Below are 126,162 nucleotides of genomic sequence, written 5' to 3'. Positions count from 1 at the left end.
TGCGCTTATACGAGGTGACACATTTCATCCCTCAACGTGCACTTATTAAAGTGTGAAATTTTAATAATTTGACAAAAAATGCCATACGCTAAATAATAAATAATATTCGTCTTTATTTTCATAATTTAGAGGCTATATTCAGTAGAATCTCGATAATTCGGACCTCTATAGTCCTTAGTGAAAGCTCGGTCCCTTGAAAAAACCTCTACAATTCCTAGTAAAGCAATGTATTTCGGTTCCCTCGATGATTCTCAGTAAAATTGAGCGCTGGTTATCTTCGATCTCTATAATTCGTAGTTTTGTCTGAAAGAACTCTGTATTCTAGATTTTCTAGAGCGCTAGCTCATCTTTGACCTCTACAATTCGTAGTCTTGTCTGCGAGAACAGCATTATTTTCTATTCTTTTATATTCTCTTGATCTGCCAGAAATTCGTATTTTCTAATTTTTTTTCATACGCCAAGGGGGAAATAATTTCAGTTTATTATGATATTGCTAACTAATATTCTCTAGCTAAACATGAGGTAATCAACCGGAAATTACAGACTGCCAGACGAAATTATTGTCTAATAATTGAGTAATGATTAAGTTCAATTCAGTACAGTATTGGACGTCAGTGTGAAAAATTCGTTTAACAGTTTGTTGTTCATGAGTCATGTTGTGAGAAAGTCTAGTCTAGGCCTACTGGAAATGAATTTCATGCTATCAAAAATTTGAAATCGATCGAGCAAAATTGAGTTGCTTGAAAATCTGTTTATAATTCATTACAATTTTCATTAGTTTTAGAAATCCGCCAATAATTTTTGAAAATTTTTAATTTTAAGCGTTTAACTATTATTATATATTATTTCCCTTTTTATCCATAATATCTATGATTGCTCATTAAATATTGAGGTTATATAATTGAAATGTTTTCTTCATCACCATTCATAAGTAGCCCTCTTCTCTTCCTACTTTTCCACCTCTTCTTCCTCCACCCCTACAGCCTCGATAACTCATCACCCTCCATAATTCGTAGTAAACGCTTCGTCCCGTCACTAACGAATTATAGATGTTCTACTGTATAATACAATGAAAGTTTTCAATTGTTTTTCTTTTGCGTTTTTGGTCATTGGTGAATCGTCGTACAGAAACAACGACGAAGTTATTACTAGAGTAGTACCTAAGTAAATACGTAGTAAAAGCTTCGTCCCGTCAACTACGAATTATAGAGGATCTACTCTATTATACCGTATTATATCTACTGTACATTGGAAGTTTTCAACTGTTGCTTTCTTCTTGTGTGTTTTTGGTCATTGGTGAATCTTAGTACGGTACAGAAAGATATTTTGACAACGAGAAGTCGTTAATCGTACAGATTCAGATTCCTTTATTCATGTGTTTAACAAAACATAATTTAACTTACGTTCTGCAATAATATTGAGCAATAAAAGTGATGAAATATGCAAAAGTTAAGGTACTACTGTAATGTTTTTACATTAAACGGTGAAGTTTGGACCTTTAAAAGTCCATTCTCAGAGAGGGTATCGAGTATACCATTCCCTTCAGCACTTGACCGTAAAGATGAGAGTCAGATGAGGATTCTTGTTCTTACAGAGTCAATGTCAATCGTTGAAGTATGCGGAAGCTTGATAAAGTTGTGTTGATATGGATATCCTCCGTATTTGTTAATCCACAACTTGAGTACGAGTGTCTTAATCGATAGCATATTATATAGTCTCCAAGGAGAACCGTACATCCCCTTTATTTGTATGCTTTCTGTTGACGAACTCAATGAGTTGACTTTGTCACACATCTTGCTGCTTCCATCTACACTCATGTATGTTGCCTCCCAATAACTCATCCCGGAAATCCCCTGAACTATATGCTATCAGCAAATAACATGCATTTGTTGTACCTGAATGTTCCTTGAAATTTGACAATCTTGCGGAGATAATTGGATACTCGGATGGGTAATTCGTAGAATTATGTAAGTGTATGTTCTAAGCCTAATTAATTACGGTACACTAACAATTTAACCAGTGTTTACAGGTAATTTATGAGTTGTTTGCAGGAATCTGCATGACAGGAATGTGTGATAAATATTATTTGAGAATCGAGCCTGTTGATTTTCATGGAAAAGTATAATTATACAATACTTCAATTGCGAATAAGATCAAATCGTATGGGTATCTTTTCATTACAGAATCTTTATTATTGTTATTTTCGCTCATTGTTATTATTTATTATCCGGTATCCGGGCCCTAGCCCCCCCCCCTCCGCGCAACGGGTCAGCGGGGGTGTACGTTACGCCACTGAGCAAGGTACTGTAGAGAGTTGTTGAATCATGTATGGAATTCTGCTTCTCAATTTTACTATTAATTCACTACTACTTTCAATATAAAAAATACTCAAATTCTCACATGTACTTTAAAATCAATTATTACTCCCTACGATCGGAGACACGGAATTTCAATTAATAATTTCCGATAAAAATACAAACAAATCAACGAACGAGTCGAACTGTCCTGTCAACGGAGGCAGTTATGCGAGCCGACTGAACTTCTAAAACTACAAAACAAACAATTAGGCAATTATACGCACTAGAGTGCGCCAATAGACGGAGAAGATTGAAAGCTAAGTACTTATTAAGTACTAATTTAAAAATGATTTTTGTGTGTTTTGAATTGTAAATTGAGTGTGTGATTGATGAATGTTAAGTGACACATAACCTAGCTACATTTGGGCTGTTGTATAAATTAGAATTGGAACCGTTTTGGGCTTATAAGCCTGTGGTACTTTTCTGTAAGTTGTGTAATTTATTCTGAATGATTAAATAAAATATTACATTCTTAAACAACAAACTTCAGGAACGGGATCTAGTTTTCCTAGAGTAGCTTCCCTTTTGAACTCTGTAATCTCATTATTTTGACTCCCTCTCACTCCTATTGTAACGTGTAACTCATAATCACAGAATCAATCAATATTTAACATACTGGTGCTGTTGAAAATCATGAATAAAACGGCAGTAGAGGTGACTTTAAATAAGTAGCCCACATATCTTTTCTCAGTTCTGCTAAGAATAACCAAAAATATCAGTCAATGGGCTAAGCAGTTAGAACTCTTCTTAAAAATACCAAAGCGTTCTGCGCAATAGTTTTCCTAATAACAGTTTATTGTTTATGAAATTTTGTCGAAAATATTCCCAACTTTAGAATCTGGCTCCAACCTAGACCTTGTCACGTTGATGGATCTCTCTACACTTTTTTTACATTTCTCTAATTCTATTTTTCTCACTTCTTCGTCTTCTCTTTCGTTATTTCCCCTGTCCATCATTCATCAACAATCTGTCAATAATACGTTCAAAAATATGGCAAATTCAGAGACGATTTTCAGACTTGTAAACTTTCAAGTGTTGATTTGACTTGTGTACTTAAAACTACAAATTAGCTCTAAGTGCTGGCTGTCTCCTCACCTAAAAGCAATTCAGATCTATAAACAAGTGAGCATGGTTGTCGGCTAATTTTCGGCTCCAATCCGCAGTTTCGAAGTGGAGTTCGTTCGGTTCGTGTCGTTCGGAGAGTTTTTGTTTGAGAGGTGGGATTTTTTTCTAAATTCTGACCCTGTTTTATAGAAATATTCACGTAATTCATGTTGAACGACTCCCTTAAAATGACCGTGGATGGTGCAGGGAGAGTTGTGGTGATAATAATTTTTGCAGTGTGTGGGAGCCCTTTTATAGCATATTATATGATTCATATTTCAACTATCAATCTGTATTTAATTTAATATGATTTGTGCTCAAATTCCGCTTTCTGTTTCCTTTCGTTTTCTTTCCTTTTTCCTTTCCATCCTGAAACTCGGTACTTGTGGATGTTTTCCAATTTTCATCAATTTTATTTCTCTCAATATCTCTTACCCTATCCCCTACCCCCATAGCTCTTCTGTCCTACTATCTGGCTATAACCAAGTTTTCGATTTCAAATCAAAAAAATCGAAAATCAAAATCGTTTATTTATCCTTAATAATAATAACAAAAGATAAAAGCTTAGAAATACATAATAATAATACACAGTATTGAAACAAATAATACAATAAAAAAGGAAGGTCCCCGCAAGGTTAAAAAACCTGTGCGCAGAGGCCGAGTGTTGAATCGAGTGTTGAATTGTTGACCGAGTGAATCTAGATATTTTAAATTTTCAGGAAAAAAAGATGAAATAAATTAATTCAGTGAACGGAAACAATAAAAAACTGAAAGAAAAATCACTAAATTTGAAAAGAAACTTACTAAACTTAAAAAGAAACTAAAAACCAATAAGAAAGAGTAAGAAGGAAAAGGGGAGTAAGAGAGGATAGAGGAGAAGGCAGAGGGAGGGAGACCTAATAGAATTAAGTTTTGTTTCTCAAGATGAATATTGGAGAGAATAAGAGAAAGTTTGCTTGGCTTTGGCAGCCACTATTTAAATTATTGTCTTTCGAAGCCAGCCACTCATTTATATCTCTTACCAGCTTTTTACTCAACTTATTGGTGATGAATTGACGAGGGATTTATTTATGAGTTTTGATACAATGTATGAGAGCTGTCTTCTGCAGATAGATAAATTAGTGTCAGCAACCTGAAAAGTGATGGATGAGGGACGAAGATTATATGTTGATTCACGCAAATTGAATAGATCTTTATGTTTGCTCATATAAGTTATGACAATTTTAATATACAACTGCCTTACAGTTAGAACCTTGAATTCAAAAAAAAAAAATTTTTCACTCGGATAGCGTCTAGGCTCTCTTAGTATAGCTTTGATTAGGGTTTTTTGAATGACAAAAATTTTATCTATATGATTAGAATAAGATCCACCCCAAATTCTGATCCCATATCCAAGATAAGATTGTATATAGGCAAAATATAAAAGCTTTGAAACCTCTTTGTCACTAACTTGGCTAATATTACGAAACTTACTTATCCAATGTTTAAGGTTATTACAAGTAGTGTTTATGTGGACATTCCATCTTGAATGTTGGTCAACCATTATATCAAGATATTTAACATGTTGTTGTCTTTTCAACTTGGAGCATGAGCAATTAGTCAAATCTAAATTTGGGCAATCTGATTTATGCATAATTATGTTGTCTAGAGCATGTGGCAGACCAGCAGCAGTTGGTAAAAATGTCATGAAGTTACTTTTGTTTATATTTAAGGTCAAATATGTTCATCAAAGTATATGTTCATCAAGCCAGGATTTTATAATTTTAAGACCAGTTTCTGATTTATTCTTGGCTTCCTCCCATGTAGCTCCAGTGAATAACAATGACGTGTCATCCGCGAAAGAGATTGTCACACAATTCTCTACCTCTAGTTTGATAAGATCATTGATGTATAAAAGAAAAAGAATCGGTGACAATACTGCACCTTGTGGAAGGCCGTAAATCGATCTGATTTAACCTATAGTTCCAGCATCCCCTTAAAGTGGTAGGGTAAATTAAAAAATATTTCTATAGGATTCCGTCCCGGATTTCTCCTTCAAGTGAAAAATTGAAGTAGTGAAATCTTGATTTGATTATGGAGAATAATCTGAACATTTATCAGGAGACTTCTCGAATATCAACATACTACACTATAGCTTTTAATGATTTTTTTCGGTTTCCCTGATTGAACCACTAAAGCTAGAAGCCAATCCTTCGACTCTTACTACCTACAGTCGATTTTCAACTCTTGAATTCCTACAACTCTACAACCCAATAAGAAAAAGTGTCCAATCAACATTTTTCTTCGATGTCTATTGGGCCGTAAACAATTAGCCTCGACTTTGTTGGAGCCATGCAACACAATATTTCATATAACGGGGCTAATAGATCACGGTCGTTCTCACCACACACATACACTAGCAAGTTAGCTATATATATATGGTTGAGGAAACAATATAGTTTGGAATAGGCCTATATTAGTGCAAAAAGTGAGTTCAATCTGGCGTGAAGCTGAGGCGTCTGCCAATTGGCGACAGCCAATGAGAGAGAGAGAATCCCGAACGGTAGTCCAGTATTGTAGAAAATGTGTGGCGTGATTGTCACGCCAGATATTGTAACTCGGCGGGCAGTCACCGGAGGGCGCTGGCAGTCTTTGGCGGCGCCGGATGTAGCGAACGGACGTGCGAATTTTTTGTTCGTTTTTGTGCGGCGTGCCTTCGGGAACAGTGAGTGTATGTATCATCTGTTCCCCTACAACTGGTAGTATATACCATCGGAATGTCTTGCGGTTCCTAGACGCGGCGCCCCCCTCCTCTGCAGCCGTTCCCCTCTTCGAAACGCGCACCGGCTGAAAGTCTGCTCGCGAGGAACGAACCTAACCTAACCTAGTTGCTAGTTCAGTCTTCCATCGGACAGCGACGTGGAAGCATGCTCTGTCACGTCCTCACTCTGTACCGGCTTTTTACGTACGCCGCGGCCGCGTGTTTCAACCATCGTCAAGTAGTTTGATACCGTCTGCTCCCTCAGGTGGCCAAAACTGATTGATTAGGCTTCGTGGATATTTGAAGTGTTGTCTCGGCTTTGTAGAAGAAAAGTGTTCGGTTTTTTTTCAAATTTCGGTGGGGAAAGTAACACTAGAAAAAAAGACACAAAGTTGCGAATTACACACGTGTATTGTGATGCATTTATAGGTTACAGATTAATCTTTTTACTTCATTGTTTTTTCTACTCTTATGAATTGTGTTTTGTGATCAAGTAAGACGTGATTTGCTGAATTAAACTCAACCAGTCTTCTGAATTTCTGATACTTTGAATCTTTATTCAAAATTCACTCTTGAACTTTTACATACGGTAAACTTTGAGCTGAATTATTATCTCGCAAAAACGTTTTCCAGGAAGTGAGTGAGAGTGTCTATAGGATTTGTGCGATTGTTGAATATTTTGGATTTTCTATAGACTTCCTACAATACAGGCTAAAAGGAGTGTGATTTTTTTCTGGAACATTGTGTCGGGTTTTTGAAGGATTTTAAATTGCACATTCTTCAATATTTAGAGCGATGAAAATCGGAATGATATTTGAAATCATGATGAATCTTAATTTTTTCAAGTTGAATTATAGTGAGGTGAAAGTTACCGTGAAGATTAGTTGTGACTCACCAGTTTATTAAGAACGTTTCTGAAAATTTGTTGAACCTTTGTTAAAAACGCTAATCCTTTTCAACTTGTAGGATCATTCTCACTCAAACAATTTCATGAACCACTTAACATTACGTGAATACATCATCATTAGTTACAACCACCTGTTGTAACTGCGTCCAACTTACGCTAAAAAATAGCCTTCCTTATTTTATCACGTTATTGCTTCACGATTATCATCAGTCTCGTACTACGATAACCCCAAGGCTGGCTACTCCATTTAAAAAAATCTCATACTTCCATCAACTGCAAATATTGTTCAGGCCTAGCATTCACAGAAACTCATACCAAAGACTACTGACTGAAAATATTGAATTCTTCAATAAAAACATTCATATATGGGAATTCTTCATATATTTGTGTGATTGGAGAATATCCTGAAGCTACGAGAGTATTGCAACGTTGTTCATAATATAAAGTGATATTATCTCTTCCAAATTCATCATAAAATTCTAATATTGATTTTTCATACTTCAATCTGCTCTGAAGCTAAAACCTCCAAAGAAATCAAATATTCCAAATCATTATATTTTTTTCATATCTTAGTAATTTGAGCCATTTTTTTATCCATTTCCTTGATCATTTTTGCAAAATTTCCAAGTCATTCTGGTTATTGAGCCTAACCACTTAACGTGCGATTTCTCTCTGATCCAATTATGCTAAAAGTTTGGGAAACTGCATCAACTACAAATCTATCCACACAGAGACGTTGGTGCTGCATTTTCCGAAAACAGTGATTTTCGAATTGAAAACTAGGAATCTGGACAGATCAGTGATACAAACTATGGTTAGTTCGAGGAGTTTGTGCTCGTTTCTGCTGTGGTTCGTCCTATTCTCCGCCAGTGCTTTCACAATTTCATCATCATCCTCTTCGTTCTCACCTTCCACTGATGTCGTCTCTTACGAGAAACTTTCTGACGGCGAGATGGAAACGCTTGTTCGTCATAAGGGAGTCTCAGCCAAGGAAACCTCTATGAGACCTCGTGGACAGAAGAATGGGTGAGTTCAACATTAATTTCACCAAACATTTTTTTTGACAATCATTCCTATTTTGTTGTAAATAAAAATATAGATCAGAATACCTTTTTTTAATTATTTTGTCACGATATGTTTCGGCTATAACAATTTAAATAGGATACTCAGATTTATATTTTTATTTTTATTCAAAAGTAGCCCTAAAGAAAGAAAGACTACTTTTTTGTATATGATTTCCTTTTTTGATATTATAATGTTACCACTGTTTGTCTATCATCTCCAATCTGTAGATATTCTGTTCTATTCTGTTCAAAGATTCTAGACAAATGTCCTACTTTGAAAATTTGTTATCCATCAATTTTTTATTTGTCTTAGGCTAATTTGTTCCTTGAATTTTTCGTGGAATGAAATTCAAATGAATCTCGATTTGATTTGAATCAATTTCAATAAAAATGTTGAGAAGTTGCGTGTTTTTTAAATTGAGTATTTGAATGGAATCAAATAAGATTCAACTTCAAAGCAAATTTAGTGATTATCACTCACCATTCCAATGATTCATAATCATAAATTCATCTTACAACTTACAGTCGTCACTTCAATCAATAGAAAACGATTTCTTGATTATATTCGTCGAACTCGTTTGATGAAGGAATTTCACAAATGATTATAATATTTTATTTTGAAATATTTCAATTTCTATTTTTGGATTGAATCGTTTAAATCACTCCCCCCTCTCATCTATCTACCAACACCCTATTATCAAAAGCGATAGTCCAAAACAGTTGTCAATCGAGAGAAGACCGCCAACGAAAAACGTAAATAAATCACAGTTTCTGTTTTTCTTCCCTCCTCGGGGAGAGACGCAGCTGTCCGGAAAACAATAGAAACCAATTCCTTGAGGAAGGGTCATTGCAAAGAAAAGGAATCCTCGTGGAACGTCAACAGGTGGTGTTCAATCTTTGCCTGTTCTGTCAAGAACTACCTGAAAGGAGGATGAACTCACGGGTTGACTCATTCTATTTGTTATAAATCACCTGCTGTTGACTATCGGTCGGAATTTTCATGCCTATTGTTCAACTCTCCAAAGAGATAACATGGCATGAAGAGGATTAACACATCCTCCAGATAAATTCCAACCTTCATTAACCGATTCCTTTCAGAATTTCAAGGCAATTGCCAGTTCAAAAAGATAATTTGTAGAAAGAATCGTTTCGACTTTTTATCACTATTTCACGAATCCCTTGGTACTACTGATGGATTTGACGTGGCTTATTTCACAGTCATGTGTATTCATTCACTTATTCCCATTCATTCGAGGTCTTGTTGAACTCAAAACGATAATTTGAATTAATTCATGCAATTTTTATTGTTTTCGTTAAATATCATATAGGAAAGAGGAAAGTGTTACCGTGATTGTTTTTGAACGGAAATCAACTCGTGAAGCTAAGCTAAAATTCCATTTGAGAGATAATGAAAGTCAAAATTACAGTTACAATTTTATTAATTATCGATATTATTTGGAACGATGTAAGAATAATTAAACTTGAAAAAAATCTATCAAGCTCTATAAACTGTGAACATCGATGCAAAAGCATATAGTTCAAGCATTTTTATGTTTACATTCTAGACATTTGACGAAACTATCTGCAGACAAATTTGGTTGTATGATTCAGCGTCGATGTATTTGTTGATACTCTGGTGTCGATGATTGGGATCGTCCCACTTTTGCCACATTCCATGACGTAATTAAATTAGTCAACTGCACTTTCATTTCCATTTCAATTTGCGGTGTTTGAACACCCTGCCTACACATTTTCAGGCAATCCCCATCAATTAATATTTTATTTATCATGGTATACTATGATTGAGTAATGATTGTGACCTATCTAAGACTATGTGTGAATAAGAAGTATTCCCAGAATTAGATTACTAACTACTGATCACCACCTAATACTTATTCAATACTGACGAAGTGACACACCTAAATTTGAGTATTTTCGCATTTGTTCAAATAAGTAATACTGTACTATAGAATAACCAATCTATAGAGAGTATCAATACTCTTTAGCAGTGCGTATAAGCATACTAAGCTTATTACTCTATTTTCCTTCTTGGTAACAAACACCTATTGTTCTTGGAATAACAATGGATCGTACGACATATTTTTCAAGGAATGAGCAAATTGATTTTTCATACTTTTAAGTAGTCTATGCAAATCTAATTGTATCAGATGTCGAATTGTATCAGGCTTCGAGGTTGAGTGGTAGGATAAAACTCCGCCAAATAAAGATTTTTTAATTTAATTTCAATTCAATATAAATTATTCTATTGCTCCAGATTAACCAAATTCACAAATTCGGTACCGGTAGCGCAAGAGTAGGCCCATGGCCCAGCAAAATGTTGGTACTTCCAATTGAAAAATTGAAGGTTATCATTCTGTAATATCCTATAATCAATTATCGAGATGATTGAATTATCAAAGGATCTGTAAATCCGACAAACGCCTGCATGTACTAAGTAGACCTACTTGATTTACTTAATCACTTCTTGAGAATTGGCTGTATCGTTTCACAGTAATACCGTCTATGTTTGTCAACAATAATTAGTCCATAGGACTTCACTAGTGTTTATTTTTAGAGGTCTAACTTGTACCTATTTGCATACAGTGGGGAAAGTAGTGAGTGATAATTTAAGTTCTGTGAAATTTTCTTACATAAAGACATAACCATCATCAAACAAATTTGCAATCGGTAAAGCTGATATTAATGTACATATTCAGATGAGGCTTAATAAGCCTGCGTTTACACCAAAGTTATTAACAAAATGTTTATTTTTCCATCCTTATAGATTCTATTAAATTGAACTTAACTTATAATACACATGATGACTATATGTGTTTGTCAAGTTCCGTTCAATCTAATAGAATCTATAAGGACGGAAAAATAAACATTTTGTTTATAACTGTTGTGTAAACTTCTTCTGAATTGTTTGCTAACTGAACTTCACTTGAATCTAATTTTAAATTTCATATTGCATCTTCATCTTATATTGAACATTCGTTTATCCTCGTATTTTTTTCGGGGGACTCTCTTGCGTGGTTGGGTTAGAATCGATGTTTTTCGAACTGTCAATCAAAAACAGGAACACGGCCAGATAATACGAGCGGCCCTCATTCATTTAGACAACAAGCTGTCAAAAATCACTATCATTTCTCATGTTTTTGTCGGACTTCACAAGTTTTCTGTGATTGGCCGACAAATTCTGACAAAAACCACTTTCCCGCCTTTCAATCATCATGTAAAATCTCAATATTTCATTCCTAGTGAATTACAAATCAATTACTGTAACTGTAAATGACTGGGATTGAATGCATGTAGGACAAGGTAAACTACAATTTGACAATTTTTTTCCTCAAACATTTTATAGTTCCTGTATTATTTGAGTGTAAGGAGCTTACAAAGATTGTAAAATGTTACATCCTTGTATTGATATTAATAAGTTACATTTGTATAGAATGTAGCATTTAATACTCATCTCTAGTTGCATATTGCATTCCAGTGACAATGTAAGAGAATTGATTTTTTCTTTGAAGTTAGTGAAGGCTGGCTGGTTTGATATTATTATTCGACTGTCCGTAGCAGATACCATTTACAAACTATGGGACGTGGTACATTAATTATTATTAAATAGTGGTGAGTAGGAAGTAATTTCTACAACATGAATAGAATAATGTTTGAATGAACTTATTTTTTATACATTAGGCAGTTATATTTGTAACATATTTAAGATTGATTCTGAGGTCTGAGGGATGATAAAGAATAACGATTCTCGGAAAGAGAGTATACAATTGAATTCTATACTCTCTGTTCGGGAATCAATTTCTAGTTTGAATTTGGATGAAGATAAAATATGAGAAGTAAGTGAAATTTTAATAACTAGAAGCATTCTTGATAGTTTCACAGGCGTTAATGTTGCACATTGAATACTCAGTCCGTTTAATTTGATGGAAAGAGATCCTGTATTTTCTGATAATTCTATAGGGAAAAAAGAAAAAATACAATTTGAAATTACAATGACGACCTTGACTTAACGCAGAAAAAATTCTGGAAGGAAAGTAATATTGTAATGTTCTGATGTGTATTTAAATTTGCAATAAGTATATCATCATGATTAACTTTCTGTCTTATTGTGAAGATGATGTTGTGGCAGATATCCATATTGAATAGAAACTACTTGATATGATCAAAACCACTAATTAATCGAAAAAATGTGAAATACCAGTTTTGGTTATTACAGCATAATCAATTTCTAGTAAACTGAAACATCGATCAGTAGAATATATTGTGAGGAAGAAGCCCCACACCCTACGATTGGCCATCAGACCAATAAAGATTAAGCTCAATTTATTGTCATTGGCCTAGACACGCCCAAGTATCCTGACTATGGTCAAGAGACCGTTGAACAACAACCAATGAAGAGAAACTCAGTAGTTATCAACGAAACAAAATGGATAATAGTCACTGATTTGTTAGTTTCTCTTCATTGGTTGCTGTTCAACGGTTCTCTGTTCTCATGACTGTATTTGGAATTCTTGGGCGTGTCTTGTCTCGGCCAATGATAGTAGAGCTCAACTTTCATTGGTCCACAGCTAAAGGCCAGTCGTAGTCTTTAACTATATTTTTCATTCTGCTGCTAAATGTTCAGGCTTTCAATTTCGATGTACACCTGAGATTTCACTCAATTCCAGTAATGTTTTTCCAATCAACTATTAACTTGAACTCAAATTTATTATTCTTCCTACTTTACTAGTAAACTTTTGAATTATTGAAAACGAAGATGAATAGTATACCATAAAATGAAGTATACCATATGATAGTAGCCTATACCATATAAATAAAATGAAGTATGAAGATGCCATATAAATTGGACAGCTTTATCGGAATGTCAGTTGAACATCCTCACACTCCAAGTAATAATCGACTGAGCCGAATGTTTGTGGTCAACACCTTTCTGAATTAAACCAGAAATCTCGCCAGTCAACAAGCGTCGACGATGGGCGGAGAAAAGAAATAAACATCAATCGTTCTTACACCTGTCCCCGGGTACTTTTACGGACCCTATCAGGTCGAGTAGGAGAGAGAAATAATAGAGAATGAATTGTAGTGTAGGGGAAGGTTTATTAGATTGTGGGAGGGATGCGGGCTGTTTTTTTCATTCATTCTGGAGAGACGTGAATAAATAGCTCTGTATCTTTTTCGCTCAGAGGAAGGGATCTTGCTGGGTGACACTGGAGGGTGGCGTGGGCATGGAAGAGGGGACAGAAGAAGGATGGAGAAAGAGAACATGAGGGCACAGAAGAGGGATGAAGAAAAAGAGGAATAGGGGACAGAAGAGGGATGAAGAAAGAGAGAACGAGGGGACGGAAGAAGGATAAAGAGAGAGTGGAAGAGGGGACAGAAGAAGATGAAGAAAGAGAGGATATGGATGAAAAAAGAGAGGATTAGAGGACAGAAGAAGGATGAAAAAAGAGGGGAAGAGGGGACAGAAGAAGAATGAAGAAAGAGAGCAATAGGGGACGACATAAGGATGAAGAAAGATAGGATGAGGGGTCGGAAGAAGGATGAAGAAAGATAGGATGAGGGGACGGAAGAAGGATGGAGAAAGAGAGGTAGAAGGGACAGAAGAAGAATGAAGGTAGAAAGGAATAGCGGACAGATGAAGGATGAAGAAAGAGAGCTTGAGGGAACGAAAGAAGGTGGAGAAATAGAGGAAGAGGGGAGTGTGATAGAGTGGCAGATAATCAGTATGGGATGAGAGGTATAGGGAACAGAATGAATTCGGTTCAAACACTATTACATGAAGAAACAACAGATTTGTGTGAAAATATATTGTTAGCAACTGAATTGGTATAAGTAGAAGTTTTCAAATGGTGTTTTTAACTCCATAAATATTGATACTCTTCAATTTCACTTTCGATTACGAACTGCTTGTTGACAATCGCTTTTGAAACAAATAACAAATACTTTTGATCCATAATTGAAACAAACCCAATCTAACATTTTTTACTTCTTCCTGTGAAACTCAGTAGCTTTATTTAAGCTGTTGTTGAAGAAGTTTACTGGGATGTTTTTTTTTTGACAATTTCTTAGTCTTTTTAATTTAATATGAATAATTACCACAATATCAACTTCTCAACTACACAAAAAGTTACTGGAATGTGGTTGAATATTCATCATGCAACTCGTTGTTACTTTTTTCAATTCATTTTTTAGTGAATATGTGGGAAATAAGGAAATTATTGTATATGAGGAAACTATCATTGACGATTGTGGTAGAAATGTGAAAGATTATGCAAAAATTCCATCATTGTCAATCCATGAGACGAAAGTAAACTGTGGAATTTATGAGTTCCTGTATAAATATAAAATTTTGAATCTGTAAAGAGTGTGGATCTATAATTAAAAACCATGTAAATGAACTTAAAAAGGGAACTCTGGAAGTATTTTCAACTAGGATCAAGTTATCTTTTGAGAAGGGTGTGAAGTGAGGAGAAAAGAGGCAAATGGCAAACTACAGTTTAACGTAACTGAAGAAAAAGAGATTGATTATTTGATAAAAGATAGTTTAAGAGAGGATGAATGATAAGAGATATTAGGTGTGTGTGTGGGAAGGAGGGTGAGTTGAACAGAGTAAGAGCTGGTGTGAGGATGAATGAGAAAGATAAATGAATAGAGGGAGGAGAATGAAGAGAGAAACAAGGAGTGGGTAGAGAAGTGGCGAGATTTTTTTAAGATAAGTGGCGGAAGAAGATATCTTGAGGGGAAGTACGTAGCTGGGTGCTGGGGTCGTGTGCAGGGTGCAATGCATACGTATGAGTGGCCCATTGTCACTCAGAGTCGGTGACTGATGTGTGGGCGTATGCCAGAACACGCGCGTGCCTGTGTGAGTGATCCAATGCAACAGAAACACCTGTCGTTGAGGCTAAGTAGAGAGCTATGCACAATGCAGCTGCATTCTATTCTCTTCGCTTTGCATCGTTCCATTCGCCTCGCACTTCTGGTTGCACTTTACATAGCCTACTACATATCACCATATTAATAATATCATTTCAAAATGAAAAAAAAATGTCTTCCTGTACTTCAATACACTCCATGAAGTTGATCTTTCTTCTCATAATTCAATCTTCACTCATTAAGATCGCCAGTTAAGCCCTACACACACATCGATTTTTGGACGATCGATTTTTTGCCGTCCTTATGAATTCTACCAGATTAAACGGAACTTGACAAACGTTATCTGTTTCAAATCAAATTTATTTTCCATTTTCAAGACAAAAATACAATATTGAATGATAACATACTATTATGCAATATTGTATACAAAATAATACACTTAATACAATACAGGAAAAAACCTGCTAAGGCATAAGCCTTAATCGAATACAATTTTTAAGGACAGCAAAATATCTTAATAAACATAAATCGATGTGTGTTTAGCTAGCCTCAAGCACTACATCAGTAAACAAAGCCGTGGTACATTCGTGTAACGTCAGCATAGGTAGGGCTCCTACACCAATAAAAATTCGTTGATATCAGCTGATCTATATCAGCTAGAGTTTCTATTGGTCTAGGAGCCCTACCTGTGCTGACGTCACACGAACGCACTTTGGCTTTGTTTACGGAGGTAGTGCCCCAAGCCAGTTACACACACATTGATTTGTTTGTACCATTTTTCGCCGTCCTTATAAATTCTATTAAACGGTACTTGACAAAAATCATCTGTTTGACATAATCTTTTCAATCTAATAGAATTTATAGAGACGGCAAAAAATTGTACGTCCAAAAATCGATGTGTGTGTAACTGGACTAACTGGCTTTACTGTAAATGATTTTCCATCCAATTTTTTTCTTTAAACCTTATGAGTCAGTTTAATTTCTCTTCCAATCAAGTTTCATAGCAGTTCCTTGAAGAATTCTTCAAATTGATTGCAGGTTTATTTTAGTATTTGATTCTAGCATTACATCATACAAAAGAATGCTCAATGGTCACTTGTGCTACTTCTATTATGATTAAAAATACAGTACAGTAACAATTATCCAAATCGAAATAATTCATTGTTTTTTAAGTATCACTGTAATTGACGTCCCATTTCTCAATGTACATCCAATTTATTTTACATAATTGAATCTCCACAATGGCAGTTGAATAAAGCAAGCAAACAATAACCTAGATAGATGAAATATTACTGTAGTATTTATCCACTGGATCGAATGGAAACTACTTAATATTGTTAAAATCACTGAATTTTTGAAAAAAAAAAATTGAGTTTGATGATTCGGTTGTATAAATTGGAATTGGAACAGATTTGGGCGTAAGCCTGTGGTACTTTTCTGCAAGTTGTATAATTATAAATGATTAATTAAGTAAATGAATAAATCTCTAGTAAACTGAAAGCTTGAACATTGAGCAGCAAAATACAATAGTATGGGTGAAGGTGAAGCTCTTCGATTGGCCACTATCTGCTGTCCAATGAAGGTTGAGCTCTACCGCCATTGGCCGAGACAAGACATGTTCAAATTGTAGTACCTGGGCATCTTGACTCGGCCAATGACATTAAAGTTCAACATTCATTGTTGAACACCTAATGGCCAATCGTAGGGCTTCTCCCTCACTATAATATACTGCTGCTACTGTCATTGGCTGAGAAAAGACACGCCCAAGTACTCCAAATATGGTTATCACAGCACCGGATAATTAGGTTGGGTTTCATTTTGGGGATACGTGATTCTATAGACACTTCAATCTAATAAATATAATTTGAATACCGTATCAAGCAACATGCTGCTAACCATGCATAGTTTTTGAGATCGATATAACAGTTGACATCGCATCTGGGCTATTTTATCAGAATAATATTGTACCCAAGTTCCAAGTCACTACTGTATCCACTATAGTTTGTGCAATTGTCGAGTCATGTAAATTTTTAATTAGTCATACAATGACTGTTGATAAATGTAGAGCCTTCTAATGATTTTGGCGATGTTAAACCGCAGCTCTAATCACTACTATGACAGGAAATTAGTTAATCCCCTAAGTTGATAAGTAATAAAGTCATTAGGCAAACAAGCTAGCGCGAAACTAATGAACTTTACATTCATCATCTCTGTTCTGATGATAACCTTATAAGCTTATGTTTTTCTATAATATCTAAGAAATTTATTTATGAAAAAACTCTTATCGTTTCAAATCATAAAATACAATATATCTTTATTCCCTAATCAACTTAATATTTTCCTCCATCAATAGAATATATTAGATTGATGACCATCTGTCATTAGATAAAATATAGAACATATTGGCTGTGCATTTCATCATATTACGCAATTTTTCTTCATTGTCTATGATTGTATTCAATTTTCAATTTCAAATTTATATGTGATGACCACACATCAAGATACATCGTTTAGATGATATTGATATCAAAGTTGGAACTTTGTAATTCCAAGTCAATTCTTTTCCAAAGTCATGTGAACATAAATATCGTGCAGCTTTAAATCTTGGTTTGATTTCAATTTTCTACAATATTATTAAAGCAGCATTAGATCATTGCAAGTATGTTTTTCATTTTATTAATAAGTGATTTGGAGTTATCGAAATGGTTGGTTTCAGATTTTCCTTATGCATTCCCTGATCAATCTCTATTAGCGGTTGAAGCTGCAATTAAGAATTCCTTCCATGCAACTTTGTCAACCCATTATCTCCTCTAGCTCCTTATCAAATTCACTTTCTCCTCAGAACTAGGAAAGTTGTTCTAGAAATTTCTATAAATCCAGTTCATAATAATAAACCCATTCTCTATCAAACGCTAATTGATTGTTAATTTTGCGTTCTCCATCAATCAATTTTTCATTCATAATTTATAACGTATCATTTCCTTCTACTTTTTCCTTAGAATATGGGTGTCCAGTTCACTTTCAATAAAAATCCCTAACATTATTTCCATAATTAGAACAATACGAGTGATTCAATCTTTGATGAATCAATTGTAATATTGTTACTGAATTTCTTGATAAACAGCATTTCATTTGACAAAGATCTTTAGTGTCGCACACTCTCACACTACTATTGCTTTGCCTGATTCTAGGTTCGTATTCAGTCATTCTCAGAGACCAGGGGGCATCGTCCTTGATCATCTCGTCTCAAAACTCATGTCCAAGATTGAAGCTATGCAGGAATCACCCAGTAAAAAATGATATGATTTGGAAGTTGAGTACATACATCTTGGAAAGAATAAGGAATATTTCCTGCTTCTGACCAACTGTGATTAGTCATTCAATACGTTCAAGCCTTGTGATTGGCTCCTCATTGGAACTTTCACACCCACATTGAACAATGGGCGGAGCTAAGACACCAACGAAAGTATAAAAATCCACTTACCATTGCGAAAAAATGAATCAGCTCTTAAAGTCAATTCCAATTAATCCCTAGACTAGTTCAGAACCTACAAGACAAGATAAACGTACTTGATTTGCAAGAAGAAGCGAGAGAAGTGGATCATTATGAGACAGGAAGAGAGTGAAATCTGTAACTTGGCAGATAGAGACAGAAAACATGCTGAACAGAGAGAGTCTGACTGTCTGGCCGCGAAAGTGGTTCAAGGTCACGTGATCCTGTTACAGTAGTTGTTGTTAAGTTCTTTAACCTGTTAAAGTTGTTATTAACTGAAAATTTTGGCTTGTTTTCTACAATAATTGGTAAATAATATTGATTTATTGAATCAATTAAATCAATCAAAGTGAGTCTTGATTCCTCGAATAATTGATAAATTTATGATAATTTATTGATTTCTTGAATGGTCAAACCATGCTCATTGGAAAACGTTGACCATTTCTAGTCTATCAATAAGCCCGAGGAATGCTATCTGTGTTCAGGGTTATCTAGGAATCTTGTTGATATGTTGATAACATTCGAAATAGTCTGACATTACTCATGCAATAAAAACTGGCTTTAATTATCAAATTTGAAGTGAATGATTTCGAAATAAAAGCTGTATGATGACAGTAAATATATAATTATTGAGATATTTGAGCTTGGTAGATCAGCCTTGGCCCGATGTGGTAGGACAAGATCAAGTAGAATTGTGAAAATTGAAGATTAAGATATAAAATCAAGATTTCGTCATTTCCAACATTATTGATAATTGAAAATCAGTAGTATATTTGGAAGAAGATTAAGCTTCATTAATAAAATATAAGATATTTTTGAAAATGTTGCCAACTGGGGGTTTGAGCAACTCACAAAGTGAGTGAGCGCGACGAGTGGAGAGAGAAGGATTAAGGATAATAAGGGGAGAGGGAAGAAAGAGAGAGAACGAGCACTAGCAGCCAACTTAACAGCATCACAACCTACGTTTAATTCTGTTCATCCAGGAACAATAATTAAAACAAGAAGATTCCAGTGAAAAAATTGAACTTCATCAGAGTCCTTTTGGAAGATGAACCACGCTGACTGTTGGAGTTTGGTATTCCCATCATGTCTATCAATTTCACATCTTCACAACTATTCAGAAAATCTATCAAGTTTCTCACTGAACACTAATTCAAAACTTTGTGTTTATCTATTTAGTGCAAATTTCCTTCCTGTAACATTATTTCAAGAATTCTCTCAAGGACTGAAGGTTTCTCCTGGTACATGGATAACTATGATTGGAAAACCCTCCAATCCTACCCCTCTATTTGCTACACATTCTTGGTTTAGTATATTTTGATGTGTTTTAATTTTTTTGCATATATTCATTAGTATATCTGTATTGTATCTTGTGTGTGTAAATGAAAAATTGATATTGAGAATGAAATTTCTTGGTTTCTAGATAAGAGTATTCATTGGTTTATTCCCTAGAGCTAGATTTGCTAGAGGCAGCATTGGTCTAGCAAGTCTAGCATCGAATTTGTTACCTCTAACATTCAAACTAGTCATCTTCTATCATCAAACTCAATTACTATCTCCGTTCAATTATATGTATTTTGGATATTTTGTGATATTCTATACGGTATTATAAATACTTCACAAGGATAGATTCATGGCTTATCATCTCAGTTGCTGTATTGTGCTTGAATTATACAAACATTTAATAACATAAACTGTTTTTAATGAAAAAGATATGTACTGGGCAACGCAATATGGGAAGCATATGATTGGATGAGATGAGGATGATTGAGAAACAACTTGATCTGAGATTTGAGAGAAAACTTTTGTCGCTAACTGAGAACATTTTTCCTCACTCTACTGCTGCTTACTGGTGGGGTTGTCACTCACTATTGTAGGCCTACTCTACTCTCTCATCCCTCTCTCTTTCACTGCAGATGAGCATGCAGTTAAAAGGATCGCCGATAAATGTCTAAAAATAAAATAGATAACAGTATGCGAACTATCTCCTTTCCTCTCTTCTCTTTATATTGCTCTTTCTGTTTTCTGTGTTTTTTCCCCTCTCTATCTCTTTTCAACAGCTTCGCCAATACAAAAATACGCACTGCATTACGTTTTCTTTGCTTGAAATTCAAGCGGTCTATTTTGGAATGCAGTTCATATCTTGCTGTCACCTTGATTGTCTGTTGAGGGTGATTGACTTATTTTGTTTTTATTCTAGATAAATACAGTGATCGTTTTGAAATAATCGATTAAATTGCATTCTTTATTTTCTTGTGAATGACGAATTATATCCTACATGTTTCTTCTCCACTTATGATTATGAATAATAAATGTACCGTAATTATTGTTGATTACTGCAATGAAATATCAAGTTTTAGCAAAACTAATAAAAGTGATAGAATAGTTACATCATGAAGCGTATGCCTATAATCATCTTGATAGGCTTAGAATTTGCCCTTGAAGTGCGGTAATTTCTTCTATGTGAGTATAAGAAGTGGTTGAGTTAAAAGGTGTTGGAAATACATTTGGCCTCATACATTGTTGTAATATATTTTTGGCTCTGCGTATTTGGAAGATGAATTGGCAATCGATTTAAATATTTCAAGATCGTTGTCCTAAAATTAATACCTTGGTACTGTAATTTTATTTATGCAAAGTTGTGTTGTCTTCATACTCCTACCTTGGTAAGGGGAAAGTGGGAGTATAATGAACTCATAGAGATTACACTAATTGCAATTTGCAAATGAAATTTTCATAGCTTGAAGAATGATTTGATCCACTTTACGGAAATATCTTACATCTAATTTATAATAAAATAAGTATTTGTGATTCAAGATTCAAGATTTCTTTATTGCGAAAAACATTTATATACAAATGCATAGCATCGTCATAATAAATTAAACATGGTAAATAAAAAGTATTTACATTCATAGAAATAAAAATTAAAAACATAAGCATACAAACAACAAACAAAAATACCCTCAAATTAAAAACGCCTCCTTTCTATACGGGCATTTTTCTATTAAAATATTTTTCATGGTTCTCTTAAATTTACCCGCTTCTAGCTCCTTCAAATGTGCAGGAAGCTTATTATAAGCTCTTATACCAAACTCCTTAAAGCAGTTCAATGTATTTGCATAATTGCACTGGTTCACTCGAAGAGACTCATAATTTCTTGTGTAATGGTTGTGAACATTGCTATTTACAGAAATACTTGCTAAATTAATTTTTACATACATAAGACATTCAAGAATGTAGATAGCTGGTACTGTCAAAATGTTGAATTTTCTAAATAAATCCACACAATGAAAACGACTATTCACATTAGCAATGACCCTTACTGCTGGTTTCTGTAAGACAAATAGTTTCTTTACATTCGTATCATTACCCCAGACTACAACACCATAATACAAATGAGAATGAAGATAAGCAAAATACACTGAAATTAAAACACTTATCAACAATGAACTACAATCTATTCAATATAAAAATTCCCTTCGACAGTTTGCCACATAATATTTTGATGTGTAAGTCCCATTTTAAATTGCTTTGAACTGTTATACCAAGAAACTTTGCATTGTCAGGTTGTAATCTAAATCCAAATTCCAAAAGTTGAGTTTTGTCCTTATTAAGACACAATGAATTAATAATAATAATATCGAGTGACCTGGCTGGCTCAGGTGTCAGAGTTTTCAGATCGCATCTGATCAATTTCAGGGCCTCTGACATGACCTAACGACTACTTTTTAGGCAGCCGGGACCGACGGCTTAACGTGTCCATCCGAAACATGGGAGTGGCCCGAGATAGATATCTTGCCCGGGCCGGGATTTGAACCCGGGCCTCTGAATCACAAAGCCAGCATCTGATCCACTCGGCTACGGCCACTCCACAATGAATTAGAAGCTGTCCAATCTTCAATTATCTCATTAACCGTATGCAAGCTACCAGAAAGACTATTATTTTTTATTTGAATAGGTAAATCATCAGCAAACATAAAAGGTTTTACATTTTTTTGTGATTATACTCGTCGTTATTCTCGTCGTAATTATGAATAAAATACTCCAACTCCTCAATCAAGACCAAGACACTACAAACAGTCTAATGGCTATTTATGAAATTAAAATAATATATATTTAATAAAGACTGTCATTGGCTAAGCTGATATATTGCTTGGTTCAATTAAACAAGAGATTCAACATCGTATTTAAAATTTTACAAACCTTTACAGTTCCTCATGGAAATGTATCATGCCATAATAATGCAGTTCATATGCATGGATTCTAGAAACACTACAAAATCAACAATTAATTAATAATGTCGATTTTTTGTGACTCTGTTTCTCTCCCACACTCTCACTTTGGCCTATTTGAATTTTGAGTTTGATGATTTGCTTTCAGTTACAATTCCTCATCCAGTACTCTTTCTACTTTTCTCAATAGCCCCGATATAAACAATAGTCTCTATATATAGAGACTATGAAAAAGTTGAATGGGTTAATTCGTAATGACTTTTCATATCTCGAATACGTTCATCTGTACTGTATTTGGAATGAATTTGTCAAAGAATTGTATTTAGAGGAATTCGTTTTCTCGGGATTCTACAATTAACTAAAAATTGGGCAAACTTATTTTTCCTAATGAGGGTTTTATTTTAATTGGTACCAAAATTTTAATACAATTCTCTAAGATTTGAAATGATAATCAAGGTTCTACAAAAAAATGAAAAGTAGGCCATCCAACTTATTTTGCTAACAAGGGGTTTGATTCAAATTATTACAAAAATTGTAATAAAATTTTCTTAGATTTTAATTGATAATCAAGGTTCTACAAGTAACTGAAAATAAGGCTATCAAACTTATTTTGCTAACAGAGGTTTGCTGTGGGGGGTTTGATTCTAATTATTACAAAATGTTTGATAAAATTCTCCAAGATTTGAAATGATAATCAAGTGAAGATCAACCCTGACCTCTGAATCGTCCTACTCTTCCCTTGAGCTCAAAAATCTTTCAGTAAAAATCTTCAATGTCGTCGCTTCTTGGCATTGGATAACATTACGTTTCAAATAATTATTGCAACTAGTATTTATTAAACAGTATTCCGCTTGTTCTAAATATGGCCAGACAAATTTTGCACAAGGCGGGTACTATTGCTGGGTGGACAAGGTCATAATAATTACACTGTTTAGATCAAAGCTATGCGCACATTATGCATTACTATTGATATTTGGTGAGTCTTTTCAATTTATTGCACTGAGAGAAAGAGATGGAGTGACTGGAAGTAACGGGATGACGTTTGCCATTGAGACAGACATTTTTCCAAGGTCAATGTTATAGTCTGCTGTTCTAATTTTTCCATTTCCGGTACTGCAACATAGATCATCCTCTATAATTATCTCCGCCATTATTGTTGTTTAATGTAGTTATGATTTCCGATTTGAAATTTTCATAATTTCTAAGCTCATATTGCATTGACAGCGGAAACGTCATTCATTTCATCTGTAAGTTACTGGAAAATGACGTTTAGTTTTGGCACAAAGTAGGAATTTCTATCATGCTACTATCAATTTAGATTTGTATTAATTTCCATTTCAACTTTAATATCGGGTCACCGAGCTTCGCTCGTTATTTTTATTTATTGATAAACAGAACACAATAATTCTCTAAAATATCGTGTTTATATTTTACAGCTGGCTATACGTCAGCTTATGAATTTCGGGGATGCGATATTTTGATTTTCCACAGAATCACTCGCTTACTTTTCACTATCCACAGACGACGAAAGTCTCAGCTGTTTCAGCCAAGGATGAATTATCATTTTAATGTCGTTCAGCGAGTTTTCCCAAGGATGAGACCTAGTGCGATCGAATTTTTATTTCATAAACCTATCATGTTCCAAATTTCGTGAAAATCGTTAGAGCCGTTCTCGAGATCCGGTGAAATACAAACATATAAACATCTAAACATATAAACAGAAATTGCTCGTTTAATAGTATAGGATACCTCATCAACTATTATATTCTTTGAATTATCGAAAACTCATCAATGATTGATTCCACTTTCTATATCGCTTACATATAAACATAATGTAATATAAAACATTTTGCTGACATAGAAACAGCAAGTAACAATAACTATTGTAGTAATGAAAATAAAATCTAGCGAGTAGGTTACTTTTCTGAAATGGAAACAACCAAGAACGCAGAATTTTAACTCAAATCAATCTCAAAACATAATCAAATGTAATGTATCAGTAAAATAATTGTATCATGACTAGAAATTTCGTTCTGTTTTATACGTTCAAAAATGAACGTTTTATTCTTCAATACGGGTTTTCAAATGAAAGCTATTATGATCGACTCCTGGCTGCTACCTTTGATGGAAAATGGAATACATTCAAAATTTATTGTCTCCACCCCTTTTCGACAATCTCAAAGCTCACAGCCAATCACATCACTCCAATACAAGGTTCCGCCTATCGAAGTTCCACCATTCGCCAATTAGAGGCTCTGCCAATAGAAGCTGTCTCCCTGAAATGAACTTATCATCTCTTGTGTATTTGAAACTAGCAGGTAATCTGTGCTCCGCAAGGGTTAAATTAAAAACTTGACCTACTGGAATTTGCAGAATTTAGAATAGGCATATAACCATCCTCGGTAAATTGAGAATCTGCATGCAACATTTCAAGTTAATCAGTCCTTTGTCAATTGGTTTATTGTTGCAAAAATGGAGATTTAACACTTAAGCTGCTGCAAAAGGTGTAGGGAAATTCGTAAAAGTGTGAAATTATACATCAAATTGAAGAGAATTTATTGCTCTATAAGTATATGTATATTTCCCATCGATTTTTGAAAAGTTGTAAGAGCAAAATAGAAACTAATTGGTGGCAAACGTGTTTTTTCAAAAATGTCACACCTTAAAGAGCGGATATCTCGAAAACTAGAGGAGATATAAAAAAGTTGTAGAATGAATATTGTATGAGAATATGTATGCTTTAATTTGTTATATGACAGTCAAGTCCTTAAGATACATAGTTTTTGAGTTTTATGCGAGAAACCAAAAAATGGTACCTTTAAACCACTTCCACCCCCTTAGCACAGGGGTAGGGGTGGGGACTTTTGATATATTTACCTCGTTACTACCCTAAACAGAACTGTGGGGTCAAAAATAAAATTGTCTTCCAAACATTTCCCTCTATACCCTTTTTTGAGCATTCATTGCCTGGACTAAAGTCAATCCTCTCATTTATTATATTAAAGAATATAGATGACTCACTGAATATGACAAAGAATGAATAATTATATAGTTATTGGTAGTTGAACTAGATTCAACTGAAAAATGAAACATCATTTCAATGGATTACAACATCTAGAATATTTCAGGCTTTGTTTGATTTGCGTTAGAAATTCTGTCAATGACAAATAATGTACATCGGTTCCTTGAATTTTTGTTTAGTTGAATCATTGATTCATTATTGAACTCCATTGAGTCATATTGAGTCTCATTCATATTGCCATGAACCAATTCCCTGTATTCCCATTTTCAAAAATTGAATCAGAGATAACATTCAGATGGGTGATTCCTCATGTGGTGTCATTATAATCATAATAGTTTTGGTGCTATTTTAATACATCAGTCTATCAAAGGAAACTATTTTATAAGTTGTAGTAAATAGTTCTGTTGTAGTTGAAGTTGGTATGTAGTTTTGATGTTTGTTACAGTCTGATATCCGATTGATGCTGTTTTCCATGACGAAGCACTTGATAATAAATCTGTTGTAGTCACGACATTTCTGTTTTCAAGTGATAGCTGAAATTCTAAATTCGCAAATTCTGAGGCCAGTAAACAGACAGTTGACTTAATAAAATGACAACAGTATGCGGGCTCTATTTGAAGAACAGGTGGCCTGGTCCCACTTACACCAATGAAATACACACTGTTCTTTCTAAAAATATGTCTACTTTTACAGCATTCATACAAAAATTGCTCAGCCTAGTTTGAAGTTCAAAAACGTTCAAGGTCACTACTGGGCTTTTGGCGAGACGTAGGCCTACTTACTCATACATGCTATCTTTCTCTCTTCTTCTCTCTATACTCAGTAACCATTACTTCCTTTCTCCTATCACTCCCTCTCTTCAATGATTTTTAAATTTACTCCATTATGCATTTTTTATTCTGAACTGATATTGAAGATTCTCCAAATTTAACCCTTACAATCTATCAACGGAATAACATTCCTTTTGATTCAATTTAATTATCCACTTTCATGTAGATATATTATTATATATCTCTAATTTATCGTGATATATTTCCCACTATTGCTTAGTTGGTGAATCTTTCACAAGTACGAGTAGATTTTGAGAGATATTTACTCCTGAATCAATAACATTACTAATGAATCTATTCTCTCGTCTTGTACAATCCGTTTTCTTTCGATCAAATTTAGTGCCAGAAATTTTTTTTATAGAAATAATCAAATGGATTGAGCAACTTTGAATTCACTATCATTTCAATACAATTCTGTTTGGGGAGACCAGTTTTGACAAGGTTCTATGCTAGAGAAGATATTTTGGTCAGTAGATCACCGTATAGGCCTAAAAGATATTTCTTATTTAATATTATATTTAATAATCTATTTATATTTAATATAATTATATAATATTAATTAATATATTATAATATTATATTAATTATAATTATATTATTTTTAATAATATATTTCTTGATTTCATTTCATTATTCTGCTTTCGAATATTGACGGCTTTAATTATATCTCAGATTCAAGCAGAATTGTATCACAGATTCACACTGGATGTCTGTGATTATATAATCAGGCGAGGTGGAACTTCCGTCAGGTATTCCCCACCAATAAAACCCAAACGAATATTTGTATTATTACACTTATAATATCACTTGTCATAATGACTATATAGTAAATAATTTTACACTCTCACCTTTGTTGGTCGGGAATTATTCTGTTCTCATTCATTCCTTTCAAATATTCCCATTTATTCTCTTTTCTGACTATTGTATTGTTTGCTCTACCCAATAAATAAATTAATGAATGCATGAATGAAATTAGTTTATGGAAACTTGCTCTAGCAACGCTCCATTCATGTCACTCATGTCATTACTTAGTTATGGAGTATTGTGATATCACTGCTTATGCTTACATCCAGCTTGTGAGTTGCGATTGCACACACAGTTAAGAATCTTATTTATGTAGATTCAACTGATGATCACGAGATGCCAATCGATTTTAATAAGCGAATATTTATAACTGTACTCTATTGAGCTGATAATGAATTGACTTGCAAGCCACAGTAGAAGTCAACTAGACAGACTTGAACTTCATCAAGTCCTTGTTCAAAGTGAACAAGAGTATTGTTGTTAGTGTTGATTAAATACGTCAATAGGAAGCCACCCAGTTAGAAAGTTTACCAATTGTAAAATGAAGATAAGAATACTTCTTTTTTAGAAGATGTTATCTTCTCACTCTGATGATTATAATAATTTTATGATTATATATCTTGTTGATTATAATAATCCTTTAGTTTCGAGAGAGTATGAGGTGATGACTATTCAAACAATAAATTCTAGACTGATCGTTTGCAAGGATAGACATCTACCCAGTTCGCAAGCCCAATCCTCCATCTCCCCTCCCCCCCAACAAGGCAAATCGCACCCTCCAAATTCAACACCAGGACTCACATTTTGTTTTGGAGCCCCCAATTTGCGTTAAACCACCCCCCCCCCCTGCGGGGGCTAAATGGTTTAACCTATAAATAAAACTATACCTCGGTATAGTTTCTAAAGATTTTCTTGTTGGATTTTCAGCAAATTCTATGATCACTTTTCAGAAATATTAATTTTGATGTATGAGAGCAGTTTTTTCTTCTTGAAGCAATATTATATTGTGTTCTAATTCAATCAACTTTATTGGGCCGGAATGTCATTTGGATTATTGCAAATAAATTTTTTTCATTTGTCATACATTTTGAAAATTTACGACAAAAAAGGAAAATGTTCTCCAATAATAATTCAGAACTACTTGCTCAACAAAGAACGACTCCGAACGAGTTGATGGCGAAATTTTCGTCCAAATTGTGCGGTCGCTTCATGAATATTGATATGTGAATTTCAAATTGCAATTCAATTGAATTCCCCTCCCATCTCCGCCCCCCTCCCACCTTCAGTCAATTGTTTCTTAACGTTCTACTAATTTTCATTGTTTTTTTTTGTTGATTCCACAACGAAGCTGAACGATTGGTATTATTCTTTGTTAAACCGTTGATCATGACTACCGTATCGGGTTCATCAATTAACATTGAAATTCAATGACAAAATAGGCAATTTGTTTGATTATTAGCCTAAGTCATGCAATCCCAGTATTATTCTCACTTTTCAGAAATGCATCTTTCACTCACTGTGTCACTACCAGTCAATAAGTCAAAATTCGAATAAAAATGTCCAACTGTATAACTAAAAATGATATATTTGCAGTAAAAGTTATTTTACCCTGTACAGTTACAGCCTTAAATACTATAAAAAATCATATTACAATACTATTCTATCCTGAACAGTTATAATATTTAAAATAGTACAAAAATGTAATACTATACAATACTACAAGAACACTAAAATAATGTTATACCAGAGACGAAAAATGCCAGAAATTTACGGGATCTTTCATCTGTTATATTACTGTACTGCAATGTAATACTACAATACTAGAATTGTAATACTACAAGATTGTATTATTTTGTAGAATACGGTACTGAAAGATGGAACTCCCGCGTAAACGTCTCCCGATATGAGCACACTCAAATCTCCTCAGTCTGCTTCTTCAAACTCTATTTTCTCTCCTGTTGAAAACCACTTGATTACCGTCATCAACCTATTATGATTTTGATACATGATCCTAAATGATTTGTGCTTCTGCAGAGCATGTTTGCTGACCATCCTGAACACATGTTTTTAATGCTTTTCACTAGAAATTGATCAGATAATCGGTTTGTGTTTGGCCTACTACTGAAAATAAGACATCAAGTTGAATTATAGGACCACCCGAGTATTGCAAAGTATGTCGATGCACTATAGGTGCAATGGAAACATAGTTATAGTGCAACTTATAAATGTCAAAAAGTATAGGTATAATTCTTTTTTAGAAGATGTTATCTTCTCACTCTGATGATTATAATAATTTTATGATTATATATCTTGTTGATTATAATAATCCTTTAGTTTCGAGAGAGTATGAGGTGATGACTATTCAAACAATAAATTCTAGACTGATCGTTTGCAAGGATAGACATCTACCCAGTTCGCAAGCCCAATCCTCCATCTCCCCTCCCCCCCAACAAGGCAAATCGCACCCTCCAAATTCAACACCAGGACTCACATTTTGTTTTGGAGCCCCCAATTTGCGTTAAACCACCTCCCACCTGCGGGTGCTAGATGGTTTAACCTATAAATAAAACTATACCTTGGTATAGTTTCTAAAGATTTTCTTGTTGGATTTTCAGCAAATTCTATGATCACTTTTCAGAAATATTAATTTTGATGTATGAGAGCAGTTTTTTCTTCTTGAAGCAATATTATATTGTGTTCTAATTCAATCAACTTTATTGGGCCGGAATGTCATTTGGATTATTGCAAATAAATTTTTTTCATTTGTCATACATTTTGAAAATTTACGACAAAAAAGGAAAATGTTCTCCAATAATAATTCAGAACTACTTGCTCAACAAAGAACGACTCCGAACCAGTTGATGGCGAAATTTTCGTCCAAATTGTGCGGTCGCTTCATGAATATTGATATGTGAATTTCAAATTGCAATTCAATTGAATTCCCCTCCCATCTCCGCCCCCCTCCCTCCTTCAGTCAATTGTTTCTTAACGTTCTACTAATTTTCATTGTTTTTTTTTTTGTTGATTCCACAACGAAGCTGAACGATTGGTATTATTCTTTGTTAAACCGTTGATCATGACTACCGTATCGAGTTCATCAATTAACATTGAAATTCAATGACAAAATAGGCAATTTGTTTGATTATTAGCCTAAGTCATGCAAACCCAGTATTATTCTCACTTTTCAGAAATGCATCTTTCACTCACTGTGTCACTACCAGTCAATAAGTCAAAATTCGAATAAAAATGTCCAACTGTATAACTAAAAATGATATATTTGCAGTAAAAGTTATTTTACCCTGTACAGTTACAGCCTTAAATACTATAAAAAAATCATATTACAATACTATTCTATCCTGAACAGTTATAATATTTAAAATAGTACAAAAATGTAATACTATACAATACTACAAGAACACTAAAATAATGTTATACCAGAGACGAAAAATGCCAGAAATTTACGGGATCTTTCATCTGTTATATTACTGTACTGCAATGTAATACTACAATACTAGAATTGTAATACTACAAGATTGTATTATTTTGTAGAATACGGTACTGAAAGATGGAACTCCCGCGTAAACGTCTCCCGATATGAGCACACTCAAATCTCCTCAGTCTGCTTCTTCAAACTCTATTTTCTCTCCTGTTGAAAACCACTTGATTACCGTCATCAACCTATTATGATTTTGATACATGATCCTAAATGATTTGTGCTTCTGCAGAGCATGTTTGCTGACCATCCTGAACACATGTTTTTAATGCTTTTCACTAGAAATTGATCAGATAATCGGTTTGTGTTTGGCCTACTACTGAAAATAAGACATCAAGTTGAATTATAGGACCACCCGAGTATTGCAAAGTATGTCGATGCACTATAGGTGCAATGGAAACATAGTTATAGTGCAACTTATAAATGTCAAAAAGTATAGGTATAATTCGAAATTATATAGATATACTTTGTATGTATTTTCCTCTTCTTGAGGGAACCAGTAAGCTGAATTCTTGATGAGGAAGGGTTGTTAGTAAAACACCATTATGTAAACACGTTCCCCCTATTATCTAGATCCACTTATACCTATAAATATAATCGTTAAATTCAGTGTTTTGAGATTGATCACATCTGATTATCATTTTTAAAATTGTTGAATATCTTTATCACGGTTGCAGTTTAGCTGCAGGTTGATAATGGCAGAACATTTCCCCTGGGCAGTCATGGAACAAAAATTGAGCATCATTTACAATTTCTTCTCGTTTGGTCTTGTTTGTCTGCTCATAAAAGCTGGAAGACACTTTTCGAGATGGAGCTAGTAGGCCTGTAGTCTCCAAAGTCGTTTAAAATTTGTTGCCTCTTCTTAATTGAATTATAGGAGCATAGTGCTTCTGGCAATCGGTTCCAGATGCATGTACCGTTTTTCGATCTTATTCTATGATAACACCGATGTTTCACCACTTTTGATCAAGAACATTCCTTAGTTCTAAATTTACAATTGTATAATTTCTGCACTACCATTATTTTTACTGCAGTCACATCTGATTTGAATTAAACTGGTCATTTTATGATTCAAGGTAATATTTTTTAATTTTTACTTTCCTTGCCCTATTACCATAGGTAAGGAAAGTATTGCTTTCCGAGAAAAATTAAGGTACCCCAATTTATAAATTTCTATACGTTTCAAGGTCCCCTGAATCCAAAAAAGTGGTTTTTGGGTATTGGTGTGTGTGTGTGTGTGTGTGTGTGTGTGTGTGGTGTGTGTGTGTGTGTTGTGTGTGTGTGTGTGTGTGTGTGTGTGTGTGTGTGTGTGTGTGTGTGTGTGGTGTGTGTATATGAGTGTATGTGCGTCTGTGTACACGATATCTCATCTCCCAATAAACGGAATGACTTGAAATTTGGAACGTAAGGTCCTTACAATATATGGATCCGACACGAACAATTTCGATCAAATGCGATTCAAGATGGCGGCTAAAATGGCGAAAATGTTGTCAAAAACAGGGTTTTTCGCGATTTTCTCGAAAACAGCTCCAACGATTTTGATTAAAGTTATACCTGAAATAGTCATCAATAAGCTCTATCAACTGCCACAAGTCCCATATCTGTAAAAATTTCAGGAGCTCTGCCCCATCTATGCAAAGTTTGATTTTAGATTCTCAATTATCAGGCTTCAGATACAATTTAAACAAAAAAAATCAATTGGAATAGATTGAGCATGAGAATCCTTACAATTAATGTTCAGTAACATTTCCACCTAAAATTAAAAAATAATAAGCTCTAAATTCGAGAGAATGTGATTATCCAATCTGTTGGCAACTGTTGATTCTATTAAATGATTCACTATGAAGAGATAGCAGACCTCGTGTGTCTCCAGCGTTATTGCCCTGTCACCAGCTGGCTCGAATCTTTGAATAGTAGACTTGAGATGCGCGGGAACACTAGCGTCAGGTGATCAATTTTCATTACGGCAAGGAAAGTTGTGCGAGTGCGCCACACCAGATTTTTCAATTTTATTTTGTGAATAACTCGAGATGATAAATTTGGCTGAAAACTGATTACAGTATAAGTATATCACCACAACCTTCCTTAGTTGGGTTAGACAGGGCTATGATACCACTGATACCACAGAGAAGATAAAATAGAAATTGAATATCACAGTACCCTTTTTACTTTCCTTGTCCTATTACCATAGGTAAGGGAAGTATTGCTTTCCGAAAAAATTAAGGTACCCCAATTTGTAAATTTCTATACGTTTCGAGGTCCCCTGAGTCCAAAAAAGTGGTTTTTGTTCGTTGGTTTGTATGTGTGTGTGTGTGTGTGTGTGTGTGTGTGTGTGTGTGTGTGTGTGGTGTGTGTGTGTGTGTGGTGTGTGTGTGTGTGTGTGGTGTGTGTGTGTGTGTGTGTGTGTGTGTGTGTGTGTGTGTGTGTGTGTGTGTGTATGAGTGTATGTGCATCTGTGTACACGATATCTCATCTCCCAATTAACGGAATGACTTGAAATTTGGAACTTAAGGTGCTTCCCCTATAAGGATCCGACACGAACAATTTCGATCAAATGCAATTCAAGATGGCGGCTAAAATGGAAAAAAAGTTGACAAAAACAGGGTTTTTCGCGATTTTCTCGAAAATGGCTCAAACGATTTTGATCAAATTTATACCTAAAATAGTCATTGTTGAGCTCTATCAACTGCCACAAGTCCCATATCTGTAGAAATTTTAGGAGCTCCGCCCCATCTAGGTAAAGTTTGATTTTAGATTTCCAATTATCAGGTAAATACAAGTGGCCCTTACCAAGGAAGTAAAGATAAATAATAGTTATTATTGAACGAAAATCCTAAATAATTGCTGCAAATAATAATTATATATTAATTAGCATTTGTATAAATGCATTCTCTATTTAATTCCATCTATAAAATAGTAATTGATAGTAATGATATTTAAATTATTATGGTCATCCTATGCTACAATATTCTTGTTCAGTAAAATCTCCGAGTTTGTGGATAGTGACTTTTGCAAAAACGATTGGAATAGAAATTACAGTATCAAGTATATCTGTGTAATCCAATACAAGATTCGGGTGCGAAAGCTTGTGGTGAGAGCAGGATTGTATCCATTTCAGTTGCAAAATTACTTAATGTCATCCATATTTTAATAATCTTTCAATAACTTAGTGAATCGCCTCTCTAAAACTATTTCCTGCATTTCTAAAATTCCACTTGTGGATGAATCAATAAATTGGGTAATTGGAATTATTGGAGAAACGCTAATTTTAAAGTTTTATAATTCCATTTTTAACATGAAATATTGATTTTTGAAATTTTTTTGTAATCGAATCAATTAAACACTGCTGAAAGATGTCTTCTGAGGGTTTTCCAATTAACTCGTAACTATGTTGTGTATTCTTGTAAAATATTGTGGGTTTACAAGACTACTATCTGAAACAGAGAGCCGTATAAAGCAATAATCGGAATCGGTTTGAACTCTTGAAATTCATCACAAATCAATTGTGGACTTGAGATGCGTGGGAACACTAACGTCAGGTGATAAATTTTCATAACGGCAAGTAAAGTTGTGTGAGTGCGCCACACCAGATTTTTAAATTTGTTTTTCACAAGAAGGTAACCCCTGCTCCGCAAGGGTCTAATTAAAAATTTGACAAACTGGAAACTTGACCCACTGATATCTTGAAGAATTTTTAATAGGCCTATAACCATCCTCGGTAAATTGAGAATGTATATTTAGAATCTCAAGTTAATTAGTTCAGTTGTTGAGAAGTGATGATGTGTCATTCGTGAATTTCCTATATCCCGTACGTGTATAAGCCAATTCTTTCCTTTATATTATTATATTCCTCTATTATTATATATAATATATAAATTATTATATTTCCTTTATTATTATATAATAGATTCCTCATCACATGTTTCGACTTTCAAGTCATGTTAAAGTTGTAAAGGGTCTTTTGATTTTCAATTTTCATGTAAATACAAGTGGCCCTTACCAAGGAAGTAAAGATAAAATAGTTATTGATAGTAATGATAGTAATTGATAGTAATGATATTTAAATTATTATGGTCATCCTATGCTACAATATTCTTGTTCAGTAAAATCTCCGAGTTTGTGGATAGTGACTTTTGCAAAAACGATTGGAATAGAAATTACTGTATCAAGTATATCCGTGTAATCCAATACAAGATTCGGGTGCGAAAGCTTGTGGTGAGAGAGCAGGATTGTATCCATTTCAGTTGCAAAATTACTTAATGTCATCAATATTTTAATAATCTTTCAATAACTTAGTGAATCGCCTCTCTAAAACTATTTCCTGCATTTCTAAAATTCCACTTGTGGATGAATCAATAAATGGGGTAATTGGAATTATTGGAGGAACGCTAATTTTAAAGTTTTATAATTCCATTTTTAACATGAAATATTGATTTTTGAAATTTTTATGTAATCGAATCAATTAAACACTGCTGAAAGATGTGTTCTGAGGGTTTTCCAATTAACTCGTAACTATTTTGTGTATTCTTGTAAAATATTGTGGGTTTACAAGACTACTATCTGAAACAGAGAGCCGTATAAAGCAATAATCGGAATCGGTTTGAACTCTTGAAATTCATCACAAATCAATTGTGGACTTAACGAGCTCTCGATCAACTAACTAATACTTCATATCGTTGAAGTTTGAGACGAAGCATCGACAAAACTAAATCTTTGATATCACAGGCCTTGGCAGTAAAACTCTCAAACTCGTTTTGATGAGGCGACCATTCCCAATCACTCTTGTCACATCTGAATTGTTTACCAATGAGAAACGCGTCATCTTGAAGCAGATTGCATGAATTTGTCACTCATAAAATGCAGATTGTCCATTTGTTCAATCAAAGACCGCTGGTCATCTTTGCAGACTCTTGAGTGTTGAGTTAAACATACGCAGATATTCTAATTGCCCATCCACTATGAAATCATAAGGAAAATATAGCATAATATCTTAAGCAATCTTTTCTGTATGGTGGAACATACTTCAGAATGTTGATGCTACGGAGCACTTAAGCTATTTCTCTTTAGAGCCGTCAGTGCATTCTGAGGTTGGTTTGGACCCTATGATTGAGTTTACGACTACAATACGCTGATTGTTGAGATTAAACGAATGTCGAATCGCTTTAGTATTTTCTGTTGCTTATATACCTGTATTTCAAGCTGTACTCATTTTTTATTGTGGGTAAGCCCTGATTGCATCTAGTGACAATGCAGCGGCATTTTAATGATTTCTGCTCAGTCTGCTAGTTTGGTTCGTTAAATAGATACCTGATTCTGATTGGGTTATATACATTTACATGCTGTGTAGCTGTACGGTATACATCACTGAGTGTAGTTATGTTTGATGCATTATATTATAATAGTATAGTTGTGTTGAAGCTCCCCGCTGCGGTCAGGATATCGTTAAGTTATTTTCAATTAGAAGGCGGTTCGTTTAGTGAATACAATAATACTGTTCTTTGTACTGGAGTCCGATGTATTTCCGTTGCAATTTGTCTCTCATTGATTGTCCAACTGGTCTCAAGGTAGGCCTACTGCTCTAGAAGAGATCCATCATAGCCGCAGTATTGTTCAGGACTTCTTCCTTTTCTTCTTCTTTTTCTTCTTCTTCTTCTTCTTCTTTTTCTCCTTATTTTTCTTCTTCTTCTTCTTAAATGTTAAATTGAATAGATCCAATAAATAACCAATTACGAGACATTGGAGCAGTACAAGATTCTGACCTATCAAGTGATGCCATCTGTAGCGATATGAGACATTAGGAAGAGTTTTGACGTAGAAGGGGGCGGTGCCAATGCCAGCCAATCGCATGGCGTTTGACTATTGGCAAAATCAGAACCATTAAGTGTTGCCATCTACTGCATGCCTTATTCTTCTCCTTCTTCATTATTTATTTTTTCCTCTCTTTCTACTTCGTCACTCATGTTTCTCCTTCTCTGCAACTCCGGAATACTGTGAAGATTTATCACCATAAACATTCTTGCGACATTTCTCAATTAATCTTTTTCTCAAATACTGGCCGTTTAGTACTCAAAAATGTTATAAAAACTTTAGTATAACAGACAAGTCAATTATTAACCACTCACGAAACTACACATCCAACCTCAAATTTACCTACACAAATTACAATTAAACCACTAATAAATGACACACTTATAAAAATTTCTAGAATCCATCTGATATGGCTAAACAAGTAAGTATTCGAGTGAACAAGTACTGCCTAAAAAAAGTAATAGAGTACAAGAACAAGCAATGTTTATATACCATGCATTGTTATAAATATATGCTGGAAAAGTGATTATTTGAGCTCTATGTGGCTTTTTCTTGTTTCACGACATCTATTTTATTCTAGGTGATCTCTAGATCTCTTCTCAGTTGATTACAAGTAAATTTAAATCGACTAACAGAGATCTCATCCAGTCTGAATCATCCAATCCAGTTAATCACAAATAAATTCATATATCCTTGCCTTCTCAAGAACCAGATCATTTCCACGCAGCGAGTATGAGGTTTGTGTGTTAGTTTCTTCTAAACAAGTCAAGTTCTAATATTCAAATTCCACTAACTTCAAATTCCACATCATCGTAATACCTGATCGATTAACCATTCTCAAACTCAGTGGATTCACGATAGACAATAACCATTTTCATACAGTAATAATTACAGTTTTATTTCTAAAACTATGTCTGTAGTATTCCTGTCCTATATCCCAAGGTGGATCTCGAAAAATGAAAATCCTTTTGTCTGAGATGACCTGACCAGCAGGGTCCAACCATTATCATTATCCTTACCATTAGAGGCAAATGGATAGGTAGATTGATTGTGTTGATAGAATTAAGGAGGTTTCACAATAGCCGTGTTGTGGGTGGAACAGAATCGACACCACACCCATCAATACACTTCTATTATCTCTACATATATAATCTATATACTAGGTATTGTATAATCTATATAGCTATACTTTACTAACACTGGACACGCGCGTCTGAGTTCGCCTTTCAACTAAAACCGGGCCGAAAATAAATTGAAATAAATCACATTGCGATTTAAGAGCCGGGCCATATAATTTGTGACATAAGTGGAGAATGCGGGTACTTGTACGTTGTTTATTCCTGTCTAAAGTGATTTTTTTCTGTTAATGATGCTCACGTGAATAGCAGCAGTGTGAATTATTCATGGACCACACGATCTCATGGTTCTCATGGTAATGACCGTGATTAATGTTTTGTAGTTTAGTGAAAGTAACAAAATATTGGTAGTTTTCAAAGCCTATCTGGTAGTTGTGGAATTTAAAAGCATCAATGTAGATCTTGTTATCGATGTAATTATCGATGTAATTATCTAGAGTATTGAAAATTTTATTTGTTTTAATTTGTTTATTATGTACTTGATAGTGTTTCCTTATTAGGGAATTCAAATGTACAACATTTGAAGTATAATATCATAGAGGAAAGATACCATAAGAAGATATTCATTGTACAGTTTATTCATGTTCCAATTTTCAAGCCGATTTTTTTGTTAAATCAAGCCTGCTACTGTCGACTACTGTCTGTTATTACTGTATTGGCCGGGCGAGAGTGTAAGAACTGTCACAAAGAAGAGAAGTAAGAAGTAATCTTCTAATTTGTGGTACTGTAGACTTTTAATCAGCTGACCATATCTGTATTTTTACAGAAACGGTAAGATACAGATATAAAAAGCTTGGCATCAGCTGATTAAAAGTGAATTGCTCATGTTCGCGGCGCGTGAATCTGTACGCACCTTAAGAGACTAAGCCCCGCACTCACACACATCGATTTTTGTTCGTACGATAATTATTTTGTCTTCCTTATGAATTCTACCAGATTAAACAGGACTTGACAGATATCATCTGTTTGAAATCATCTGTTTTATCTAATAGAAGTTATAGGCATGGCAAAATACCGCACAAACAAAAATCGATGTGTGTGTGAAGGGCTTCATAGTTTTACGAAAAAGAACTACTAGGACTATTGGCTTGAGTTAACAGTGAAATTTGGAACATAAATGCACTTTACCATGGGATATATTCACATGCTATCTCTACTCCATGATAATATCAACCAACTGATCATTATTTTTTTATAAACCACGCACTCCACATTCGTTTAAAATGTTGGACTTTGATTGACAGTTCGCTTCAATCGAAATTAATTATTTCAAGACAGATTATGGAATGGAATCTGAAGGAATGATACAAAAATGTCAAACCTATCACCCTTACTATAGTTGGGTCCACGTTGTAATGGTAGTGGAGAAAGATAGCAGAACAAAGTTGCCGATTCTCTGCCTTGCCACTGTCCACTTATACAATATAGCTGATACTGGTATATCATATATAATGTTGAATGTTCGTTCTTGTTAACAATAATTGATTATATTTCATTCGCCAAGAAAATAATAGTCGTCAATGATTAAATTGGTAATAAATGTTTATAATATAGAATGAATATTCTGTTGATCAATTATATTTATACATTGTTGAAAAACGATCTGAGAACGTTGCGGAGGTAGAAAAGGATAGCGCTATTTGCTTTGTCGAATGATAGACAAGTATAGCAGCACCAATGTTGATCAAAAGTACTGTCATTATAACGTGGACTTCACTTCAGCTACCGGTACAGCTACTATGAGATCCTCCAGCAAACTAGGTTTGATATCATCTTGAATCTCTTCCTGAAGAAATCAGCTTTTGATCGAGTGATATGCTGCATCAATCACCCACAAACGTAGCCTGATTGATATAATAGCAGTACTAACAGGTGAACATGTTTGGGAAGCGAGAGGTCATTGAATACCATTTTTTCAATCACTCACGACTTGCCACAAGTTGAAAGCATGGCAGACTCGAGAGTAGCGATCTTGAGGGCACTTTGAACTGTCAGCATAGATGCAATAGGAAGCCTTTATGTTATCCTGTAAAGAATGCTGATAATTTGAAATGAATGGCGATTGGATTGCTCTGGTCTCTCGTCTGGGAATGTGCTAAAACCGGTCCGTATTGCTTTCTTTGACCAGTAGACGAATTAGCCTTATTATCCAGCTCATTCGACTTTTCCCAACAATGCGCCACCTCCTTTCCTGCCACCCGTACAATAAGGCAACTTCTCTCCAAGGTCGAAAATTGAAAGGACCTCTTTGATTTCGGAAGTCTTTTCAAAGATTTGATTACTAAGTGCCAGCGTTCATATTTTGTAGCTGCGAGCTAGGTGGCCTGGAAGTGGAAGTCCAATCTCGGAATAGATGGCATGAGAATGGTTTGTAGAAATGGGAATGGAATGTTAGTGCAGCATATTCGAATATTCAATATTATAATAATGACGATCTCGTATAGAGATTCTGATAGAAAATTTTGCACATTTCAACTTGAAAATGAGCTAAGCTAGGGTCGAAACTAGTTGAAATATTTTAAATAATAAAGGGTACTTCAAGTATCAATATTGCTTTTATTAATTAGTTTCTGATAGCTATTTTTTTAATGTCATTCTAATAGCTATTTTTTTAATGTCATAGCCCACTCGGTTTTCCCCCTAAAGAGATGGAAATTGAGTAGAAAACTCCTGCAAAATTTATATCTCACTTTTACATGTCCACTTGAAAAATCTGATGATATTTTTTAGATACTCAAAGATGAGTTTGTAAAACTCTTAACATTCTTAAATTCTATTCATCAATCGATTTTCATCAAAACCTGGACCTATAGAGAACGTACTATAAATAAAAAATGATCATGATGTATGTACCTGAAAGGTGTTTTACCAGCATCATTCATCAGGAAATAGGAATTATTCAGGAATACCTTACCTCCACAACTGTACTTGAGAAAACTGACAAAACTCTTTAGAATTAGAATTTCAAAAAGATCGATCAGAATTTTCAAAAAATTACATTACAGCAATAATGAAGCTGCGCATGATATGGTGTTCAAGCAATTTACATAAAAGTGTGCTATAGATTTTCAAAATAGGTTTTAGTTGAGTGAATCTAACTAGAGTAGGGGCGGAAAAATATTGAGCCTAGTGGAATCAAATTGCTAAATCTGGCCCTGAGTCTACAGTATCATGTAATGATGAATTTTCAATGAAGATAAAAATATTCATACTATTCTTCATGAAGCTGAGGAGAATTCAAGTTGAGTTCGGACCTCGGAACTCAATGAAACTGACAAAAAAGGATAGGTCCATCTTTTGATAGCTTGTTTATTCAGAAATGACTGTATCAATTTGAACAGGAAGTGATCAAACCAAAAATATTATCTATCTTCAACTCCCAATATTGTCCTAATTCCTGATGAATTTTGTGCTGATAAAGGGATTATTAATATCCCTTTCGGATACATCATGATCATTTTTTATTTATAGTACGTTCCCTATAAGTCCAGGTTTTGGTGAAATTCGATTGATGAATTGACTTCATAAAATGATAATAAAATAAAAATATTGCGCATATAGAATGTCATGTTTACAACATTTCATACACCTTAAACATTCCAAAACTCCAGCCGTAATCCAATTGTCCCATAATATACATGTATACATTCTAAAACTCCAGCCATAATCCAGTTGTCCTAGCCAGTAGAGCACGAGAAGTTAATCTGGAAATCAATATAATTAGACTTTTATTGGAGCGACCATGATTTCTGAAATCACAGATCTGCATCTTGAAAAATAGTTCTTGCATACCTGAGGGCCAAATTCACTCAGTGAGGTTGTGAAAGTAGATCAGCTTTATCCAGCGTTCAAATGATTGGCTATTGAGAGATCTCCCAATCAAAACCAATCTGTGTTGACTTTTCTAATTTGTCCAGATCCGCCCTCAATCGATAAAATGGGACTCATTCAACGCTAAACTATTTAATTAAGAAATCAGAGCTCCCAGCCATGCATTGGCCCTGCACTAAAATCACCGGGTTCACTCTCGTAACATGTTATTAAGCCATGCTATGTGTTTGATACGCTATAGATAGCTGCACCCAACTGGTTTCAAAATCATTATATTGAGCGCCTGATAATTTTGATCACTCATTATGTAGATCAAAAGCACAGCCTTTGAGGCAATAAATTTAGTATTAAATTTAGATTTGAATATAGATTTTTCTCCAATTTCTAGTACTTTCTAAATTTGAATTCAATCTTGCTAAATCACTTATTAAATTTACTCTACAATCATACTTACGAAACTTCCATCACTCTTTTTTTATTAGGCCTACTAATAGAAATACTATGAAATACTCATTGTCTTATTTGGAAGGAAATTACTTTTCCAACGTTCATTTGATGTCCACATTGCACATTATCGAAAGTCTTCTCCGACATTATATGACCAGTTTTGTTAAGCTTGTTTGGTTTTGCAAATAAGTATGTCCTCTCATTGTTGTATTGTTGGAATTCTCATTGTTGTATTGGGAAAAATACTTGATTGGGAAAATTGTTCAACATTCAATCACAATCAATTAATAGATCATTCACAATCAATTGATAGATTGTACTCTGATTCTGGAATAAAAAAGTGAATTCTTTAAATGTATTTAAATTTTTTAAAAGAATGAATGTTGTTCAATACTACACATTAAAAATCTTTAATCTCGTCTGTGAGCATTGAAAGGGAAATAAAACAGAATGCAACGTCCTCTTTTAATTCAATATAATTCTCCAAAAACAACTTATAGGGTGACACCCCCTCTAAGTCTCTCGATTGAAATTCACGATTTTTCTCAAGCTTTTTTGATCTGATAATCATGAATAAGGATGAGAGTGTGAACTGATAAGATCCTACTGTCTGATCCTTGGTAAGGAAAGCACTCAGCTGAGGGATAGAGCAAAGTTTAAAGTGTTGTGCCATATGAAGTGTGCAAGCAGTAAATGACATTGTTCCACGAAGCGAATCGCCAAAGGATTAGCACAAACAAAAACAGGACAATTCCATTAAAATATTTCATTGTCAACAGCTGAAGTAAGCAGGATATTGAAATCGTGGTTCGGACAAACTAGAATGGAGAGGGCGCTAATGGCAAAATACTAACTTTTCGCAAAGTTGAGGGGCATGTGAGCTGGTGTGGGATCTCGGAATTCTGTAAAATAGACTAGATATAAAACGCTGCAAATCGGATTGCTACCCTCGCATTTCAAGAACCCCGTCCCATACTGGCACACGGCTAATCCGTTTAAGTGCCGTTGTAATAGTGTGGGACCTTATTCCCCTTCCCCCTCCAACTCCAACATCCAGCATCCCAGTTCTGGAAGGGACTAATTTCAATCCTACCCCAACCAAATCACACTCACTTGTCCTGGGCCGAAGAACACAGTCAGCTGATCAGTTCGACCAAGAAGTCGTCGAGCCAAATTGATTAATAAATCAATGAGAGCGGTCATCCAGTTGAAGCTATAGATTTATTTGACACTTCGTTGTTCTTGATATATATTTGTTAAAATGCTCTTCATGATCATACTAACTATATCATCTACTGCACGACACTAGTTTTGCAATTTATGTATTCTGTTTCATTCATTCGTTTATTTATGAGCATACATACGGGTTTGCAAACAACAGGCTTTGACAGTCCAACACTGTTTCCGATTCAGAAATTCAGAGTTCAAAGAGAAACATGAGCTACTGTATAAGATTAAAATAAAAAGCGATATGACAATTTAATGGAAAGTACCATTTGGACTGAGTGAAGAGTGGTTCAGAGCAAATAGTTGATCATAGGAGTAGCTGCTAGCAAATATTATAATGTAACGTATTTTGTTGTTGAAAAGTGTGAAAAAATTATAAATGAATCGGAATTGATTAGACCTTTACAATAATAAATGTTCTTGTCACAAATGAATAATAAAAATGAATAATATTAATTTGAGGAGTCAGTTATTTCTATCGAATTCATCAAATTTGCATATTTTTATTCTCTTACAATTTTCTCCTGTAATCAAATTCTTCCAACTCTTGCTTCAATAATTTTGGAGCTACCAAATAAACGAAATTATTTTTTATTTTATTGAAAATGGAATATTATGCTCATGACACGAAGTTTGATCCTTCATACTTTCTTCATGGCGTGATAAATGATTTCATTGAAAATTTCCATGACTCATGTAAATTTGGATTCCTTCCCATTGATACTCTGCAAATTCATTTTCTTCAGAATCCAAATAAATTCTTCACGAATATACATACATGATAGCGTATCCCATGCGTCTCAAGCAATGTATACTCAAACATAAATACTACAACACTATCATACTATCTTCTATTTTATCTGTACTTCATAGTTACTTGAACCAACTAACTAAGCGCTATCCCAGGCCCGAATCAAGTAGACAGTATCTTCGTTGACAGTCCCACTACCCCAATCATCACACCATGAGTGGTAGCCTACATCACTCACACCGACAAAAACATAAAACTCACAATAATTGAAATAAGGAAGGGCGATAACATATTTCATTAGAGATGAGCTGTTTAGTGCTGTAGTGTCTTTGACATTGGTCTGCTAGGGCGACACGCTATCTGAACAAAGAGGGGTTGCAGAATGGATAAAAAGAAATAGGATGAAGAAGAGGAAGATAAAGCGAAGAAGATGGAGGTGAAAGTGTCTCCAACCAGTGCCATCTCTGGGGATGATGTTCGTGACTCATGTCCTCATCGTGTCTTGTGTCACTATTTATTATGATCATCATTTATTATTCAAATCTCGAAATCTGTAACCCTATCGAGGCTTTAATTGCAAATGAAAGGATGCAAACCTTGCTTGATGGAAGTTGTAAGCTCGTATCATTATCATGTTCAATCAAATAGGCTCGTTTTATCAGTTTATTCAGTTCAGATTATGGGTTCATATTAATGGGTCAAGTATTTCAAAACACTTTACTCATAGATTCACTTTATATTGTGGGTTTCATTGTGATGGATTAGAATTGGGTAGTATATATAGAAAATACAAGGTGCCCAAAATTTGTGAATCATCAATCCACATCAACTCTTTGGTACGGTTACGCTCAAGTTGATACAGAGAATTTGTGGAATACAACTGCACACAAAAAGCACTTGAATTTATCATCGCATCATTTATCAACACAAAATTATTCTTTTTAGATTAAAGTTTTAATATGCGAATCGAATCTGATGAGAATTAGTGAAGTGAGTCATAATATAATCCGAATATCCAATTTTGAGTGAATTCTACTTTCAAATGTATCATTACTCTTGAATTTATTATATATTTCACTTTCATGGTAATTCTTCAATTGTTTAATCTCAATATATTATCATTGGTAGGATCTCGGTTACTCCACTCTTCTTTCGTAATCTTTTCTTACTTCTTCGCTGTTTCCGGTCATTTTCTACTTTTTTACATTCTAAAACTCCAGCCATAATCCAGTTGTCCTAGCCAGTAGAGCACGAGAAGTTAATCTGGAAATCAATATAATTAGACTTTTATTGGAGCGACCATGATTTCTGAAATCACAGATCTGCATCTTGAAAAATAGTTCTTGCATACCTGAGGGCCAAATTCACTCAGTGAGGTTGTGAAAGTAGATCAGCTTTATCCAGCGTTCAAATGATTGGCTATTGAGAGATCTCCCAATCAAAACCAATCTGTGTTGACTTTTCTAATTTGTCCAGATCCGCCCTCAATCGATAAAATGGGACTCATTCAACGCTAAACTATTTAATTAAGAAATCAGAGCTCCCAGCCATGCATTGGCCCTGCACTAAAATCACCGGGTTCACTCTCGTAACATGTTATTAAGCCATGCTATGTGTTTGATACGCTATAGATAGCTGCACCCAACTGGTTTCAAAATCATTATATTGAGCGCCTGATAATTTTGATCACTCATTATGTAGATCAAAAGCACAGCCTTTGAGGCAATAAATTTAGTATTAAATTTAGATTTGAATATAGATTTTTCTCCAATTTCTAGTACTTTCTAAATTTGAATTCAATCTTGCTAAATCACTTATTAAATTTACTCTACAATCATACTTACGAAACTTCCATCACTCTTTTTTATTAGGCCTACTAATAGAAATACTATGAAATACTCATTGTCTTATTTGGAAGGAAATTACTTTTCCAACGTTCATTTGATGTCCACATTGCACATTATCGAAAGTCTTCTCCGACATTATATGACCAGTTTTGTTAAGCTTGTTTGGTTTTGCAAATAAGTATGTCCTCTCATTGTTGTATTGTTGGAATTCTCATTGTTGTATTGGGAAAAATACTTGATTGGGAAAATTGTTCAACATTCAATCACAATCAATTAATAGATCATTCACAATCAATTGATAGATTGTACTCTGATTCTGGAATAAAAAAGTGAATTCTTTAAATGTATTTAAATTTTTTAAAAGAATGAATGTTGTTCAATACTACACATTAAAAATCTTTAATCTCGTCTGTGAGCATTGAAAGGGAAATAAAACAGAATGCAACGTCCTCTTTTAATTCAATATAATTCTCCAAAAACAACTTATAGGGTGACACCCCTCTAAGTCTCTCGATTGAAATTCACGATTTTTCTCAAGCTTTTTTGATCTGATAATCATGAATAAGGATGAGAGTGTGAACTGATAAGATCCTACTGTCTGATCCTTGGTAAGGAAAGCACTCAGCTGAGGGATAGAGCAAAGTTTAAAGTGTTGTGCCATATGAAGTGTGCAAGCAGTAAATGACATTGTTCCACGAAGCGAATCGCCAAAGGATTAGCACAAACAAAAACAGGACAATTCCATTAAAATATTTCATTGTCAACAGCTGAAGTAAGCAGGATATTGAAATCGTGGTTCGGACAAACTAGAATGGAGAGGGCGCTAATGGCAAAATACTAACTTTTCGCAAAGTTGAGGGGCATGTGAGCTGGTGTGGGATCTCGGAATTCTGTAAAATAGACTAGATATAAAACGCTGCAAATCGGATTGCTACCCTCGCATTTCAAGAACCCCGTCCCATACTGGCACACGGCTAATCCGTTTAAGTGCCGTTGTAATAGTGTGGGACCTTATTCCCCTTCCCCCTCCAACTCTCAGGTACACCTTGAGAACGCCCTCGCCGAAGTCCCCAGACTGCGGCATCCTTTCTCTTACTTTCTCTTACTTTCTCTTCACTTTCCATATTCTAAAATCCTTCCTGCTCTCAGGTACAGCTTGAGAACGTCCTTGTTGAAGTCACAGACTGCAACGCTTCCTGCTCTCAGGTACAACTTGAGAACGTCCTTGTCGAAGTCACAGACTGCGACGCTTCCCGCTCTCAGGTACAGCTTGAGAACGTCCTCGCCGAAGTCCCTAGACTGCGGCATCCTTTCTCTTACTTTCTCTTCACCTTCCCTATTCTATAATCCTTCTAGCTCTCAGGTACAGCTTGAGAACGTCCTTGTCGAAGTCACAGACTGCGACGCTTCCCGCTCTCAGGTGCAGCTTGAGAACGTCCTTGTTGAAGTCACAGACTGCAACGCTTCCTGCTCTCAGGTACAACTTGAGAACGTCCTTGTCGAAGTCACAGACTGCGACGCTTCCTGCTCTCAGGTGCAGCTTGAGAACGTCCTTGTCGAAGTCACAGACTGCGACGCTTCCCACTCTCAGGTGCAGCTTGAGAACGTCCTTGTCGAAGCTACAGACTGCGACGCTTCCTGCTCTCAGGTACAGCTTGAGAACGTCCTTGTCGAAGTCACAGACTGCGACGCTTCCCGCTCTCAGGTGCAGCTTGAGAACGTCCTTGTTGAAGTCACAGACTGCAACGCTTCCTGCTCTCAGGTACAGCTTGAGAACGTCCTCGCCGAAGTCCTCAGACTGCGGCATCCTTTCTCTTACTTTATCTTCACTTTCCTTATTCTAAAATCCTTCCTGCTCTCAGGTGCAGCTTGAGAACGTCCTTGTTGAAGTCACAGACTGCAACGCCTCCTGCTCTCAGGTGCAGCTTGAGAACGTCCTTGTCGAAGTCACAGACTGCGACGCTTCCTGCTCTCAGGTACAGCTTGAGAACGTATTTGTTGAAGTCACAGACTGCAACGCTTCCTGCTCTCAGGTGCAGCTTGAGAACGTCCTTGTTGAAGTCACAGACTGCAACGCTTCCCGCTCTCAGGTACAGCTTGAGAACGTCCTCGCCGAAGTCCCCAGACTGCGGCATCCTTCCTCTTACTCACACTTCACCTTCCCTATTCTATAATCTCCTAGCTCTCAGGTACAGTTTGAGAACGTCCTTGCCGAAGTTCCCAGACTGCGGCATCCTTTCTCTTCCTTCCTCTTAATTTTTCCTACCCTGTATAGTGCGAGATCTCAGTTCCAGACTCGAGATCGTTCCCGTCGCGGTCCTCAGACCAGCGAGAGGTGTAGGAAACCTTATGTAGAGCAGGATCTCAGTCACAGATTAGAGATCGACCCAGTCGCGGTTCTCAGACCAGCGAGAAGCTTAGGAGAATCCTTGCAAGCCCTTCCCTATCCTCTCATAATAGTCGACATACTGACTATTAATTTAAAAGCGTTTCGGACGATTGAGAGTGATCCCCATACCCTTAAGGGCAGTTACAGATTGACCCTTAATAACCGGCGCGCTGTCATCAGATCAGCGCGGAAATCCTGTTTAGCAGTTTCAGAATTGCTGAAAATCCTTTCGCAGCTGCAGGCTCGCGATTCAGAAATCCGACACCCGAAACCTCATCCATTGAGCTTTAGATATCATAAAATTGTAATCGATATACTGTATTTAGCTAGCAGGTTCAGCTTGCTGAGAACTATATCGCGATTCACAGATCGCGAGTTATTGAACCAAACCCCATTAGTTACAGGAAGGAACAATCCTATTAACGAATCTCCATTCCCCAGGCCCGATAAAATATTCCCTATACCCCTAACTCGGTATACCATATCCTGTACCTTATACCACTTGCACCTCTCCAATCATATCTATCTAATACCGGGTGCGCAGGTTCAGTCTGCACACCGACAGCCCGCAGTCTCAGATTGCGAAAACCGTAACAAAAATTCTATATCATTCCTTGTTAAACTCCATCCCGAGTTCCTCCACCTACAACCTTTATTCCGGGCTTGCAGGTACAGCTTTGCTCGCCGTCAACTCGCAGTTGGTTCAGATTGCGTACTACCTTTACAATATAATTATTTGTGGGATCTGATATCCGATCCGTATCCTTGGTTAAGGTTACCTCAATTCTCCCTAACACCCAACCTGAATTCCAAGAGCCGAGGGCCGAATCGGCCAACAACGGCACGGGCACACACACTTCCCTTCAAATTAAATACCTCCCGCCAAAGACAGAGGGTAAAGAATCAGGACAGGGGGAGAAGTGTAGGTCCAGTATCTCCGCCAGTCAATACGGTCACCGACCCCGACCCATACCCGGCTGTAGCTAGTCCGCGTCGTAGCAATACTTCGCAATTATTAGAAAACCTAGAGGGTGGAATAGGTCTTTCTAATAAAACTGGCGCCCAACGTGGGGCTAAGACGTCTGGCGCCCAAGAAAATCGCGAAGAGGGTTTAGGTGAATCCCAATCCGCGATGAGTGTACACGGAGAAGTGACTACTCATCAGGATGATGAAGTCGTACAGGCGGTCCGCCGGGAGGACCTCGCGGAACGCGAAGCCGACCCCAGAGTGTCGTGGGTTTATCGGCTGAATAAGGAGGAAGCGGTCGGCTACCTAGAGAGTCTCGGCCTGTCGGCAGCGGGGACTGTGAAGGAGCTGAGGAGGAGGATGGTCGAGCACCTTCGATCCCGGACCGCTGCTGCCTCTCAACCAGGTACAGAGCCGGCACTGTCCCGCTCTTCAGGCACGTATAGTCAGGGAGAAGTCTGCGACAAGGTAAGAAGTTGGAATTTACATTTTGATGGTGTATCGGATGCTCCCAGTTTCATCGAGAGGCTCGCGGAACTCCAGGGCGCATATGGGATCTCTGGGGAGTAATCTCTTATAGCCCTGCCGGAGCTGATGGAGGGAGGGGCCCTACTTTGGATGCGGAATCGTCGCTCCCAGTGGAGGACGTGGGCTGATTTTGTAGAGGCATTTAAACTCCGTTATTATCCTCATTCTTATAGTAACGACCTTGAGAGTCAGATCATTGCAAGGAAGCAGAGGGAGGGCGAACCGGCTGATGAGTATGCCGAAGCCTTGCTTACCTTAATGAGACGGTTAGGTAGTTATGAGGGGGATAGGATGCTTCAAAGATTGTATTTAAATTTATTACCGAGGTATAAATTATATGTTCGTAGTGTAGGGGTTAAAAATGTGGATGAGTTGTTAGATGTAACCCGGGAGTATGAGGCGATTCGTGCTGAAGAGAAAAACGGGAGGTTATCTCTGAAAAACACGAAAAATGATGGACAAAAACGGAGTGATTTTCAGTCTAATGCCACACCGAAAACGCGAGAAAATAGGGTAGGAGAAATCCAAGAGCCTAAGTGTTGGAATTGTAATAAAGTAGGGCATTGGAAGTCGAATTGTCCCGAAATTTCTAGTTGTCAAAAGTGTAAGAAATTTTTGATTATTGTAAATGTGTCTCACAAACCAATAAGATATCAGGTATCGCTGTAGTGAAGTCATCACGTGTTTTAAGTACGAGGTCAAAGTTGGGGGATGAGCGCATTTTTATTGATGTAGAAATTGCAGGGCAAAAATTTATTGCACTTTTAGATATGGGAGTAGAGGTATCCTGTATTAGTGGAAAAGCTCTTAAAGTGTTAGAGCAAGTAGGGTGTGTTAGGAAAGAAATTTGTAGTCACCATGAAATATTATCTAATGGGAAGTATAATAATTTTTCCACAAAAATTATAACTAATTTAAAAGTAGAAAATATTTTAGTTTCATTTCAACCGGTAGTTGTAGAGGGGCTTTCCCACGATGTGTCATTGGGTATGTCATTTATGAAGCATCATAATATGAATATTCAAATGCGTAATAGAATTGTAGAGTGGGAACCTAGTATAGTAGATAATGGAGTAACATGTAGCTTAGAGCGTGAAGAGATGTCTAAGCCTTGTATCTCGGAAGTTGCTACAGTAGCTAGCGAGAGACGGGAGAATGAAAGTGATAAAGGTGAGATTTATGTCCATGTGGGAGTAGGTGGAATGGATCTCAATGCTTTAATTGATACGACGACAGATAAAACATTTATCTCTTCTGAAGTAGCTAACCGTCTTGGAGTAGAAGGGGAGCCCATATTACCGGTTATCGTTTGTGGGAAAAATTATAATTGGAAGGTATCTATCACACCTAATATAAATTCGCGAATGGTTTTAGGGATGAAAAATCTCCGTGATATGAGAGCTGTAATAGAGTTACAGCCTCATGGTATTCGCTTGAGGAGTAGGGATGATGAGGGTAGATTATCAGTTGTCTCCGGGATGGAGAAGGTAGATAAATCCCCTGTAAGAAAACTTGAAAAGTTTTCACCTATCTCTGAACAAGCTCCTGTAAGCGGGAAAAAAGTAAAACTCCATAAAAGAGTTGAATCTATTAAACTTTATACCTGTCCTAAAAATATAGAGAAGCAGGGGAATGCTTTAAATATTAAGAATAGGCAGGATATAGTTGTAGTACGGGATGTACTGTCACGGTTTCCTCATATAGAGGGGGGCGAGTTGAATAGAGTTAACTCAGGTTGTAGTGTAGCTCATTCAATTGAAAATCGCCGTAGCGGTAGCGAATTTAGTGGGAAAGGAGAATTGAAAACCCGATCCGAGATAAGGAGATCAGGGGTGAATGATTTTGGTAACAATTCATTGTATTCCAGCGGTCAACAGTACAGGAGCCGATGGAGAAGAGCAGTACTAGGTAGATCTCTAATGTGTTCCATATGAGGGGTGAATAGTTCTCTTTTCATCTTTCATCTGTTTCTCCTTTTCCTTTTCATTCTTCACAGGTGCTGCGCCGTTTTACTTTTCCTTTCCTTTCAGATTATTATACAGCTGCTTTCAGCCAGGGGCTGTCGTTATCGGGTTATCGGGAGATAACAAGCGATGAGGTCTATTGCTAACTGCTGTTACAATAGTTGGAGCAACAGGTTGTTTCTTTTTCAGCGTTAGGTCATGCTTATCTTGTGGCTTGAGAAGCCTGACCTACTGCACTAATTATTCTTCTTTTCAGCTTCGAGGAGTCAACCGGTACCTCGGATGCTGTATTTTCTTCTCATCGCCAACCCCCCCCCCCTCCTTAGTAGGAGTGGGGTGTCACAAAGTGAATTTTTGTGACGGATGGAGAGCCGTCGACTAATGCATAATGAGCGAATTTATTCTATTTTAGAATAGGAATAGGATCGACTGCCGGATATTTTGTTAGATTTATAGTTGTGTATGCATTATCACCATCGCCGTCAACCCCTTTAAATCATCAGCAGCGGATTCATCTAACCAGATATTTCCAGATCTTGTTTACCACTCGGCTACCGAGTCGGGTCAGTATCGCTCTTCATGAAATTTCTGGAATAGAAATATTGTTTACCGGCCTAATCTACGATATGAATCAGCAGTATTGTCATCATTTGCTGCACCCTTAGCATCAGGAGCAGCTGAGTCAAAACCCCGTCACATGACCAGTGGCGTGATCGTCTTTTCAGACTCTCATTGGTCAGGAAGCTCTTTTCCCCCGGCCTCCTAATTTTCAGCGACCCGGTGCAGCTTCAAGAAGACCAGGAGAAAGCAGTTGTTCGGTGAACGGGTTCGTGTACGGCTGCGTTCCGAGCGGCGCTCCTAATAGTGGTGTATTAGAGGGTTAATATTCTATTCTGTATTTTAGTGAATGGGATATTGTATGTCGAATTGCCGACTGTATTTGAAGATAGAACTTCCTGGGGGATTTTCTTTCTAGTTGGTTATTTTTCCTAAATTCGTATCACTGGGGGTGAACGAGTTATCCTTGGTTCTGAAACCTGTAAGGGATCTCAAGTTTGAGCTACAAATAGTTGAGTGGGAAATTTAGCTAGGCTCTTATAGCGGATTATTTTTGAGGGCTTAATTCTTAAGCCTCGACTCTGTCGCTTCACGACGTTTTTAACTTATAATACGGGAAGTAGGAATCGGTTCGCTATTCTCCGTATCAGTATCCACGTCATTTCAGGTAATTGTATGTCAGGACTGGTAGTCCGTATATTTTTCCTTCTCTGTAGTAAGGTGGCCTTTAGTTTAAAGAATAATTTTTCTCCATTGAGTTTTTATTCTTGTAGGGAAATCCCTGTCCTTTTTAAGAATAGTTTTACTCAATTAATTTTTATTCTTGTGGGAAAATCCCTGTTCCTTTTGAGAAAAGTTTTCTCGATTAATTTTTATCCTTGTAGAGAGATTATTATCATTTATAGTAAGTTTTCCTTGCTTGGTTTTCATACTATAGAGTGGCCCAGTATTTTAACTTTTTTTAGCAGTTTCTGACTTGCTGTAATACCTAGTAGGAAATGTCCAATCCTTTTCCTAGAGAACTCAGGTGCAGCTTGAGCTCGTCCTCGTCGAAGTTTCTAGACTGCGACATCCTTTCTCTTTCTCTCTCTTAACTTTTCCTATTCTATAACCCTTCTAGCTCTCAGGTACAGCTTGAGGACTTCCTCGCCGAAGTTCCTAGACTGCGGCATTCTTTCTCTTTCTCTCTCTTCGCTTTCCCTATTCTATAGTCCTTCTAGCTCTCAGGTGCAGCTTGAGAACGTCCTCGCCGAAGTCCCCAGACTGCGGCATCCTTCCTCTTACTTTCTCTTCACCTTCCCTATTCTATAATCCTTCTAGCTCTCAGGTACAGCTTGAGAACGTCCTTGTTGAAGTCACAGACTGCAACGCTTCCTGCTCTCAGGTACAACTTGAGAACGTCCTTGTCGAAGTTACAGACTGCGACGCTTCCCGCTCTCAGGTGCAGCTTGAGAACGTCCTTGTTGAAGTCACAGACTGCAACGCTTCCTGCTCTCAGGTACAGCTTGAGAACGTCCTTGTCGAAGTTACAGACTGCGACGCTTCCCGCTCTCAGGTACAGCTTGAGAACGTCCTCGCCGAAGTCCCCAGACTGCGGCATCCTTTCTCTTACTTTCTCTTCACTTTCCCTATTCTATAATCCTTCTAGCTCTCAGGTACAGCTTGAGAACGCCCTCGCCGAAGTCCCCAGACTGCGGCATCCTTTCTCTTACTTTCTCTTACTTTCTCTTCACTTTCCATATTCTAAAATCCTTCCTGCTCTCAGGTACAGCTTGAGAACGTCCTTGTTGAAGTCACAGACTGCAACGCTTCCTGCTCTCAGGTACAACTTGAGAACGTCCTTGTCGAAGTCACAGACTGCGACGCTTCCCGCTCTCAGGTACAGCTTGAGAACGTCCTCGCCGAAGTCCCTAGACTGCGGCATCCTTTCTCTTACTTTCTCTTCACCTTCCCTATTCTATAATCCTTCTAGCTCTCAGGTACAGCTTGAGAACGTCCTTGTCGAAGTCACAGACTGCGACGCTTCCGCTCTCAGGTGCAGCTTGAGAACGTCCTTGTTGAAGTCACAGACTGCAACGCTTCCTGCTCTCAGGTACAACTTGAGAACGTCCTTGTCGAAGTCACAGACTGCGACGCTTCCTGCTCTCAGGTGCAGCTTGAGAACGTCCTTGTCGAAGTCACAGACTGCGACGCTTCCCACCCTCAGGTGCAGCTTGAGAACGTCCTTGTCGAAGCTACAGACTGCGACGCTTCCTGCTCTCAGGTACAGCTTGAGAACGTCCTTGTCGAAGTCACAGACTGCGACGCTTCCCGCTCTCAGGTGCAGCTTGAGAACGTCCTTGTTGAAGTCCTCAGACTGCGGCATCCTTTCTCTTACTTTATCTTCACTTTCCTTATTCTAAAATCCTTCCTGCTCTCAGGTGCAGCTTGAGAACGTCCTTGTTGAAGTCACAGACTGCAACGCCTCCTGCTCTCAGGTGCAGCTTGAGAACGTCCTTGTCGAAGTCACAGACTGCGACGCTTCCTGCTCTCAGGTACAGCTTGAGAACGTATTTGTTGAAGTCACAGACTGCAACGCTTCCTGCTCTCAGGTGCAGCTTGAGAACGTCCTTGTTGAAGTCACAGACTGCAACGCTTCCCGCTCTCAGGTACAGCTTGAGAACGTCCTCGCCGAAGTCCCCAGACTGCGGCATCCTTCCTCTTACTCACACTTCACCTTCCCTATTCTATAATCCTCCTAGCTCTCAGGTACAGTTTGAGAACGTCCTTGCCGAAGTTCCCAGACTGCGGCATCCTTTCTCTTCCTTCCTCTTAATTTTCCTACCCTGTATAGTGCGAGATCTCAGTTCCAGACTCGAGATCGTTCCCGTCGCGGTCCTCAGACCAGCGAGAGGTGTAGGAAACCTTATGTAGAGCAGGATCTCAGTCACAGATTAGAGATCGACCCAGTCGCGGTTCTCAGACCAGCGAGAAGCTTAGGAGAATCCTTGCAAGCCCTTCCCTATCCTCTCATAATAGTCGACATACTGACTATTAATTTAAAAGCGTTTCGGACGATTGAGAGTGATCCCCATACCCTAAGGGCAGTTACAGATTGACCCTTAATAACCGGCGCGCTGTCATCAGATCAGCGCGGAAATCCTGTTAGCAGTTTCAGAATTGCTGAAAATCCTTTCGCAGCTGCAGGCTCGCGATTCAGAAATCCGACACCCGAAACCTCATCCATTGAGCTTTAGATATCATAAAATTGTAATCGATATACTGTATTTAGCTAGCAGGTTCAGCTTGCTGAGAACTATATCGCGATTCACAGATCGCGAGTTATTGAACCAAACCCCATTAGTTACAGGAAGGAACAATCCTATTAACGAATCTCCATTCCCCAGGCCCGATAAAATATTCCCTATACCCCTAACTCGGTATACCATATCCTGTACCTTATACCACTTGCACCTCTCCAATCATATTGATCTAATACCGGGTGCGCAGGTTCAGTCTGCACACCGACAGCCCGCAGTCTCAGATTGCGAAAACCGTAACAAAAATTCTATATCATTCCTTGTTAAACTCCATCCCGAGTTCCTCCACCTACAACCTTTATTCCGGGCTTGCAGGTACAGCTTTGCTCGCCGTCAACTCGCAGTTGGTTCAGATTGCGTACTACCTTTACAAATATAATTATTTGTGGGATCTGATATCCGGATCCGTATCCTTGGTTAAGGTTACCTCAATTCTCCCTAACACCCAACCTGAATTCCAAGAGCCGAGGGCCGAATCGGCCAACAACGGCACGGGCACACACACTTCCCTTCAAATTAAATACCTCCCGCCAAAGACAGAGGGTAAAGAATCAGGACAGGGGGAGAAGTGTAGGTCCAGTATCTCCGCCAGTCAATACGGTCACCGACCCCGACCCATACCCGGCTGTAGCTAGTCCGCGTCGTAGCAATACTTCGCAATTATTAGAAAACCTAGAGGGTGGAATAGGTCTTTCTAATAACAGTCCCACTACCCCAATCATCACACCATGAGTGGTAGCCTACATCACTCACACCGACAAAAACATAAAACTCACAATAATTGAAATAAGGAAGGGCGATAACATATTTCATTAGAGATGAGCTGTTTAGTGCTGTAGTGTCTTTGACATTGGTCTGCTAGGGCGACACGCTATCTGAACAAAGAGGGGTTGCAGAATGGATAAAAAGAAATAGGATGAAGAAGAGGAAGAAAAAGCGAAGAAGATGGAGGTGAAAGTGTCTCCAACCAGTGCCATCTCTGGGGATGATGTTCGTGACTCATGTCCTGTCGTGTCTTGTGTCACTATTTATTATGATCATCATTTATTATTCAAATCTCGAAATCTGTAACCCTATCGAGGCTTTAATTGCAAATGAAAGGATGCAAACCTTGCTTGATGGAAGTTGTAAGCTCGTATCATTATCATGTTCAATCAAATAGGCTCGTTTTATCAGTTTATTCAGTTCAGATTATGGGTTCATATTAATGGGTCAAGTATTTCAAAACACTTTACTCATAGATTTACTTTATATTGTGGGTTTCATTGTGATGGATTAGAATTGGGTAGTATATTTATAGAAAATACAAGGTGCCCAAAATTTGTGAATCATCAATCCACATCAACTCTTTGGTACGGTTACGCTCAAGTTGATACAGAGAATTTGTGGAATACAACTGCATACAAAAAGCACTTGAATTTATCATCGCATCATTTATCAACACTAAATTATTCTTTTTAGATTAAAGTTTTAATATGCGAATCGAATCTGATGAGAATTAGTGAAGTGAGTCATAATATAATCCGAATATCCAATTTTGAGTGAATTCTACTTTCAAATGTATCATTTCTCTTTAATTCATTATATATTTCACTTTCATGGTAATTCTTCAATTGTTTAATCTCAATATATTATCATTGGTAGGATCTCGGTTACTCCACTCTTCTTTCGTAATCTTTTCTTACTTCTTCGCTGTTTCCGGTCATTTTCTATTTTTTTTTTCAATCAACTCCTGTAATTTTTGACAGAGATCAGTTAATAGTTAATCACAGAACGTAATTTTTCAGCCTATCAGAAGCTTCCATTTCCTTACTGCCTACTTGTTCGCTATCGTTAGTGATTTGGTACGTTCTACCGATTATCACCTCTAGTCCAGTCAAATGGTCGTTTTCAGGAAATAGTCCCCGAAAGAAATTTTGTCTACGGTTCTATATATATTTTGGGGCGCTAACCCTCTTACGAGGGTTATGTTCTATGAGAATCTCCCGTTAGATACACTCAATTTCAGTATTTCCTAGTGGAGGGCACGCATAAGGGTACGTCAATGATCAAAACTTTAAACACATAAGCTTTGACAGAATGATTAGATCTCCTCGTAGCCTACTACAGCTCATAAAAAATACATATAGAATCGCCGAGAAAAATTCTTTTGGGCTGTTTCCTGAAAAACGACCATTTGACTGGACTACTCCCCTTTTTGACAAACATAAGTTGAGAGCCAATCACAGAGCTTTATCATTCAGCCTATCCTAAGCTTCTATTTTCTGTTAATCGACCATTTTGTGTGTGTCGGCCATTTTCTGTCATGAGAAATTTTAATTAAACTATTGTTAAGAAGTAAAGGTATTCAATCATTTTGAAGATTTTCTTATTGCAACTTGCAAGTATTAAATAGTACCCTGTTGCACATAAGTCTGTTAAATTATAACGGCTGTTCCAATTAACTGACAGTTAAATGCCACGAGAACCAATTAGAGAAGTGGAAGACGTTTCCTAGAAGCAGACAAAGATGTAATTAGTACTTGATCAAGTTGAAATTCAATATACTTTTGTGCAACCGCGGACCAATATATATTTTGAAAAACGATGTCATAAATACTCTCTCAAGTCTGTTGTCGTCAGGAAGTATTCATTTTCTATTTCTATGTTTGCTTTTATTAAGCCATCATAGAATAAGACTCATTCTATTAAGACATAGTGTCAGTATCATAGAACAAACTGAGAATATTGTAGCATGACAAACACGGCAAATAACCCCACTTTGTTGGAGGAATATGTACAAACGTTTCTTTGTTGAATATGATGGTATGAGATGCATAGAAGATCCATTCCTTGGTTACTCAATGTCATTACAGCAGGAGATTGTAGAGTTGGACCGGATGACATCTAATAATTCACCTTCTTTTGTGCTTACATTGAGTCAACTCCATTACATAATACCATGTTGCACTCTGGTCATCAAATAGTCCTGAAAGAATTCCAACGCCAAAAAACATGAGAAGAAAGGATGCATGTCCTTTGCAAAGGAACTGTAATTTATTCCTTTCAACGCCTTGTCACAGATATTCATGGTGAACATTTCATTTATTTATTTATCCTGCATTTGTTGATCAAATAGATGTTGACACTGTGGTGAGAAGCGGATAAAAAACTTGTTTGAAACAGGTGGAAACTCTGATAAATTAAGTTGTTCAGAGGATACTTCGATTTTTTTCTGTTTCATAATAAGATTTTTACATCCGTCGTAATTGGGAGAAGTATCATTCTATCAGCATGTAATTGGAGAGATACAGATTACAGACACTCGAATGATGAAGTCTTAATCAATGCTAAAGACGACTGATAGACTGATTTCGACAGATAGAACATTGAAGATTGATTGCAACTGATTAAGATGCTAATGAGAATGAGACTTGAAAATTCTTTCTTACAATCGATGTCTTGAATCATTAAGGACATGTTGATCGGTCCATTGCTAGATCTTCTAGTTCTAACAAATGAGGACGATTTGAAGCTTGTCGCATGAATCTGGGAATGGTCCGAAAGGTAATTTAATATACACACTTTACACTTTTTCCTCTTATGACTTGAATATCCAAATATAATCCAAGTCTCTCATTATCCTAAACGATGGAACTAGTCATCAATTACTTAAGAATGTCTACAGATGGAAATAAATTTGAAGTTGCATTTGTTCAAATGCTAATTGATGAATAATTATTATTAAACGAAAATTCCAAATGAATGCAGTGAAACACCCCGAAGACTTCTGCTACTGCCAATATTGACAATAGGGTAAACAGCTAGATGGAAATTCGAATTACTCGAGATGGAAATAAGAAAAACTTAAGAATGTGACTATTATTATATTCTCAAATGACGATCATATAGATTATTTTATTCTCTGTAAAATAATAGATATGAATAATTATTAATAAAAGCAATTTAAAAATCTTGTAGTACCCTTTATTTTTTTAAAAACTTTTAAATAGTGAAATTATTTAAGAAATAAACGGTACTTCAAGATTTTTATATTGTTTTTATTAATTTGTCAAAAAGTAGCCCATGTGAGTGAAGTTTTTTATGAATAATAATTATTATGATGTTATTTTGTTTAGTTTAAACATTCCTATGTTTAGTTTTCATTGCTCGAAATAATGGTGAATAATGAAGCAATAATAGTAATGAAACGCAGTCAATTGAATTTTGTATAGTGATCTGTACCTTGGTCTAGGAATTTAGCTCGTATAAATTGAACCAATCATTGATTCGTATGTTTGTTTATTAGAAATATTCACTTCTCACTAATAGAAAGTCACGATTTTGAACACTCTATTCTCTCCTAGCTCACTATATTGCTCATTCATCAAACGTTTTCATTTATCTATTACATAGACCAAGACCTGAACTTCGATAAACATCAATGATAAACCTAAATTTCCTACCTGTATTTTCTACTGAGGAATTCAAGGTAGGAAGCTGAATCAACCTTAAGTAAGCAATACTTAAATGTCTTTTCTATTATCAATGGCCATAGTAAAGTGAAATTTCTCCGCGTTTAACTCAAGATGAACATGTAACCTGTCAGTTTTAACTAGTTTATAGCTGGCCTCAAGCCAGCATTATGAATCTACGTTTGTATTTCAGGTCCATCCGACACTTTATGGTCTCATATAAAACAGGGCCGTGTTGAATTAATTTGTCATAAATTCAGGGGATAAACAGTTATTGGATGCGGTTTTCAACATTCAGGAAATTTCTGAATTAGAGTCGCTGCTTCACTGAATAAACTCTATGGTTGTTGGCTGATTTTCCAACTTTTTTTGGAAAAAAATTTGATCAGCATAGCAATTTACATACTTTGTCTTACTTGTAAGGTTAGAAGCGCATATCAGGCATGAATTACACGAAAATGGAATAATAACACAGTCATGTTTCATATTTCTTTAAAATCAACATCTTGACACTTCAAGGTGACTTCTGTTATTAGAATTCATACGAATCAGAAAATGTCTTGAAATTGTCTCCAAGACAACACTTAGGTGATTTTGTTCATGTTTATTCTTCGTTCCAGATTTTTTTATCATTTCACAATCCAGTGTTACAAACCTGTTTTGAGAGTCATGTTGTGTTCACTTGGAATATGTTCTCTTGTTATACTTAGATAGTTTTGAATAAATTGAATGTGATAATAATATAATGATTCCCAGTCAATAGACTCTGGCCAAGAACAAGCTAAACCAAACTCAACTAGTCTAGTTCAATGATAATAGAATCATATTCACATTCACTTAACTTGAATTGTTTTGCAGATGTAGTTTTAGTAAAGCTCATACTAAGCTGTGTTTTTGGTCTTAAGCTGACCTCATCAACCGTCCTCTATTGTATTTGTTCATAAAAAAATTTAGTTCAGTATACTGTACAGATGATGGTTTCTGGTCTGTGTGTTTGTGATGTTCATGATGGAAAAACGTATCTATATACAGGTCAAAACAAATCAAAATTTTTATTCGCAATACAAACAATTGAAGGTCCTGCCAAACCGTAAGGTTTTTTGGCAGGTGCCCAGTTACAAAAAAAAAAACTAGTTAAAAAAACTAGGACAAAATAAATATCACACTTAAAAGATTTCAAGTATAAGATGAAAGAAAACAAATACAAATTGCAAAAAGAAAATGATAAATATACATTTGATTTTGATAGAGAATTAATAAAAAAAAGGGAAATAACGGAAATTTATTAGAAATGAATGAAATGAAAAGGAAAAGGGAAAAATTGTTTTATACAATAATTAATAATGAATTCTTATCGTTGAGGCAGTCTTATAAGACTTGAATTTACTAAGAAAAATGATTTCTCTCCGTGATCAAAATCGAAGACAACAAGAGAAGTATACTATTATAATAATATAATACCTACTATTATAGTTCTATAACTATTATGATATCTGTGTCAAAAAGTTCGATTGCCTCACCAAAACTGAGAGAGGATAGAATGTTATTATCGGATTGCACCAGAATCGAGCACATTATTTTCTAGAAAATCGTTGAATGTCGTCAGCAGACCTATCGAGAATGGTCACTTGACCATCCTCAGTGCCAAGTTATGGTCAAACTGTCGTTATATGGACTGAAGGGTGTGATCACCTCCTTAGTGTTGCCAGGGCGTAAATTTCAGAATGTCCAGAACAGACAACAGTTTTCTGTCCTATATGCTGCCATAATCATTTTCTCACCTATTTTCTCTCATTCATGCATTATCTTTATCATTTTCTCAATAGAAGTTGATTCGTAACGTTCAGTATTTGCTTCTGAATCACACTTAGTCCCGGTTTCACAAAAGCCTGTTGAATTTAATCATGATTAAATTCCACGGGAACCTATCACAGAAGCTTTTGTTCTAAACGTCTTCTCTGATTGGTTCTCGTGTATTAAAGGCCACGAGAAGAACCAATCAGAGAAGACGTTTTAGAACAGAAGGCTTCTCTGATTGATTCCAGTGGCATTCATTCATCATTAAAATTCAACAGGCTTTTGTGAACCAACGTTTCGATTGTGATTCGAATTGTTCAGCAAAGCTCTGTTAAAGTCTGTGATCATGATTGTATTTCCAGGAAAATACAACTACTGACTATCAGTCTGATAATATTTTAGGATGAATAATTTTTGAAAATGAGTCAGTAGCTTAAACAAATACTGTATGGCACAAAGTCGAAAAAATGAATAATATTCCATTACCCAGTTCACAAAGTAAAGGCAGAGGCGTATAATACAATCATGGTATGATTAATGCTTCAATGGCTAATTAATTACAAAGTGACTAATCTTTAATTTACCATGTGTACCATTATATATCATTTATGAATACACAAGTTCAGTACAAGTAGTATTTTGAAACTTGGTTTCAATGATTTTAAAAGTTCGTAAAACGCAAAACGCCATCTCAGTAGCCACTTTTCAAACCCGTTATTCTTCACTCGCATCGGCTTGGGATGAAATTAAACCTTATAAAAATTACGTAGCAGAAATTTACTCTAAGCATAAATCATCTCAGGTAGAACATATGACTCTTCTCCCAAGAAATTCTATCCTTTACCGTCTAAGATATATCTGACCACAATCATTTCTATTGGAATCAATCGTGCTCAGCGGTACAAGGGATCTAAGGGTTTTCAAATTAATGAAGGAAGGGATGTGATTTCCTTTTCAGTGGGAGTGTCTCCAAAACCCCAACTCGGAATTTCGGTCCACGCCACCCATATGCTGTACCCTCAGGCTGTGGGCCAGTACAGCCCTTACCCTACGTAACTCATCCGTCCAGCTCTGAGTGTCTCTGCTTGATTCTCTCCACTGAGAAATGTGGACCAATCTCTGGCACCTTATTTTTGAAAAGCCATCTATGAATGCATTCAGAATTCTTGTTTTTTTTAAAGTAGGGTTCAGATCAAAAGTGATCGGTAGTAAGTTTACTAGGGTACATTTTCGGCTCAACATTTTCTTTTAAATTCAATATAATTTGTAAAGTATTTGAAATTTGGGTAGATAAAAATCTCTAGCTGAAGTACTAGTAGGTCTGAATAAAATAACTGGCTAATATCGCCAATGAGATAACAATAAAGATTAGATAGCATCAGCTTGTTCTGGCTAAACGGTACAATAACCTAAAAAGGAATTGAAAGAATTTTTTGCTAATAATAATATTATTATAAAATTTTTGAAGATTGAGGTTAGGTATATACATTCAGTGATCGGCGACCTAACGATCGACCGAGTCAAGCAACGTAGAATCTGACCAGACCCCTTGGCAGAGATCTATTGCAGCAAAACGGTATGCAATTTGAAAGAACAAATGGTCACGTGGCTAACTATTAGGAAGTATGAAATAAATATTAGTATATAGAATATTAACTAGCATGTAGCGAGCACACTTAAAAAACCTAATAAAAATAATTAAGTGTATTCAGGAAATAGGAGGTTACCAAGCGCATGAATACTGAAACAATTTGCATGCACCAATCGCATAATGGCAGTTAATAGGCGGCAATAGTATGCCAATTCAAAAATATTTATATATATTTCTATAAATGTTTGGGATTTATGTAAAATTATTGTATAGTCTATGTTATAGAGATGGCCCGAAGGCAAAGAAATTATTAAACATACAACCTAAGTAATAATTTGATATTTTAGTACGATCTATTTGAACCTTTAATGGCGGAGGACTAGGATATTCAAATTTTATGTAAATTTGAAAGTCGGAAATAAGAATTGTAAAATTGAGGAAGGAGAACCAAGACACTCGCCAGCCAAATGCCACCATGAGAGGACCCTAAATATTTTAGAGCTTAATACCTTGCTATAACTTGTAAAAGCTAAAGTTAGATTGAATTATTAAATTTCTTAAAGGACTTTGTGATGCTCTTATAAAGCAGAAGTCATTTTCAATTTCAAATAATTTTTGTAACCCCTTGGAAGAGACGATTCCGGCTACCATATTCCAGGACCACCAGGAGTTGGATCGACATCGGCGGCTTATAAGAAGATTTCGACACGTGAGTGAGAAATATTGAATTAGTGATGGGCGCCCTTAGTGCTTCGAATTATCTAATAATCAAAGCTAGCTCGTCGAGAGGGTTTTCTTATGAATTAAGAATTTAATAAAAAATACTTGCGCAAGTAAATATAGTATTAAAGGTATTTTATTAAAGGAGTAAATGAATCAGTACATTTCAGAAAATTCTATTGAATCAAAGAAGTATAAAATCTAGGCTATTAAAACATATGCATATGATCATTAATTTTTGCAATAATTTGCGATAATTTGTGTAGCTCTAATTCACTAGATGAATTGCTCTACTTATTCCATCAGGTGCCGAATCTTGCACCCTGAGATAAAAATATATATTCATTACAAGGAAATCTACTAGATACTAGAGAATTTAATATATATATTTGGATTATTAGTTGCCAATTTATCAAGTCGATCTTAATGAACCTATTTTTAATTGAATTGTCCAAGTCGACAAGTATTAGCAAGCTCATATCGCAGCTACATGCAAAAGGATGCATATGATTTAAAAATAAAGGCACATGGTAATGTTTCGTGCTATAAATCTAGAGTATAATGTTTAGCCTGTGATATTTTACTGATTTCAATTATTGTTTTATTTTTATATTATATATATTTTTTATCGCTCTTTATATTTTTGCCTTGATCTACTTTTTGCATTATTTGTTAATATATGTATCAAATTATTATTTTAATTCCTCAACACTATAGTATAAGTATCATATTTATATATATTTATTTTTTAATGAATTACAAGAGTTATAGGGGAAGCTCGTATCTGGGCCTATAAAGATTTTTATAAGACTATGTCCTATTAAAAAACCACGACCTAATTTTTTATAATTATATCAAATATTTCATGCTCTACCGACTGATGCCAAGCAGGAGGCTAATCGTTATTTAAATATAAAGAATAACGTGACAAATTGAATTTCAAGCTTTTAATTGTTTTTTCGTCTGTCTAACAATATTACTATATTCAAAACTGTTAGCACTTCTCAATTATTCTCAAGTAGGAGGCTATTCTCGGACCAGAAATGTGAAGTGCTTGACATACACATAGCCTTTTGGACTTCACCATTGAATTGTGAAAGAGGAATGGTATAAGCTATTCATAGTTTTCCTCTTCCAGATTATGATATATTTTATTATAGATCACTCATCAGTGTAATAATTTATTGATAAATGAATGAATTGATTGATTAACTAGCTAATAGCTACTAATAATTGATATCCATGATGATGGAATCATATTTATATAGTAAATGCTGACGGTGCTTAATTTCATTCTTCCTCAGATAATGATAGATTATCATCTTAAGTTTTGATTGGATGTTTTCACTATAGTAGGCCTAAAGTTAGTGATTGAACGAGTAATAAAAGACTCAACCCAATACCTTTTCTCTACAGAGTTTTTTTTTTTAAGTATGTAATATAGTCAAAAACTAGAATTTTGCTTCAACTTTTTCAAAATACTTCAGTATTTATTACTTTACATTTTTTCCACTGAATTGCATTTCTCCATTTTTTCTCCAAATTTTGATATTTTCACTGAATAATTGATAGAAGATTAGATTTACAGATACAGTATTTAGATTAACACATACTTTTGACAAAAATCCTACGTATACAGGTTACGTCAACAGTAAATTCAAGATGTGGTAATTAGTGGCAAGGAAGTCATTTACAGCCTTGAAGTTTCGCTTAATCTTTTTACAAAACGAACTCCATTCATGACTGGATTACAGTCACTTTTTCATGAATATTCAACACTTGCAAATGCTGTCGAATAATGATATCCAATTATTCCGCAACCTACACTGATTTTGGGCGTATGTTCATTGAAGATGCTGTATTATGATCTGACATTGATTATGTTTCAAATAAGTTCTGGAATGTCGTTACAGATAAATTTAGATAAATGAATGAGGGATCCTCTGAAGAAATAGTATGGAATTTGATGTAGTATGTAGAGGGAGGTTACTTTTCAAATAACTGTAGTACTTTCACCCTACATTTTCTTTGAATTATCAATGTTGGAGCAGGCAAATAAATGAAAGTGAACGATGTGATGGCTAGACAGTGCCTCCTTGACCTCAGTTTTCGGATTCAGCAAACCGTTAACAAACCGACCATGACCTTGACTTTGCACACTACACGGTTACGGCCTCCATTTGTTTGATTAAAAACCGTTGTGAATTTTGTGCCGTTTTTTCTCATCGTATTCTTGAATTCAACGATACTATTCCACATGTCATTCAAATCAATCACGCCTTCAGGCTTATCAAGGCAAACTATGCAAAGCCTTCGTTATTTTCTTGTTCGTTAATGAATTCCTTATTTGCGATAGTGATTTTATGGTTTCTGTGAATCAATTTCCATTCTATTCATTATCAGTACACAAAATTCTTCAATGCTCCTTATTCTATGAATGAGTTGCATTGAAATGTCAGACAGAACGGGTAGGTGGGGTTGAACCAGTATTCTAAAATTGGAACAATTTTAGAATTTTAATTGATATAGCTGTTAAACCTTGAACTTGGATTAGGTTTTTGCATATTCTCAATATTGAACGCAATATTGAGTGGAATATTACGCAATTTTTTAATTCAGATGATATTATGCTATATGAAATGAAAGTTTAATCATGCTACATTTCCGCAGACCAGGAAGCAAAAATAATTATGTAAATAGTTCTTGAATCCTTGATTTTCGAATAATAAGATATATTTATTGTAATTTGCAAAATGAAAAGAGTTCTCTGATGCAGAGATTATTAATTTAGTTGTATTGTTTTCGTTTAGCTTTTATTAATCATCATATTTTTTGTTACTCTGTTGATAACCATATTTGATTAGATTGATCAGTTTTTGTTATACTAGACTAGATTCCATATCCCAATTTATTAAGCAACTAGCAGCTAACCCGTGCTCCGCAAGGGTCCAATTAAAAACTTTACAAATTGAAAACTTGACGTGACGAAATCTTGAAGAATTGAAAATAGGCCTATAACATAGAATAGATCATTATTAATCTGTCATCAACTTTATCACGAATTACGGTATTATAAAATCCGGGAGCATTTCGAAGTTCGTAATGTAGTGTGGAAGATGGACTCCAAACAAAGTTAATCGGGGTGAAACAGGAATTTCGTCAAGAACGCTCCGTAAATTTGTCTTTTGCCGTTTAATCTTCTTTCCCGCCTCACACCCTTTCATCCCTCATCTTCTTTTTATCCTCGTCGTTTCACAGATTACTTGGGACTTTTTCCGTCAGCTGTTATTCCCAACGAAGAGGAAGTCATCTCGCTCCCGCGCTTAATCTTCCCCTTTTAATTCCCGCCATTTTTTGCGCGCCAAAGACTTTCGCGCCAAATTAGTCCATTCTTAAATCATTGACAGACTTGGTTCGGCGCGTGATAGTCGTCTTAATTTGGCCGACTATCTTCATTCACGATTACTTAAACAGCTCATTATACTTAGCACGCTCTGATGGGTTTGGCTCGTCTTGTTTTCTTAACGCACTCCTTAAAATGCAGATAATCTCTATAGTGGATTCATCTTCAATTGTCAGAACTAATTGAATGGGAAAATTTGATGTTATTAATGACAGTTTGAAGTCGTTCTCACCGTAGCAAATCATCCCACGTCAACGCTATTCTCTAATCTTACTTATTATAATCCTACTCATCAGCCTTATCATATTATCCTCTAAAGATTATAGGTTTCTAGTATACAAAGTTAATCCTGTAGTGATTTAATTTTAGATTCTAGAAGATGCTGGAGTACGAATCAACTATGAGTAGTCTAACTCGGGTTCTCGTTTCATAGAAGTAAATTAGCATTGTAATAGACTAGACTGCTGAACTATATTTTGTTGTTACTGTTTATTTGATGAAATGTATATGTCTAGTGTGTCTTGGCCCTTTTCCTCTAATTCGAAACTTTCAAACTTTTTTTAACATTCTTCAAAACACAAATACCTTGGTGGTGGAGTACACAAACTTTCAAGGGTCATCAAAGAATCATTGATCGATTTTTCATCTCCAATTGAAAACTTGGTATCCAAAAATCAAGCTTTAATTAATGCTTGTCCAATCATTCGTAAATAACACTCTACTATTGTCTATGTCTTCAGAAACGCTTCAATATTTCAAATAATTAAAAAACAATAATATATCCCATGAATTTCCTGTAGAAATGATCGATTTTTCAAATTTAAATCTTCATTATGATATAAATTCTTCATAAAATCTTCATATGAATTTAAATTCCTCTACCATTATGAAAATCCTCATTTGTTGTGGTTGAATAGAAATTATGTACAAATGTAGTGTTTCCACTGAGAACTCCATCATCAGCTTTTTTTTTTAAGAAGCCTTGTAGATCAATATAGATAGAACATTACTGATATAGGGAAAGAAATTATTACACGTTCACACAGTAAATCCTCAAAAAGTGAAAATTGCTACAGGCTACTGAATAGAATGAAATCAATGTCGATGAATAACCTTTGATATTATTCCAGTATAATAGCTAGTAGTCCACAATGTAATATAATATTTCCCTTGATATCATTTCAACTATAATCTACCTCAAATTTAGCTGATTAGCAATATATTTCCAACAGTTTGATAATAATTTGGCTTCTTTAGTCTACTGTAAATGACATTTCAAAATACAGCAATAAAAAATTCAACTTTTGACTCGGTTAGGAATGAAGTACTTCACTATGCGTACTTTAACATGACGTTGAAGGGTGGAAAAGAATAGGTATCTGTGTTTAGATACAAGTGGTGGGTGGTTTATGCAGGGGGAAGGGGGGACCCTCTGACATCTCTTCACTCTACGCAAGAACTCTGCATGAATGGGTAAGTGGAGGCTGTGGGGAACGCAACAAAGATATCTGCAAAAACGCACTGACAAGAAGTTAGGACAGGGAACTCCTCTCTTCCCCTTTATTGTTCATTTAGTCGAGATATCAAGTGGTCACCATCTAACAAAAGACGTGTATGTCACTTGGGTTATATATCTCTATGTGCAATGAAGATCGTGGGGATCGTTAATGAAAGACTGGAAGTTATAATTTTGGTTTTTGTTCAACTACTGTATAAAGGGTGTTGATAGAAATTTGATGTCACTAAATTTTCAATTTCCCTTCAAATGTGAACACACCGCAGAGAATACGTTAAAATACTCTCCAATTCTTCAAATCGAAAGTGAAAATGTACAAGAGGAAATAATAGTCCATGCTGGCTTCTCATTCCCGGATGAAAATTACTATAAGTAAAGAAGAATAGAAAATTAATAAATGTACTGTATTTAAACTTCTCATACTCTTCCCTATAAGGTACGATATTAAGGTGTGACATTATATTTCTCAATTCCTCAAGAAAGATTATTTTCAGAAAAACTGCACTGAATGTGATACTCTAAATTCCAAAATCTATTGATGACAATTGGTTCTCTCCACATAAAAAACTTACACATCAAAAAACTCCACTGAATGTGATACACTAAATTCCAAAATCTATTGATGACAATTGATTCTCTCCACATTTGAATAAATTGTTAGTTTGAATAAATTTTGAACAAATGTACATAACGTTTATAATAAATAAATTTCTGTCTTTTTCAGCGCAACCCTAAAACTGCGTCAAGTGAGCGATGGACGTGTGCTGCTACAGTTGATCTACGGTCTAGACGGCGCTCTGAAAGACTGCGAACAACTGCACGACGCCGCGTCAGTCACGCAGTTTGTGCGTTCGTTCGACGACGCTCTGCGTGCCAAAGGCAACGTCACCACGCTCACGCACCTGACGCGTGATCTGCGGTGGCTGAACATGCATAAGCTGCGTATGGCCTGCCACAGGAACCAGCGACTGCTTGCCAAAGTGGCCAGACGGACGTCTCGAGACGACGGTAGTAGTCATAAGAGACGGCATAGGGCCGACAATTTCCTGCAAAGGTGAGCAAAACTTATGTGAATTAAAAATGAATAATTGTGAAAATAAAGTATTTCAATACAGCTACTTGAATTGCTAATTAATAAAAAAATAATTTCATAGTACCCTATTTATCAAAACTTTTCTATACAAACACTTATTTATAAAATACAAATTTAGTCTTCGAAATTAAATAAAATAATACATAATCATTCTATAAATAATAGAAATTAGCTCTGAATTCATTTATTTTGAGAACAAACACTTATATAAAAAACAACAACTTGTTTTTTCTCCAAAATGAGTCATTTTCAAGTATTTCCGAGATGAAATTTTCTGATGAAACCAGAAAATGGCTTGAATGCCGAGAATAGTTGTGTTTTATATAAGTAGAAAAGAGTACTATGAAATTATCTATTTATTATATTAATCAATTACATTAAAAAAATGCATCGAATTCTATTCCCATCGAATTTATTGATTATATATGATTTGTATAATTCATAGCTCTTGAAAATCGTACATTCTTCAGCAATAATATGACAACACATAATAATCTAATATAACATATCTTCTAGTATAGGCTTTTTGTGTAGTTGAGATCTTGATATTGTGGTAATTATTCATATTAAAGAAGAAGACTAAGAAATTGTCAAAAACCACAGATTTATTGAAAGTTAGAAATTAGTTTTTCTAACTTTCAATAAATCTGTGGTTTTTGACAATTTGTCAAAATTGTCAAAAACCACAGATTTATTGAAAGTTAGAAATTAGTTTTTCTAACTTTTAATAAATCTGTGGTTTTTGACAATTCCTTAATCTTCTTATTTAATATTCCAGTATAGGTGTAATGAGATCTTACAAGAACCATTGCGGATTAAACAGATTGATGACATCGTCAGGTTCTACTGTTCATACTAATGAAAAATGTTTCATTTTGCTTGCAAAGGAATACTTAAAGTTTCTATCTTTCATGTCTGAATATGAATAAATATTAAACCACTTATGAAGGTAAAACTTTAATTTGAGCTTTGTTTTAACTAATCACCAGTACTCAAATAAAAAAAACTCTATTGATAAGATTAATTTCACTAGGACACTCGAATTATTATTAATTTCATTGTTCTGAGTAATTATTTGGCTATTAACGAACAATGACAACAGAATCGATGCCTCGGTTTACGAAAATGGTGATCTTCATTCATTCATTCATTCATACTGGAAGAGAGTAGAAACAATATTAAAAATCGTATGTTTTACAATATTGTACCATGTACTTTAGAGTGTAAAGTTTATGCATATCTTATTGTTCTACTGGAATGTTGCATGTCAATTATGTTCATGTACACTACTTGTATTACTCTTGTTGTATAAAATCGCTCTACTTCTCACAATTCTACGACTGTGCTACGCCTTAAAAGCTGATGGGATTTCTAAAAAAAAGTACGCCTATGAATTGAGTCAAAAAGCACGGCTCAAGTAAATTGAGTTGTGGTTATTCCACATGAATTCTATTGGAATATAAATTCTATTTATGAAACTCCTCCAAAGAATAAAACAGTGACTCATGACACAATCATACTTTCTGTATGAATAGAACTACTTCTCATAAAGACATTCATGGTTTGTTAAATGTCTACTGCTCCTCTAGAAAATTATTCGTGTTCGAAAAATACATTTTCTTGTTTCACGGTATTGAAACTTACGAACTTTTGTAATAACTTTGATTCGAATGTAAGGGTAAATAAAACTCCAATTCCAATAGCATTGAGTAATTTCGAATGATTGTTTCCAGTTTGAAGGTTGTACAGGGATTGCAGAAGTTTTTATTGTACCGCGAAATAAGAAACTATATTTTTAAACTTCTATGACCATGAACAACTTTCAAACAAAAACTTTTAAAAAATATCAAAGTCAAAGTTGAAACTGAAACGAAAACTCAGTTCCTTTAGTACGTCTATTCCAATGGAGACTTGCACTGGTTGATGAGTAGAACCTGAAGTCGTGTCTTTCAATTCAGTTTCATTTATGTTTTCGTGGTCAATTTCATAAGAGATTTTCTGTTATTCCCTTTCTGATAATATTTTACTGCCAACCGTGAAATTATAAGCTTTCTAAAACAGTTTTGAACTTAATTCCACTAAGTTTTAAAAACAAATATAACCAGAAAGTTTATCTAATAATCCTGATCTTACTAGCTGTTATCAAAGGAGTTTATGTTCTTGTCATGTGGCTATCCCCATAATACTCTTCGACTCCTTTCTTACGTTTCGATTTCCTTAGAGTAAAAATTACTCTGCCAATTTAATTGAAAATTTATCAGTTTATCAGATTGTTTTATTACTCAACTTCCTCTCTGGTTATCGTTGTAGCTCTTGACTGAGTTATTATTCATCATCAGATAGAAGCAATAAAAACCAACAATTTCTATTGCTCCTTATACCATTTCTGTCAAGTAATTACTTAAATTTTCCTTATCTTCACTTTCACAAATACTTCTCCTCTATCTCCCCATCTCAATCTCCACAATTAACACTTGAATTGATCCAAGTGTTAATAGTTAATTATTAACACTTGAAAAATGTGATTCATGCACTCATTTCCTTTGGGAATCCAATCTTACATCGCTTTATGATCGTGTTTTCCTTGTTTTATCTTGATGTACGTTTTTCCTTGTACTCTCAATTCAATCCATTAATTTTCATTATGCACAATATTCTTCAATGTCCATCTTCTTCCTACTCCTTCAACTTATTTTTCATCTTAGCATAATTTTTCTAAATCCGACATTATCATATTTGTCACTTGTAAAGTTATACCTATCATTTTAATTATGAATTTTTCACCCTTTCTTTAATAATGTTGATTCCTTCGACCATCCAATACAGTAGACTAGATATTCCTCTTTAACCTATCCATTTTCATTCTTCCTCTGTCTAACTTTCTCCTATCTCACTTTTATTTTGGGACCTTTGAATATTTGTTACTTTATACTGAGATTCAAGAGGTTATAGATAACATATTCCTTATGCTTGGATGTTCAATTGTTCATAAGTTTCCATTAATTTCAAAATTTTATGTTCCCATGTCCATTTTGGACTAAAATTGTATAGATCGGAATTGTACACGTGAATGACTAACCTTATTGACTGTGTCGCCTAAATTTGGAAGAAAAATAGCACTAAAAATAGCACTTTATTATTTTATCTATCAATGTTATTACATCAGTGTAATTTGTATAAATGAAGTTCAAGGAATAAATAAATGAAAAGAATGAAAATATCTTATGTTCAAGGAATAAATAAATGAAATGAATGAAAATATCTGAGTACAAACTATTTTCTGATTTTTTCGATTCTGTATATAATTGAAAACCATCTATTTCTCCATTTTTCTCGTTCCTATTCATTTCATATTTGAGTACAATTCAATTTCCTTTTTATGTTTGGTTATTACCTATTTTTGTTTGGATTTTTGGTTTATTTTGATTGATTTTGTTTGGTTTGGGGCGGGTGGCTTGTAGGTCGGGCGTGCTGGTGGCGCCGGGCACGAAGTGGTGTGGCCATTCGGACACGGCGGACACGGTGATGTCACTGGGTGCATTTGGTGCGACTGACAGGTGCTGCCGCAGCCATGACTTGTGCCCGACCAATGTGCCCGGTCTCTCGCAGAAGTTCAACTTCTTCAACTACCGGCCCTTCACGCTCAGTCACTGCTCGTGCGATGCCAGGTAATCGACACTTGACCACAAATCATTTGCGCGAAATTATATGAAATTAAAGCAACCTAACCCTAAATTCAAAGTACTAACCTAATGGTGAGCTTAGATAATATCCATAAAAACTTACCATATTCTATTCAAATAACTTATAACATAGTTGATTTCCGGAATGTCCACTACTATCCAGAAAATACTGGACTAACATTAAATTAGAAGTAACCTAATCAAAGATTTAAAGTATCAACCTAACCTAATATAGTGAGCTTGGGTGAAATCTAAAGAAATGGAAAATACTATTCAATCAACATAAAGTATAGATTCAACGTAATAGAAATAACATAATAGTTGGTATCCGGGAATATTCACTACTAACTGGAAAATACTGGTCTAACATCGAATTAGAAGGGTTGATAGTTACTTCAGCTTCGTTTCTATTACCACAGATCTGATGCAGGAACATGACTGAAGGTGTAAAGCCAAGGTGACAAAAAACTTGAAAACAGAAATACAGGATCAAAACAGACTTAAACGATAAATACTAAAATTAGTATTGAAATTGGGATTTGCGGAGATTTCGACTCTAAATCACAATATGTTGATTTTGATTGGATTTAGCTCTGTTTGATGTGAGAACCAATCGAGGGATGAAGATCTTGGGAAATTGTAGATAGAGTACCCCATATCATATGAGTATTACAAAACTGAAGTAGTAGAGATTGTAAAGAGAAAAGCATGTTGAGGAAAAGTGGTGCACTTGGAGAGAAAAGAAAATGGAAGTAAGGAAAGATTATTAGCGATCGATAATAAAGATAATGTAATGAATTGAAAAAGTAATATCATAATTGTAGGATAATAATATATATATGATGAATTCTTCTGCTCGATGGAGAAAGTCATAAATAAAAAATGATTATTCAAGATGGGAAAAATGACTGGTTTAATCGCATTGAATTCTTGTCACTTCTCATAATAGTAATAATTCAAATACACTCCAGTTGGTTTGCATAGAGTATAGAGAAATATTGATCAATAATAATACAATTCAATAATTAATACAGTTCATTATGTGAAAACATCGTAAATGTTCAAAACAAGGCAAGTGAAGGACGTAGGAATTAGCAAATCAGCTTCAATTTTAACAAGCCAACAGGCAAATAGACTTACTCGGTAATTTATTCATGCTGTTCAATATTGTCAAAGTTCCAGTTTCATGCAATGAACTGCTGTTACCTTTTGTATTTCTGTTATCAGAAAACTGATACTGTAATGAGTCAACTCATGACGTCAATGAAGTTTTTAGAAGTTTTTGGATAGTAGATATGTAAATGAGGCTCAAAAATGAGTTCCAACTTTTTATCACAACAATAGATTTGAAATACGGATCACAGATCAACAACCTGGAAAATTCACTAATTTTCATACTATTTTATTGTTTGTTCGTCAATTTTGATTCACAACTCATGGTTGTGAATATCTGTTACTTTCCCTTCTACTTCCCAAAATAAATCTCTTTCTGTTAATTTATTTGGTTAATTTGTTTAAGTTTTACGTTTCATTTCCTACTCATCAATTCATCTTACAGACTTCCATCCATCCCATAAGTATTTTACGAGTGATAGCTACCTAAAATCATAACATATCTTGGAAGAAAGTCTCATCCCGATCATATCCCAGTTTTTAACTAGATCAGATTTTAGATATCATGATAGCAAAACTCACCCATATCATATTCCAGTTTTCAAACAGTAGAAACCAACTCAAAACAATAGAAATCTTCTTGGAAATGAGGCATTTCTCAACTAGTCTATATCCCACCAGTCTTCAACGAGGGGAAATCAACTCAAAACTATTGAAATCTTCTTGGAAACGAGGCGTGGCTCAATCAAACCCTATTATTCGTTTACCAGTGAAACATAATCCAAAATCATATCAATTTTCTTGAAAACAAGATGTATCCCGATCATATTCCATCAGTTTTTAACTAATGAATACTAATTCAAATAAGAAATGCTCTTGGTAGTTTTAAACTAGTAAGAACGAAATCACCATAATGCTACTGGAAAGGTATCTCCGAATCATAACTCATCAATAGCTTTCATCGAGTAGAAGACTAATTGGAAATCGTGGAAATATTCAAGAAACAAAAAGTTTCTCATTCATATCCCATCAGTTTTCAACAAGCCAAAACTTATTCAAATCCCGGAAATGATCTTGGAAAGGTGTCTCCCTATTGTATTTCTATACATAAGTTTAAAAAAGTGGAAACCAATTCAAAATCATATAATTATATCCCATCAGTTTTGAGTGAAGAGTGAAAACTAATTGAAATCACCGAAATACTCGTGGAAAGGCGTGTCACAGTGTTGTAGCGTGAGTGAGTGAGAGAGATGAAAGTTGTGAGTGTAAGGCGGGTTGCCTATGCGTGTTGTGAGCAGGCGCACAGGCGATGCTGCTATGGTGCTGCCGGGTACTAAATGGTGCGGCAAGGGCTCTTCCGCCTCCGAGTGGTCGCAGCTGGGCGGGCTGGGGGCGGCCGATCGCTGCTGCCGCCTCCACGACACCTCCTGCCCCCACCATGTGCCCGCCTTTGCCGCCCGCTACGGCCTTTTCAACTGGAGGCCGTCTACGCTCATGCATTGCGCCTGTGATGCCAGGTAAACTAATCACTAAACTATTCTAACAGGTATCTATTCTAACCAACAGGTAAACTACTCACTTACAACTGTCAGCTTTGTCTTTAAATCACAATTAATAAACTTTCAACGAACAAATTCACATTATTTATTCACAATGATTATTTATTGTGTTAAAGTTTAATAGCACTGTACTGCAGTTATTAATGACTTAAGAGATTGTCATACACGTTTACATTAGACCTTTGTCAAGTATAGTGCACTCAAATTTCATTGCAGATTAGATTTCGAAGTACAGTGTTTTCTGTTGGAAACCAAGTATCCCTGGATTAAATCAGTATTCATCAGTTGATAAATCTGTGATTCAAGTCATACAAATGGATTGCATATAATTTTAGTTGCATGGTTTCCTCAATGATGAATTGTAGGCGAACTATGACGGATGTGGGACATTTTGAGCGTGAGATAATCTTATTTGAGAAGTAGGGGCTTCTATAGACAAACTTATAATAGAGAAGTCTAATATTAGATTCAATATTGTCGAATACTATATGATTCCATTCGGCAGTGCTCAAAAGATTTACATTTTTTATGTAGTTCAGATTAAATGCATCAAGTACTAGATGTGATCATAAAACCAAATGTAAATTATGGTAAGTCTTAAATACCAGCAGTTGGAAACAGTAGATGCGATTATTAAAAAAGCAGCCAGAAACCATGAAGAGACTCTACATAATCATCAGAACATCCAAGCTCTACACCTCATTGACAACTCTACTACAGTCAGGAGACTGAAAAGGAAGAAGCCTACAGATCTCGTGTGAATGTGGCATAGTGTTAGTGGGTGATACTGGAAATAACAGTGCATGGGCATTGCTCAATTAGGCACTTCTCAATTAGACTGTGAAGGAGTGAATACCCCTTTAGTGTCAAACTTTAACATATTAATTCAAGTTAGAATTGAACTGTTCATTAACCAAAGTGTTACATTGCAGTCAAATTACAAGAAAAAAATTCTTAAATGTTGGTCTAGTTTATAATTGAATTTCAACTACGTAGTGAGCGAAAAAACACCCAAATTATTTGTTGTATAATTCATTTCCAACTATATAAACGATAATACGATATAGATAATATTTGCATTACAAGTACAAATACAATTACATCGAAACGAGAACAGTGATCTCTGTCCTTCTATCATTCTGTGTTCTGTGATTTAATCGAAATGGTTCGAGCCTTCTCAGATAAACCTGGTCCATTATTTATGGAATATTCTGTTGCCATTTATCCACTATTTATTATTTGGGTTAAATCGATGACTGGCCTCATACATCAAACTCTGCAGTCAAAACATTAGGGTGTGACATATTCGACCTCCAACTACAAGAATCCACGTTCCTTATAAAATGTTACTCAACAGTATCAAATTAGGTACAATTTGAATAATAATCTACATCCAACTTTGGACCTTTGCAAGTTGAGGAGATTTCTAGCGGCGATCGGAGATTTTCTATCAACTAAAACTTCTTTCTATCAACTTTTAGTTGTGGTCGGTGAACCGCTAGGACCTTTGGAATTGGAAGTGATTAGGATTTAGGATTTGGGAGTTGGGTAGCGTAATCACGCACACACACAAGCAGCTGCTAACAAACTGTGACACTTGGGTGAATTATGGCACGCTCCTAATTAGTTGACACGTCGTTTTTCCTATCTTTCGTTTTTTCGACATACCCACCTTCGTCGGGTCCTTCTCCTACTCCTACTTTTTTCTCTCCTTTATATTTCTCACTGAATCTATCTCTATTACTCTTTTTCTCTCTCCATCTTTCATCGCCTTTTTTCTCGTACATTCTTCGATTTCTTCAACATATCGGTTTCGTCCTTTCTACATAGTTTTACTGAAGTCATTTCTCCACTGATAGCATTATTTTATCATGCTGAATTTTCTAGATTAATGTTCAATTTGGGATTTCTGACATTTTTCCCCCTATATACGAGTATAAGAACTCAAACTTTATCAATCTTTATTACATTTTACAGAATACACTTTCTAGCTGATCCTTTTCATATTGATTATGATCTTCTACTTTTTCAATAACAATAGCATGTAAAATGTATTCATTGATATGATAGCTACTCATGTGATTATTGCTATTCATTCTGATGATATTGGAATCCTGCAATTATTGTATACTACATACATTCTACTCTTCATCATTGTGTATTTGATTTTGAATGGGTGTGACACCTTGGAACTTATAGTTTACAGGGCTGCATTTAGACATTTTTTCGTCCAATATTTCACCCAATAATTTTTTCGCCTCGACTTTAGTTAGAGTTACTCTCTTCAAACGTATTTTTAAACCTGATAGGCCTATAATGTTAATTGCTTGAACATCATATCACGATACAAATTTATAATTATAATTTTTTTTCAAAGACATATAAGTTTATTTACTCTAAAAATTTTTGAGAAAATCAATTCTAGCGGAGAAAAGTAGAACGAACTCAAGACACAAACAATATGAGAGTGGCTCTGTAGTGTAAAACGTGCTTCAAATACGAGCAAGCTGCTTGCTTCCTTTTGGTTGTTAGCTGTGAAGGTGAAATAACGTCTAAACAACCCATTCACCAATCAGACAGATCCTTGGTTTAGGAGGCGTGGAATACTCATTCAGCCACTTCTACACCAATTTCATTTTGTTGCCCTTAGAAGTGTAGGCTTTTCAACGATAGAAATACAATAAAAGGGATATTTATTTATTCAAAGAGCGACTGAGCTAGAAAATATTATATAAAATCGATATCCTGTCTCATTATAGATATTTATTATTTTCAAATCCTATAAATTTATAATTCATGAATTCATTTTCTGGATATTTCAAGTCTCGTACGATTTTTGTGAATTGTGATTCTAGAACGAATACAGAAGGAACTGCGCATTCATTATTGAGGTTCGTTCATTATGCAAACATTGTTTCCACCCACTTGTAGGTAGGAAGCACATTTACCAAAATTTATTTTGAATGTTTTATTTTCGAGAGAATCCGAGGTTGATCTCGGTCCATAGGCGATTAGCATAACTGGATTAAATCCTTTCTGTTGTCCATTCATTTCCGTTCTTCAGTTCTTCTTTTTTACTCCAAGACTTTTTCCAATGAAAGCAGTTAATCATGAACTATTCCTCTACAGAGGAAGACTTAGGCCAGGTTGCACAAAAGCCGGTAAAATTTTAACCGTGGTTAATTCTACGAGAAAAGACGGCTTCTCTGATTGGTTGTCGTGCAAGTTAATCACGGTTAAAATTTAACCGGCTTTTGTGCAACCGGCACTTAACTTTCAACGTTTCTAGACATTTCTCCAGACGTTGCAAGGAGCCTTTCGAAATAGTTTGCAATAAGGAGAATATGAATTCACTGCATTCACTGCATTGCTTGAGTCATAAAATTGTAAAAAGAATCTAATATTAGATTTTATCACTTGGACTACAAAATTAGTTTTGAAATACCGGTTTTCTAGCTTGTTTCTACTCAAGAGACAATTCATGCAAATTACCAATGCCTAAGCGAATCATATTGGAATTTCTTTCATTTTAACTTGACTATTTACCGAGTATGTTTAGCCTGTAGGCCTATTACATGTGTGTCATATAATAATACAAATTAGAAAATAGCCTTCAGAAAATAATGGGATTCCTGTCACATAAAGAAACAATTGATTTTCAAAACTCTGTAGGATTGAATGGATGTGAACATACTAATAGATCTGAAGGCTAAGGAAGTTCTTGGAAATCGTTTATGAACACGTCTCTACTTCTTAGATCCTTATAGATGATCTGCAGCAACTTATTTTCAGTTTTGCTTACTCGCTTACAGTTTGCTGCGTACTAAATAATCCAGTAACGTTCCAAATGAGGTATCGTTCTCCAGTGAATGAGGTTTGCAAAAATACAGTCAAGTACTCACAATAGGATGAGCAATTCGAGCTTGAACGATCTGTTCAGCCTCGCAAAAAATGTCACCAGACTACTAATGTCTGTCTACGATTTGTTTACAAAATCCATCTTGATTTTTTCCAACTCACCAAACCCTTATCCTCTGTCCAACCATCTGTTTATAGTGAGATTCATTTGAAACTGTCAGCGTTGACTCTGTTTGGAAGCATTGATAATATGTATGAGAAATACAGACAGTGAATCTTACAATAGACAACTGGGCGGAACCGATAGACGATAGAACCTGGTTCGAATTTCACTCAGGATTTTGAAGAGCCAATTACCATCTTGTCAGACTCATAGCGACCCGCAATATTCCACTCCATTCTGATGTTTGTCTAGGACTTGAGTCTAGTGTTATGGAAGTTCCCAGACCCATAGAGAAAAACTCCGTGTTTATTTTCTTAGTGGTATTCAGCTCCCAAATACTTTGGTGGCAGGGGTTCACTATGGAGTGTTGTTAAGAATGTAGAAATTCAGCTTTCAAAATCAGATAAATAATATGTTATTGTTTAAAATTTGTCAAAATGATTTTACATTTACAAAATCCAGTTGAATTATTTCTCTGTTTTGATCAATATACACATGGATTGTGTATATTGTCAATGAATAAATTAATATAAAATTTTAAAAATGAAATTTATGTAAAACCATGAGTTGGGTGTATTAGGGAATCACATCTAGATAGAAATCCATCTAGAAATCTATAGAATCAAGAAATATTTTAAGATAAGATAAGATAAGATCTTTATTCATCACATTTGTTTGCATAAATACAATATTTATCAAGCCATGACATGTCAATAATAAGAATACAATAAAACAATTACAAACATTACAATCATAACACATAGGAACACGTCAAAAACTATGAAAAGTTTCATAATAGAATGAAAGTTACTTGAGTCAAAAAACAGTTAGGCATAAAAAACGAGAGATCTATGGTTGGAATAGTTCTTCAACCTTGTATGGGCAGCTATTGACAAGATAATACTTCAATCTATTTAAAAAAACATCCATTAGTAGTGTCATCCTTCAAGTAAGATGGAAGCAAATTGAACATTTTCATACCCCTATACCAAGGGCCTCTTCCTACCAGGTCTAATCTAATTCTCGGTAGCTGGAAATCATTTTCATTACTTCTTGTTGAATACGTATGCGTGTGTCTGGGTTCCTCAATATTAATTCTATTTTTCCTGATATAAGTCACCAGCTCCTGTATATAAATTGCTGGTACCGTCAGAAGATTATTTCTTACGAAATGCGGTTTGCAACTCTCTCTAAATCCCAATCCATATATTATTCTAACAGCCTCTTTTTGCCTCAAGACGATTCGATCCAATAGAGTCTGGTAACTTCCCCATAGCATTATGCTGTACCTAACCACAGAAATAAAATATGCATGATATACACTCAGGGCTGCTGGAATGTCTGATGACCCTCGAATCACTCTCAAAGCAAACAATGCTTTATTCAGCTTCTTCTCCAATAGGTCTACCTCTGAAGCCCATCTCAAAGAGCTCTGGATCCTCACTCCAAGGAATTGTACCTCCTCAACAGACTTCCCAAAGGCAGATTGCGTCTCTGTCTGCTCTTCCATTTGTGCAAGATGAGAGGCATGAAAATTCACTATGTTGGTCTTTTCCAGATGCATCTTCAACCCATTTGACTGAAACCATGCTGTTAAAGGTTCTGAAGCCTTCAAGATTGCCTCTCTCACCGTTTGACCTAATTCTGGCTCCACTACCGCTGTTGCATCATCAGCAAAAAGTATCATCCTCGAGTCAACACTAGCTGGAAGATCATTGATATACAGGAGGAACAGTATGGGGCCCAAAACTGAGCCCTGTGGCACACCCAGTGTGACCCTTGACCAATCTGAATACACTGAAAGCTGATCTCTCAAAAGTACCTTCTGCTGTCTGCCCTCAAGATATGATGAAATAAGTTCATGTGAGACTCCTCTGAAACCATATTGCCAAAGTTTGTTCAATAGAAGGTCATGGTTAACACTATCAAAAGCTCGTGATAAGTCACAAAAAATACCTGTAGGATTGTGTGAACCATCCAAAGCCAACATCACATCCTTTACCAACTCAAAAATTGCCATCTTGGTTGACTTTCCAGCTCTAAATCCAAATTGTTGGTTGACAAGAATCTGCTGTCTTTGCAAATAGGCTGCTATCTGCTCAAATATCACCTTCTCAACAATCTTGGAGAAGGAAGATAACACTGCTACAGGTCTGAAATTTCTTACATCCTCTGAATCTCCTTTTTTAAATATTGGAATAATGAGGGCATATTTAAGCTTTTCCGGAAAGATGCCCATTTGAAGGACAACATTGATGATGTGTGCAAGTGGCCTTGCCACACATTGGCTAACTTCCTTAACCAGCCTCATCGGTATCTCATCCCAACCAGAGGAGCTTTTATTTTTAAGTTTATTTATGATTTTGAGAATTTCCGTTTCTGTAACCTCCTGTAAGATTAAATTTTCATTTGGAGCACCAACATTGTTCAAGAATCTCATTGCCTTGGGAGCATTAATAGTTGGATTTGTTTCATTGGCATGAGAAGAGAAGAATTTATTGAAATAGTTGGCGATACTTTTCTTGTTATCAGAGACCCCTCCATCAATCCGAATCTTGATATTGTTGGTTGCACAAGATTTCAAACCTAATTCCTTTCTAACAATTGTCCATGCTGCTTTTGTTTTGTTTGTTGCTGTCACAATGAAAGTCTGATTATATAGTCTTTTAGCTGCCATTACAGTCTTTTTATAAATGATTTTGTAGGTTTTCAAGTAAAGCTTGAAATTGGGATCATCATTCCATCTTGACTCAGAGTATAGCCCCTGAATAGTCCTTGAAGAAACAATAAGCCCTTGAGTCATCCAACCTTTCCGAGAAGTGTTGACTTTTGATTTGAAAGTTTTAACAGGAAAACAAGTTGAAAAATGTCTGTTGATAATTGAGAAAAAACTGTTGTAAGCATCATCACTGTTCCTCTTCATCAGACAAGGGCTCCAGTCTTCGTGTCTTAACAATTCCTTAAACGTACTGATTCTTGTCTTGCTGTTGGTCAATCTACTTCTTATGATGACAATTGAGTGCTTGATATGTTTATTGCTGTTATTGCATTTGTTTTAATTTTTCCATAACCACAACAAATTTAATCTTCACTAGCAGCCAAGCGAGTAGCCCTTGAAATATTTATCTATTTATTGTTATTTCATAATTTATAATTATAATTCTATTTTTTTGTACAAATAATTTATTGTTTTGTTTTAATTATCAAAACCAGTACGATCATTTCTGTTTTCATTTCCCCACCTTTACATACTCGGTGTAGGCACATATTGCTTACATATTTGGTGGAGGTTTATCCTGCCGTCCAGATCTAGTTTACATAATTGGTAATAGTTTACCAATTATGTAAACTAGATCTGGACGGCAGGATAAACCTCCACCAAATATGTAAGCAATATGTGCCTACACCGAGTATGTAAAGGTGGGGAAATGAAAACAAGAAATGATCGTACTGGTTTTGATAATTAAAACAAAACAATAAATTATTTGCGCACAATGCGCAAGACACAATGCGCTATGATCAGACAAACCAAGCTCCAAAATAGCTGTGCTGAATAAATGTGACTGTACATTTGAAAAAATGTTATCAATGCAGGTACTTGAGTTTCCGGATGTTCTAGTTGGTTCCATGAAAAAAGGATGGAAGTTATTTGATTCCATAAGGCCAACCAGATCACGACACCTCTTATCAGCAGACAATATGTTGACATTAAAGTCTCCACTAATAAAAATTTGAATACTTTTGTCAAGCTTCCCAAGAATCTGAAATAGTTTTCTTAAGGCAACTAAAAATGAATCGAAATCACTATTTGGGCTCCTGTAGACCGCCACTACTAGGCATGACACCGATCTCCCTCCTATACAACTCAATTCTCATAGCTGTACACTCAAAATGGAAATCCTGAGACAGTCTATTTATTCCCTTCACACTATCAAAATTGCTGGTACCCCTCCTAACAAGAATACATACACCACCACCTCTTCCATTCTTTCTCAAATAGTCAATGTAATAAAATAAGGATTTAAAGAATTTCCTGACAGTGCCAACTCAAACTCTTCCACCTTTGAAACCAGGCTCCTTACATTAAGATTGAGAATCAGCAAATCCTTAGGTTGCTCTTTATGTGAATTTACTTTGCTGTAGCTTAAACAGTTTATATCGCGACTATAAGGACTGCCTTCACTCGGTGCTTCTATATGGACATACTCCAGCCATCTATAATTCTTTTCATAATCATCTCCTATCACCTCCGCTCCAAAAGCAATCGGTCGACCATGCCTAAAAAACCTCTCCTCTCAGCTGATATAACAACTGGTATTTCATTTACAAGTCCTTCATCCTCTGCAGACAGTGACTCACAATCTCTCCTGCTATTACCGGTACCAACAATAATATCACTCAGCAAACTGCATACACAGCTCTTTCCCTTCCTATTCAGATGTAAGCCATGCCTAGTATGTTTGTGAGGTTCAAACATCCATAAATCCATTACTTTGACCTTATAAAAATATGGCAACCTTCGAATCACTCTATTCAATTTTGAAATCATTTTGAGAATTTACACTTCATATGAAATCTATAGTCTAAAATACATAGAGATGTATGAAATCTCTATGCATATGAAATCTTTTTCTATAGCTTGGTTCTTATTTCTCTCCTCATACTTATGTGGAACTTCAATAAATTGAGAGACCATTCATGCATTCATACATTCATCTACATTCAATATTCATAATGTTGATGGTCCATATAATATATGATCATACTCATTGAAATGATAAGTCTCTTATGTGGTTGTTGTCCTGAAAATACACATCTGATGTTGTCTCTTTTTGAGAAGGGAAATTTTGACTCTTTTTTGAAGTTTTAAGGGAAATTGAGTGGAGGTGATTGTGAGCATTTTAGACAAAAAGTAACTGTTAATTGATTATTATTTCAAGCATTACCTTCTTCCTGATGATACTCTCTATCCATAGTGTACTTAAATTTAAATAGCTTTAGGACCAGCGGGTCATCACTCAGAGAGTATCAATCCTAAAGCAGTCTAAATCAAAGTGTATATATTGTATGATTCTTCTAAAAAGTCAATGATTCTAAGCAATAGTATTCCATAATAAACAGTGTGCTACAAAAATTTTAAATTTCTGGTAGAAATGATGAATTTCATGAAGTTATAAAGACTAATGAGACATGAGACTCATTATTCTTGTCCAGTCAATACAGAGTGATGTCTACACTCATGTAAAAATACTAACTTGTCAATACAACTATTCTAGAGAGTACTTGCTGTAATTTCTTCTATCACATTACATCTATCAATTTGTCCATCATCTATCACATTCATAATGTCAATTTACTTGCCTCCTCAGTTTCAGTATCTTTTTCTCAAAAATTAATTGAAATCCTCAGTTTACAGCTCCACCTACAATTGAGAAAGTGCATCATCATTAAATTATATGGTTGACTGCTATCTGAAACTTTGAAGCTCCTTTCACCAGCATTATAATGGGGTGGTCCATCATCCACTTAACCCTTTAAATCTGAAGTATCCACATTGGACCTAATGGGTAGCAATATACATAGTAATAACCCGTTCATTATATTATCCACTTTAAGCAAAATGGTATATCGGCGTTAACATTCTATAAGATAGTGTCTATTGTTTTGGAAGCTTTACTGCAAGGAGAATGACAGATGGAAATCAGTTAATGGATGGGTTGGTGTGTTAACTTCAGAATAAAGTTGAAAAATATATCTGCCTATAAAAGCGTTGCATACAATGATTCCTCACTTTAACTACCTCTCCGGTGTAATATATTTATATTTAAATGGCCCAAAGGTATAGTAGTTCTCGTATTGGTCAATTTACGACTGATAGCAAGACATATCTGATGAGATACTGTTCACTGTTGAATGTATATTGGTATGGGTATATCTGTAGATATAATATGGTTATCGCTGTACATAGTTATATAAACTGCTAGTTCTCAACATACATTACGACTTGGGTGAGGCTAACTTCATCTCTAAGCCATCTGTGCATTGCATCTCCTTCTTGTTCTTTTATTCTTTGCCACTTTTTTTCGTGTAGTTGCGGAATATATTATTAGTCGTGGGTGTAATCTTCTGATACTATGCTTAGGGAGTTACTAGAAACAGTATCTCGTACTACCGGTAGGCCTATTCATATTATGCTGCAGTTTGACAATGTGTTTTTGCGCCTAGAGAAGTTTATTAGAATCTTCATTTAATTTGATTTTGTAGGGAAAAGTTTTGACTAGTAGAGAAGTAGGGACTAGCAAGTAATGGCGGTCAGACAAACTTATGTTCTCCTGACCGATAACTACACAACATCTCAAAGAAATTGGAAATATACATTGTATATCTAGCCATTTGAGACTCATGAGCTATTATATATTTGTTGTGTATCTGCCATATGCTAAATAAATTGAAAATGTTTTGATACATCATGATCCAAGGCTTAATTTGGAGAAATGTCAAATCTGTAATAGCTATAGAAACTAGAGTACCAATAACCATCGTAAATAATAATATTTCTTTCAACCAAGGATCTATTTTCCTAGCAGGCTTCTTTGTAGTTAGAATGGGTCAACATTTTTCGAGTAAAGAGAATCAAAGTTCCTAATGAGTAGGTCTTTCCATCTATGTTATCCTAAAATAACAAAATCTTAACATCTAGAACACTGACAGGGGTTCAACAAACGTTGATCAGAGCGTAATCTCCGATCATCTATTTTTTTCAATTCAATTAAATCAAATAAAATTTATTATTCCGTTTCCATGAAATATACAATATGATATTAAACAATAAACATAAGCATTTATTATACTATAATGGAAATGAAAATCACCACCAGCCAGCAATTATTAAAATAGTAATTATTATCAACGACCAAACTTCAATTAATATTGAAGATGAATCATACTAGACTCCACTGTTGTTTGATGATCGATTACTATACTATAGTGATATTAACTTCAAACTTCCAGCTTTCCTCACATATTTATCATCAATGAAACAATTTAGACAATGCTAACAGTCTGAAGTGAATCTCAACACGGATTTATCGTGGAAGAACAAATCAGTATCATTTTCGTTATACACTGCTTTCTTTTGTATTCGTAGACTAAATGAACAGACAAAATACATAGCTAAATATAGGCTATGTGTTTCTTTCTACATAATGTTTCGAAAAGAAGTTACCAATTCGAACGATAATGAGATTAATGAGACTAGTGACGGCTAGTAATATAATATTCCCAGGATTGAAGTAGCAGTGCCCAATCAATTATTTTTCCGCGATAAATGCATTTAAATCTTCAACTTGGTGCCAACCTAACAAAGTCAACTCAACTTAATGCCAACCTGACAAAATTATTCAGAATGGATACTTCCAATGCCTGCTCTTTCCATCAATACCAGAGAAGTTACCAATTCGAATGATTCATGAGAATTTATTCAGAACGGATAATACTACAGAGATGCATTTCTAAAGATCTATTTTACAGTCATGTGATATCCTCCAATCAATTAACTTTCATCTCGATCACGAATGTTGTATGACTGGGGATCATCATCATCATAATACACATACTACACATAAACGATCACTATTAAATACCCATGAATTACTATTTCAATGTCTCTATATTACAATGAATAGCCTATAGCCTCTATTTCAATGAATAGCCTATATTACATAGTTAATATTAATGAATATTTATATTTCGTATAGGCCTTGTATACCGAAATACTGATAGAATACTGTATAGGTATAGACATGTAGAATTAATAGAATACTGTATAGTGTAAACCTGTCGCTGTCACGCTACTGGCCAGACGGCGTCAAATCAAATGGCGCTTATTAGGGGGTATTCTCTGGTGAGGGGAGGGGAGGGAGTTCAAGGTTCGATTCTGGATCGTGTGTGTTCGATACTCGTTACTATTATTATCATAATCATAATCATCGTGACGCTGTTAGAAATACGTGGGCCGAAACTTTGATCTTCGCCTTCCCTAGTGCGAGGCTCACTTCAAACTGACAGCATTTCTTACATAATAACACGTATGCTTCCCATTCAAACAACGCTGACAGTTTTAAGTGAATCACACTCAGCTGCACACGTGTCCTAGGTAGAGCACACCTATCAATTCGAATGGAATTATTGTTCTATTTTGTATTTCTCTTGTAATAATAATGGATTGGAATGTCGAATTATGTTTTAGGATGCTTGAAATTGGGTCAAGCTGGAATTGATGATGCTTTGTAGCGTTTTTGGTTAATCAACGGCGATTACAGAGTGGAAATTGGAAAGAGTACTGGAGGTTGATTTGTGAAGAGAGATATACATGATCCTGTAGTTTCTGTGATCAATTTTAAACATGCAGTTTGAGTTCTAATTTTCAGCTTCCAAAATTTTTCACACTCCTCCCCATCAATTACCCCCACCAAATTCAGAAGAGTATTGATGAAAAGGTTATTCTTGAATTTTATTTTTTTCCCTATTCGACTTCAAATTGACTCATTATCATATCAACTCATACTGCATCTATCTGCTTGGACCAAGATCTACGATTCATAATTATTACAAATGTTAGTCAAAATCCACAAATCCTAGTAAATTTCAACTAATTCATCTTGTTTGTACTCTCAAACCTTCCCTGGAAACAATCAAACCCCAGAAAGAGACATCTGAGCATCTGAATGTTCTGAAATACAAACAGTTTGAGTTATCGAAACATCAATAAAATTTCAAATATTTATACAAATATTGTAGTGAGCGCTGTTGGAGAGCTATCTTAGGGATTTTTGAACGTTCTTGGAACGCCTGAAAAAGTGGAAGATTCTCTCTTTCTTTTTGATAGGTTCAAATTTATATTAAAACATCAGTATGTCTACAAACTTCAAATCGATTCTACTTTCTTGTATGTGATGTTTTTGGTTCGGTAACTTTTTGAAAAATTCTGATCTACTGAACGATTAAGTCAAACCAAAACTTGAAAGAGCAAACTTATAGCGGAACATTTTTCTGAGGTACTTGATCATTTCAAGGGCGTAGCTCCGTTACAAACAGCAGTCGTAGTAAACAAGCCACGAGCTACAAGCAATAAGAACAGGCACAGGTCATTGTCAATGCTGAGTCTGCTTTTATACAGTTCTGTGAGTTCGGTGAACTGAGGTGGGAAATTGTGAAAGGGAAGAAACGAAGATAGAGATGTGGATGACTTGAAAGAGTGGAATCCATTATAGAGCTGTTTCTCAAGCATTAGAGAAATACTAGTACTTACACTTCTAAAGAAGGGTGGGAATGCAAGTGCTTAGCAATATTATCAACAACCGACAAGGTTATCCATCGTAAATCTGGTCTGAAATTTATCTATGATATTTCGATCACTGTGATCATGATTTCACATTTCTGTCCTGAATTGAATTCGATTTGATAAAATTTGTTATAAATGCGAAACTTATTATATAACTGTATTTCGTGCATGAGAGAAATAATACTACTATAGTTACAATTTTAAGGGAAGGTATATTGCAAATAGTAGATATTATCAACTACTACTGCAATGTTTATTTATCGTGAATCTGGTCAGAAATCTAACAATGATATTATGAACAATCTTGTTATTGGTTCACAGTTGTCCTAAATTGCATTCGATTCAATCGAATTCAATATAAATGTGAAACTTAATAATTATGTTCAATTATAACGGTTTTGAATTCAATTTTTCCTCAAAAATAATATTATGAATTCGAGTTTAATAAGGAGAACATAATTCAAAGTGGAATTTTATTCATTGTTAAACTTTTTTTGGTTGAATGTGAATGCAACATTTGAGAATGACCTACTGGAGGTTTTTCATGTCATTCAATATGAAATTCAAATTTACTTGATTCTATTAAATCTATCTTTCAAATAAAACATCCATCGAATTGAATGCAATTTCGAATGAAGATCAGAACATGAGAACGAAGCTTATATTATATCACTTCAAGATATGAGGAAGAAGCTTGGATATGATGTGTTAATATGAAAGCGCAGCTAAGATAAGATGTAATTTGAAGATTCACTTATATGGAAAAGAAACTAAGAGAACACGATTTAGAATAAAATGTGAGAATTGGTGTTGACAAGAATGAAATAAATGGTAGTGTAGTGAATAGTTTTTTTATAGAAAAGTAATCCTTGAAAAATTATACGGCAGCAAATACACCGGATTAGCAGAGGACTGATGTATCATTGCAGTCAATGACCATTGCTATTGTGTTTTCATTCTTCTGCACGGCGTATTTCGCTCTCTTTCACTTCAAATTATCGAACCATGAAGCTTGAAACCAGTCAACAATTGAATCGAACGTAGTAGGTGCAATACACAAATGATTTAGCAGTCATAAGCCGCGGTTTTGTAGGATTATTGTGTTCTTCGGTTCTTCTGCTTCACGTATCCTTGGCGATGATAGTTTCTTCTAGACATTTTTACTATAGAAAAACTCGCGTTGGAGGAATAATTTTGAATAGAGGAGAATATTCGTGTTTGTCAAGAGAGTATATAATATTCTATACTCTCTGTCTTAGTCATGCTAAAGTTAGTCATCAAACTCACCACAAAGATAGTAAAATGCCATTATTTAATATTGGATATAACATTACTAATACTATACTAGTAGTTCTGTGAACAGTAGACCTCGCGCTCAGTGAGCTATATTGACCTGTTGTTATGTTTTCTCAAAACTTAATAAATAATTTATCAATTAAAAATGTCTAGAAAAAGTCCTAAATAAACATAGAGCTTTCTGTCCTATATCGTACCGTGACGTGTCATCCCGGAATGTGAGTGTGAGCGCTGCTATCAGGTCTGGCTGCAACTGTCTACAACGTTGATGGAAAGATACAATTTTCAAGATATTCTATGTTTTTGAACGGGTAGTATTATAGTCAACTGTCTACTAACGTTAATGGAAAGATACATTTTCAAGATGTTCGATGTTTTTGAACGGGTAGTATTATAGTCCACTAGACAGCTGATTTTGAAATAGTAAAGATAGAGAATAACGCCCTCAAACAAGTAAAAAAATTTAAATACTTAGGTAGCATTATTTCAGAGGATGGAAAAGACAAAGAAGACATAAAGCGCCGTATAAGAGAAGCCAAGGCCATTTTCATCAATAAACGGAATGTGCTTTCCTCCAAAAGTCTGAATTTGGATTTGAGAAAGAGACTCATAAAGAGTTGTATCTGGAGTATAGCACTATATATGGCTCAGAGACATGGATGAACTATCGGTAAGGCGGAAGAAAAGGCAATTAATGCATTTGAAGTATGGTGTTGGAGGCGAATGCTGAAAATAAAATGCACCGATAGAATAACAAATGAAGAAGTATTTCAAAGGGCTAAAGAGACACAAAAATCTCTATTGAAATCTCTTAGGGACAGACGGCATTCTTGGATAGGACATATTATAAGACACAGCGAATTCACGCTAACAATACTGGAAGGTGCAATCAGTGGACAACGGGCTCGTGGAAGACCCCGGCAACAATATTTGAAGCAGATAACCCGGGATCTTGGGGTCCAGAGCTATACCCAACTAAAACAGCTGGCTCTGGACAGACAAAGATGGAAAGCTGCCAACCAATCGGACGATTGAAGCAGAAGAAGAAGAGACAGCTGATTTATGATAAATAATTTTATAGTCTGATTTTCACGGTAATATTGGCGTATGAAGGAGGCTCCTTTTTACTTTCCTTGCCCTATTACCAGAGGTAAGGAAAGTATTGCTTTCCGAAAAAAATTAAGGTACCCCAATTTCTAAATTTCTATACGTTTCAAGGTCCTCTGAGTCCAAAAAAGTGGTTTTTGGGTATTGGTCTGTATGTGTGTGTGTGTGTGTGTGTGTGTGTGTGTGTGTGTGTGTATGAGTGTATGTGCGTCTGTGTACACGATATCTCATCTCCCAATTAACGGAATGACTTGAAATTTGGAACGTAAGGTCCTTACAATATAAGGATCCAACACGAACATTTTCGATCAAATGCGATTCAAGATGGCGGCTAAAATGGCGAAAATGTTGTCAAAAACAGGGTTTTTCGCGATTTTCTCGGAAACGGCTCCAACGATTTTGATTAAAGTTATACCTAAAATAGTCATCGATAAGCTCTATCAACTGCCACAAGTCCCATATCTGTAAAAAATTCAGGAGCTCCGCCCCATCTATGCAAAGTTGGATTGTAGATTCTCAATAATCAGGCTTCAGATACAATTTAAACAAAAAATTTCGAGTGGAAAACATTGAGCATGAGAATCTCTACAATTATTGTTCAGTAACATTTCCACCTTAAATTGAAAATAAGCTCGGAATTCGAGAAAATGTGATTATCCTATTGCAAACTGTTGGCATCTGTTGATTCTATTAAATGATTCACTATGAAGAGATAGCAGACCTCGTGTGTCTCCGGCGTTATTGCCCTGTCACCAGCGTTATTGCCCTGTCACCAGCTGGCTCAAATCTTTGAATAGTAGACTTGTGATGCACGGGAACACTAGCGTCACGTGATCAATTTTCATAACGGCAAGGAAAGTTGTGTGAGTGCGCCACACCAGATTTTTCCTTTTATATTATCCTTGAAATGCAAAATTTCCAAAAACCATGTATATACGTCGACGCGCAATTTAAAAAGGAACATACCTGTCAAATTTCATGAAAATCTATTACCGCGTTCCGCCGTAAATGCGCAACATAAAAACATATAAACATTTAATCATTCAAACATTTAAACATTAAGGGAAATGCCAAACCGTCGACTTGAATCTTAGACCTCACTTCGCTCGGTCAACAATATTGGCTCCATCTTATTATATACAGAGAGAGAAAGAAAGTAATATTTCATCTTTGGCTCCAATATCTACCTACAATTAAAAATTCCACAAATAAAAGATTCCTAAAAGTTGCGGTTAATAGTTTCTCATCAATATTTATTTTTCTTTACAGTAATAAAACCTTTTAATTCCCAATTCTTAAAAGAAAATGCTTATTTTCATATCGAGAACCTAATAAGATTGGTTATCTAAGCATTGTAATATATCATCATTATAGAATAAACAATCATGAAACATTGTCGAACCTGGAATATTAGTACATTCTTTCTTTCTGATTGATTACAAAATCTAAACTAGAAGCTCTGTATTTATATCAGTAAACTATCATGTATAATATACAACTTATCATGTAGGCCTATAATACAACTCTATTGGGCGATAGTTCTCTATTCGCCTATTATATTCCTAAAGACTAATCCATTATTCTATGAGTAGAAACTACTGAACTTTAGTTGACTACTAGAAACTACTGAATAAACAAACTTTCATAATCTATTATTTATGGTCTGATCATCTGAGCTCTGAGCAATGAATAATTCATTCTTGTAGAGATGTAGAGTATCGCATTATTTTCTCTTTCCTATTTCTTTTTTTACGAATACCAGTAACGGCATATAAGTAGTGTTTCAACCTTTGGTATTTCAAATGAATGAATTGATATTTTTCTCTACGTTACAGTGTTGATACATGGTCAATGAATTCGGCTATTCTCTCAATATAACTCAAATGCCCAAAAGTTACCCTACTGAATAAATTTCTATATTCATTATTCCATTCCAGAACGTAGTTCAGTTTGGAATGAACACGAGTCGAAGCACGACATATTGATTATTAAAACTCGCCGAGATTGATCGAAATCATCGATAACATGAACAATGACCATTGTAATAGATCTCCACATGTATTTGTTCTATCATCGTATCTGCTGCATCAATAGAAACCATGTTGGTCTCTAATAATAATGGTTCAGAATCGTGATGTAATGTTGAGATCCTCTCGATTGCTCTCTCTGTCAAGTACCTATAGTTGGAGTCTTGAGTACCGATTTGAGATACTTGAGAAAGAGAAAATTACATACATTATGAGCAATGCGTCAGACTTGATCCAACACTGATAATACGGCATCGATTGATTCTCAGCTCAGGTTGTTTGAAGATATTAGCAGAGACAAGAATACTTATCTTCTTATTTATCCTTCATCTATGATATTAGTACAATAAATTTTTCAATTTTCCGGCTGTGATCTTGATACATTATACATGTTTGATGGTAAAAGATGGGATACTCAAATCATTAATAAAGAACTGCTTTGTCAACATTTCCATTATAGTTCATACCTAATCATTATTATCTTCGATGAACATGAGATACAGGCATGATCAGACGATACATGTATAATGATCTTTTGAACGTAAATTGCAGCTCGTAATGCAACATATTCAAGTAGACTTGATGCTTGGCGAGGGGGGTGTTGGAAGGTGGAAATGAGGTTTCTTATTATTCACAATATCTCATGCAAATTTTCCATTCTTATACATATATATTCTTTTACATACTAGGATTGTCGCTTCACGTCTATTCTCTACACTATAGTATATTATAGGACCGATTCCCATTATCAAGAACTACAGGGACAGAATAGAGTGTATTTTATCAGATAAATTAAAAATTCTAGTTGATATGCATCAAAATGCAGATATCCCAATTGCAAGTCCCGTTCAAGGGTAATGTGTGTCAAATGTAAGCTGTATCTTTGTGCATTGAAATTCATTTTTTAACTTTAAATTGTGTGTAAATCGGATCATGAACTCTACATAGCCTCTGGACTGTTTATTCTAAATCAAGGTTTAAAGCAGTTTTGGGAAAATGCCTGTTGTCTTCACCTGGATTGTATCTATTGTCTGTGAATAAATAAATAAATAAAAAGAATAGCTGGATCTCAAAACTGACCACCTGTCTCTATTCTACATTATTAAAAATGGTAGTGAGTACGAGTACTTAGATGTGATTAGTACTCAGATAAGAGTATTATCCCTGATAAGCATTAGTATTTGATACTGGATTGTTATACTCGGTGATACCCGATACCGAGTATTTTAATAACTGAGTTGCTCGTACTTTGATGAAATCGTAATACAAAGATTCTTTAATGAAACGATACTAATCCAAGCATTACTCATGCCTATAGTACTACTGTTCACCAATTACTTGCAGCTTCATATCCACCGTTAACCGCGTGCAAATTGAGGAGTTGAGGGAAAAATAATCGCTAATAGAACGTGAATTCTTGGATGGGGTCCGCGAGGGTGGTTTGAAATTGATCGACCCTACTTGAACGTTTGGTATAATTCAGTGACGGCCGGTGGGTCATTATGCAGGCAAGGATAGTATATAGGTATACTATCCCTGTTATGGAGGGGCCTCAGGGGCAGAGACCGACGACCGGTCTGCGGTGAATGTCAGACAAGTGCATGCTCAATTGATCTCGCGGCCCCTCTTACCACTGAATGTCGTCACAGAAAGACAAGTGACTAATCTGGTCCAACTACCCTGCTATGCTCTGTAGAAGGTCTGGTTAGGGATCTTGCTACCCTGGTATGCTCTGTCCTTTAATCGTCTTCACCCTCTGTACATCAACTCACCAAGTCTTGTCACTCTTTCCTTTCCCCGTCACAATCATTTGCACTCCTCCCCTTTGTCCCTTTCCTCCACTTCCTCCCTCCCATCCATTCCCACCTCACAATCGCTTCCTCTCCTTCCCTTTCTCATTCCTACTTTCTCTTTTGCACTTTCTTCCCTCTCATGTATTTCTCCCTCACAATCATTCCCTCTCTCATCCACATTTTCTCTTCTCCACCTCTCATTTCCCTTACTTTCCCTCTCATTCATCCTCACAATCATTCCCTCTCCTTCCCTCTCTCACCTCCATTATCTCTTGTCCCTCTCTCATATCCCTTACCTTCCCTTTCATTTATTCTTCCTCTTTTCCTCTTCATTATAATTGGCACCTACCCTTCTCCAGCTAATGTTTGGTAGGGTGGCTCTTTGGAAGATTCCGGAAACCTGAAATGTTGAAGTTTCCTGGAGTATTAATCTTTTGTATAACTTCAAGTGGCTTCATTTGTTTATAACTGGTGGTTTCACGCTACTGTTGTTAGCTTCTTAACAGATTGATGATCAGATTTGACGTGATTTCCGACATCCACTTGGTATCAAAATGAGCCAAACTGAACAGAACAAGAAGTTGTTTTCAATAACTGTGTAACTACAGCAGCTCCTTTTAATTTTTATTAATCTCAAGAAACTGCAATAATATTAAACTCTACTTAATACACTGTACTGTAATTTATGTATTGTACTGTAATGTACTGTTGTACTACAATGTGATACGTCTAAAATGTGATCTTTAAGCCTTATAAGCCTTTAAGAATTTAATACGTCCACAATGTGATCTTTAAGCCTTACTTGGTACTATTCTCAATAAAAATCAAGTGTGGTATTATTTCTCTCACCGACTAATGTACGATATAGGGTATTCAATGTACTTGAGTACATATTTAAATGACTAATGTATGTATATCTTTCATTGATGCATTTTTCCACGTTATCATCTTTCCCAATTCAATTTGTTCCTACTACTCAATCATTTTTCTCAAAGCCCTTGATCAGTTATTGGACAATAAACGCCACAACCACAATACACATGGATTTAAAACATTCTGAATAAAATGAATTTTCATCTCTGTTCAAATATTCATGATATCGCCGTGGAGGAACTGATGAATTTATTCTATGCTATCCCGTATCACGTTCCAATGAAGCTTCGATCTGTAAGAACCTATTGGATAGATCTTTACTGATTGAAAGAAGGAACCAATCAAATATTTTTCCAATTTTATCTTAAACCCCATTTCGTAATCTCTGATATCTTGACTGGGTTTTCTGTCTCCATTATTTGTTGCCGTTTGAGCTGCTACCATCAAGTAATAAGTATAAATCTGAATGAGATTCGTTAGTTTTCGAGATAGGATCTGGTTGCTCTTCCACCTGAGGTCTTAATTGAGAAGGCTCGGACTCGATCTAGTGTGATTTCTCCCGCCTGTTTTTACCTGCTTATTTTATTGCCAGATGGACTAACAAACGATCCGATACATTTCAGATGAAACACTAGATAACAAAGCTTCTAATTGGTGTAACTCAATTATTGAGCTTATATGTAACTCAGCCTTTGGAAACTACAGAAAGAATTCCAAAATACATGTTTTTAGTATGTTCATGGCTAGAAGGATGTTTCAGATTCACTAAAAGAGTCATGATATAGAAATAGTTTGGAAACCATAGATACTATACAGAAAATTGAAGAACATGAAATTCTTTTTGTTAATAATCTGTCACTGAGAACAAAATGCATTCGATCCCTTTGGAATCTCTTAGCAACTTATTTGGTGACGTTCTTGATAGTTTGGTTCAGTTTTTTAGCGTTGTATATAATAACACTCCAAGTAGAATATTGTTATTCCTATTGTTTGCTACTTTTATATTGTATCACCTGTTACTAATGAGAGTGTAACAGAATGAGAAGTTTCTCAAGAAGTGTATATCAGATTCATGTCATTAGGGATAGGCCTATTCCATTCTCATTTGTATAGAGTCTTATGAATTTGCACCTGTTGTGATCGGGTTTACTTTCAATAAATGACAACAGCAACGGAAGAAAACGTTAAAGGAATAACACATTACTCATTCCAATTCAATAAGAAATGTAATATTTATATTCACTTTTTCAAAAGTTTAAAGTTTTTAAATTTATGTGTAATATCCAAGTATGACTGACTATATTTTCATTTCATTTGTTTCTCCATTGTGAATAAAAGTATGAAGAACGGCCCCACACAGGATTACCTTGGGGGTTTCATTATTTAAGGCCATTCCACACAGCACGTGGCGTGCGTGGCTGGACGCACGCCACGCCGGCCACGCTAGCCACATGCCAATTCACACCGCCACAACTGTTGCGATGCTATACCGGCCACGTTTCTCGTCAGTATGCAGGAAGATGTCAACTCCGACGGTCCCGTGGTGTGAATATGGATTTTCTTGTGGCTTACCTTGGTTTGATGACTCGAGCAGCAGCAGTAGTAGTGATACTGAGCTGGTTTTATTGTATTCGGTGACAGCACGGGACCAGTGAGTACATCCAATCAATAAAAAAAGGAACACCTATGGCGAATTCCATCATTTAATGCGCGACCTTGAGGCTGACAATGATAGTATACATTCTATACGATAGTATACGTCTAGTTGATATTCCATATTTTTATCTCTTTTCTGATATCACCTGAAAATGGCATAAATGTCCGAAACATGTTGTGATAAAATATTTCAAAAATATGAAATTCTTTTTGTTAATAATCTGTCACTGAGAACAAAATGCATTCGATCCCTTTGGAATCTCTTTAGCAACGTATTTGGTGACGTTCTGATAGTTTGGTTCAGTTTTTTAGCGTTGTATGTAATAACAAAGTAGAGTATTGTTATTCCTATTGTTAGCTACTTTTATATTGTATCACCTGTTACTAATGAGAGTGTAACAGAATGAGAAGTTTCTCAAGAAGTGTATATAAAATTCATGTCATTAGGGATAGGCCTATTTCATTCTCATTTGTATAGAGTCTTATGATATTTGCACCTGTTGTGATCGGGTTTAATTTCAATAAATGACAACAGCAACGGAAGAAAACGTTAAAGGAATAACACATTACTTATTCAAATTTAATAAGAAATGTAATATTTATATTCACTTTTTCAAAAGTTTACAGTTTTTAAATTTATGTGTAATATCCAAACATGACTGACTATATTTGCATTTGATTTTTTATTTATTTTCATTTCATTTGTTTCTCCATTGTGAATAAAAGTATGAAGAACGGCCCCACACAGGATTACCTTGGGGGTTTCATTATTTAGACTTTGATATACAATGTATTGTGCATGCGAAGGTGTTTGCTACACCAGTTAAGAGTGTTTTTCTGCAATATTTTGTACAATGTGTGTTGATTGGTCGTGTTGATAGATTATTATTATTTAGATCAATGCAACAATTTATTGTGGAGCAGAACTTCTTTGGTTTTTCAGCCTACAGTTACCTATCAGTTTTCAACTACTATATTCCCTTCATAGCTCTGCTTATGATGTGTAATGTTGCTATCACAGTGATCGAAACTATAGTGAATACCATAAAAATGGAATCTGTTCTCTAACTGAATGCAAGTGAATTTGCAAATAATGACTTATCATTGAATAAATATATCATAATTCGATATTTTATGATAAGCTTTTAATGTATAACAGAGTGACAACAATCAGATTTTGCATCTATATCCAATACTGTATTACTGTACTTGAGATTTCTGGAGTGATTTTGGGCCCGGTTGCACAAAAGCCGGTTGAATTTTAATTGTGATTAATTTTACGAGAACCTATCAGAGAACGCTTTTTGAGAAAGAAAACTTCATTGATTGGTTCATGTTAAATTAATCACGATTAAAATTCAACCGGCTTTTGTGCAACCGGCACTAGATGTTGTGATTAAGGTGATAAAATGCATTTTTACAAAAAATGCTTTATCGCCTTTGTATCAGCTCACTGAAAGTGCCCCATACTTTAACACTCAAAAGTATTCCCGTTGACACCAATAACACGTATCAGCTAACAGCTCTGTAAATTTGGTAGTCTTCAATTGGGAGCGACATAATCTTCTGATTCCCATCTAGAAAAAATGGTGATCGTCTGTTGTGTCAGTCTGTTTCGGCTCTTTTAACAATCCTCGACACAATCATCAAATGGCTCCACAATCCACAATACAATCGGACAGCATCACAATCTTTAGAGCTTCGTTCCAATCACAATAAACCTCGCCCACTGGACACCCCTCCCTCCCAACTGTTAATTGGGGCATCAGGTATTCATTTGTTAGCGACCCTTGTCATACATTCCTACATCCGACCTTTACATCTTCGCTTATGGACTTCTCCTACTTCTTTCTCTTCCTCTCTCACCCCTCTTTCTTGTTCTTCTACTCCTTCTTGAACTTCTTCTTCTTCCTCACCCTTTCAGAATTACCATTCCCAACCCTTCAAATCCAAACTGCTGTCCCTGATTAACTCTTACAGCCTAAACCACAAGCCATATATATCCACCCCATCTTACTTTTCGACTTACCCTCTCCTTCAAGAATTAACCTCCTTATACTTCTTCTTCTTCTCCCTCTTCGTCTTCTTCTCTGTTTTCTTCTTCTTTTCAATCTCCTTCTCCTTCTCCTCCATCTCCACGCTTTTTTTCTTCTTTTTTCAACACCCGTATTTCACACAATCAATTTTTATCTCTCTTTTTTCTCTCTCTCTCTCTCATTCAGTCTTCTTTCTCATCCCTTCAATTATCACATTCAATTTCAATATTCCTTTTGATTTCGACTGTAATTTATATTCCACCCTTTACAGAATCATGAACACCTCAATTTTCATCCCTTCCAGAAGCAATCTTTCTCCATTAATTCTCCCGACTTTTAGTTCCATGTGTTGGAGCTTTGATTATTTAATTCTAACTAATTCTCACCAATCAAGTGAGGCATCACAACTTCATTAAGAGAAACCATAGTCCGTATACCATGCCTAAAAATATATTCCATTTCGGAGGGAAGGAGTCTTGGGAATTAACTTAATGGATAGCTAGCTAAAGGACTAGAACTCTAGAACAAGGAAGTGAATGTTTTCTTATCTTCATAACATATTGAAGCCATACTCTAAGAACATTGATATGAAATGTTTTATGATAATAATTACTGGATCATATTTCTACTTTCTCGTAATAAAATATAATTTTAAGCGAAAACTAGGTTTGATTGGCAGTTGGATCCATTAGGATGATTTCAAATCGGTTTTGTAACCAATTGGACTACACTAATTCCGGCCAACGATCTATATATACTAACTATACGTAGTATATATAGATCGTTGATTCCGGCTGCACATTTTTTATAACCATAAGGCTCACTCACACTTACGCAACTCAGGTCGAGAGGAGACTCGTGAGTCGAAAGCATGTGTTTTCAAATGGTGACAGTCGCGGAGACTAGAGTCGACTGGTCTGAGTTTCACCATTATTTGGAAACACATGCTCTCAACTAGAGTCGAGTCTCTCCTCGACCTGAGTCGCGGGAGTGTGAGTTGAGCCTTGGACTGCACTAATTTCTATTTCAATTACCTCAGTGGTAAAACGCACTTTTGATTTAATCAAGATGTATGATTTTTATTGATTCACAGCCAACTGTCGCTCTTACCTTAATTTTTTTTTTGTAGAATCGGGTCTAGTATCCAAGAGAAACAGTCATAATACATCAATCTGTGCATGCTAATTCATGTGTTAATACTCTCACGTCAAACTGTTATCAAATTTTATGGTTCGATTCTCACTCCCAGCACCAGCATTAAAATGTCTTGCTTCAATTAGAATACGGTACATTTTTTGATCAAATATTTCGCTGATTATTCCAGTTAATAGAATTCTTATATGTGTGCAAAAAATTATGGAATTTGTACTAAAAAATGTTTAACTTCGCTGTCTGCAATTCCCCTCAACAAGACTCTAAAACTAAAAGGATGTACACAACATGTAGATTCCTGTACAACCTATAGATTCTAGACTGTTATATATCTATATATATTATCTAGATTGCTACAACCTACAACAGTTTACAAGCATTGCTCCATTGTCAAATTGTCAAGGCTGACATTTAATAAGTCGGATTGCAAGGATACCTTGGGTCTATTTTTGTACCTATGACCCTCTCCTTCCCCCTCCCTCAATATCAATGTCAAGTGCGATCCTGGCGCGTTCCTTAACCCTCTCCCTTCCTCCCCATCACCCCAGGCACGCGCCCTCCTCAGCATCTCCGCGATCCTTTGAATAGAATCCTTGACGCGGAAAGATACAGCTCCTTATGCCGGCCATTGTAGTCTCAGCTCCTGATTTATAGTGCAATAAACAGCCCTACACCAGAGTAACTCATCTTACCCCAAGATTCTATCAGCTGATAGGAAAGTCCAGCTTGCCAAGCCTGAGAAGTCCCAACTACTAGGTACAGATACACAGTACCTAGGTACAGATATACACTATAAATCTGTCCAAAGACCCATAATAGATACAGATATATACAACAAATCTGTCCTCAACATGAATCCACACTGATGGACACATAGATAGATGTTTATATTCATATCTAGAGGTTGATGAACACCTATATACTGTAAATATCGATATAGATATAGCTATATCCTCACCATGAATCCACACTGATGGACAACTATATATATATTCATATCTAGTGGTTGATAGACACCTAGATACTGTTGAATATCGATATAGATATACCTATCCTCACCATGAAGCCACATTGATGGACACATATATTTATATTATAGTGGTTGACAGACACATAGATACCTTGAATATCCTTATACTGTGCTGAGAAGTCGTTTTCAACTGTGTATGCCTGAGGCCGGAATATTATTTGCAAACTGTCCGACTTGAAAGATAACAAGACCCAAGATTGGTCTTGAGACAAGTTGCTCGTAACTTTGTAATTGATTGCGGCTCCATGCAATATTGTGGCTGAAATTTGAATGTCTTGACTTCTACATTATGATGGGCAGTGTTGTTGATTCATGGCCTCTGTACATAGGACTGAGGCTTGTTGCTGGTTATTGCTGGTTCATTGCCTCTCTACTCCTGAGTGTTGTTAAAGTGTAGCTGGTTACTTGAGGATTGACTTGTCTCTAGGATAGTCTTGGGTGTAGTCATGATTATCGTGAATAATCAACTTTCTCTCGTGGAAGAACTTACTTTGAATACTTGATTTTTCACTGTTTCTTCCGTTCCAAAGTTCTATATTCAGCTTTGTAAAAGTTGTAGCCCTTACGGAATTCGGTAATCTCAAAAATTATAATCTTGGAGAAAATTATTTTTTTTACCAATTACTATGAGGGAATTGAGTTACATCATGAAAATAGGATTGGAATAGAATTTTACAAGATATTCAGTCAGATATTCTTCGTACTTCAATTTGTTGGGAAAATATAAGTTTTTTGTAGTTGAGAAGTTGATATTGTGGTAATTATTTCATATTGAAATATAAGTGTTTCGGCTGAAAACATGTCAAGTTTGAAAAAAATGTAGTAGACCTATAGTCTTAATTACCCAGTTTGGCTAATTCTAATCATTCGAGCTTGTCAAGGAAACTCCTTTTCCACATGAATTTGTAATAGTTCTCAAAAATAATTATTTCTTCATTCGATTGAATAATATTGAAGAACGAACATTATAGTGTATCAGATAGCTTCTCACTCTTGAATGCTGAGAAATAATCAATTTCAATCTGAAAGTTTTCTGGATAGTTTTACTGGTTTACTAATTCACAAATATATAAGTATATGTTACAGCGTTTTCACTAACCCAGCCTGGGTAAGATATTTTTCTCTGGCCACTTCCGTGTTTCGGATGGACACGTCAAGTCGTCGGTCCCGGCTGCCTAAAAAGCAGTCGTTAGGTCATATCAGATGCCCTGAAATTGATCAGTTGCGACTTGAAAACTCTGACACCAGACCTGAGCCAGCCAGGTCACACGATATAATTATTATATTAACGTGAGATTCACTAAGCAACTGATCAACATTGGTTTGTTTAACTCGTCTGTCATTAGACAAAGCAGATTCAAAGCTATATCCTTCTATAGCACCGCAACAATAATTTATTGTCAGATTGTTTTTGAATCATGTAGAAATATGATGAATTACTGTACCAAAATATTTAATCTCACTCATGGAAATCTATTATTAAATCATTGAAAATTATATTTTATTGACAAATGGAATATTCAATGAACAATTAATATTATATCAGGATATACTGGGATGGCTTGAATCATGCTATCTACTATAAAATATGAAATTGGCAACTCTGTAGTCCTATAATTTTCACTGACTTTCTTATGTTGGCAGTGCCAAGTATTACAGTGATGTTATTGATGCACTTAGGTTACAATCAATGTTATTTATATTGTATTGTAAAAATATGTATTTGTAATTTTTGGCAATAAATTCAATTCAATAAATTCAATAACCTGGATCTCACTATAGTGAGACTCTCTCTGAGTTTCCAGTGGTGATCATGATAATAATGATAACTAGCTGATGTATGATTGTTCACTCTCCAACTTTAAGTGAGACCTGTTACACATCAAGGTCTCTGTTTCAACAGAACTCACTCGAGTGGTAAAGTACATCAGGAATCGGTCACGCCTCCCGGACTTGTCGGAGCTTGAAAGAGGGGGGGAGGAGTAATGGTGGGAAGGGGAGGGGAATTCGAAAAGCGATGACAGGTCGATGAGTACCTGTCCAAACGAGGAGATGTCAAGCAGAATGGGAGGGAATGAAATGAGAAACGTTGAAGTGAAAAAAAGGGAAGAATGATGAGTGGAGGGAGAAGAGAAGTTCATAGCTTTAGCGGATGATGAGGAGCTGATTGTTGACTCGGCTTGTAAATGAGGAGGAGAAGAGTGTGAAAGAAAAAGTGAAACAGGATGAGAAACAAGGAGATTAAATGTTTGAGGGACATTAAGAGAAAGATAAAATGAAATGGATGAAGAATAATGGGGAGAAATAGGAAGAAGATAGCTGTAGCCTAATAATTGAAGATTATAATCAACAGAGCAGAGATATCAACATAAAACAAAGATGAAGAAAGAGATGGTGACAGAGAGAGAGGGAGAAAAATGTGATGAAGATGGAAATGGAAAGAAAAGGTGTAAACAAAAAAAAAAGAAGAAAACTGATATGAATGGGGAGGGAAAGAAGAGTCTAAGCGGACAAAGATTGTTTGCCAAGAATATAAAGAAGGAGGAGAATGGGAAGTTGAAGAAAGTAAAAAAGAGAAGAACGATGAAGAAAAAGAGAAAAGAAGAATTATTGAGACGGGAACAAGAAGTGTCGAACAGAAGTAGAAGATAAGAGGAATAGGCAAAAGAGGAAGAAGAGGAGAATAGGAAGGTTGATGAGAGAAGAGGTAGTGACTGAGAAGAAGGAGGGAGAGTGGTAGGAATTGAAGGAGTTGTAGGTGAAGGAGATGATGCGAAGGAGGAGATAGAGGGAAATAAGACAAAATTAAAAGGAGGTGCTGTAGAACAAGAATGACGATCTAAAGCAATAGAGAAATGACAAATAACAAGAAGAAAGATGATAAAGTAGATGTGAAGGCAATAAAATGAAGGAAGGTGAAGATACAACATGATGGGTAAAATTGGGACGTAGAAAGGAGTGACGGCTAAGAGAAGTAGAACTTGATAAAATGAATGAGACGAGAAGTAAATAAGGAGGAGTTGAACATCAAAGATGAGAAAAGAAAATAGGAATGTGAGGAAGGAAAAGTGATGAGTGTGGGTGGAGTGCTAATAAGAGGGCAGTGATGCCGCGACTTTTGCTGATTCAGCTGAGAAACCTGACGAAATGGCTCAGCTACGTTCCATTGACGGCTGTCACAATTGATGACCGCACCTGTAATCAGTAGTAAATGCTCAACAGCCAATGGCCAAGTCGATTTAAGTAGCTTCCCGTACACGTCTGAAGTGATGTGAGGTCCAGAATCGAACTAAGCTCTCAGCCTTTTAAAGAAGGATTCAAAAAGGAGACTAGAATTTTCTTCTGGAGTTGTGATATTATCATTACATTTTAATTGATAACCTTCTAGATTAAAACTTTTGACTACAAGTTATAAGGGAGTCTTCAAACATAAACACGATAATCATTTATAAGCACTGATAATAATCGTGTTGATTGATTGAGTGTTCCATGGAAATTTCAAAAATATAGATATGTATTCAACAAAGTTTATAGATACGGTATTCTAGCAGCTCAAATTAATAATTATTATCCAATGTTGTAAACAAAAGTTAATTTCTCGCTAAGGTGCGCTTTTGAAGATCGGGAGTTTGAACATAACATTGCAGTATGTAAATGAATCAGAAAATACAAAACCTCAATCTCACATTGAGTCTGTTCAATGTTCAATCTCACCATTTTTTCCCTCTCAAAATTTTTTCGCTAAAATTTCAACAATGTTCCAGTCTGCTTCTTCTCTAGAAATCGTTTTTTCTGAGAAAAGTTTTCATTTTTCACATTAGATCTTGTTCAATAGAACTAACCTCGTTGTTCATTGTCTGAAATTAGCACCTCCCTTTTCCTCCCTCATTCTGGATCGCTTCTTATCATTTCCTAAGTGTGAGAGAGAGCGAGAAGAGTTAACGACAAAGTATATGCATCGTCGATCCGTGAACATTGACGTCGATAGGGAAGGAAGGAGGCTGAGTAGAAGGGATTAGGTTGGCAAACTACCAGAAAAAGGGAAAGAGGGTTGCGAAACACAGAATATCGCTGAAAGATTACGATGGAAAAGACTTCAGCATAAGATATTGGATGGAATATTCGCCGTTTTGCAACTTATAAGCACAGACAAGAAATCAGTGGTATGAGCGTCTCATCCAGTTTGTCTGATACAACAAAGATGAGCAAGGTTAAACACTAAAAAGGATAAGTTCAACCGCTGATATTGGCTGAATTTCAAATTTGATCTACACTCAATTCTCATTACACATTACTGCTATGGATTCACATTAATGATAGAATGGGCCAGGTTTGAATGTAAAATAGACTTACATGGAAATTAATTTTCCACTGGAAGCCAAGTAGCTTGTAGCATGCTTTACGAAAATCTATTTCATTTTTTTCATCTGATGGAGTTCAACTAATCGATTGATCGATTTCCATTAGTTCAGGTGATGGAGACCGAATTCAATGAAGATTGTTGTTGTTCAAACTACAAATGACATTGAAATACATTATTTTCTTCATCTCTCGATTCTGTACTTTTGAAATAAGATAATTCTTCATAATTTTAGAAAACTACTAATATTATTGGCTTTTCCACTCCAGTTCATCAATATTTTAAATGACCTTGTTACAGAGTCTTTAAGACCTTTTAAATCTCATTGAGCTTTTCTTTCCATATTTCTATTATCCCAGTTATGAAAAAATATACAAAATCCTCAGAAGATTTTATAGAACTCGCCCCCTTGTGCAGAGTGTTCAAACTGTACACTGTTCTATAATCTCGTATTTGTCAATGTATAATTCATTGTCAATGAACAAGTATAAAATAATATTAAGATAGATGTGATTGGTTGAATTCAACCTGTTGAAGTTCATTAATTCTATTTTATTACATTTTTTCTCATTGTACTTTTATGCCAAAATTATTGTACAAAACTGTCTCCGTGCATAGATTACAGTATTATTCAATAGATTGACTTTCAAAAACTGAAGCTCACATTTACCTCATAACTATTTCAAATATTCTATGTCGAAAATATTATACAAAGTTGTCTCTATGCATTAATTGCAATATTGTTAAATAGATTGACTTTGAATAGGAAACTGGTCAAGCTCAGGTCCTCATCATTGAAATTATAATGTCAAAAACAATGTTCTGTCACATTCCCCTCATTCAAATAATTATAATAATGTAGGAAATAACGTTCTGTTGCAGATTTCGAGCATGCCTGAAGATGGCCAACACGGGAACAGCGAATCTGGTGGGGAAGTTGTTCTTCAACGTGGTGCAGACAAAATGTTTCATCCTGAAACCGGAAGTGGTCTGCGTGCAGCGCTCCTGGTGGGGAAAATGTGTAAAAACCGAACGCCGCAAACAGGCGCACATGCGAGATAATCCTCCCTACTAATTAATTAATATTAATTAATCAATATTAATAGACTGCTGCATTTTGTCGAAACTCTCCACCTACTATTAATTTAATCGATATTTATTTTATTGTATAGATCGATCAAAATAATGATCGAAACATAAGCTTTATATCGAGCGAGCGATTGGTCAAGTCATTGATGAGTGATGTCCTTGCCCTGGTGTCACCATAATTATTTGATTGATTAATCATCAATCCTTGAATAATAATAATGGGTAATTATGTTCTGGAGTCCTGTGTGGAGAGTTAATCATATTGAAAGTAATTTTCTTGGGAGAATTAAAATAGTTGGGTCCTGTTGAGTAGTTGACCTGAGTTTCCTGAGAATAATATGATTGTGAAAATTGAACAAGCATATTAACGACTCCATTATACCGTGTCCAAGGTTGAAAACCTTGGTAATCTTGTAATATCGATGTTCCAATACATTTATGTGTGAGTGTAAGAATGCAAGTGAATGTATGTAAGTGAATAAGGGTGCAGATGACTCTTAAGTGAAGTGAGTCTAACATGAAAATACAACTGATGAACTGTTCAGAATAGTATGCATTTCTAGTTGCATAAAGCTGCGTTTACACCGAAGATAATAGCACGAGTTATTAACAAAAGGTTATTAACTTGACTGAATTGTCAAAAATGTATCATAACAAAAGTTACAGTAATAACTCGTGTTTTTAACAGAAAATTCCTTGCTATTAAAGGAAATGTTATTAACGTAATGTTAATGACTTTGTTATTAACAACAGTTAATGAAAAAAATCTGGTGTGGTACACTCACACAACTTTCCTTGCTCATTGAACTATAAGCCTCATTATCAAACGAGAATAATTTAGGGGAATAACATAATGACGATTGACGGCAAAATATTTGCAACTACGATCAGACTACTGTATATGTTTATTTATTTACTCTTATGGCTTTTATAGGCAGAGAGATCCTTTTGGATGTTCTGCCTTGCCGTATTACCCAATGTCATTTCCTACCAACACTCAAGTTTATAGTTTATGTCTTGGGTTCTCCATTTTTCTCACTAAAAATTTGCACTTTCACTTCCTGAGTTCCTATTGTATATGTGTATATACAATTGTTTTCAGAGTACGTTTTCCTTTATGTAAATTGTGAAATTCGATGATTTTTTTGAAATTCGTCAAAACAGCTGTTCCACAGATGAAATATCTTGACTATGACTGTGTTCTTTTTATAAACTGCTCTACCTACCGTACCCACGGTATATGGAACAAGAAAAAGTAAAAACCGTGTACCTACCTATCTCATGCACGAGAAGAAGGTTACAAAGTCCATTTCTCAAGGATTGAGTGGCCCCCCATTAGTACCCCAGGAAAAAGACTCATGTCAGTTGATAGAGCTAATAAATAACTATACAGAGTATGGATTTGAAAAAAATCGTTAGAGCCGTTTTTGAGAAAATCGTGAAAAACATGGTTTTTTTAGTAACTGTCATTTTTCTCAAGAATATTACGGAGCTCCTGCAATTTTCTCAGAAATGAGACTCATGTCAGTTGATAGGGCTCATAAATAGCTATTCATGGTAAAAATTTGAAGGAAATCGTTAAAGCCGTTTTCGAGAAAACCGTAAAAAACATGGCTTTTTAGTCATTATCCGCCATTTTTCTCAAGAATATTACGGAGCTCCTGGAATTTTCCCAAAAATGAGACTCATGCCAGTTGATAGGGCTTATGAATAGCTATCCATGGTATAAATTTGAAGAAAATCGTTGGAGCCGTTTTCGAGAAAACCGTGAAAAACATGGTTTTTTAGTCATTATCCGCCATTTTTCTCAAGAATATTACGGAGCTCCTGAAATTTTCCCTCAAATGAGACTTATGCCAGTTGATAGGGCTTATAAATAGCTATCCATGATATGAATTTGAAGAAAATCGTTTGAGCCATTTTCGAGAAAAACGTGAAAAACATGGTTTTTTAGTAATTATCCGCCATTTTTTCTGCCATCTTGAATTGAATTTTATTGAATTTCTTATTGTCGGGTCCTCATGGTATAAGGACCTTAAGTTTAAAATTTCAAGTCGATCGGTTAATTAGGAATGTAGTTATCGTGTTCACAGACATACACACATACACACACACACACCACACACACACACACACACACACACACACACACACACAACACACACACACACACACACACACACACACATACACACACACAGACCAATACCCAAAAATCATGTTTTTGGACTCAGGGGACCTTGAAACGTATAGAAAACTTGAAATTGGGGTACCTTAATTTTTTTTGGAAAGCAATACTTTCCTTACCTATGGTAGTAGGGCAAGGAAAGTAAAAATGTTAAAAACATTTGTTATTAACTTCGGTGTAAATCCAGCTTAAGATGATTGATTTGATCTTCAGTAGACATAGGTAATGAATGGGCTTACTTCGAGTTTTAAAGAACAATGAATGATTTTCAAGTTTCAGAATCTTTTATAAATGATAAGCTCATAAAGCTGACAAAATTCATGAATTCTATGAAAAATAGAATTTAAAAATATGGAGGATGAGGAGGTTTTATGCATGCTCCTTAAACTAGTCACTAGATTATAATGGAGTATTGAAGTATGTGAGCTATTCATATAAAAAGTTTTATATTAGGTAATTTGAGGAGTATTTCTATTGGTGAATAGCTTTTATTAGTGTAAAAATATGAATTGAGATAATGAATATCATTTCACCAAAGTTCAAATTGAACAAATTAATAATGAGTATGAATATAATGTAGAATAATATGATAAATTATTCAGGACCTGATAAGTTTGTTTATTATTTGAAGTTTTCTATAGTATATTTTCAGTTACTTTCAATAAGGTACTTAATGTTTCTTCTTGAACTCGAAATCATCCTTTTCCACTCTTGTTGGCCAACATAGTATTCAAATATTCTTTTAATTCCCCAATTAATTATTCTAGCCCAAGAATAATTTTTGTTGCCGGAAAAATAAATATAATATCGCGATATTATATCAATTAATTTAATTTTGAATAATCATATCTAATCAGTAGTAATGACATTCCCCTGCAGACCAACCCTGAATATATTGAGACTTTTTCATTATAGCTTAGTTAGCTTAGATTGATTCAAGCTCTATTATTATTCAAAAATATTTCAAGCTGAATATTCAAGCACTTCCATGATCAATTTTGGAAAGAATTATATACTTTCGTTACTTTGTAAAAATTTCGATCCATTGATATCAACTCTCAAATCATATTTATATTAATACAATTTAAAACGAAGAAAGCTTTAGGAAAATTGTGAACTTAATAGAATTATATTAATATGTGAGTATGTAAAAGTATGCATGAAAGTGTGTTTGTTGTGAAAATAAGAATAAATAGCATATTAATTTTAATTGAGGTATTAAATTTTTATCAACTAAGTACTTCCAGTATTGTGCAATTAGTTGCTCTTTAATCTTGATAAAATAAGAAACTATTCATTAAATTAAATTGATTTATTATCAGATCTTATACCAGTTATTCAGAAAATTGTTGACCACAATATGGATACTGACAGTGAATTTTCAGATTTACTTTTGTAATATTCTGTACATTTTTCTGTCGATTTCTAATATATAAGTTATAAATGTTCAATAAAAGTGTTTCTATAGTTTCTGAAGTTTTTTTTATCATGCCTCAAGATAAGAGCATAAAGTAACTCATATGTACCATACATGATCCATGCCAAATTGAAAATCGATGCGCTCCTTCCTTCTACAAAGTTGCATTATTGAGACAAGTCGATTACTAGATTTTGAAAAAATGAATATCATTCGAATAAAAAAAATGTATTTTACATTAATTTATAGGAGAAATGTGCAAAGTAGTAAGTTAATTAAACACTATTTAAAGAGAGATTGTTTATTCATTTTGATTTTTCATAAATTTAACACGTTATATACTTTCTTTATTTGTTGGATTTTACAGAGTAAATTATATTTCCATATGAGAATGCTGCTTTCAGTATCTGGAAGAAAACAGGTATATCACATATTTTAAACTAGGTAGATACTGTATATGTGTTCAGAAAAAAGGTTTTCTAAAAAAGGATACTATGGTATTATTATTTTTCAACTAGGTAGCAAATCAAGTAACCCTGATGAAATGCGTTATTAATAAAAAGAGTTTGAGAAAAATCTATTTGATATATTGGTATTTTAGCATACAAGATTCATACATGAGGAACTCTCATTATGATGCAATTTTGAAGCTTTTATCTCTAGTGTCTGCAAAAACAATGCCTACCGTACTCTACACGGCACCATGCTTTATGAAATATTTGGACTACTATTATAGGATTATACATAATTTTATTATTACTGTACAATTATTTAAAATGAATTTGATTGCGGTGATAATAATGTGAAAAGAGTTGTTAATTATGATGTAGGTTACTATAAGCATCTAAAAAATTGTAATATCAAATTCATTCCCATAGCATTGACAAGAATCCCTTTAATAATTGAGAAAGTCCTTGTTGACGAAAGATCAAAATGATGATGAAGATTGTTGTATTTCCTATATAGCTTGAATCCAAAATAATACTTATTAGCATCTGAAAAATGGCAATATCCAATTCATTCCCATAGCATTGACAAGAATCCCTTTAATAATTGAAAGAGTCCTTGTTGACGATAGATCAAAATGATGATGAAGATTGTTGTATTTCCTATATAGCTTGAGTCCAAAATAATAAATAGCCTATTCTAAATTTGAGATAAACATGAAAAAATTAATAAGAAAACATGTCAATTATAATTTATCATAAAGCATTTAATACGGTAGTAGTTTCAAGAACCAACAATCATCGAGGGATGAGGCTGTGGTTAGACCAAACAAGCGAATGTTTATTCTGAAAAAATATTGATAGAAATCTGTATAAAAAAGTTGGATAACTCTAAAGCCGTGAGAACCAACATTGGAGCCATACACTTTTGGAGACAAGCTTCTGATATATCTGGTTGTTTCTATGTTTTTTAAGCTCCAGAATTTGTGCTCTATAGTGAGGTCCACGTTATAATATGGCAGTGTATGATTAGCAATGGTATTGCTATCCTTGTCTATCATTCAACAAAGCGGATAACACTATCTCTTTATCGCTTTGCTCAGTTGCCAGATCGTCTTTTAACAATGTAGAATAATTAATAATTAATTAACAAAATATTTCATCTTAATTATAAAAAATCATTATTGAAAAATATAATTTCTTGCTTAATAAAATATAATTGATTATTTTAAACGAGAATGAATAGTTAATCAATAAACCTGTATCAGCTACCGTCTATAAAAGGCATTGACAAGACAGAGGATCGGCAATGTTACCTTATCTTTCTCCACTGCCATTATAACGTGGACCTCACTATAGCTCGTTTGGTTTAACCCCAGCCTGAGAGTAAAGAGATGATTCTGATTAATGATCTAGTATATTTAATGTGATGTGTGTTACTTGTTAGCAATTCGTATGTTATATTATGTAAGTTATATGATTTTGATATTTTTATCACCTCCTTATTTTCAACTCTGCAATACTTCTGATTACATCAGTCTATTGACAGGTGTCAATATTAAAATATTTCTATTTTCTACTCACATTTTTGTAGGACTCATGATTTAGCACAACTATATTGTAAGGCTTCATCTCTGTATCGATATTAGCTCGCCTCATCATGATGCAAAGTGAGGTCTTAAACCATTGTGGCTTGTCTATCCAGGGCACATCTCTTAGACACTGGCGCAAAATATCATTCTGCAAAAATGAAATTGAAATTTATTTAAATATAAAATTCTAATTTCAATATTTTGTGAAATAAATAATTGGTCACATAAACCATTAGTTGTGGCTAAAAAAAATCAATTTTCCTAATAATGGAATTGAATTGAAAAACCTGACATTTTTCGCAATATTATTGAATATTGATTATTATTAAATTTCAAGTTTCAGTTTACTAGAGATTGATAGTACCACAGATATGTTTAGTCTTTGATAATTAATAGTGTTACAAATGGAACTAAATTTTTACTGTAACCCACAGTAAATCAGTTTACAAGTGTCTGTGACTATTCTGAATAATTTTATGGAACTAGTTTTTTTATTTTTCAATTAACAAGTTGTGAGCTACTGTTGGAATCGTTTCATCATGAGAAAGGCTCATTTGATTTTATGGTTTATCCTCTTCGTGGTTTTACTACTACACATTATTATTATTATACACTATTAATAATTTTATCACTTTTGAATACTTGAATAAATTACGACATAGCAGTCATATTTTTATAAATAAAAGCTATTAGCTTCTACTCCTGTATAGGCCCTTCCTCAATGGCAGAAGCTAATAGCTTTTATTTATAAAAATCTGGTGTGGCGCACTCACACAACTTTCCTTGCCGTTATGAAAATTGATCACCTGACGCTAGTGTTCTCGCGCATATCAAGTCTACTTATAAACAGAGATCTAAGCCAGCTGGTGACAGGACAATAACGTTGGAGACATACGAGGTCTGCTATCTCTTCATAGTGAATCATTTAATAGAATCAACAGTTGCCAACAGTTTGCGATTGGATAATCACATTTTCTCGAATTTCGTGCTTATTTTCAATTTTAGGTGAAAATGTTACTGAACATTAGTTGTAGAGATTCTCATACTTAATCTTTTCCACTCGAATTTTTTTGTTTAGATAGATTGTATCTGAAGCCTGATAATTGAGAATCTAAAATCAAACTTTGCATAGATGGGGCGGAGCTCCTGAAATTTTTACAGATATAGGACTTGTGGCAGTTGATAGAGCTTATCGATGACTATATTAGGTATAACTTTAATCGAAATCGTTGGAGCCGTTTTCGAGAAAATCGCGAAAAACCCTGTTTTGACAACATTTTCGCCATTTTAGCCGCCATCTTGAATCGCATTTGATCGAAATTGTCCATGTCGGATCCTTAAATTGATAGGACCTTACGTTCCAAATTTCAAGTCATTCCGTTAATTGGGAGATGAGATATCGTGTACACAGACGCACATACACTCATATACACACACACACACACACACACACACACACACCACACACACACACACACACACACACACACACACACACACCACACACACACCACACACCACACACACACACACACACACACACACACACACACACACACACACCACACACACACCACACACACCACACACACACACACACACCACACACACACACACACCACACACACACACACACACACACACACACACACAACACACACACCACACACCACACACACACACCACACCACACACACACACATACAGACCAATACCCAAAAACCACTTTTTTGGATTCAGGTGACCTTGAAACGTATAGAAATTTAGAAATTGGGGTACCTTAATTTTTTTCGGAAAGCAATACTTTCCTTACCTATGGTAATAGGGCAAGGAAAGTAAAAATATGACTGCAATGTCGTGATTCAAGTATTCAAAAATGATTATTAACAAGCAGTTCGTAATGGGAAGAAACATTGAAGAATAATTTTATATTAATATTAGCAACATCTTTTTTAGTTTCAGAACTATTTATCTCCTCCACCCATAATTTATAAGCTGTATCACTGGGCGTCACTCAGAACGAATAAATTGTTTGTGAAATCTTACATACCAATAAGCTCAGTACTACATTAATAAGTACGGTCCAGTTTTCACATTAAACACAATACAATTAATTCACCTGATTGACAATCTTCTGGCCATTATGATAGCAGAAAAGTATTATCAAATTGATAAAGAAGCATGCTACCGCAAAATTCACAAATATTTTTACATTGGTTGCCTGCAACAAAAAATTAAGGGAATTTATTTTCTCAATGTTCCACTAAAGGCTAACCCACATAGCAACAACCAGACAGACGGAGAAACAAAATCAAACGTCTGCATACAGACGTAATCAATATTCTATCCTAAAAGAAATGGCTTTGAAACTTGAATTCCACTGTCGATGGAACTAGAAATTTCAAATTAATGTTGTGTTTCATAAGATCCAAATTCATTTAGGTTGGCTTCTACCACATTCAAAATTTAAAAAAGATATCGACTTGAATACAATGAACTAATGAAAATAATACCTACAAGAAATAGCACTGATCTATTTGATTTACCGTGACGTTTTACAAATATCATTATAATAGACTCTACAGTTAACACTATTGAATTCACTTCAAGTGAAATTACAGTCTAATTCAAAAAATCTATTCATACCTTCATCATAGTATATATACTGATAACAGTGTCAACGCTTATAGGAAATGTTATTGCGAGACTCCCAAATGCCGAGTATTCTGAACAGTATTTGAAGTTACTGAAATTAAAAATAATTATTTAGAAGTGGGCTATATAAAAATAATCCTGAAACTTTTCTATAATATAAAGTAAAATGAAGTTATACCTATCACAATAAATTACATTAAAAACAAGCTCACAAGACCGATCATATTGGCCAGACCATATTAAGCGTTTTTTCAGGCATTTTCAGACTGCGTTTTCAGAGTCGGCAGTGCAGGAAGCCCTTCAATTGGCTGATTGGGTTGTCGCCTGAAGAAACGCCTAAAACCGCTTGAAAAAAAGCTTGATGTGGTCTGACCCTAAGGGATAAGCTTTCTGTACAGACAAGTGAAAAATTATTAACAAAGTTATTAATCAATACAATACGATAAAAAATATAGAATAGTCCAGCAGGTTGCTCGTGCTTCGCACGGAATTGAAAGACCTCTCATGAATCTCATGATTAATATCGGGAAGACATGAATTTTTCCTTTCAAGGTCCTTCAGCATATTATCTCAGAGATGGAATCCGCCTATTCGGAGTTTTTCAAGAAACCTCTTTCTGTGAATTTACTGTGAGCATTTGATAATCTGCTCTCTATCAGAAAGTCATTGACAACGAATGAAGAAAATCAAGGTAACTATTCAACACGTAAAGTACAGGGCAGAGTAGATAAAAGTCCTCTAGTAATTCGTATAAAACTTACTGTGGCTAATTTCTTGTGTCCAGTGGTTGGGTAATCAAATTTAGTGTCAGAAACTGACAAACTAGCTCCGATCGAAATACAAAGACACAGGAATAGAAATTAAGAGTTTCAGAGGGAGGGAATTCAGAATTTTTCTTCACCAGCCTTTGAATTTCGTTAAGCACACCATATCGTCTTTATTTGCTAAAACCTTGAGCTTTTTATCGATAAATTTTTACATTATTTCGATCATCTCTCCAAGTTTAAATTCTGTTTATTTTAACTGTAGTACCGGTAGCTCTCGTCTTGGCGGAATTTGGTTCACTCTCCAATGATGAATACGAACGGTATCTCATCTTTCTGTTGTCAACAATTATTATTATGCATAATTAATTACTATGCACTTAGTTTTGGATTATTTTAACTTAGTATTGATAAGTGAGTCCTTAGGACGTAATCTTTAATATATAAAATGAAAAAAGTGATATTAATGATTGAGGACTATTGAAGGGTTCGCCTTTTTTTCTCTTTCTGTATATCATTTTAATGATACATGATTTTGAACAAATGCATGGATAAATAAATAAATAGAAGCTAAGAATTTGATAGGAAACGCTTTTTTGTCCTTGATCTATATCACAGTTTCACATGAGTGCGTGCAACAGGTAGAGACGCTCTTATCTCTCCTCTATCTCGCGATAAGGATAGCGAAAGCAAAGGGTGACTTTTGGTGGTACATCAGACAGCAGTCAAGGTCGTCACTGCACCGGTGTAGCACAGTTTCATCTGCTCCTACAATGAATTCACTTGCAAGTTCAATTTTGTGCACACAGCTGACGTTTGAAGAGTTATGTTTTTAATCCTACCAATCTCGAAAGAGGATTTCAAATTCGTTTACTTGAAAAACTACATTGAAATTTACATATGTATCCAGTATCCTGTCTATCCATAACAATATAGCCTACCGTGCACTCAAAACCGAAATTCACAGTTTCTGTTTAAATTAAGCGGATAATTCACGTATGTACCCAGAGCTATTTTCTAACTTGTTTACTAGTACCATAGAGTAAAAATACCGTTTTAATACCTAAATTGACATTGATTATTTGTCTCTGCTAGTACAAGGCAAGCTCTGGACTAGGCCTACAAGTTGGCCTATTAAATAACCTCTTTAGATATTGTAATAATGAATGATTTCCATATAGAAAAGTTTCTATAAGAATCCACAGATTTAGACTAGTTTTTGTTATGGAAATCACTGATTACAGGCCTAATTCTAGCATGTAATAGATGAATGATTTTCATGAAGGTAGAAAAGTTTCTATAAGAATCCAAAGAAGTATAGACTAGTTGTTGATATGGAAATTACAGATTATACAGGCCTAATAAGAGGTAGCTTGATTCAGAAAATGATCAATGGTCATTGACTTAGAAGTATAGACTAGTTGTTGATATGGAAATTACAGATTATACAGGCCTAATAAGAGGTAGCTTGATTCAGAAAATGATCAATGGTCATTGACTTTGGAGATAACGTAAATGCTAGCACTTTTGCCAAAGCAAAAATACAAAAAATAGCGTTGAGGCTGCCTTCTATTCTTTGGGCTCGCTCAAAGAGAATGCCAAGGAACAGGTTGCACAAAAAAGCTGGAGTGTGGTAGGCCAGGGGGCAGAGACAAAAAGAACACCACGAGTTGATTGTATGAAAAAAATAGAATAGAGAGAAAGCAAAACTCGCCACAGTTCACAGCTGGGAGTCAGAAGATGCAGGAGCTAGACACAGCAGCTGTGGAGTTTGGACAGGTTTAGTTCAAATTCAAAGTTGTTGACGGGGATTTCACCAACCAAGGACCGTAAGTAGTCAAATATTGTTGATATTCATTAGGCTAGATATACCTACAATGTAAACTCTTAATATCAATTGGTATAATAATTATGATTGGACTATTTACACATACATCGATATTCGGATGTACGATTTTTTGCCGTCGTTATAAATATAAGATTAAACAGATGATGTCTGTCAAGTTCCGTTTAATCTGATAGAATTTATAAGTACGGGAAAAAAAATCAAACGCCCGAAAATCGAGTTGTGTGCAGCTGGCTTTAGTCTCATTTGCTCCTACTCCTACAATAAAATATCTATTCATTCATTATAATATTTGGATAATTTGAAACTCAGTTAGGAAATTGAAGAAATTTTGGACAATTGTCTGTTTTTGTTTTCCGATCATTGTATTGTTTACCGTATATGCTAACATAATAAATAAATAAATAAATTATTTTTTACTCAAGACCTGATCAACTAAACAAAATTATTAACAAAAAATATTCCAAAGAAACACATGTAGAAATTGCATAATAAAGTGAGTAGGCCTACACTCGCATTGTATCTTCTTTACGGGTTGTATTGAATTCGATACTTTTTTTCAAAAACAAAAATCATATTCCAAAGAATCACATTCAGAAATTGCTTATTTGAAATAAGTAGGCCTACACTCCCATTATACCTTCTTTACGCTTTGTATTCGATTGGATACCATTCTTCAAAAACAAAAATCAAAATTGTTTTGAAGAGTTATGTACGGTATCCTAGCGCATGAAGCTTCGCAACTTCAGCCTCCGCCTGGTCATGGGTTTGAATCTCGCTCCGGGGTATGGATATTTGATGAATCATCTCATCCCATAACTCACTTACAGGTGAATGATATAAGGGCATCATCACTCATCAGAAAAAAGTGCACGCGTCAAACAAATTACATCTTTTCTAGAAAATTTGTGTTTACTTTATCTAGAAAAAATAAAAATTATATCCTCAAAAATATTCACTGTAGCAAGCTAGCACTTGGAATTGAAACAAAATATTTGTATACGGATGTACTGTTTTTAGTGAGATATAGTGATATTTATCCATAATAAAACTCTAGAATAGGTAGGTACTGTCTAGAAATATCAGGAATTTATTAAAAAGTTACAATCATGTTTCAAAACCTATGGTGTTAACTTCAGTGTGACCATATAGTGTTAAAACGTGATTGTAACTTTTTTATAAATTCGTGATATTTTTGACAGTAGTCTAGTGTTTTATTAGGTACTTTTTGAATAATTCAGAAAGGGGAAATCTCACCTGTTGAGTTTCTGATGACACTGTATCAATAGAGTCATATAATTCTCGAGATCTCTCATCATGTTTCGACTGTCATAATCAATTTCCTGGTTGGATTGCAAGCTATTCATATCGAATCCAATGTCACGCTCGATGAAACTCTCAGACAAATCTTCGATTAGCATGTAGATGGTTTGAAAATCGGCAAGAACCCGTTCGGTAGCCAAACACGTTGAAAGCATGAAACAAAATGCCTCGGCCAACATGAATGAGAAAACATAGATGTGTAGAATTTCTAGGAGGACGAAGATGTAGAACGAATCATACCCGGGGGGGCACCAGTAAATGTAGGGGGTTGGCCATTTCCTTTCAGCTCTATTTTTCCCTTCCAGAAGTTCGTTGAATGCGTTTCTACCGATATACGCAAAATACAACCCCGTCGTGGCAATGAACATTTTCCGGTACAACCTCTCCATATCCTCTCTCTTCTTATCATAATTCGCGTAAATTTTCTCCCATTTTATTTTCCTCACTGAAAATACCTGACAATCTTCCAGCAGCTCACCTCTGATCAATTCTATCAATTTGATGGCATTCTCTGGTTTTAAGCCACGCTGTACCACACATGAAAATACACTCGTCACGCTGACTATCTCGGCCATCGCTTTTAGACGCCGTTCGGTGCTGTTATGTTCGTAAAGAATTACCATGAATAGGTTTGTGAAAAGCAATGCCACCGCGATGATACCCGATAGTAGAGGGAAGGAATTGAGAAGTGTTCCATAGCGTACTAGATTTGTGAACTTCAGAAGAAATTTGGTACTTTCCATGTGAACCTGAAAAAGGTACAAATAGAATAACTGGAATATGAAATCAGTTTCCAATATTATTATTATTGAAAATATTGATATTGAAGTTTTAACTCTGATGTGCATTCTGAAAACAATCGTGAGTTAATTATGTAATTTATATATTTTTTATGACAGCCGACAGCCGTCGAGCTTTCTCAACATTATATAATGTTTTCTCAACATTATATTTATATAATATCTAGTTTTTGATAACATTTCAAATGACTGCGACAATGCTTTTGGCAATCGCTTGGGGCAATATAGTCTGAGAAATTGCAGAATTTAGTGTACCCAAACTTCAATGAAATGTGGCAGAACTGATTTTTTCCTATTTCTCAAGATTTTGTTATCTATTACTCAAGCGCAAATAAGATCTACTAAATAAAATCATCTATTTCGGTATCTAACCAGCAGAAGTTAGAAAACAAGTTAAAAACTCAGTAGAAGTGAAAATAAATGTCCCTTTTTTACAAATGAAATTATTATAATAAAGTGAACATTTTCCCAGTTTTTACCGCGTTTGGGCCCTCCTTTAGAATACATAGGTGGTGGGATTTGGAAAAGTTGATTTATTGTTCACAAAGATTAGTTTGAATTCTAACAATATTCTTGAAGTAACAACCCAGGTGACAATTTTTTCCCTATAGGCTATTAATAAAAGATATTTTTATCAAAGATCTCACCAAGGATTATTTGATTGAATTTGTGGATTATATGATAATTTTGGTTAGAGAATAGTTTAAGTTTGAGAATAAGTAAGTTTTATAGATTGTATTATCAATCTTCAAAATAGCATGAAGTTTATGTCAGTCCATCACATCAATTTCATATTTCTGAAAGGTAACTTCTCACCAGATACTTATAAAAAGCAAGAGCAACTATTCACTTTGAATCTGAGTTGGAGAAACACCTCTACTCAGCTTGCAGCTTGACTGAAGTCTGCAAAGATGAGGGACTTATTTTGACAGAAATAATAGTCCGAAGCTACAAGTATTTTTGTCTAAATAAGAGGTCCAAAAGTGATATTTCCTTGATTGCTGATAATCACAGTAATTAAAAGTAGTATCTGGAATTCTTAATTTCCTTCGGAGGTGATATTAGCTCAAGCTTTTCAGTTATTCTTGGCTAGAAAATAACAGTCAATCCCCCTCAATTGATGATTATTACAGGCTAAATACTCTAGATCTGAATTGCTGATAAAATATGCATAAAATATACTACCCACCTATTAAAACTTGGGGAAAATAGCCCATAAATTGAGGTTCCTCACCTTTTTCCATAAAATGTAACAATTATTTTTGAGATATCACCTCTTCCTTACAGTAATAATTCACGATGGAATATAGCTTTAGAACTGGTGTTTTTATTTTATTTTATTGTAAAGGATACACACGAATATTTCATTTTATGCATTTTGTTCCGGACTTCGAATAAGACGTTTGGTGGAAAAAGCATCAACTCCTCATCTGGAAAACAAGAGCTCTCCTAGAATACGGACAGTGCTTAATTTCTGCCGGAACGCACCGGAACGGCGTTCCGGTACCTCCCAGGGCGACCGGAACGTAACGTAGTAGTATCAATACACAACATGTTTTGTAATAATATTGTAGACACAAATAAAAATAGTATAGTTCATCTTTGAAGTTTGTTTTCATTCTCATTTTTCAGTTAATTTTCATTGAAAATTGAAATAATCGAAAACAGACTTGAAACTAGGTTTTTAAGGCTAAATTTAGAAAAAAATTCCGGGGGTGCAATCCCGGTCCCCTTCTCATGGGGGGTATTCCATACCCCCCGGTAGTCAGGCCAGCCAGAGTTCCGGCATCTGAAAATTTACAAATTAAGCACTGAATAAGGATAGTCTCTAGTGTTCAGGTCTTGAACTGTTTGTACCTACTAATCTACTGGTACAATGAAAAAATACAATCTATATGACTAGCTTCTGTCAGATTCTCTAGAGAATTTGAATATCTCACATCATTGAGTGTGTTACAATACGATCACCTTCCCTGAAGATTTTCCTCAATTTTCCAAGACAATTGATAAGTTTGAAGGAAACCAAAATTTTGTTACGTACCTTTTTTGAAATTGTTTCTATTTTTTGCTTCTGGAAGCCTCATATTCTGTTTTATCATTTGTTTTACTGATTTTCCTACATTTCTTCAATACAATGGCTAGCTAACTACTAGCTAATGGTTAATGAACGAATATATTATTAACAGTTCCAACTTTGTATCAGTTATGTTTTACATTTCTTTGTATTTTCGCAAAATTATCGGTGTAATATCTTCTTAATAAATTACTATTTGATTACGATAAGTTATCTCTCTCATCAAATCAAAGCCGAATGCTGAAAAGTGTTGTGTTGAAATGTCCTAGTATTATAGTTCTTTTTAATTATGAATAACGTTTTTTCAAGAATTCCCATTGCCCTCATCCCCCATAAAATGTTTTTATCTCTGTTAGTTTTATTTTCTAAATATTTAACAAATGAGAGCTTTTTGGTGAGAAGATTACACACACGGATAACACAAGCACATCCACATTCTCTGATAACATGTTGCGGTATTGTAAATACAGTACCATGCATGAATTAATTTCATGATCGAATTAAGACTACATACTGCTTCAATGATTCAGTTCAACTCCTAAAGGTCAAGAGAGCTCTAAAGAGTTTTCATCTTTCTCGAAAGAATTTTTACAACATTGTCTCAGCAGCGGTGTTTAGTGTTTCGCGCGCAGATAACGTTAATGCTCTTTAAATATTGTTAAATTTTTATGAGTGCTACTAAAATTCGATGAAGGTCAAGGAAGCTGAATACGCTGTTGATTATGATTAATGTTATGAGTGATATATTGTTTATTTTTATATTAGAAACTTTACTGTGAATTTAGCTTGTGTATTGTGTGGTGAAAAATGCTAGATCTGTTGTACTATTTGGTGCAAAATTTTCGAAGTATAATAAAGTGATTTTCGAATGATATTGACCCACGAATGTCTCATCATGCATTGCAGTAACTAAAAATCATTAGTCATCATAATTTTATTGAAAATCCACCATAGTGGCCATTTGAATTTATACTGCTCAAATTGTTTTAAATTTCAACAATCTAGCATCTAGGCTATACAATAGAGAACAATCAACGTTGAATCATTCATACACTCAGGTTTGTTCATTCCAAGTTATCTATTTTCCAAATATTATTTATTTGATATATTTTATAATTTGAACACTGCATGCTGATTGTATTGAGACTGAATCTGTAGAAAGTAAAATCGTATGGCTTTTGTTGGTGAGGAGTCCCTCACGGGAAAATTCCACCGTGCCTGAATATACAATTTAAGCCGTCAATATAGGCTTTACGATTGTCATACTTCAGCCGGGACCGACAAATATACTGAATTTGTTATTTTCATAGATACCGTACGGTACCGTGCACATGAGTAGGACAAGAGAAAATTTTATTGTGTTTATAAATTAATCCAGAAATAATTGTTGAATGGTGATAGATTGGATGTGGGAAAGTATCTTGATAAATTATTATAGGAGATTTTGTAGGAGCTATTCAAAAAGTAATGACAAGGTAGGAATAGGCATGTGCAAGTATTTACAATGATTTGAGTTATCACTGATAAAAACGGCGTTTAATATATTCAAATCCGTAATGTTTAATAGTGCAAGATATTGAATGATGGTAAATAAAGACAGAACTTCATAATACCGTAATCAAAGTTAGTAGACTGTCTGTCTACTAACGTTGCAAATAACCATAAGAAGAGTTCTTAGTAAGGGATGATTGTTTAGTTTTGAGTATATGTTTACTGTATTTCCTAAAATTGATAGAAATAAATTATTGTTATAATTTGATATTATTACGTCGTAATTGAATGGTTGGCATAAATGAGGTAGATTACAATGAGCTGTAAATAAATCATAGAAGCAATAAATCAATTCAATGTCAAATCTTAGACTGTATTGACAGCCGAGTAGTCTACAGCAAGTATGGTCTCAATAATTACCTAAATCTTTTTCAAGAGTCATTTAAATCATTTTAGTCTGAATCAATTGGATAGATAAGTGGTTTTAAAGAACGCTTGCAGTTGCTTTCATAATCTGCTTTGAAACATTTCATGTACAGTTCACAATTCAATGCATGCTTACTATACCGTATTGTATATGAACATGTGAAACTTATTACTGTATTGTGAAGCTTATTATCAAACAATGAAATTCTTCAGAAGATAGGTAATGTTTATGTGAAATATGTATTTAAGAATTCAGTACTGCTCATACTTTGTATGCATATGGTATGTATTATTGGAATCGTAATGGAAAGGCGAAGTCATAAAAATGCGATAAACTTTCACGCCATAAAATTTGCACCAACGTTTGAACCGTTTATTACAAGTGCTACCGTATGTATTTATTTCAACAACTGTATGTAACTTAAACGTTATTTTAATTTATTCACATTGAATAATACACTTGTTGAATTTCACATCCAATTCAATGATTGAAATCATTAGTTCCTTCTTTGCCGCCTGGAGCGCTCATTTCTTCTGCTCACATTTTTGTCTTCTCTCCAGCAGCTGCTGCGCTCTGGTGACTGCTTTTCAAAGCTGGCCATTGCCTATCCAGTTATGACTTGCGTCTTTTGTAATGGCGTCTAGCGACTTCTCTTCTTCTCGTCATGCCGAAGGCGTTTTCGGTTGATCCTTTCAAGTTTTTCTGGTGAAAACTTTGCTCAGTGCAATGGGATAATTC

The 126,162-nt window shown here is 35.2% G+C and overlaps 3 protein-coding genes across 9 annotated transcripts in view; 2 read left to right on the top strand and 1 right to left on the bottom strand.

Moving 5' to 3' along the window:
- Positions 1-6,092: 6,092 nt before the first annotated feature.
- LOC111056482 lies at positions 6,093-109,171 on the top strand. Of its 3 annotated transcripts, XM_022343850.2 has the most exons (5): positions 6,097-8,134; positions 69,895-70,224; positions 73,725-73,931; positions 76,358-76,576; positions 108,195-109,162. In XM_022343850.2, the coding sequence occupies exons 1-5, from the start codon at positions 7,920-7,922 to the stop codon at positions 108,385-108,387; spliced, it is 1,164 nt and encodes a 387-aa protein (XP_022199542.2). In that variant the 5' UTR covers positions 6,097-7,919; the 3' UTR covers positions 108,388-109,162. The 3 variants fall into 3 exon arrangements, with proteins under 3 accessions (XP_039292077.1, XP_022199542.2, XP_039292078.1); XM_039436143.1 differs by lacking the exon at positions 73,725-73,931 and having other exon boundaries at positions 6,093-8,134; XM_039436144.1 differs by lacking the exon at positions 76,358-76,576 and having other exon boundaries at positions 6,108-8,134; positions 108,195-109,171.
- Positions 109,172-111,886: 2,715 nt separating this feature from the next.
- Positions 111,887-121,130, bottom strand: LOC120353234. The gene is made up of 5 exons (XM_039436145.1): positions 120,567-121,130; positions 116,691-116,790; positions 116,164-116,265; positions 114,037-114,192; positions 111,887-112,413 (listed from the first exon to the last, which is right to left on the bottom strand). Exons 1-5 carry the CDS (start codon positions 121,019-121,021, stop codon positions 112,354-112,356), a joined length of 873 nt encoding a protein of 290 aa, XP_039292079.1. The 5' UTR covers positions 121,022-121,130; the 3' UTR covers positions 111,887-112,353.
- LOC111052560 (putative inorganic phosphate cotransporter) overlaps positions 118,189-126,162 on the top strand; it is a 39,730-nt gene continuing 31,756 nt past the window's right edge. The window contains exon 1 of one of the 5 annotated variants that reach the window (XM_039436139.1): positions 118,189-118,459. The gene's annotated coding sequence lies outside the window, so the exon portion shown is untranslated. Of the gene's footprint in view, positions 118,460-118,960; positions 119,297-124,034; positions 124,565-126,162 lie in introns of those variants that run through there. The other 4 variants (XM_039436140.1, XM_039436141.1, XM_039436142.1 and 1 more) reach the window with 4 other exon arrangements.

This window comes from Nilaparvata lugens, chromosome 10 (assembly GCF_014356525.2).
Source record: "Nilaparvata lugens isolate BPH chromosome 10, ASM1435652v1, whole genome shotgun sequence".
Classification (NCBI taxonomy): domain Eukaryota; kingdom Metazoa; phylum Arthropoda; class Insecta; order Hemiptera; family Delphacidae; genus Nilaparvata; species Nilaparvata lugens.
Note: the sequence above shows the minus strand (reverse complement) of the source record. Positions and strands in the feature narration are given on the sequence as shown.

Bases quoted from the DNA above. Each gene is read 5' to 3' on its own strand.
- LOC111056482 (XM_022343850.2), top strand. From the start codon at position 7,920: ATGGTTAGTTCGAGGAGTTTGTGCTCGTTTCTGCTGTGGTTCGTCCTA. The intron at 73,932-76,357 runs GTAATCGACACT...TGTTGTGAGCAG, and splicing joins CACTGCTCGTGCGATGCCAG to GCGCACAGGCGATGCTGCTA. The intron at 76,577-108,194 runs GTAAACTAATCA...GTTCTGTTGCAG, and splicing joins CATTGCGCCTGTGATGCCAG to ATTTCGAGCATGCCTGAAGA.
- LOC120353234 (XM_039436145.1), bottom strand. From the start codon at position 121,021: ATGGAGAGGTTGTACCGGAAAATGTTCATTGCCACGACGGGGTTGTAT. The intron at 116,791-120,566 runs GTGAGATTTCCC...TTTTAATTTCAG, and splicing joins TGTCATCAGAAACTCAACAG to TAACTTCAAATACTGTTCAG. The intron at 114,193-116,163 runs GTGAATTAATTG...TCATTTTTGCAG, and splicing joins GCCAGAAGATTGTCAATCAG to AATGATATTTTGCGCCAGTG.